Raw genomic sequence first — 114,452 nt, 5'->3', positions numbered from 1 at the left:
CAGGACACTTGCTGAGGGTGCGCTCTGTCCCATCAAGGGACAGAGTCCTCAAGGGTTGAAGCCATCAGGGATCCGCATGGTGAGCTGGGAAGCTCCGGCACGGAGCGTTCTGGCCGCCGGGATGCCGCCCATCCAGGCCTGGAGCTGTGCTCTCCATCAGAAGAATTCCTTACTGCTCCTCTCCCGGGCAGCAAACGTTATTAAACGAACAAAAGAAGCACAAGCAGAAACACGAATTCTAATTAACGCGCAACACTGCCGGAGACGGTGACACGGCTGGAGAGACGCAAGCCAGGGTGGCCACGGTGCCATTCCCCACAGCCCCGGCTCAGCCCCACTGACCCTGAGCCCCTCTCCAGCCCCCAATGTGCCCCCGCCCCAGACTGCACCCCCCCATTCACTCCCCTTTGGCCCCGGGCAGGTAAACGGGGTGCGAGGGAGGATGAGGAAGAGAGAGCAGCAGTTGTGGACGGGGGCTCCTAAAGCCCTGCCGACCTCCCTGGCTTCATCCCGAGCATCCCTCGGTGCCGGCCGCTGCCAGCTCCCTTCTTGGGGAGGGGGTTTCACACGCTGCCCGGGGGATGTCGCACCTCCCCTCTCCTCCTGCCACCCCGTCCCCGCTCCTCGGTCCCATTCGAGGTGTTTCTATACCTTGGCTTGTCTCTTTGGGAGCAATTTGGGCTAAAAATACTTCTCCGGGGCAAGGGCAGGGCTCAGGTGGGATTGTGTCGGCACATCTGCCTCCACGGGGTGCATGAGGAGCCCCGGCAGCTCCAGTACGGTGACACAGGGTGCCGGGATGGTGGTTGGCACCACTGGGATGGCACTTGGCACCACAGGGATGGCACTTGGCACCACAGGGATGGGACTTGTCACCACAGGGATGGCGGTTGGCACCACAGGGATGGCACTTGGCACCATGGGGATTGCGCTTGGCACCACAGGGATGGGACCTGTCACCACAGGGATGGCCCTTGGCACCACACGGATGGTGCTTGGCACCACAGGGATGGCCCTTGGCACCACGGGGATTGCGCTTGCACCATGGGGATGGGACTTGGCTCCACGTGGATCACTGTTGGCACCACAGGGATGGGACTTGGCACCATGGGGATGGGACTTGGCACCAATGGGAATGGCACTTGGCACCATGGGGATGGGACTTGGCACCACAGGGATGGTGCTTGCACCATGGGGATGAGACTTTTCACCACAGGGATGGCACCTGGCACTATGTGGATGGCCCTTGTCACCATGGGGATGGTGCTTGGCACCACAGGGATGGGACTTGGCACCATGGGGTTGGCCCTTGGCACCACAGGGATGGCCCTTGGCACCACAGGGATTGCGCTTGCACCATGGGGATGGGACTTGTCACCACAGGGATGGCAGTTGGCACCACGGGGATGGGACTTGTCACCACGGGGATGGCGCTTGGCACCAGAGGGATGGCCAGCCTGGCTGCTGCCGGTGTAAGGCGGAGGGCTCCCGGTCCCTCGGCATCGCCGGGGCGGCTGTAAAGCCTGAGGAAAGCGAGGGAAAGGCGGCAGGTGGAGGATGAAGCTTGCGGTTTGGACTTTGCCCGCGGCATCGCCGGGAGCAGCTGCTCAGCAGGTGAGACGGGCACCGAGTCCGCCCCAACGGGGCCGGGTGTTCCTCCCCGCTGGCCCCCAGCCCGTGGCCCCCCCGGGATGCGGGGAGACCGTCTGGATGCGGCGGTGCCCCAGGAACATCCAGGGCTGCACGAATCCTGGCCTCCAAAACCCTGCAGACAACTTGGGGCAACCGCCTCAAGACCACGCTTGCCCTTTCTGGCAGCAGGGAGCCAAAAGCCGGGTTGTGCCGGGATCTTTCTCCACAGCCGGACCTTTTCCCCTCCTCGGGCAATGCCTCCTCTCCTTTGAGGTGCCGTTAAATAAAGGGATAGACGATTGCTGGAGCACCCAGCCTGAAACGAAGGACGTGTGGTCACCCAGCGCCTCTCACCCCTGCACCCCGGACTGGGAGCTGCTGGAAAATCCCGGCCGATGCCAGCATCCCTCCTGGGGATCGGGGACAGGGAGAGCGATGCGGCGGCCGCATCTTCTCGGCCCTGGGTTTGGAATCAGGTTTCGATCGATGAAGAAGCGCTGGCTCCTGACTCAGCAGGTCCCCGCTGCCCGGCCGGTTGGCAGAGCTGGGCACCGCGGTGGCATCCGGGCACCGGTGGCTCCCAGAGTCCCCGGGGGCGGCCACTGCGCCTTTGGATCCTGACGGGGAGGGCTGGCACCCACCGGCTGGGTCCCGGTTTGGGAGCGCTGTGGGCTCCCAGCGCCTGGGATGCTGGTCCCCAGGGGAGCCGGGAGCGGTGGCAGCGGAGCACAGGGAGCCCCGCGGGGGTGTCTGCGGTGGGGGGGGGGACGAGCCGTGCCGGGCTCAGGGGACAGACACCCGGGGAGAGGTTTGCAGCAGCATCGGGCCGCGCTCGTTGCTTTTTCCCCCACCCAAAGCCTGTTGAATCCCCATCCTCCCTCCCGTTGCTTTCCGAGACCTTCAGGCCTGGCCTTGGGGCATCTATTTTTCCGGAATGCTGGAAGGGTTTGGAGGTGGATGGCCGGGAAAGGCAGCGCTGGATGAAGACGCTGCTCTTGGGGCTGGGGCAGAACCACAACCACTGCCCTTCCTGCCCCCCCACTTCCGCACCCGTAAAGTGCTCCCGCGACGCCGAGGTGGTCCGGAGAGCTCACGCTGCGTCCCCAACAACAGCTCTCCGCCTTCCCGATGTTCGTACAATATGCGGTACACGGCTCCGTAATGAACGGTGACCTCTATTAGGCATGCTATTAGTCTCATCAGGAGTTCCAAAAGTACATCGCTGGGGTTTGTTGTTGGTTTTTTGGCTGGTTTTTTTTTGTTGTTGTTTTTTTTTTTCCTTTGGTGGGTAGAAGAGGCAGGCAGGTTCTGCCGAGTAACGGTACCATTAGGAATAAATCATCCCTGCAAGAGCGGCGGCTGACGGACCGGAGCCGGCGGGGCTGGCCGGGGGTGATGGGCAATTTCCCTTCCTGGGGCTGCTCTCGGCCCCGGCGCGGCTGCAAAGGCAGGAGCCGGGTCGCCGGGGTCCGGCCGCCCTGCCGGAAAAACCCGAGAGAGATATAAAAATGAAAGATCTGCCTGAAAATCAGAGAGAGAGATAAAAGGGCCGGAGAGAGAAACCGCTGTTGGACTCATCACCCTGAGCGGCAGCAGCAGCTCCCCGGCTCTCTCCTGCATCTGGGCAGCCCTTGGACCCGTTGCCTCCTTCCAAAGCCTCCTGAGATGCTCCAGCAGCGCCGATGAAGCCCTGGGCATCACAAAAACCTCTTCTGAAGGCAGCAGCAGGGTGGGCAGAAGTAGCCCAGAGAAGAAAAAGCCCCTCCGGAGAAGACCCCATCCAGAAAGACCAGAGTCCCAGGGGAGGGACGGGCTTGGCTTTGCTGTCCCCGGGTGGGATCAGGGACTGTCCCCAGAGCCACGGGGTCTGGCTCAGCTCCGGTGCCTAGCGGAGCCCTGTCCTGCCAAGGACAGCCACCCAGGAGCGGGGACCAGCCTGTCCCCAAAGCAGAGGCTGGCCGGGACGCAGCGTCCCAGGTCCCCAGCAGCTCCGAGAGGGAGAGGAGGGACAGCCTGGCTGCCTGGGCACGTCCCCCAGCAGCACCCAGGTGGGGGCTCGATGCCACCACTGCCTTTCCCTGCCACCTCAGAGGGGTAATTTGTGCCCGAGGTCCCTTTCCCAAGAGGCAGGGGAGCCTGGCCCTTTCTCTCTGTGTTTGTCACCACGTGCCATGCCAACAGACAGCCCTCCCCATGCCCAAATCTGCAGCTGGAATCCATCCCCCGGTGGGCACCGCTCACGAGGGCTTGGCCATCAAAACCTGCCCCCCCCCGGAGGATACCCCGGAGCACCCCATCAGCTCGGGGGGACGGCATACGTGGCACCGGCAGATCCCGAAGGGTTGATTCCGGCTGCGGAAAGGGCTCAGGGCAAGCCGTGAAGTGGGGAGGCGGCGGGGTAGAACCTGGGGGAATTTCACGCCAAGCCAGTAGCCGGAGGAGCCGCGGGAAGGTGCCGGCGCGGGGCTGGGGCGGTGATGCGTGGCCGAGCGCTGCCACATCCGCTTGTAAACCAAACATCTCCCTTTTGCTGCAGGTGTCGGAGCAAAGTCCGAGCCAGCCGGTGTCCCTGCGAGGGCTGGCAGGAAAATCCTCCGGCACCTGCCCCTGAGGGATCCAAAAAAAGCCAGGTCCCCCCGGGGGCAGGGAGAAGTGGGGAGCGGGGAGGATAGAGGGAAGGGAAGCTCCAGAAAGAGCAAAGGTGGGAAATGAGCTGGATGTCCCGCCCTGGCGAAAAATAACCATCTGCGGACTCACTAATGCGAGCGCTCAGGAGAAAGGTTTCTGATAGCCGGCGAGCGACGCGGGTTTATTAAGAACAGGTTGTGCCAAACCCCTCTAATTGCCTCCTGAAAGGTAATCAGCGCTGAAGGAGATGGGGGAGCGCAGGGCAGGGCAGCTCCGCGCCTTCCAGCCCGGCGGTCGCTTCCAGGGCCCAGGGCACTCGCGTTAAGAACCCGGCCCCATCCCAGGCAGCCCGAGATGCCACCGCCTGCGTCAGCCAGCGCCAGCCTGGGAGGGGGGCAGGCGGGAGTGGGGGTTCCAGGGGGCCGTGGGGATGCCAGATGTCCCGGGGGGATTTGGAAGCACCGAGATTTGCCACCGGCATCCAAACCAGCTGTGGGCAGCGAGAGGAGCTGGAAAGGGGAGGGGGGGGGGGCAAGGACAGTTGGGGCTGGGAGGGGACAAAGGAGGTGGAAGATGGAGACGGGGGAGCCCAAGGGCAACCATGGCTTGGAGGGGATGGAGGGGTGGCAGGAGATGGAGCGGGGGGAATCCAAGGACAGTTGGGGCTGGGAGGGGACAGAGGGGCGGCAGGAGATGGAGAGGGGGGAGCCCAAGGGCAGTTGGGGCTGGGAGGGGACAAAGGAGGTGGAAGATGGAGACGGGGGAGCCCAAGGGCAGCCATGGCTTGGAGGGGATGGAGGGGTGGCAGGAGATGGAGCGGGGGGAATCCAAGGACAGTTGGGGCTGGGAGGGGACAGAGGGGCGGCAGGAGATGGAGAGGGGGGAGCCCAAGGGCAGTTGGGGCTGGGAGGGGACAAAGGAGGTGGAAGATGGAGACGGGGGAGCCCAAGGGCAGCCATGGCTTGGAGGGGATGGAGGGGTGGCAGGAGATGGAGCAGGGAGAATCCAAGGATAGTTGGGGCTGGGAGGGGACAGAAAGTGTGGCAGGAGATGGAGGGGGGGGAACCCAAGGACAGTTGGGGCTTAGAGGGGACAAAGGAGGTGGCAGGAGATGGAGAGGGGGGAGCCCAAGGGCAGTTGGGGCTGGGAAGGGACAAAAGGAGATAGAGAGAGGGGGGAATCCAAGGATAGTTGGGGCTTGGAGGGGACAGAGGGGTGGCAGGAGATGGAGTGGGGGGAGCCCAAGGACAGCTGGGGCTGGGAGGGGACAGAGGGGGTGTCTGCGCTCGAGGAGAGGACCCGACGGTCTCGTCCCTCCGTGGGATGGGTGACGGCACTGGCAGAGGCAACCATGGCCACGCTGGGCTTGGGACCGGTCTCTGCCCGTGGCCCCTGGGGCAGAGGGAGGAGGAGGAGGAGGAGGAGGAGGAGCGGGGGGACGTGGCTTTGCATGGCGGCTGAGCAGCTAGTGAGCAGAGATAACTGGTAATGAGGGGATTAGCAGTTATTACATGGTAATGACCACGCTCACAGCCATCCCGGGGAAGCGGACGCTTCAGGACGTGGTAATAACCTCTCGTGCCTGGCTGGGCCGTGGGTGCCGTGGCGACGGGCAGGGACCGGGGTCACCCAGGGGCTCCTCGGGCTCCAGGGACCCATGGGAGCCCTCGCACCGCCTGGCAGCCTCGCTTGTCCCGCGCGTGTCCCCAAGCAGCCATCCGTCACTCCTGCAGACCTGGCCCGGGACGGACGCACCCTGTCCCGCCTGTGACAGACCCCAGGAGGTGTTGTGCCACTGTCCCCCAGCCCTCCAAGCTCTCCTGCTCCCTGCCACCCCCTGGACCAGCGCTCTCCATCCTTGGCTTCCATCTCAATTCCCACCTAGCAGCGGGGACAGAGGCTTCACCCTGTCCCCTCCGCTCTGGGGACAGCAGCAGAGCTAAGCCAGCAGCCCTCATCCCATCCGATTCCTCCCCGCCGCCATCCCTAGAGCTTCTGCCACCTGATTTTGCCTGGTGGGAGGCTTTGTGTCCTGCAGCCGGGGAGGGGGATGCTGGAGAAGGCTCCCCGGGACAGTCTGGCTCTGCTCCGCACCCGTTCCCTGGCTCTCAGCCCTCATCCGAACGCACGTTCCGCCCCGGGAATGCGACCCACCGGGCAGGGATGGGTCACAGCATCTCCCGTGCCGTGCCAGCAGCCGAGCCACTTGCCGGCAGATGTCGGGGCCGTTAACGCCCTGCGTGCTTTCGGCAGCCTGCGGGTTCCAGTATCACGCGCTGCTGCCTGATACTGGTGTCGTGTGTTCCCCCCCCGCCTTTCCTGCCACCGCGGGCCCCGAGGCTGGCAGCAGATGTCCAACACCGGGTCCCTCTGGCGTGCGCCGCGCTCTCCATCGCCCCACGGCTCAGCCGGCACCGGGAGCGCCAGATGGGCCTCTCCCGGTGCTCCAGCGCAGCGCAGGAAAGCAATTCCCGACGCGGCGGGGAGCACCGGGCGGACAAACCCGCTCACGGCACCTCCGTGACCGAGCCCCTTAGCCCCGTGCGGATGGTGCGGGACCTGTTCCACGGCGCAGCCGGCCACCTGAATTCCCGGAGAGGCTTTAAAAGGCAGCATCCTCCTGCCCAGCACCTGCTGCCTTCACCTGGATGCGGGAGCCTCGAGCATATTTTGGGAACGGGCCATTTCATCGCCTAAATGTGGATTTGCAGCGCTTGAGCAGCGCCTGCCGCTCTCCCCGGCTCCCCTCCAAGAGCTGGGGAGGAGCTGGGGGGGTCCTGGCATCCCCCAGGCTCCGGGGTTGTCCCCGTGGGGGGGTGGCAGCAGAAGGGTCCGTGACCTTGTCAATTAGGGGTGGTATCACGAAGCTGGAGGAGGGTGTGGGATGGATTAGAGCAGCACAAGGATTTGCCTTTTCCGGATCTCTGGGCTCCCGACTCCACGCATGGAAGGCATTTCAGGCTCGGATCTGCATGAGCAGGGGCAGCACCAGCACTTAATTGGGCTCTCTTGTGTTCTGCCCTCGTTAGTGGCAGCTCGTCCTCAACAGAGAGGGGGGTTGCTCCCTCCTTGGGCAGGGCCGGCCTTGGGGCTGGGTTCTCCACTCGCTCGGAAGAAATCCCTCCTGGCACACGGCGGGATGGGAGTGGGTAAGGTATGGGATGGGATATGGGGTGGGATGGGATATGGGGTGGGATTGGGATGGGAAGGAATGGGATGGGGATTGGGTGGGATGGGATGGGTTGTGGTGGGATGGGATGGAAGGGAAGGGGATGGGTTGGGATGGGATGGGATAGGATGGGGATGGGATGGGGATAGAATGGGATGGGATAGGAAGGGATAGGAAGGAATGGGATGGGAGAGGATGGGATGGGAAGGAATGGGATGGGATAGGATGGGATGGGGCTGAGATGGAATGGGATGGGATGAGAAGAGATGGGAGAGGATGGGATGAGTTGGGATTAGATGGGTTGCGATGGGAAGGGATGGAAGGGAATAGGACGGGATGAGATAGGATAGGATGGGGATGGGATGGGACGGGACGGGACAGGATGGGGTAGGATGGGATGGGAAGTGAAGGGATGGGACTGAATGGGGTGGGAAGAGATGGGAGAGGATGGGATGGGATGATAGGATGGGATGAGATGGCTAAAGTGTCCCTCTGAGGAGCATCCAAGTGGGGTGTCTCCGTCGGCTACTGCTGTTTGGGGGTTCCAAGTGTGAGTGAGCCCCTGCTCCCTCCCGGCCAGCGGAAACACAGCCCGGGGCAGGTTGTTCCCGCTGGATGGGGCAGGGGGGAGCACTGGGGCCGAGCTCAGCCCTTCTGGCAGCACACGGTCCCAGCCTGGCACCTCCCGTGCCACTGCCAGGAGCTGGCAAACGCCTCGGTGGGGGGGAGGGGGGGGCACCGCAAAAGGCTCCTCTCCCCCTTCCTGCCATCCTCATCCTCTCTGCACGTAGCAGGCTGGCATGGTGGGTCTCCCACCCCTCAGGGACCGTCGTGGGCCCCGTCCCGCCTTGGGGAACTTCTCCCTGCGTGACTCAACCGCTCCTGTTTCCCCCGACGGAGTCCCCCTCCGCGGCTGAGTGTCACCCGCTGACGCAAATCCTCCCTCCCACCCCCCCAGCGCCGGCTGCCGCATTTAGAAAGGTTTTATCGGCGGTGTCAGGGAGGAATCAGACACCCCCGGCCGCCGGCGCAGGGGCTGCCATCGTGTTCCCTGCCACCGGCCCCGGAGGGGTGCTGTGGGGAGGACACCCCCAGCCATGGGGCAGCAGGGGGGGTGCAGGGGGCTGTGGCCGCTCAGCCCTGTGATGGGGTGTCCCGTCCTCCGCGCCAGGCAGAGCGCAGGGTTTGGGCAGCCGTGCAGAGCCGCAGTGAGGATGAAGCTGGGTCAGGGCAATCCCAGGCACAAATCCAGGCTGGGCGGAGAACGGATGGAGAGCAGCTCTGAGGAGAAGGGCTTGGGGGTGTGGGTGGATGAGAAGCTCAACACGTGCGCTGGCAGCCCAGAAACCACCCCCCATCCTGTGCTGCATCCCCAGCAGCGTGGGCAGGGGGGTGAGGGGGGGATTCTGCCCCTCTGCTCCGCTCTGGGAGACCCCCCTGCAGTGCTGCCTCCAGCGCTGGGGCACCAACAGCAGAAGGACACGGAGCTGTTGGAGCGGGGCCAGAGGAGGCCCCGGAGATGCTGGGAGGGCTGGAGCCCCTCTGCTGGGAGGACAGGCTGAGAGAGCTGGGGGGGTTCAGCCTGGAGAAGAGAAGGCTCCGCGGAGACCTTCCAGCCCCTTCCAGTCCCTCAAGGGGCTCCAGGAAAGCTGGGGAGGGACTCTGGATCAGGGAGGGGAGCCGTGGGATGAGGGGGAAGGGTTTTACACTGAAAGAGGGGAGATTTGGATGAGATCTGAGGGAGAAATTCTTGGCTGTGAGGGTGGTGAGCCCCTGGGCCAGGTTGCCCAGAGAAGCTGTGGCTGCCCCATCCCTGGAGGGGTTCAAGGCCAGGTTGGACGGGGCTTGGAGCAACCTGGGCTGGTGGGAGGTGTCCCTGCCCAGGGCAGGGGGTGGCACTGCATGGTCTTCAAGGTCTCTCCCAACTCCGTCCATTCTATGATTCTATGGTGGAGGGCTGCTGCGAATAACTCGCTCCGAGAGCAGAGGAAAAGTCCACGCAGCCCTTTCCCAGCAGCGCAACATCCACCTCCAGTTCCCGTGTGCACAGGGAGGACCATGGTGGTGGGACTGGACATGAGTGTGGACACAGGTGCCCATCTCGGGGCTGCTCCCATGTCTCTTTTGCTCGTGCTCTCGGCGGTGACGTCCCCCGACTCGCCGCTATCGAGCCACACAGCCATGGGGGACCCCACAGGGGACCTTCCACAAGGCAGGAGCCTGAGCAGCACCTGGGGGGGCTCCAGTAAAGCTCCAACGTGAATCCAGCCCTTCCTGGGTGGCTTCCTGTAGGATGACACAGGAGGAGATGTGAGAGCGGGGCTGGGGACAGAGCTCCTGCCACCCCCAGGGCGCTGCAGCCTTGACCCCTTCCAGCATTCCCAGAGCGCAGCCCTGGGGATGGGTGTGAAGGGCTGAGGTGAACTGGGAGCACCGGGAGCACCGGGATGTGACGGGAGCATGAGAAACCCCAGGATGCACTGTGAGCAACAGGAGTACTGGGATGCACTGGGAGCGTCAAGATAACTGGGAGCACAGGGATGCACCAGGAGCACTGGGAGTCCTGGGAACAGAGGGAGCTGTGGGATGCAACACCGGGATGCGCTGGGAGCATCAGGAGCACGGTGAACAGCGGGAGCTCTGGGATGCAACAGGTGCACTGGGAACAGAGGGAGCTCTGGGATGCTCCAGGAGCACTGGGAGCCCTGGGAACAGAGGGAGCTGTGGGATGCAACAGGACCACCCAGATGCTCTGGGAGCACCGGGAGTCCTGGGAAGGGAGGAAGCTCTGGGATGCAACAGGAGCACCAGGACGCACTGGAAGCATCGGGATCACTGGGAGCACAGGGATGCTCCAGAAGCCCTGTGAACAGAAGGAGCTCTGGGATGCTCCAGGAGCACCGTGAGCTCTGGGAATGGAGGGAGCTCTGGGATGCAACAGGAGCACTGGGAGCCCTGGGAACAGAGCAAGCTGTGGGATGCAACAGGAACACCAAGATGCTCTGGGAGCACCAGGAGTCCTGGGAAGGGAGGAAACCCCGGGGTGGTAACAGGAGCACCAGGACGCACTGGGAGCATCGGGATCACTGGGAGCACAGGGATGCTCCAGAAGCCCTGTGAACAGAGGGAGCTCTGGGATGCTCCAGGAGCACTGGGAGCTCTGGGAATGGAGGGAGCTCTGGGATGCAACAGGAGCACGGAGATGCTCTGGGAGCACCGGGAGCCCTGGGAATGGAGGGAGCTGTGGGATGCTCCAGGAGCACTGGGAGCCCTGGGAATGGAGGAAGTTCTGGGATGCAACAGGAGCACGGAGATGCTCTGGGAGCACTGGGAGCACTGGGAATGGAGGGAGTTCTGGGATGCAACTGGAGCACCAGGGTGCTCTGGGAGTACTGGGAGCCCTGGGAAGGGAGGGAGCTCTGGGATGCAACAGGAGCACCAGGATGAACTGGAAGCATTGGGATCACCGGGAATGGAGGGAACTCTGGGATGCAACAGGAGCACCAGGATGAACTGGAAGCATTGGGATCACCGGGAATGGAGGGAGCTCTGGGATGCAACAGGAGCACCAGGATGAACTGGAAGCATCGGGATCCCTAGGAAGGGAGGGAGCTCTGGGATGCACAAGGAGCACCGGGATGCTCTGGGAGCACCGGGAGCCCTGGGAACAGGGGGAGCTCTGAGATGTTCTGGGAGCACCGGGAGCCCTGGGAATGGAGGGAGCTCTGGAATGCTCTGGGAGCACCGGGAGCCCTGGGAATGGAGGGAGCTCTGGGATGCTCCGGGAGCCCCGGGATGCGCCGGGAGCCCCGGGCGGCGGTGCGGTCTGAAAGCTCCTCCTCGTGGCTCCCGTGGAGAACTACCGGGCGCCGGCAGCGGCCGCCGTCAGAGCCCCGGGGCCGGGCCGAGGTGCGAGGCGGCGGCGGCGGGACGTGGGGTCACGGCCCGGTGCTTCTCTCCCACCCCGCGGGGTCACCGCCCCGGGAAACGCGGGGTGACGGGGACCCCGGCACAGGGATGGAGCTGGCCCCGCACCCACCCGGGATGGGACCACGGCCACATCCCTGGCTCGCTTTCCCACGGGGACCCGGCCAGCGTGGGCCACTCTCTGCGCAGAGCCACCAGCCACCCCGAGAGAGCCCGGTGCGGCAGCGGGGTAGGGTTTCTGCCTGCTTCCAGGAAAGCATTAAGTTAATCCATGAAATATGATTTCAGGCCACTGTCCCTGGCTGGGTAGGAGTGCGGGGAGCGCGGCAGGAGCGCTGCGAGTGGAAAATCACTTCTGCTGCGAGCAGCAATTTCTTTTTTTTTTTTTTTTTCCCCTTGCTGGCAAAGGTATTTAAAATAAGAGGGGGAGAGGAGGAACGGGAACAACCCGGACCCTCAGGGCAGCGTGCGGTCGCGTTTGCGGAGGGCTGTGCCCTTTTCCCTGCACCGTGGGGATGCCCGGAGGGGTTGTGCGGAATGCATTGTGTCCCCATCCCGGCAGGTTGTTGCTGCTCCATGGGAAATGCCCCTGAAGTGCATATTCCCAGCACCAGCTACAGGAATTCCTCCTTGCCGGTCCCCCATGGATGCAGCAGGGTCTGGCAGTGTCGCAGGCATGGCTGGCAGCAAGGGGAGAGGAGTAGAGTGGGATCGGGGTGGTTTTGGGTGCTGGGACCCCATGGTGGGGCTCCACCTCCTCCCATCACCCTTTCCAGCCGACGCAAGTGGGGTGTGCTGCTGACAGGATCGCACCCGGCTCTGCTCCATGGCTTGCCTGGGAAAGGGGCGGCCAGATCCCCCGTGGGCAGAGCCGCCCCTCCCACACCCTGTACCCTCCAGTTATAGATACACAAGGAAAAATCAATACCTGGCTGCAAAAAAAAAAAAAAAAAGGCAGCTGCGAGGCGCTTTTTATAGCAAGCTGTCCCATTTGCATCCTTCCTCAGCGCTGACCCAGGGAGACTGACCTCTGGCGAAATTAGCTGCGTCGTCCCGAGGGAAACGGGCTTTAAAAAGTAGCAGGCAAAGACGAGGAGGTGAGGCTGGCCGTGCTGGAATATTCCACCGCAGCCACCCCTTTCTCTTTGCTCCTTGCTGCCCCAAGCCCGTGTTCCTCGCAGGGAGGTCAGGCTGGTCCCCGATGGCTTCGTCCCCCTCCTGGAGCAGGGTTGGACAGTGGGATGGGGTGGCTGCCAGCAGCCACGACCCCTCTTTCCCCTGGGATCATTTCCCAGTGGGAAGAAGGGATTTGGGCAGGAGCAGAGCCTGGCTAGCCCTTCCCTCGGGGCTGCTGTGGGGTGGCAGCCCCACACTGCAGCCCCCCTGCTGTGGGTTCAGGGAGGGCTACCAAGCAGAGAGCACGGCAGGGAGCATGAACAGCACCCCCCCGGGAAGAGGGGACAGGGATGGGGGACCCTGCAGGTCCAGCCTCGGGAGGGAGAGGGGCTGGCCCTTTTCCCCCCCAAAGAAATCCCACTCATGCCCCTCCCCGGATTACAGAGGCGCCGAGGCAGGGGAGCAGAGCACGCCAGCATATCTAGGTCACGGATGTGAGCGGCTAAATGAGCTCCCTCATTAGCTGCCTCCATCTCCGCATTGCACCTACGCGGGGCCGGGGCGTGCAAATCGGCCTCTGCCCTGAGGAGGAGGGGATTTGGAAACCCCTGGGTGGGAGGGAAAGACAGCTGGGCCCATTATCCCAAGGAAATGGGCGCAAGCTGAAAGGTGGGGAGGTAACGCCGGGCTGGCCGGTTGAGGGGAGGGAAGGCACGGCGTTGTCAGGGATGGACGGACGGACAGACAGCGGGGAGGCTCGCGTGCGTCCAGGCTGAGCACGGGCTCCAGCATCCTCAAATCGCCCTTGGCTTGGGGCTTCCCTCGGTGAACTGGAGGCAGGACTGAGCCCCAGCTGCCCACACCAGTTTGCCCAGGTGCTGGGCATCAAGCCCTCCCACCTGGAGCAGATGAGTGATAACACGGGCCCTGATAAAAGAGCAATCAAGGCAGGCAGAGCCTCTTTAGGAAGAGAGCAGCACAGTCTCAGGGTTATTGCTGTGGCTGAAGGGCTGGCTGCAACATGGGGCTCTGGAGCGTCGGAGGAGGGTGAGTTACCTCCTGAAGCCTGGCTAGAGCGCATGGCCCTGTGGATGGACCAGGGTTTTGCCTCCAACTTCACCCCAAATAACTTTTCCCCCCTTTATCGCTGCCTGGCTGTGACTCTGCCCGGGGGCACCAGCACAGCCCTGGCCTTTTCTGGTTGAGCTGCTCGTGACCTGGCTGTTGGGTGTTAAACTCATCTGTGTTGCTATAAAACCTTTTCTTGCTTTTATTTGACGCCATTTTTTTGTGGCTGAACCCCAAATCGTGGTCCTGGGCGGGCCCAAGCCCTGCTGTAATGTCACCGTAAGGAAATTGTGTCCTTCCCACCAGAAAGCTGCTTCCCTGACTCTGGGAGGGCTCTGGGTGCTTGTGGCTTTGAGGACACGCTGCTGGTGGCCCAGCCAGCCTCTGGCTAGGAGAAGCAGCTGGCTGGTAGAGCCGGTGATGCTCCTCCATGGGCTGGGAGCGTATGGCAGAGAGAAGGCAAGGAGATGAGTGGGGATCGCTGGCTGATAGGATCTGGAGTGCAACCGGCAGCGAGAGCACTCCTGAGGATGAGTCAGTGTCGCTGATAACCGGGCTGGTGACCAGGCAAAAAAAAAACAAAACAACGTTTCAAGGAGAGACTGTTAAAGCTCCGCTTTGCAGGGCTACATCGGTGGTGTGATCCCCAGGAGCTGCCTGCCCCAGTTCCCCCCGTTGCGTGACCGCTTTGGGGTGCGGACCCTGGGGGTCTTGCGTCTGGAGCGTGTCCGCACCTCAGCATCGTGGTGGGGGCTGTCCCAGCAGCAGCAAGAGCAGCTCTGTGCAGCTGTCACCTTGTGCCTGTGCCAACCCCCAAGCCGGTGGCATCAAAACTCTGCTGAAAGGACCTTGGGAAGAGCCAGCACCGGGCTGTGCCGCGTGAGGCCAGCGGTGCCTGTGCCATGCTCCGTGCCTTGTTGGATGGCTGTAGTACCAGTGCACTCGGGTGACCCGTCAGCAACAGCAGGAACGACCGTGTGGTGCTGGGGTGTAATTGGTATCACCGCGAGCAGCTGAGGCCGGTGCTTTTAGGATGAGTAATTACCTCAGCCTAATTTTGAAAATCAGGCTCTTAAGGTCTTGCCAAGCTCATTTGCAGGACGGCCCTGTCGCAGTTGGGGTTGCTGTGCCAATAGCCGGGCAGCTGTGACGCCCGCGTGTCCCTGGCCCCGTGCCCGCCAGAGGTGGACAGAGCACAACCGCTTGTCCCTCTGCCCCGAAAGAGGGGGGTTCGCTGCCCGCCGCAGTGCAGAAGGGGAAGGTGTGCCCCCATCAGCACCCAGGCAGCCGGTGGGGCTGAGCCGGAGGCAGAAGGGACAGAGGACACTGAAGCCCTTGTGGAGGCAGGGGGAGGCTCTGGGTTCATGGGCAGAGGAAAGCCAAAGGCTTGGGACAGCATCCTTTTTTTTTTTTTAACGCATTTACTTTTGTTCATGTCCTTCTATCTTGGCGGTTGTAAGGTGAGGAGGGAGGATTTGGAAAAAACACTTTTGAGCTCCAGAGGTGCCTGAATTCCCAGCCACCTACACCTAGGCTCTCCCAGGGTCTTCCGAAATACTTACTTTTAAAGCAGTTTTCTGCCGGTGAGAGGTGCTGTGTTAGTGTCCCAGGGTGGGTTTGCCGATGCGGAGGCCAAGCACGGCGGTGGCCTTCAGTGACAGCGTGGCCCACAAGCGAAGCAGGCTGCTTTGGTCCCTGTGTCTGTTTGACGATGCTCCTCTCCAAGCTCTACCACCCAACCCCTGGGCATTCCCGCTCGCTGCTGCCTGCCTGGACTTGAATTTGAGCTGCTGTCACACAGGCACAACAGGCGGGGGCTGTGTGTGTGCTCCTGGCAACCCCCCCTGTCGCCCTGATGTACGGGGACGAGATGTGCTGATGGCTTCTCCTTCCCGACAGGACTGCTAGGAGAGGACAAGCTGGAGAGCGGCCAGCCTGCGGACAGCCCGTGGCATGCGAGCGGGGCTGATATATTATATCTTCTTGGCTTGTCTAAGCATCTGTTTGTTTGTGTGGGTTTATCTCAACAGCAGCCATGGCAGTTTGGCACGCAATATGGTAGCTGCTGGTATGTGCAGCTTCTTTGAACGTAGCTCCAAGATGTAGCTGCCTACACAAGTCAGCTTGAACGGTCTGGGCGAGCGGCTCCGAGCTGGCACTTGCACCTATCCTCATATTCTCTGGTAATCCATGGTGGCCCAAAGCAAAGCCACAGCAGGATGGTGGCGTGTCCTGCCCTGCCAGCGGCGCATCCTCCTTCTGCTGAGCATCAGCTGCCTTGAAATATCCGAGGATGTTTTCCGTAATGCTGGCTCCAGCTGTGCCTCCTGATGCAGCTGCGCGTCCCCACGGCTGGGATGCGGAGGTGCTCTGTGGATGGAGCTGTGTGCTGCCGACGTGGCCAGAGCAAATTCTTCCTCCTCCAGAGCAAGTTCTCCCTCTTCCTCTTGGCAGCAGGAGCGGAGCAGCGCTGGGAAGTGGCTGATCTTGTCCCTGCTGCTCAGGAATCCCCCCAGGGCTGCGTGTGTGCTTGTGCATGGATGTGTGTTTGCTGGGAACAAGTGCCTGGTGAGGGTCCCATATGGGCAGCTTGCTGATCTGCAGCTCCTCCTGGACTTTCTGGGGTGATTTCAAGTCCGAGAGGCTCCTGTGACAGCAGTCTGGGTGGCGGAGTCACGATTGCTGCCCCCCAGAGCCCTGCCTTGCTTCACAAATCCCTCTGGATTACACCCTGGGGGTGTGGGAGGCGGTGACGGGAGGCAGCCTGGTCCAGCCCCAGGAGAGCAGAGGTTTCCCCAAACCCACGGCTCTACCTGTTAGACCTCGCGCCCCACAAATCCCAGCACAGAGCTGCTGTGTTCGGCACCACACAGTGGTGCGTGTCTCAGTTTGAGCTCTGCCGCCTTTGCTGCCAAGGTTTTTTGGTTTTTTGTGGGTTTTTTTTTTTTTTTTTCCTTTTCAGCTCTTCCCTTCAGAGACTTGTTTATGGCCGTCAGGGTTTGACAGGCTCTTGGCAGCTCTCCCACCCCCAGCAAAATGCCATGGGAGCCGAAACTCCCGCCCTTGCCCCGCCACTGCGGTTTGAGACCTGTTGGGAAGGGCTGTCTTTGCAGGGAAATCAAGTTGGAGACTTTTAGAGCCAGAAAAGACCTGGCACAGGGATGACAGCAGCAGAAGCCAAAAGGCTCAGATGGTTTTAAATGTCAGGGAGAGGTGTAAATGTATCTCAGAGACAGCATGTCCAGGAGCTGTGGTATTTTACAGACAGCTTGATCTCCAGAGCCAGCATCCCCTTGGCTTTCCTCTCTCTTGGAGCTGTGACTTTGCCCGGTCCTGTCCCCAGGCCTGCTGTTGTGTGACAGTGCTGTGACTTGCCCGTGGCATTCCCAGCCCAGGAGCGTGGGGATGATGCCGGTGTCTGCGGCCTCCGGTGAAGAGGAGCGGGGATGAAGGGCTGGCGGTGCTGGGGGGAGAGCTCTTGATGAGCAGAAGTGCAAGTGCATCTTGTCTCCTGCTGCTTGCGTGACCTTTTCCATTCTGAGACGATCTACCCTGACACTTGGAGGTGGGGGGGGGTGGGGGAAAAGGGGCAACTGGTCATCTTCTCGCTTTTGCTGCTGCGTATTTGCCTGCTCTCCTCTGCCACCCCCCCCGCCCCCCCCAAAAAAAAGAGTTTTAAGTCTCCAAGAGTCAGCAAGTTCTCTGTGCCAGCCATCTGTCCCATTTCCCTTAGCAACCGTTCGTCCTTTTCTCCTTCATTAAGTGTCTGAAGCAGATCCTGACTGTCAGACCCTCTCTCCTTTCCCTTTTCGCCTGCGTTTGGCTCTCTGGATCATCCCTCTTGCCTGTCACTGCTGCGCAGCCTCCTTACCTAGGAACACGATGGCCTCCCACGCAGGGGACACGGCCGCGTTCGTGTTTTGACAGGCTCTGTGTTTGCTCACGTTCTGGGCGGGCTCTGGTTTCTGCGCTTGCCTGCTGGCTATTTCTTTCCAGCCTGATCTTTTCCAGTTCCTTCTCCTTCGCCTTCACCCTGATCCATGTGCTGCCTCCTCAGCCTGCGCCGGGTTTTTTGGAAGGGAACAAGGATTGGCACTTATGTCCCCAGCACACCTGGGCTCCGACCCACTGGGCTGCTGGCTGCAGGGTAAAGATTAAATAGTAATTCTTAGGGAAGAGGCTTTGGAAATTTGCATCCGGAGCTGTGGCATGTGTTGATTTGATGGCTGCTGTTTTGGCTGATGACGTGGGTACTGAACTAGAGACTTCCAGGACAAAATAGCTTAAATTATAGCACTGAGGTGCATGGCTGGGGCTCAGGGTGCTCCCAACACCCCATCTCTCAACACCTGCACACCCGTCATCTCTGCTCTGGGCATGGCCAACAAAGCTGGGCAGCTGCATTTCCAGCACTGCCTGTCATAGAAAGGTTTAGGTTGGAAGGGACCTTAAAGATCACCCAGTGCCACCCCTTGCCTTGGGCAGGGACACCTCCCACCAGCCCAGGTTGCTCCAAGCCCCGTCCAACCTGGCCTTGAACCCCTCCAGGGATGGGGCAGCCACAGCTTCTCTGGGCAACCTGGGCCAGGGGCTCACCACCCTCACAGCCAAGAATTTCTTCCCAATATCTCATCCAAATCTCCCCTCTTGCAGTGGAAATCCCTTCCCCCTCATCCCACGGCTCCCCTCCCTGATCCAGAGTCCCTCCCCAGCTTTCCTGGAGCCCCTCGAGGGACTGGAAGGGGCTGGAAGGTCTCCGCGGAGCCTTCTCTTCTCCAGGCTGAACACCCCCAACTGTCTACGCCTGTCTTAGGAAAATTGCTGTCCATACTCGCTCTTCCTCATGTTGCCTCTGGTCCCTGGCATGAGCCTGCAGAGGAACCCAGCACCCCTGGCAATGCAGCACATCTGCCTAACAGCTCCATTGCTTCAGCCTTGCTGCTTACAATTTTTTATCTCTTTCTGCTCCTTCCCCGTGTTGTAGTTCAACCCAAAGGTGCACAAGGAAGGATCGCCTTGGGTTTTACTGCTCTTCTCCCATCAGAAATGGGTTCTGGGTGGTCAGGGCAGTTCCTAGAGGACAACTGGTTGCAATACTGGGCTGGTTTGTCCTTCTGGGGCAAGCATAAGGGTGTTGGTGCACCGTAAAACCAAAAACTGCTGTGTATCTCTTGCTGTGGCACAGCAGGGCTCTGCCAGAGAGGTCCTGGAGGAGAGATCCATGGGGAGGCAGGCTGCCCTACTCCCTGCAAAACCAAGACCATCTTGGAGACTCAAGGCACAGCCGTGACATTTGGCTGCTGTAAGCGCTGAACGACCTGTATTTGAGGGAGGGAGGACGTGCTGCTCTGCGATGCTTCATGGGCTTGAACAAAAAAGAGCTGCTGTCTGCAAGGGAAAAGTGGGAACTTCTCCATAGGATAATTATGCCGGGATACTGGTGATCATAGCAACCTCCACTTTGTTCCTAGGTCCCTATCCCATCTGCCCAACGGGCTGTGATCCCAACACCTCTGTGCACGGCTTTGCGGAGGAGCGCCGTGCTCTAACTGATAGTAGGAGGAGGATTAGGATCTCCATGGGAAGCCGAGTCTCCAGGCGAGAGCAGAGACTCCCCCTCCGGCAGTTCAGAGCTGGGCTAAAGCCAAGTGGGTTAGAAAGGTCTTTGAGGTCCTGGAGAACCGAAGGCTGGCTTTGCAGCCTGGTGTGAGGAGTGGGAAAGGAGCCAGAGAGGAATCCTTAATGTGAAACCTCCCGGTTCCGTCCAACTGCCTCAGCCCTGCTTTAAGAGTCGCCTCCAGAAGCGAGCGCAGATTCCGGAGTGAGCAGAGAAGGGGAGCGCGTTTGGCCTAATGAAATTATCCGACCGCCCTGGCTCCAGCTGCTGCTTTTTTTAATTGCATCTGCCTGATGGCCAGAAACACGGGGAGGGGTGGCATCCTCTGTGCAGCGTGTGCGGTGCCCGCATCCCACAGTGGTGTTCACGGTCCTTCTTGCTTCCTAGAGCGCCTGGCAGGCTGCAGGTGCTGCTTGGTGAAGGAAGAAGCAGACATGGTGCTCTCTTGTCGCCGCTTCTCTCCAGCGCTGACAGCCACAACACAGCTGAACCGTAAACTTCCCTATCCTGCCGCAGCGATTCCCCTCACAGGAGGTTTAGCAAGCTCCTGACAATCAAGAAGCAGCTCATTCTTGGTCAGCCCGTGGGGTAAATTCTCATGGTTTTGATATCTCGGCCAACATTCCTCCGCAGGGAAGCTGTGGTAATGCCACCTGCCCAAGTCCTGTGGAGCCCTGGGAAAAGGCCAGCTCTCGGGCTTGTGGGGGTGAATGCATCCCACATCCCTAAAGATCCTGTTAAAAAAAAAAAAAAAAAATCCTGATTCATTTCTGGGCTAGAGCTCTCCTTCCAAAAGAGGTTTTTAGCAAGGAGGATGGAGCCAGGGGCATTTGAAAGGTGGGTGGTGAGCAGAAATAAGAGAGCATGTAGGAATTTGACGGGGGGGGTCAAGCAGATAAAGAAAATGACATTTTGTTTTTATTCAGGTTGTTGCACCTGAATTAGGCAGTGCTGCGATGAAGCCGGGGCCTCCGCTGGGCTGCCAGCGCTGCGAACACAAGGTCATGAGTCAGGTCCCCGTTTTTCTCCCCTCTGAGCCTTTAGGGTTCATTTCCACGCTGCCTTTTTTTCTTTTTTTTGCCTGCAAAACCATGAGGCTTTGCAATCCAAGATGGTGCCGGGGGGGGGGGAAGCAAACTTCAGCGCAGGGCTTGCTGAGAATGAGGGGTTTGGTGAAGGATGGTGGCAGGAGGACGACGGCAAACGTACCGATGGCCCGGAGCATCGCTTTAACCACTCACCCGCTTGTCTCTGATGGAGAGGCCACCTGCAGCTGCTGGGCAGGAAAAGGCCCTGAGCTTTGCTAAGCAGCCTCAGCAGCAGCGAGAGAACTCCAGTGAAATGTTATTTAATGTTCCTCTTCAGTGGAGATGGCTATTTACCAGTGAGAAATTTCTGGGCTGAAGAGTCACAGCTTGGGTAATGCCGGATAATGTCCTTGGGAGGCGGGGAGGGGGGGGGGGGAAGCGCTGGCGGGATTTATAGCAGGTCTTTGAGGCTTGGCTTCCATAGTTAGATCCTGGCACAAATTTAGAAAAGCAGCTGGAGGATGAGTTTGTGCTTGGAATCATTAGCAGCGAGGGCTGCGCTGAATTACCAAATGCAACCTGGGGGAGAAATCGTTTCTAGGCTTTCTGTCAAGGCCGGCAAAATAAATACGTGCGCACACGTATGTATTTACTACATGCCAAAAGCGAACCCGCGGCGTTGTAAAGGCATGTAGCGCCCTGGCTCCCTGCGTGGAAGATGGCTTGGAAAAGGGAGGGATCTTGCAGAGCAGCACCCGGGAAAGCAGCTTTATGGCTGGAAAGATGGTCTCACTGTGGAGGCAAAGCTTGGAAACGTCACAACTGGGCAAAAGAGGCAGCTCACCAGTGCTGATGTGGAAGGAAAGAGCTGTGCCCAGGCGAAGGAGGTGCCAAACTGGTCGGGAAGGTCCCAGCAGTGCTCTGCCCTGCTTGCCTGTACTGGGAACTGGGTGCTGCCCCACAGCCCCATAATGGTCTGCCTGGCAGAGGTTCGTCACCCCTGTGAGTAGAGTCCCTGCCCTTCCTTTGGGTGGCATTTCAGGTCCCGGAGCAGTCTGTAAACCCCAGCGTGTCAGTCTAAGAGCCTGATTTTGCGCTTCCAGCTTGTCTCCAGAGCATCTGTCCCCAGGTTAGACTGGCTGAGGCTGGAGAGGTCTCAGCTCTGAAATGAGCCTTAGTGCTTCCAGCAGGAATCAGCTTATTCTAGGGGTTCAGGCACATGGTGTGGGACAGGAATCTGGGATGCTCCACATTAGACCAGCCTCTTGCTTTTTAAAAGGCATGAATGGGGGCCAAAGCACCCAGCTTGCACTGAGTGGGAGTTTGTTTGTCTCCAACAGGCACCAAACCCCTCTCCTGGGGGACCCTGGCAGCAGTACCTGTAGAGTACTTGAATCAGCAGCATCCCTGCTTTGACTTGTACAACTCCCTGAGCCTTTCCCTGGGTACTCCTGCTGGCTAGCTTAGCTGGGAACATGCCTGTAAAATGCTAATGAGAGTTGGGCAGAGAGAAACCTTATGAAATTCAACCAGGGCAAGTGCAGGGTGCTGCACCTGGGGAGGAATAACCCCCCGCACCAGGACAGGTTGGGGGTGACCTGCTGGAGAACAGCTCGGTGGGAAGAGACCTGGGAGTCCTGGGGGACAACGGGATGCCCATGAGCCAGCAATGGGCCCTTGTGGCCAAGAAGGCCGATGGCATCCTGGGGGCCATCAAGAAGAGTGTGGCCAGCAGGTGGAGGGAGGTCATCCTCCCCCTCTGCTCTGCCCTGGGGAGGGCACAGCTGGAGCGCTGTGTCCAGCTCTGGGCTCCCCGGGTCAAGAGGGACAGGGAACTGCTGGAGAGGGGACAGCAAAGGGCTACCAAGATGCTGAGGGGACTGGAACACCTCTCTGATGAAGAAAGGCTGAGGGATTTGGGTCTCTTCAGTCTGGAAAAAAGACGGCTGAGGGGGGACCTTATCAAGGCTTGTAAATACTGAAAGGGGGGTGTCAGGAGGATGGGGCCAGGCTCTTCTCAGTGGTGCCCAGGGACAGGACAAGGGGGAACGGGCACAAACTTGACCATAGGAAGTTCCATCTGGACACGAGGAGGAACTTCTTTGCTGTGAGGGTGGCAGAGCCCTGGCACAGGCTGCCCAGAGAGGTGGGGGAGTCTCCGTCTCTGGAGACATTCAAACCCGCCTGGACGCGTTCCTGTGCCACCTGCTCTGGGTGACCCTGCTCTGGCAGGGGGTTGGAGGGGATGATCTCCAGAGGGCCCTGCAATTCTGTGATTCTGTGACTTCATTAACAAGAGGGGAGCCTGGGTGCAGAGTCCTGAACATGGTGTGAGGAGGTGGCAGCGGGGGAGTGCATCCCCTCCAGGGCATCGCCTGGAGGAACCACAGAAGGCTCTGACCCAAGGTGGGGGGAGATTTTTGCAAGCATGCTGAGCACAGGAGAAGCACTGTCGTTAGGATAGTGATTTTTAGTTAAGACTTGAGTAATGCTGTTTGTCTGCAATGCTGCAGCAGCTGGTCCTGCTGGGGGGGCATCAGTACCTGCTAGTCCCTGCCTTGAGAGCTTTACAGTGCCAGTGCAGGCGACAGGAATGGGAGGAAGCAGAAGACAGGGACAATCTGGGAGGCGGTGGCTTTGCGTGGCAGCATTACAGCTGCTTCTGTGGGCACCCAGGCAGAGCAGGATTCTCGGGAGGTCTGACAGTGGATGATGAAGGACTTGGGTTTCCGGGAGCTTCTCGGAAGCTGTGCGGGATCCGCCTGAAGGCACTAGTTTAGAAACGCTTTGGTTGTAGGTGATGGGGGGCTGGTGGCTGTGGCTAATTGCAGGCGGGAGTCGCGCTGGGTAGCGGAGAGCTGCCAGGCAGGCTGGGGAGGCACGGCTACCACGGGTGCTGGAGGCAAACACAGGCACTTTACACTTGATGCCATGGAAATGGGCGACAGGGATGCCTCTTGCTTTGGTTTTTAAAAGCGCTTCCCAGATTCTGGTTGTATCTGGCATTGGCATCACCTGAAGGAAACCCAGTGTGGTGTCTCTCCGATTTGGTGATACTTCTCTGTGGAAATAGGTTTGATGCACGTTCCCAAGAGAGTGACAGATGGTGGGTGAGGTACCGGGGTGTTTGCCTCTGGAGGGAATAGCGGGGTAATATTATTGTTCGTCTTTTTGGTGATGGTCTGTCCCCAGTGACCCTCCCTTTGAGAATGACAGAAACATCTTGCCCAGGCACTTGTTGCAGTCCCCCCTTTTGAATTTAGCCGTGTGAAACAGCCACTGTCACCTGCGGGTCCTGGGGAGGGCTGGAGGCTGGTTTCTCTCAGACATCCCATACCCTCCGCTGTGAAGAAGCTGTCACAAAGCAGCGAAGAGATGACTTTATTTTCCCAATGCACGTGGCGGAAGAAGCTGTGGGATGATCACTTGGTGGTGAGAGTTCGCGCTCATGCAAAAAGCGATCTGAAGGCAGTTTTAGCCGTCAAGAGAAGAAGAAATAGAGATGAAACCTGGCCCAATGCCTGCAGCTGCTGGGGTTCATCCTGGTCTGGTGTTTTGCAGGGCTTGAACAGGAGCCAGAAGGCGGCTGGGTGACCTGGACGCTTGAACCGCCGTGTCAAGGAGACTGCTGCGCTCTCAGAAGATCCCGTGTAGGTTTGGTAATAACTTCCCCCCCCGAAACCCCGCTATGATTTTATTGTAATCCTTGCGAAGCAGTTGAGGGAAACTGGCAGGGTTGGGATTGAGGAGGAGAGGGGCTCGTTACCACGGGAGTAACGAACTGTCTGGTTCTGCCTGGGAGGCAAGCGGGAGCAGGATTTAAGAGCAGAGAGACTGGGTGTGCTGCGCTTGGGGGCGGTGGTAACTAAAACAAGCTGAATAATAATAATAATAATAAAAATCTTCCCACGTACACAGCTATTTTTGGTAGCTGATGGCTCCTGGGTTTACACATTTCAGAGACTCGTTACTTTTCCAAATTTCCTGAAGAGAGGGGTTTTTTTTGCTTCTAGGTTCAGGAGAATGTGATCCTTAACCCCGGAATCCCACCGGCTTTCTTCAGGACACCAAGATCAGCAGACCTGGATGGGTTCTTTGTTGATCGCATCCTTCCTGTGCGCTGCTGGCATGTTATAGAGATCTCTGGAGCTCCACCAAGTCTGCCCACAGCGGTCTGGACTTTTCAGTCATTCTGGAGAGCTGATATCAGTGATTCCAAGGTGCCAGAGCAGCCCTGTGCCACACCTGCCTGTGTGCTTGAGGTACAACACACTCCTGTTTAAAGACGAACACAGAGAACGTCCCCTGTCCTTGTGTTCCTGGGTTATTCTTCAGCAGCTGCACAAACAGGCCAGAATAGTCCAGGGGTGAGCAGGGATGGCGAGGGCCCGGCAATTTATTAAGCCAGTGTTGCTGCTGAAGGTTTTATTGTGAAACCGATAGCGGCGTGTCAGCGGAGGAGATCTCCTGATGGAGAGGCAATAAAGCAGGCTGTGTAAGTGCACCCTAATAGGTGTGTGTCCGAGTTATCCGCTGCGATAACCCAGCTGATATATGTATAGTTACCTCTGATGCTGTAACTCCGCTCTCCTACATCCCTCCTAAGGTGTAGGACTTGGCACTGAGGCATGTACATCTCTGCACCGTTGCCCTGGGCACTCAAACCCAAACTCTTTCATTTTCCCCAGGTTGGGGAAACTTCTAAGTTACTGTTCTTGCTGCAGAGGATGTAGGTGGGGACCGGGCTCAGCAGGGCTAAAAAGGTTCTCTGGGGCCTAGCGAACATCCCATTTCTTGCGATAGACACCCATTAATGTCTTAATCAAGCAGCTTTTTTTTCTGGCAAGTGGTTATTCTGCCACCCGCCCTCGCGTGCAGTGAGAGAGGGCAGTGCCCTTCGCGTGAGGGCAGAGACGGGGGATTTCTGGGGGGATGTTAAGTCCTTCCCTTAACACTTGAGGGAGTGTTAGGGAAACAGGCTTACCGGAAAACAAAGTCCAAATTTGTTTGTAAATTGTGTCACTGCCATATAGGAGGCTGGAAAGCAAGAGCTGCCGATGGCTGCGATGCACTCTGTTGCTGGAGCTGTGCTATAAATACACAAAATAAATAAAATAAAGCCTGGCCCTGGCGAACCAGCCGAGCTTTTGTGGAGCTGAGTTAGATACGGGCAGCCGGGGCTGCTCGCAAGCAGAAAGCCTGAGCTGTGTGAGATTAATTGCCTGTGATGACTTGGGTACAGGATGGCAGGATTCAATTGGCAGGATCTGGGCTGGTACACACTCTATACCACCCCTTGAACTGAAAGTCTTGAGCAGCAACTGATCACATTTTCATTAATAAAATAGCGATTTATAGCTTTCCTGAGATTCTTGCTTCTACCTGCTCCAGGTTTCAGCGCTTCCAGGAGTCCCTGCCCACCGGGCTGGCACCGCTCTGCTGAGAACGGTTCGTGCTGAAGGAAGACCTTGGAAGTGCCACACGCAGGATAAAATGATTTGTCTAAATACTATATTTGGCACCAGCTTTTCATCTAAACCCAAGCCACTTTACACCTGTCTGGCAAGATAAAGGGACTTAAAATGAGCGTGAGTGTGATTTTTGTGCCTGAATGGTATACAAAGACCTCAGCATAAATGAATACCAGGGCTTCAAAGCTTTTGCTGAATGTTTTTCTACCACCTATAGTACCGTCAGGCTATTTTATTTTCAAGGTACGGTGATATCACTGAGCAGACCATTTGAAGGCTGCTCTACTTGTTTTAAGGAGGAATGGACAGACGGGTATATGCTGTTATCCCCCGCTGAATGAGCTCAGCTGTTTTCTGGGACATGTATTCCTACCCACAGGAAACTTTTTTTTTTTTTTTGCTACTTTTCTAGTCTGTGGCAATAAAAGCATCTAAGTGATGTCCTTGGCTGATACTTTGATATGTTGAGGTCACTGCTGCGTCCAACCTGAGCCACTGTTGTCCTTCCTCCCACCCAAATGCCATGACCAGGGGAAGGCTGTTAGCGAATCCATCCTTATGAGGATTTTGTTGGTAAGTGATGCACGAGCAGGAAAAAATTGCAGTCGGATTGCAAACCAGTATCTGAAACAGAAATGGCACCCAGAGCACTGGCCGGGTCGCATAGAGCTGTAAGCGACTACAGCCAACAAAACGTTATTTCCATTTAACTCACGCAATAGTTTGAAGCCTTTTGATTAAAAGGCGATTATATTTCAAGCCCAGCTGTAGTAAACCATTGCTTATTCCACGCTGGGGGCTGAAAGCGGTGTGCCAAGGGCGCAAGCTGTAGTAGAGCAGGGGCCTGGCCTGGGAGGGTGTGTGTGTGTCTCTGAGGGAGGCCGCCATGTTGTGCTGGGGGGCTCTTCTTGGCAAAGGGGTGTTGGGGAGAGCTGGGTATGCCCACCTTCCCTCTGAAAGGTGGTGGTGGGGCTGTCCAGAAAGCAGCGCTGGGGGAATAAAGCTGCTTTGATGCCCGGAGTAGTTTTTAGGGGGGCTCTGGCTCCCACAAGCCGCAGGGCCGGGATGTACCTACCCTGGCTGGGGGCTGGCAGTGGGGAGGGAGTGGGCTCCCTCAGGGCGCTGCGGCCCTGACGCCAAGCAGGGGAGGCGGACGGTGGTCCTGGGGGAAAGGGGTGGTCCTGGCTGGGCTCGGCTGCCGCCGAGGTGGGGGCGAGTGCGGCCTGGCCAGTGGTGGCCCCGCGTTACGGGCCGGCGGGGCTCCTGCCTCCAGCCGGCGGCGGGAAGGCCCGGCCCGCGGCGCCGCCTCAGCACCGCCAGGGGGCGCCGCCGCCTCCTCCCGCACGTACGCGCTCCCCCCCAACTAGCTCCAGCCGTCGCCATGGTGACCGCTGGGTGCGTAGCGGCCCTTACGAAGCTGACGCAGTGGGCGGCCCGGCACGGGCGGGGGCGGCCCCTGCACGGGCGGAGGCGGTGTTAGAGAATCGGGGGGCCGCCAGGCCCCCGGGATGGAGGTGGCGGCGGCGGCGGCCCTGGGCCTGCGGCGGCGGAGAGGTGAGGGCAGGCGGGAGAGCGGTGGCGACCCCCGCGCCCTGGGGCGGCGGGGGAGGCCCCGGTGGGGGGCTGGCAGCGCCCCCCGCCCAGGCGGGGCCTTCCTCGCGGCGGGAGGGCAGGTCCCCGCGGGCCGTGAGGGGAGGAGGCCGTTGGGGACGAAGCGGGCGTTGGTGCGGGCCTGGCGGGGACTGCCGGCCGCTGTCCCCTCACCCCGGCGGGGCTTTGTTCTGTCCCGCCCCGCTCCGGAGGCGGTGGGGTAGGTGTGGGAGGGGTTGGCGGAGCTGTGCCCGGAGGGAGCGTTTGCCTCCGGTGCTGCGGGGAGGCGGCGGGGCAGGGGCGGCGGGGCGGCTGTCTCCTGCGGGAGCCGCCTCTTTCCCTTTCAGCTGCAGGGCCCCCTCACAAGGCGGCCTGCTCCCTAGAGAAACAGGCGGTTTCCCCCCCCCAAACAGGTGCAAGGCAGTGCATCAGGCTGATTGCGGGGTCAGAAATGGCACTCAAGACCCCAGTCCAAGCTGGCCTCGGCTGTCAGTGCTAGCCCGGTGTGGGAGATTGGCTGGGTGCTGCTGGCTGATTGTACAGGGAGAAGCTGGTGGTGTGTGGAGGGTGGGTGTGACACAGGGATTCTTTCTTTCAGCCTTTATTACATTTCCACAGGGACCGGTATCTGAAACAGTTAGCTGGCACTAAAAGAAGTTCAGTGACATGGATCTGCCACAGTGGGTGATGAGCCCTGACGATAGAAATCCCCAGTTAGGGTCACAGAGACCTGCGTGCTTGTAGAAGTAAAAGATAGATCGCTCTGAGATCTTATAGCTGGGATGTTGCCAGACCACTCAGCCAGAATTCATGCTGTGCCCAGTCCAGGAATTGGTACCTGCCGGAGTGTTTGGGACAGGCTTCAGTTGTCACTTGGAATATAGGAATGGGGATTGCCGAGTCTGCAGGTCCTGATATGTGGGATGGTACTTACAGCCACTTCCAGGTGGGAAACGGCATAATGATTGCCAAAGATAGTATATACAGCTTCTGGGACGCTGGAGTGTTTCTAAGTGTTGCGTACTGAAAGCAGCAAATCTCCACGCGATGGATTAGCCAGCATGTTGAAGGAAGTAGTTCTGTGGGAAAGTATAACCTCTGCCAAGGTGGGAAGGGGATTACTTGCCTGCCAGGATAAAACCTTGTGTTACCTGGTGATGAGTTGCTACATCCCGCTGAGTGTCATTTTCTGGTTGAACAGGGAGAAGTATCTGAGCTTGTGCGGTCAGGCTGAGAGTTTTTAAAATAGTCGTGGTTGGGAGATATTGAAATTGTAGGAAGTGGCTTCTGTAAAGACAGACAGTCTTTAATCTCTCGGTTTTATGACATTTGGCTTCGGTGAAATGTGTATCTAGTGGGGAAGTATCTAAACTGTTAAGGAGGTTAGTTTGTGGTTGAGGAGGAAGGAGTATCTATTGGGCACCAGTGGAAAGCTTTCAAAGTAGAAAACATTATCTAGGTGAAGTTATTAGTGTCCTAGGTGTTAGCTTTCTGTGTCATAAAAGTTACATTGGGTTCTTAAAGCTGCTGATTAGCTTACTGCTCAGCCCAGTTGAGTGTGTGTCAGTTTGTAGCGGACAGGCAGACCAGTAAGGGCTAACAGGGACAAGAAACTTGAACAGCATCTGCTCCGTGGTAAATGATGCATATAGCCTGGAACTTCTCTAACCAAAACCCTTCAGAAAGGAGGAGGACAAATGTTCCCCTTTAATCCGTATTTAAATAAAAGAACAGATTTGGGAGTTAACCATCTCTGCTGTTTTACAAAAAACTCACTCCCTCTGTAACATGCCATAGAGTCAAAATTACAGGCGTGAACTACATATGTTTGCTGGCACTGATCTTGATAGCGCCAACCTGTAAAAACAGATTTGATCATTTTAACTTAAGGCACTGGGTTAGGTCCTTTTGATTGCTATAGACAAAATCAAACCAGAAGTCAAAGAAACAGGGATTGCTCTAAGTCCCTGACAGCTTAATAATCGTTGCTGGGAAATGGGCAGTGAGAAAGGCAAACTTCAGTGGGCTGCGTCCACCCGTTCCTCTTTAGAGCCTTAGGAAGGGCCGGTTGTGCAACAATGTGATCTGAGTGGTTAAAATTGAGAAATGTGCTGCTCCAGGAAGAAAAGTAGGGAGGACAAAAATACTCCTGCCAATGACAAAGTTATGTTTAAAAAAAAAATTAGAGAAGAGAAATAGGGCAAACCAAAACACCCATCAGTCTGTTTCGTGAAATATCTGAATGTAGATAACAGACTTTCTAAAAGCGTTGAGAAGACTTGTCTTCAGCAGATACTCAGTGCGTCTGCGTTGTACTAGATTTTGGCAGAGTTTTATGAAACTTTGTCAAAATTCCTATGAACGAATAGTTATGACAAAAAATTCTTTGTATGTAAGCGCACAGATGTGCTTTTGGACTTTGGGTGGGAATATAAATGTCACATTCCTTGCGCGGTGTCTGCCTCAGTTTGTTCTAAGACAGAAGAGATTTTTATATATTCCTTAAACACTGCGTATATCTAAACAGAAACTGGAGACATAAACTTGGAAGCCCTCTAGCAGATAGACCCACTTGACTTGCATGTTTTTATCAGTCCCACCTGCCTTTGCTTCCCTCTGTAAAACAGTTTGGCATTTCCTGTGGGATCTGAGTGTACCAGCTGTGGATTCCCACGTAATCCATGTGAAGTTCAGGTTATGCCTTTGTGATGTGACCTTTAATCCCAGGGTGCTGCAGGTAATTGAGTTTTACGGTGCCGAGTGTAAAAACGGGCAGAGGGGTGTTTCCTGTGCAACTTCATCTTTAGAAGTGAATTAATTTTGAGTTAGCTCATCAAAACTAGGTCACTTTGCTTTCTGAGTTGCAATAAAATTGTATGGGTTTGCGAACAAGATTTATATACTTTTTCCAAGCCTTTGTGACTTAGAAAACTCTCCTTCAAGCAACGTAAATACCAATCATCTTGGTTTTGTGGGTCACTTCCAGGCAAGGACCAGCAAGCTGGAGACCTGTAGGAGATACGAGGGTGCTAACACTTGAATTAAACCAGCAGTGATTCTGTTATGCCTTCGGATAGGGGAAGGATGTTTGAGATTTTTCTTCCTTGGGTAGCAAAGTTTTATATCTACCCTAAAACAAGCAGCTTTTACTTTGGGGAGTCTGCCTGCACCCTGCTTTTCCTTTGAGTAATCAGCATACTCCTTTTTTTCAGCTTGCCACTTAGGTAGCAGCAAATAATATTTGGTTAAAGCTGGCAGTTTCTCAGATTCTGACAATGATCCAGCAGATGAATAAGTACATCCTGAGCTGGATTCAGCAGTCTGAGGAAGTTACATTTAAAGAGACAGCAATTGAGATGCTCGGAAGAGCGAAACTGATTTTCATCTGCTTTTAGAGAGCTGCAGGGCTGGAATTTCTAGAGAGCTGGGGGAAAGGAGTTCATGAAAGTGCCCTTTGTGCTATCAGCAGCGTGACAAATGGACTCTTCTGGGATCTGTGGATAGCTTTGGGATGTTTGTTCTCACTGGAATAGATTTTTTTTTTTGAGTAAATCAGACTTTTAACTTGAAGCTAGCTTGCACTGCTATTTTCTTTATTCTGCACTGTACATACATCATACTGTTAATTTAAGCATATGTCTGCCAGAACAAACAAACATGGCACGTGTTTCATGGGGGTGAGAATCATTGCGATGCTTCTAGTTAGAGCTACATTCCTTTGTTTTCAAGCTGATGTTTTGTTTTGTGTATCTCTAAAGAGAAATCAGAGGAAAAATCTTGACAATTTGCCAGGTGCAGCATCTGTCCAGCTTTGAATGTTTAAGGCAGATGAAACTGAATTTTTTTTTTTCTGATTCTGATAAGAAATCGAAAAGTTTCTCCACTAAAAAACTGAAATCAAATTGCACAAGTATAGCTGGGAGTTGATAGTCTACTCACAGGGCACAGAAATAGACTCTAGAGTCTGCTCCCTCTGTGCAACCACATTGATCCTGCTCACTAGATCTCACTCTGCTTTCCAGTAATACAATATATTTTTTTGTCTCCTACAGCAGCCCTTCCTCTGCGTATAATTCTGTGGTGCAAGATGTTAAGCGTTCTTGTTCTGCTGGCTTGTTCGGGTGCATGAGTTAGGATCAAGATGCCAGGCACCATGACTTAAGATCATTATAAAACTAAGTGTATATAAGAATGTACTCATACCTAATCCGTTTTTTTAAAAAAAAAAAGTCTAGAATGCCGTGGACTACTTAATTAACTATTTAAAGCATCATTACAAGCTTTAAAGAATGATAACGATGCATGTGAAAATTGGTGGGTTTATATTTTAGAAGCAACATATAGTAAAGTGGAATATCCTAATATAAAATGCATACAAAATTTGGGTTTAAATGCAAAGCATAATGCTGCTGTACCTTGATGATTTTGAATAGAAGGTAGAAATCCTACTGGGCTTTGGAAAAAATGTGCTCTCTGTCTTCAGTCATTTCTCCTTTTCTGTTCTTTCCCTTCCTCCTTTTTATCCTTTTCCCTGCTCCTTCTGGTGAAAGGGGTGCAGGTCCCTTACCTCATAGACTGGATTTCTTTGAAAAGATGTCAAGCTAAAAGATTAAATAAAAAAGGCTGCTGATTATTTTTCTTTTCCTTGCAGCAAGAGTAGAAAAATCTGCATGGCAAGCAGAGACTGCTTGACTAACAAGGAGTTTTCTCATGGGCTCTTAACCCTCAAGCTTCCACTCTTTCCTTTTATACCAAGGCTTCTTTAACTAGACTTGTGCTCCTACGGGCTCTTGCAGACCCCTGGAAGTCCTCCTCCTCACTGCCCTCCCATTGGAGTTTCTGCCCCTCTGGCCTGACCTTCTGGTCTCCTTCAGGTTGACTCCAAATGTCTGTGGAATTGCGTGAGAATTCATGGCTTTTTAGTTCTGTTCAAGCTGTTAAATCAGTAGCCAGGCTGCTTTGGTTCTTGCATTGTTCCCTTTGGGTGAAATTAAAACTACAAGTGGATTCCTCAGTGATGTCTTTGACCTTAATAAGAATTTCTCCCTGAAAACAGGATACAAGATACAATCCTGGAGTCTTAACAATTCTAATTTTCCTTGTGTTCTGCTCTTGCCATTTCATTGGGCAAAGGTGCTGTTCAGCAAGCAATGATAACAAACCCAGTGCAACTAACTTCTAGTAAACTAATAATATGATTGATAAATTGTGTCCGAGTTTGTTTAAACTGATCGCGTTTCCATAACCTTATACATAGATCTACATTGCTGCATCAGCAATAACCTGGTGATTGCTCCAGCACACACCTGCAGAGGACTGTTGGTAGGGTTATTGTGGCAATCCTAGTTGGGGTGGAGTTTGTGCCTAATGTGTGTTAATGTGTATTTTCTAAGTTATGTGTATTTTCTAAATGCCTGCTGTTTCATAAGAAGTTTTGTAAGCTCCTCCCTGTAGATCTAGGATCGTGCTGCTTGCATGCACTTCCATTTTCTCCAAGTCTTAACTCGGAGTGAGAATGTCCTTGTGCCCTGGGTGGGATCCAGCTGCGAAAGCTGTCAGGCACAATCCTGGAAGGTATCTGTGCCAGTCCCTCTTCCTCAGCATGCTGGGTTCTGTTGGGGCATTGGCATCTTTAGGGATGAGTGAGCACTGATGATCCTTTTCAGGAGTTTGTTCTCCCACCGTTGCTGCTGGGATAGCTTATTTCATACAGTTTGGCTCTCTGCGACATGCGAGACAGGAAGATTTGCTTGGAGCGTCTAAACAATGAGTGTCATATTATTGAAGAGCTAATTACTTTTTGCTGAAGGAGAGCGGAGACTTGCTGGTACTGAAATTGATAGTATGAGATTCTCCTCTTCTTGTGAAGACACAGTAAGATAATTTGAAACAGTGTTTATGGTTACTAGGAGTAATTAGCTAATCAATAAATATGAGAAGGCTACCATAATAGGTGCTCTGAGCATTTGCCATGTCTTTTTTTCCTCTGTAACATCTGTTTCTTTGTGATTTGTTGGTCTTAGATTATCAGCACATATCTGAGAGATTCTGAATTTAGATCCAGGCAGGCTTCTAGATTGAGTCCTTATACTTTTCTGAAGAACAACAAATGTGCAAATAAACTGGTGAATCCCTTAGGCCACCTTAAATAAAATTGAACTGGATAATAGGAAGAAACCAGGAAATCCAGGACCTTGCTATTACAGTTTCATTGCAGTAAGTACAATAGAAATGGCAAGGCCTGTATGGAAAAAAAAAAAAAGCTCTAGTGCAATTCTACCCTGAAAGGTTTCCATTCAGATCTGTTGTGCTGCTCCATGTCTGTTAAAAGTTGGAATTTACACAGCTCTGCATCTTTTAGAAAGAAGAATGAAATCTAATACTATGTCATGGCTTGTCTTTTCAGCACAGATCTATGTAATGTACTTGCTGGTGTTTACAGCCATAGATACAGCCTTGATGTATTTTTGGAATATAGATTCCAGCTCAAAAGTCTGAGCTTCTGGAAGCTTGTCTTTTCCCCATGTGATCTGCCAAATGATCTTGCAAAATTGTGCTTTATTCTCTTATGGGAAATTAACTATTTCACCTCCCATAAAATCCGAGCAAGTCAGATGCTTCTTTTGAGTTTGCAGCATCTCAGCCAGCCTCTGACTGTCCTGAATAAAGTGAATCCTACCTTCTTGTGTTGTCTTGCATACTATATTTCTTGGTCGTATCAGGACCCTTTAAAAGTGTTCATCACTGAAATTCAACCTAGAGCTGTCTGATAATTTCCCTTTACGCTTGGCTTTGTCGGTGTCCAAAATGTATTTTCTTTCCTTTTTGAAACACAACTTGGATTTTGGTGTTTGAAAATTCACATATGAAGAGAAATGAATGAACTCAGTGCAACCCTCCATTGATAAATGTTTCTGGAACAGTAAGTGGACCACTTTGTTGCTTGTCTGCTGTTGAACTCAAAACAAGCCCTCTTTTAAAAGTGCACCAGCCAGCCTTCAAGAACTTCAGACCCTCTGGAAACAGCAGAGGTTTTCTAGCCTGGTGGCCTGGCTCTCCTTCCAGGATATCCTTGCAAAGACGATGTGTCCTTCCATTTCAAAGGTCCTGTGTGAGCGTTACCTCTCAGCCAGATTCAACCTTTTAAACTACAGTGCCCTTTTTGTGATTCTGTTCTGATTCAGTTGTTTGTCACCATCTCCACGGCATCAAGTATCCGCTACTGACAACCGCTTCACTAAATGAGAGTATTCAGATAAGAACTTCTGTATTTTTGCTTGGAGGGGAAACGTGTGCCCATGATTCCCCTTTCAGAAGAAGTAAAAAAAGTTCCCATTTGCTCTGGATAAGTTACATCCTTAAAACAAAATGAAGAAGCAGTAATTTGCGACTTCTCTTAAGTTCCTGTTGTAGTGGGTGCTTTTTTTTTTTATTCCCTGAATAGAATGGAGAATAATGACAGATTTCTTTGAGAGATTCTGTCTGTGTGCTGTGGGATTGCTCTTCCCCTCACTTCTGTCATTTTCACTTATTTTCTAGCAGAGAAAGAGGCTGCTCTTTCTTTTCAAGTCTTCCTTCCGAGGTTAATATGGGGCTAAAACTATTTGGCACATGAATAATGAAGCGCATAGGAAGCGAGAGATGCCTTTCCTGAGATGTTACGTGCATATTCTAAAACCGGAAAGAGCAGAATTTTCCTCCAACTTCAGTGACATGAGAGGAGCACAGTGCAAAATGCCTTTGTATAATTGTGGTGTTAAAGCTTCGCTCTGCAGGAAGCCATGGGCTTCTTTCTCCAGAAGCCCTTTCCCCTCTAAATTTCATGCCTATTCGTGGTTCAATATCTTGCTTTTGGAAAACAGTCTTTTATCCTCATTGATATTTTTTTTTTTTTTAAGAAAAAAAAAGCTAAAAAAAGGAACATGGTTTGCTCTCAGATCTGGAATAAAGCCTTTTGAACACCTCAGGGGACATAATCAAATTTAACTTGATAGGAAATGGGGACATCCACAAATGCAGCGTTGTCCTCGGTGCCTCCAAATGTTACCGGCCTGGAAGAGTCTGAGATGGAGAACTTTGCGGGCTGCCTGTAACTATTAGTTTACCTTGCTTTATAGGACCCCAGCTCTCTGCTGGTGGGAAAGAGAATCGAATTTATCAATTCTCTGAGGCCTTGGTCTGACTTTCTCTTGGATGAGGGCGGAGGAATTAGTATAGGCGGTTTTGGAGGTGGGAACCACGTAGGATGCTGCAGAAAATGCTCGTTCTTCTGTGAACGGGTGGCTGAGTAAGTGTGGTGCATGCATCTCAAGTGCCTCATGGGAGCCTGCTGGTAATATTTACAGAGTTTGTGAATTCGGAGTATGCGGTGTTTGAGTTTGCACGCAAGCCCAGAAGTGTCAAGTATGTTTAATTTGCCCCAGTGAAGCGGGAGAGGGTGTCAAAGCTTGTGCAGGAAGCCTGAAAAACCGCTGTGAGGTGGGGAGCAGGTACTCGGGGAGAAGAAACATAAATATGCATACTTTAGTGGTTTCACTATAATCTAGTGGGCAAGTTTGCAGGACATATGCCTGAGTTTTTAGATTTGCATTTAGAAACGCCACCCATGCCCTTCATGGTGTAAGGAACCTGTATTTTGTGTCCCTCATTCTGCTGGCTCCTCAGGTGTTCGTTCCCTGGAATGGCTTGAAAGCCTCTGGTTTGGAACTCTAAGGTATCTTGCATCTTAACCTTTATTCTTTGAGACACGCAATGCTTGTTTTGTGATAAGTTACCTTGACCAGGTCCCCAAGGGGATGATAAGGACACGCATCCTGGGCTACATCCCCAGCAGCGTGGCCAGCAGGTTGAGGGTGGGGATTCTGCCCCTGGTGAAGACCCCACCTGGAGTCCTGCATTCAGCTTTGGAGTTCTTGGCACAGGAAGGACACGGAGCTGTTGGAGCGGGGCCGGAGGAGGCCCCGGAGATGCTGGGAGGGCTGGAGCCCCTCTGCTGGGAGGACAGGCTGAGAGAGCTGGGGGGGTTCAGCCTGGAGAAGAGAAGGCTCCGCGGAGACCTTCCAGCCCCTTCCAGTCCCTCGAGGGGCTCCAGGAAAGCTGGGGAGGGACTCTGGATCAGGGAGGGGAGCCGTGGGACGAGGGGGAAGGGGTTTCCACTGCAAGAGGGGAGATTTGGATGAGATATTGGGAAGAAATTGTTTGCTGTGAGGGGGGTGAGCCCCTGGCCCAGGTTGCCCAGAGAAGCTGTGGCTGCCCCATCCCTGGAGGGGTTCAAGGCCAGGTTGGCCGGGGCTTGGAGCAACCTGGGCTGGTGGGAGGTGTCCCTGCCCAGGGCAGGGGGTGGCACTGGATGATCTTTAAGGTCCCTTTCAACTCTAACCATTCTGTGATTTCACCTCAGAAATAGCGATTTCCCTTCTACTGGGAGTGATGGAGAGCGAAGGAATTCAGCCGGCTGCTCTGTGCTGTTCTTTATCCGACAGATTCTCACATCTTTGTTCTCCTGCGCTTTGGTGTGTGTCTGGGCCTGCTGATGGAGGAGCTGGGGGTGGCTAGGTGAGGTTAAATGGATGTTTCAAGACGGTAGGCGTTAGCAGAGAAATAAATTAACGAAAAGTGTCCCGCATTGGGAACAAGAAAAGGAAATGAGTCTTTGTGGAACTTGAATTTTTGGCATAATGTGAACTGAAAGCCTGATAAAGACTTGCTGCTGTTCTGCATTTTGAGGTTATGCTGTAGAAGCCGGGGAGGTGAAGCAGCAGATCTGCTCTGAGACCGCTTCTAATGACTCCCAACTCTCAGAAATATATCTTGAGTTGAGAGAAGGGAAGTAAATACGCTGTGCTTATTCTCTGAAATGAGTAAGCATGCTAATATGAAGTCTTAGATTACTTTTTAAAATTAAGTGACAGCTACTACTGGATGTGCGGGGTGCTTTTGTTAGCTTGAAGTTGCCTGGGCAGGCTGAGGAAGAGGATGGAACTGCCCAAAGCAACATGGAAGTCTCTCCAACACCGACTATCCTGGACTGTTCATCTCTGAGATACCTGAGCTAATTATTTTAAAGCATTGCAATGTTGTGTAATGGACAAGTCAATGTCCTTTATGTCCCCAGCTGCTGCTGTATTTATCCTGTGAAAAACTGGGGTTTTTTTTCCAGCTGCTCTGCTCATCTTTCTTTTCTACTGAACTCTTAATTTGTTATAAACAAAAAAGACTTTAAGCAGGACAATGGATGGGGTTTTAATTGAAGAGAGGAGAGCGAGAGAGAGAAAGCTCCACTCTTGCTTCCACTTAAATGTGTTCCTACGGAATAAGGCCTTTGATTCAGATGATCACAGCACCAGACAAGGAGGCAGGCATGCGTTTTGGAAAATAACGTAGTTAAACTGAGAGGGGGGAAAAAAAACATCACATTGGTTTCTGGTGCTGTAGCTGCAGGTCTCTGGCATTTTGTGTCACTGCTCTGTATATTGTAGCTATGAAACGAAATCCCTTTGAGTGCCAAAGCGTGAAAGGGTGTGGTTAAAGCAATCAGGAACCTTTTCACTTTAAATTACCTGATTTATGACATGAAAATCTCAATGTTAACATAGATTTGTTTTGCAAACCATTGGACTGTAAGTTACCTGGTGGTACGCCAAAACACTCCCTCTTGGCTAGCATGGGAAAATACAGCTCTTGAGCCTCTGCTCCAGACCACAAGGGCTAAACCCTCCCGAAGAAAGAGTAAGTTGAACTTTCAGTTCTTTCAGCAGGAACCATCTCAGTAATATCCTGCATTTATGTTAATATTTGAGGAAGCCTTTTGGGTGGGGGAGTGTGAGGGAACCCCCCTTTTCTCTTCCTGTTCTGCACTGGACTGCTTTCGTCTTTCCAGTATGTCTGGGGTTGCAGCTTTTGTGTTACCAGTAGGAACTGCAGACTGGTCTTCTGTCTTTGGAACTGGAGGTGCAAGGCTTTTGCTGTGGAAAAGGTGCAGTGCCAGAGGGTGGGATACTGGAACTCCTGGTTCTCCAAGCCTAAAGAAGCAGGAGATCCTGTTTCCAGCAAATGTGTCCGCCTGTTTCCTTGTGCTTTAAATGAATATACTGGTGTTTGCAACTGCCTTGCACCTAACTGCTGCCTCTGTGCAGGGGTTTTCCAGGAGTTTGCATTTCATAATGGAGTTTTTTGTTTAAACTAGATTTTTCAAGAGGGAAAAAATTGGCGGATGCCAATTAGGAGAGAGGAAAAGGGAGGAAGATAACGATTATCCAAGACTCGGTGGCCCTCAGGACTGCGTGGCTGCTGCTCCCTTTTTGTAGGGAGCAGGAGTAGAAGAGATGAGAAAAGTGTTATCTTTCTTTTCTTCAAATATTCATAGTGTTCCTGCTGCAGAGGAGCAAGGCCACCAAGACTTCATTAGATATTTCTGCTATTGAAAAGGTTGGAAGCAGTTGTGGCTCTTACGTTCCTATGGGAACAGATAGGAGATGCAAGGGCTTGAATTCTCAACTGTAAGGGGATTTGTCAAGAAAAGTGGGAAAAGGATTTAATTTCTGATTTGAGTGGGAAACTAATATTCATTCTTTCCCCAATTGGCTCCTGACTGCAAGTTTGTCTCTGCCGCAGAGGAGACAGGATTTTGTGCAGTGTCTTCAAAGGCTGCTTCGTTGCTGCATGGCCACAGAGTTAATTACAAGCTGGACGATGAGATGCACGAGTCCACCCTGCTGCCGTTTTACCAGCTCAGCAGTTCAGTCGCTCTTTTTGGATGGAGGGGGCCAGCAAAAAGGCGGCTGGATGAGAATGCAAACACAGCAGCAGGGTTAGTAACCCCGTCTGAATGAATGCTCCAGACTAAACTATTTCAGAATCCACTCTTACCACCTCATTTAAAGTAGATAAGATGTTCAGGGCAGGGATATCCAGATTTGTTTCTGCTGCACTGAGCTGCAGCCTGTTGTTAGAGCAGTTCCTAGGAAATACAGGACTTTGCCCAGTCCCGTCTGGCACGTGGCTCTTCCTGGGGAGATCAGCCGACATGCTGTGAGTAGGTTCTCCCTCTTCAGAATGCCTGGGTGGCAAAAGATTCACGGTATATCAAGGAAAACAGCTGCATTATGTGACCTAGGAGGAATTGCGGTCCCAAAGTTGAGGTTGCTCTCCCTGTAAATTGAAAAGGAAATGGCAAAAAGAAAGGAGCTCGATTAATGAAGAGGTTTAGATTTCTAACAATAAGCGTCTTGTTTCCAGCTAAGTTCAGTGGAAAGCAGGCACCCGCCTAGGGGTGGTGCCTTGCTGACTCTTGGATGGGTGTGCTTCCTGGGCACCAGCAACAGATTTATTTTTTTTTTTCAAAAAAAAAAAAAAAAAAAAGGAGAAATCTGGTGGCTTTGGCAGTTTGTCATGGTAGCTAAAGGCTCAGCGAAAGAAGGGGTGTTGGTCTTAAAATGGACTTTGTCGGGTGAGTAAAACCCATCATCTTGCACTTCCCTCTTAGAAAAAGTTCCCTTTCATGTTCTTTCATATACCTTATCTTTTTAGCTGCACATCCTGGTTCTTTGTTACAAAGTCAACACAATATGGCCAGCGAGCAAAACTAGGGCTGTGGCTCACATCTGCTGATGGTATGAGCAGTGGGTATGGTGCCTGAGACTGCAGGAATGCTTCGTCAGCGCCGCGGTGAGGATTGTTCGCTGGTGCAGTGATAAAAAAAGGTGTTGGGGCCCTGACTGAAGCAGCTGTGCTCAGTGGAGCTTTTCCTTTTGGCTGGGTGGCTATCGGCACATCTGGGGACTCCTGCCTGTAGGTTACTGTCTCTTGTTTTATTATAAGGAGGATGGCTGTCAAGTTTTCCTGCCGTCAAAAGTATGGGTCATCAATTAGAGTAGGTAGCTGGCCGTTAAATATGATGCTTGCTTGGTACTTAAAAACTCCACCGTGTGTAAATAATACTGTTTTTTCATAGTCTGTATGTTTTCTGTGTTACCAACATTGTAGAATGCAACTTGAATTAAGATCACTTAGGTGTGCAGAACATTTTAAGTGCTTTAGTTAAAGAATAGCTCTGGCTTCTTTGTTGCCTTTTATACTGAGGGTGCTTACTGAAGACTTGGAACTATTTAGAGAACATGATTTCAGCTTCTTTGTGGAGGGAGGAAAGCTCACCCTAGAAATGGCTGGGGGGGGAGAGTTTGAGCTTCTGTTCTTGACTACAAAAAAATCACAAAATTTTATCTCGAATTCCCCTAAAACTGGTATGTCAAAAAGTTGGAGGCACTTGAAGAAAACCTGAATATTAGTTGTGCGCTTCTGATGCGTGTCTCTGGTGTTCTCCAGAGGTGGATAGCGCAAAGGTCACTCGCAGCCCTTGCTGGCAGCCCGGAGCAGGAACGTGATGCCTGGGGCTGTAGCTGAGGGAGGGGTGTTAAAGCGGCAGGCTCTGGCTGTACTCCTTCAGTGTCTCCAACGTCTTCCCTCCTCGTCTTCTATTTACTTTCCAAATCCTTTTTCAACTGCTTGGGTCAGACAGTAAGTTGTTATTGTACGTTTTGTTAGGGGTTGCCAGATCTGGTAGCCAAATGGAGGTGAGGCCACTCAAGCGCTGTGGCCCAGATGAAGCCAACAGTGAGGCTGAGCATGTAAGTCCACAAATACATATACAACACGTACATGAATGTACATATATATATATGTATTTACTGTCCTGTGACAGCCTGGAGAGAAGCTAGGGCAGAGGCTCTGCTTCTCTATCTAGGTTAATGGGCTTCCCCTGCCTGCCATAGTGCCTCTGTACTCATGGAGATGAGCCTTTGATGGGTGATGGCTCCTGTGATGGGCCTGGGGGGACCTGGGTGAGGCTGTTATTTGGGTTCCCCCACTTGCCATTGTGTCTCTGGGCTCCTGTGTGTGTAGGTGAGCTTTTTATCCCATAACCTAACACATTTCAAAGACCAGATTGTCTCTCTGCCCTTCCCCTGCTTCTTTCATGTACAGCCTGTCACTGGTGGAAATGCATAATTTTTCCATTTTGCTGTGTTTGTCTCCTCGCTGGCGTATTAGGGTAAAGCATAGGGAGAGGAGGAGGGAGAGAGGGAGGAAGGCATGTGTAGGCTGCTGGTGTTGCAATTTAAAACCTACTCGTGGAAAGGGAGTGGGGTCATTCTTGTGTCCTTTGTATACTTTTTTTCCCTTTTCCAGATTAACTTCAGTCTGGCAGCTGGAACACCTTTTAAAATTTCAGTGGTGCCAGGAGAGATCACTGAACTGCCGGTGAATTATTCATAGTGTCATTCCGTCAGTATTCTTATTTCCTTACTCCAGAGTGAGCATTTTGGCCTATTGGTCTCATTCATTCAGTTGAAGTGGGATACTGTATGCTGCTGCGTGCTCTTCGGCTGGACCCTCTGCTCCTTGCTCTGGCTGAGGAGTGCAGCACAGAGGAAGGAAAAAGCCAGTGCACGTTCATTTTTTTTTTTCCAGTTTAAAGAATGCCCGAATTCATCATGTGTTGGGCAAGTCATTGCTCAAAACTGGATGCCGTAGCAGACTAAGCTTTCTGGGTTTGTCTGCTCTGCTGTTTTCCTCTTTGCAATGAAAATAAAATCATAAATTATCATGTAGCTTGCTGCCACGGGATGTATTGGATGCTGTGCATCCTAAGATATACAAAAAGATGAGTTGTTCATGTGAAGAACAGTGAGACTAATATGTATAAATAAGAGTTCTTTGTTATCTTGCTTCGAACAGTAACCTAATCACTAACTGGTTCTGATAATGAATCTTCCACACAATGAAAGTTATGCAGTATTTTCATCAGGTGCCCTTTTGTAATGCACCTCTTGGCATGTACCCCCAACGCTACAAGTTCTAAGGAAGGAATGCAGAAAACTGAACTGACTGATGGACGGCTGCATATGGGGAAAGGCTGGAGAGAGATGAGTGCTTGACCGAGCATGGATTCTTGAGGTCACCAGAATTTGATTTTTCAGATGTTAGAGGCATAGATTTTTTCACTGGAATAAGCGTGGAGCGTGGGACAGACTGCCAGCAAGAATGCCGTGAAGGTATGTGAAAAGCTACCTGGCATCTGAATGCAATTGTCCTGTGATCTGGTTATGGAGCACTCGGATCGCCTTCTCAAAGAGATTGTGGTTACAGTCATGTTTTGGGAGAGAATTGGAGCCATCCGACAAGACGCTGCTGTAGCTTTTGTCCTCACACGCTGTTGTACACACAGAAGATCTCAGACTGCGATTTGAAGATAATAATTTTCTAGTCCTGTGGGCTGTGCTTGGTGGTCTGTGAGGTCTATGCAGAGTTTAAGGCGAACAAAACATTTCTGCAAGAATGCAGGCGTAATTCCTATAATTCCTCTTCAAAAGGGCTGGGAACACTTTCCCGCATTGCCCAGAAAAGAACTGTAGGAAACCTCAGCTTGAATGTTTGTGCCTGTGTTCAGAATTTAAGTGACTGAGTGAAGAAATTGAGGGGAGGGGGAAAAAGTAGCACAGGATTATGATGCAGAAGAGCTCAGATCTGGGCTAGGCTTATGCCTGATACTTCGGTGCTTGATTGTGCCTTAATCAGCTGGGTTAATTGCAGTATAATATTGCTCTGAAGCGTTTGAGCTCTAATCAAGTACTATAGCTGAAAAAGATGAAATAAAGATACTTTTTTTTTTTTTTTGCAGGCTTTGAAAGTTCACAATAAATGAATTGGTTACCAAACCCCAGATCTTGTGCTTGTGATCTCTTCCAAGATTATTACAACGTTCTCGCCAAGGACTGTTTCAGGCACTTAGTTCTGAAGCCCAAGTGAAAAGCTCGAAATGAACGGACACTTCATGGTTAATTATAGTATAATTAAAGGCAAGGGGAAAAAAAAGTCCACACCTAGATAAATCCTGCAGAAGGCATTGCCACAAAGGCACTAGATTTAATTACAGGGATAATGATGCATTGCCTACAGCATAAGAGGAAAAAAGTACTTTCTCTTCTAATAGCCTAAAAGTGCGTTGGCTCAGAGCCAATTACTTGTCCTGGGGTATGTCTGAATAAACAGCTTTTTTTTCTCTTATAATCCTGTTTGGATTATAAGTTCAAGTGTGAAGACTCATTTAGCATTTGAAAGTCTTATCTGCTAGACTAGAGGAAAGGTGGTTTCTCTTATGGAAATCAATTTTTGAAGTGCATCCTTTTCCAAACAGCTGCTGGAGTAACGATCCTGTCCGTTTGCTGAGTACGAGCCTGCCTCTGTTAGTTAAGTTTTCTGGACAAGATCTGGGGTCAACTTCTCTTCTTTATCTTTCTCATTGATGGAAAAGGGAAATTGCTTTCCTTTTGTTTTACAAAACCTGCTAAGTTACCCATGTCTGAATTTTCCAATTGACTTTAGCTCAATGGAGAGAGAGATCTGAACTGAGCTCACCTGGCTTTTATCCAGGATGTGCAGCAGCCGGGTCCCAGATCACTCATCCTCACAGCTCCTGGATTTGTACCTGGGAGCAGATAACAAGGTGATGTCCAGCTCTGAGCAGGACCCTGTTGATTTTCTTTGGGAAAGATGACGTTTTCCTTGTTTGATTCAGCCAGACATGGACTTCAGTGATGGTTTTAGGGTCCAGTCCACCCTCTTTTGAAAAGAGAATAGCACAACTGAGTCAATTTTGAAAATAGGATGCGGTGTTTTTTTTTTTCTGGAGGGCCTGTGGCCGTGCTGTTTTGTCTGGCAGACCTCTTCATGTGTTACTTGCTCACAGGTAAGGCGGCTATTCATGTTTCTGGCTTCTTTGCAGTTCACTGGAACCAAACTGATGTCATTTAGATGGAGTTTGTACCTAAATTTTGTCCGCTTCTCTTTGGCAGGGAGGAGATACCCAGCTCCTTTCCCAGTCCCTCTTTTCTGATCTCTGATCCCTTTCATCTTATTTTCATGGTTCTCCTCTCTCTATTTTAGTAACCATGGTTTTGATTTATGTTCTGAATAGTCTCCTGCTGCTTTTTTGTATCTCCTACCGCAGCCCTAACAGTCTGCAATGCCGGAGTTAGCGGACTCCTGTGTGTGGCTAGTCCGTGTGTCCTGCACTCTGTTAGCTTGGGGAAGAATTGTTCCTGATTTTTCTTTGAGTATAACCAGTTGTTAGCCACACAAACAGACAGCTGCGATCCGTGCTTTTTGATGTGTGTCTGTACAGCTGCTTGAAGCCAAGGAATGCTTTTTTTTCCAGGGTATTTCTTCTGCTGCAGCTCTCCTCTCGTCACGTGGGATGTCTGCTTCTGCCTCACCTCCTTTCACCTTGCTTTTGTCCATCTTTGCTAAACTCATTCTAGGTACCAAGCTGGGTGGCCAGGAGGGTAGCGATGCTGTCCCTGAAGTGACAGGCTTTTCTAGCTCCTACCAACATGTGCTTAGTGACTTCTCCAACAGCAGCTAATGAGAGAAAGCGAGGAGTCTATGGAAACAAGGAGGATGGTGGCAACAGGGAGAAAAATATATGTGTTTTCATGAAATTATCAAGGTAGTCCTTGGGACAGGCTAGAAACACTTTGCTTATGTTGAGATTTTATATAATTAGCTACAAGTTATGCCATGCATGCGTTTGTATGAAGAAGTAGGAGTAATCCCCACAGTCTGCTCCATATTGCCCTGTCATGTAACCTTCTTCTGGAGCCAGAGTAATGAATGCCCCTGTACTCGTCACTGGTGAGGCCCCACCTCGAGGGCTGTGTCCAGTTTTGGGCACCTCACGACAAGACAGACATTGAGGGGCTGGAGTGGGTCCAGAGAAGGGCAGAGGAGCTGGTGAGGGGTCTGGAGCAGGAGTCTTGTGAGGAGCAGCTGAGGGAGCTGGGGGTGTTCAGCCTGGAGAAGAGGAGGCTGAGGGGAGACCTTCTCGCTCTCTACAGCTCCCTGAAAGGAGGGGGGAGCCGTGGGGGGGTTGGTCTCTTCTCCCAAGGAACAGGCGATGGGACAAGAGGAAATGGCCTCAAGTTGCGCCGGGGAGGTTTAGGATGGATATTAGGAAAAATTTCTTCACTGAAAGGGTTGTCAAGTATTGGAACGGGCTGCCCAGGGACATGGGTGAGTTGCCATCCCTGGAGGGATTTAAAAGACAGGTAGACGTGGTGCTTAGAGATATGGTTTAGTGGTGGTTTTGGCAGTGTTGGATTGATGGTTGGACTCGATGATCTGAAAGGTCCCTTCCAACCCAGGCAATTCCATGATTCTATGAAACGAGCAGCGAATAGCTTGTTGTGTGAGGTTCCTGGTCAAGGCGCAAGGAAAGTCAGCTGGAAAGCACCCTCAACTGGGAAGACCTGTAAGGTAGAGTAGGGACGTATAGATGGTCAATATAGCAAGGAGACACCTGAAGAAAATTGGGGAGTGATAATTTAGGCAATGTGTGAAAACTTGGGCATGCCACGAGGAGATGCCTGGGACCCTGGCTGAAGACAGAACATGTGGCTGTGCTGCCTGTAGTTTGTCAGACGTTTGGGGAGCAGAGGATGAGATGGTGATTAGCTGTTCCACACACTAGAGTGATGAACCCACAGAGAAAAGCAGGCATAAGAAGTCTGTGAGCTCTGTGACAGAACAAGAAAAAAGTTGGAGTAAATTAAGAATATTTGCAGGACTCGTAGCTGGAAAACTACAGGACTGTAGAACTGAAATAGGAGATCTTCTAAAATTGAGTTGTCTAAATAATTACTGAGCTAGAAACTGAGGTCTCTACTGATCTGGCTCTCCCTGGGGAGCAGCAGGACGGGATACTTGCTCACGAGGGGTGGGCTGAGGTGTGTGTGCTGTTACCCGCGGGGCTCGGCACAGCCACCGAGGGCCCGGAGGGTTTGTGAAGGAGCTTCGCGTGCCGAATCCATGCTGTATGTGTGTGCAGAAGAAGGTGCTGTGCGTGGGTGGTGCGGAGGAGGGATGTGTGTGCTGGTGTTTAGAAGTGTAGCTAATGGAGGCTCTGTCTGAAGAGAAGGGCTTTTTAGCTCTGGGTTTTGGAAAGAGAGAGAGATATATATAAGGCTTATATATGACACGAGATCAGAGAAACCTGGGCTTGATTCATCCTTGCTTACATAAGCAAAATGAAAATAGGATTCCTGCCTTCTATTGCACGCATCCAAATCTAAGATTCAGGAAGAGCCTTCAAGCTTGGCAGGATTCAGCCCAGGATTTCAGGTTTTATCTTGCTGTGTCATTAGGGAAGCACTGACCAGCAAGAATTTCTAGGAAGAGAAGGAAACGTTTGGTCTGCTTGTCCCGGCGATGGGTGGTATGTAGAGGTGTGGGACCTACTCTGTTGTTTGCTTTCTTGTGCCTCTTGCAGCACGTGCGGTTGTAGCATCTTTATCTGAAGCACCAGCTGGAGAAAGTGGCTAGAGGGAAAGCAAACTAAGTCATGGGGGAACTGCCCGGATTTGATGTCCACTGGGTCTGAATTTGGGACTTAATTTCCTAAGCCGGGAGGGAGTTGGAGCTGGATGCGCTGAACAGTTGGTGGTTTTACTTCTTGCAGGCACGCTGCGCTCTTCCTCGGTGATTTCCTTGTGATTCCTAACGGACAAGCCTTTTGGGCTAGCGAACAGCTGGCAGCAGCTGGCAAGGAGGAGCTCTGCTTCTCTCGAGATTCTCCAGGGCATCTTAGCAACAAAAAACATGGAGAAATAGATGGAGGGCTGCAAAGCAGCGGAATCAGGGGAAGCCACAGAAAATGTGGAGACTGAAAAAGAAAAGGGAGTAAGAGAATGACAGTCTAATGGGGGAGTGGGCTGCCAGAGGAGAGAAAAGATGTATAAAATCCAAAGGACTGGGTGAGGAGACAAGGGAGGCTTTCAGAAATTGGTGTGCATAGGGGTGTGTGTGAGAACGGGACTGCTCTGAGTGCAGGAAGGTGCTGTCACCGGCAGGTCTGGGAGGATGTGTGAGGGAGGAGAAGCTCGCTGGTGTGTGCGTAACCATGGAAGGAGGCTGCTTGTAAAGCACTGTGTGTGTCCAGAGCAGTGCAGATCCCAGAAGGGTCTCTGGGAGGTGACTGGGATTTGGGTTCCGGCAGCACGGAGCCCTGGAGGGTGTTATTTATAGCAGCAACCACTGAGGCAGGAAAAGTTTGCTCAAGCTGTCATTTGTGTGAGCCGGAGAGCTGGAGTCTGGCTCTCCCTCCCTCCTGCTCTTGCTTTCTTCAGATTTTCACTGTAATTAGCAAGCTTTACATGAGCCGGGTCAGAGCTGGCAGCTTTCTTTAGAAGATTCTGTTCTCCCTGCAGGAATAAGGAAAGATTTTTTTTTTTTCTTTTCTTCTGGGACTACTTAGCCTGATCGTTTGTTTTATTTCAAGGGCTGTTCTCGTGCACTGAGGTGGAAGCCACGAGATGGGAGGGGCAGAACCACATTTCTTCTGAAGTTGCAGAAACCAGCATCTGAAAATCCAGAGTTAGGCTTTAAATGTTCACTTTGAGCTTAGAAGCAATAGAAAAAAAAAATCTTTTTAAGATTCTAATCTGTACTAATTGGGGCTGGTCTAGGATGAGAAAAGCATGTTAGTCAATACAAAGCTGTTCTGCTGTCATTTACCTTGAAAGCCTGTTTCCTTTGGGTGCTCAAAAGGAAGCTTTTCAGATTTTAAAGTGATGGATTGAGAACCACAGAGGGTCAGCGTACAGATACAGATGGTTAATATCTGTGTTTCTGTGACAGACGGTGGCAATGCTCTGTTGTCACATGCTGTAAGGCCTCTTACAGTGTATATATGGAAGTGTTATTATCCAAGGCAAGGAAAATTCCAAGCTGAAATTCACCATTCTCTGCTACAGGATTTTAGCAAATACGATGTGGTGTTTGTGCTGTGTGGGGCGTATATTAAAGGTAGTCACTGCGGCGCTAACACTTGCGTTGGTAAAAATGCCTACCTGTGCAACACACATATCCTTCAGCAGGTAGAGCTCGTTACTTTGGTGTTTGATCTTTACTTCATTAAGGCCCCAGCGTAAACATTCAAGTGAAACTGGATCTGCTCCATCACAGGGACACGTGGCCGGGATTTGTGCCGAGAGAAGCCCTCCTCTGGAAAGCAGCAGTCCCCTGGATGGTAGGAGATCGTTAGACTTCACAAGGTCTCACTGGAGAAAAAAAAAATGGATTCAGGATGTTGTGTTGTGTGGTTTTTTTTTTTTTTTTTTTTTTGAGGTTACTTCTGTGAAGTCAGATTTATACTGAGGAGGGGGAACGATCTTAATATAGAAGTAGGTTTCTAAACGGGATGCCGTAAATACTGCTTTAGGGTCTGTTTTATTAAATGTGTTTGCAAGAATAACTGATACCCTTGCTTGAGGTGTATTCTGATGTTAGATTAGTTTTCAGGGAAGGCTCTAAGAAATCCAGAGTTGTGGGCAAGAAAAAGGAGAGATTCTGCTTCATAAGGTGCAAGGCTGATGCTCTCGGGAGGAATAAGCTATTGGAAAGGGGGAACCTGGGAAGATTTGGGGAGTAAAGGGAGAAGGCAGATGTGTGCATTTGTGATGAAATACAGACATGGGAAATATTCCCTGAAATACATTTTCAGGGCAATCACAGCAGTTGAGAATACTCCCTTTTTGAAACACTGCTGCAGAATGAGGTGGACCCCATGAATAGTGTGTTAATGTCTATCTACTGGGAGTTTTATTTGAACATTGGAAAAAAACATGGATCGGGGATTGTGGGGGACTGACAGGAGAGGTGGGCTTCTAGGAGTTCGTGGTTTTGGAGTGACCTGTTTAAAAGATTGTTGTGAAATGGGTTAACTGCATTCATGGAGCTGTTTGGGGGAGTAGAGATGTAATGGGAGAACATTTAGCGCAAAGGGTAATTCGTTGCAAGTTATAAGAAGCAATCCTTAGTGGTGAATGACACGGAAAAGCAGTGAGAGCTTAATTGTTTGAGTCATTTACGATAACCTAGAGAGCGCTCTTAAATTCAGATCTCGTCCTGGGTGATTTGAGGACATGACAGAACATGCGTGGCCTTTGGGGTGTATGACCTCCATGACCCAATCTTTTCAGTCTGATTTCTAAGAATGTAAGATACAGGCATGTTCTTGCCCAAAGTAAAGAATACGAAGCAAAAGCGGCAATCTGAACCCAAGCGGAGGCACAAGCCGTCCGACGAGATCAGCAGATGTATTTTAGTGCAAATGTAAAATGCGGAGACCAGAGGAACAACGTAGAGGCCAGAAGCTTGATTAGAAATAGAGCTGTCAGCCCAGGGTCCCATGATCAGGGCCATGATGGGGGGAAATCGCTGAAATAAACGGGCAGCACCAGTAAAATGAGTGGGTTGTATCCAAGTAAGGTCTGGATTCTCAGAAGCCAATTTCCAACATAGTTGAGCCTGGCAGTTTCCTACCGTTAACATCCACATTTAATGATTACAAATTGTATTAAAAAAAGGTGCGTTAGGGTGTAGTCTACCAAACAGTTTGCCACATCGCAATGATTCGCAGCATTTTTGATTTGCAACGGGGCATACACCTGCCTAACCGCTCAACAATGGGATGTGCGAAAAGGAAAAAAAAAAAACCAAAACCAAAAACCCAGGATAAGTTGTAGTGGGTTGTGGAGCAGAAAAAGAAGCGCAGTCTGTGAACCCTGGTGTTGAGGGGATTGCAATGCAGAGTGAGGAGCTAGAGGCCCTGAAATTCTGCCTGTGTCCCTATTACTCTTGATTATATCCCCTCCAGTGCTAGCGTGGAGGGAGAAGGAGGCAATTTTTAATTCCTTAGCATCCTTTCCTTCCAGAGCCACCTTCCCTTCCTGTATCAAGCGGTCTGTGAGCAGAGACAGCGTTTCCTCCTTCTGTCCTGGCAGTTGCATGTGGAGGAAACAGTTCCGCGGTGATTCCGTTTGCTCGGGAGCCTGGTGCTGCCTCTCCGCTGCTCGGACAGGTGTGCAGCTGCTCGCCGGCACGTTTTTTGGGGAGAAGAGCCGGGAAGGACTGCCAAGGAGCGGTGGTGTTGACCGCACAGTTTTTTCCCCGAGTTTGGCACCGATCTTCTGTTCTCCCACTTCTTTCACTCTTCTCGTATTGGCAGCGGTGGTCCCGTTTAGCTCCCGTAGAATGACTGGTGGCTTTCCCTGGATGTGACTCATCCTCTAGGGAATTCCTGAAGCAATGAGTCAAGTTATTGGGAAAACTGTTTGCCCACTAGTGTAAACTAGGAAGCCGGGGAGCCTGCCTGCCATATCGTAGAGAGACAGTTATTTTTTAGCGTGGCAGGGATTGTCCTCTCTCTTCCTAAAGGCAGGTCACTTCAAGATTAGCTGTAGAAGGGATACGTTGCTGAATATATTTATTTTCACCTTGAAAGATGCTCCTCCTGATTTTTTTTTTTATTTATTCTCCTGTTTTTTTTAAGGTGGCTGATCTGGTAAGCATTCCAGGGTGGAGTAAAACTGACAGGTTTTGAATTTACCAGTATTGTAGTGGAAAAAAAATAGCTTGCCTAAAGAAATGAGGCTGTCATATTGGCACCAGTCAGCTACATCTGAAATACTCCTTTCGTAAGTACCATTTACCACTTCATTCTGCCCTGGCTGACTTAACCCAGCCATTGTTATTTTTCCTATAGACAAATTAATGGTTGTGTGGTTTACAACCGTGAATTAACAGATTTTGAATACAGCCATGGGACGTTACAACAAAAACAAAGAACTTCGATCCCTAATAATTGTGTCCAGGGCAAATTAGACTGTTGTACCACATATGTGAGTGTGGGTTGGCCAGGGTTGTTTGCCGGCGGATGCTACTCAGATTTGGGGTGCTCAGAATTTTTGAGAGATGCTCGTATCTACGGAGTTAGGTCAGCTCATCCGAACGATATTTTTCCACGTCCTTCCCCTGCACCATTCAAGCCCAGCTTTTCTTGTCACTGATTGCTGACTATTAAACATTAGCAGATTTTATTACCCTGTAGAACAGCAAGTTCTATTTAAAATACAAAATTAGTTTCACTTTTTAATACGTTTTTTTTTTTTTTTCCCCCTAGCAACTTGGACATTTTTTTTTGCTTGAGCTTGGAATTGTCAGAAAGCTCAGATTGTGGGCTTCGCTAGCACAAAATGTAGGTGGTTGCAGATATGTCGGCATTGATACAACGATTGGGTGTTGTTTTTAACTAAATTAGTGTCAGCAGACTTGGATTGCGCTCCTTCTCCACTCCTAGGTTTTCAATAAAGTGGCTCATTTTAAGGTAAGCTTATCTGTCAACTTCCCTTGTTTCTTGACCAGTTATTCATCAAGACTTTTAATTTTCTGTAGTCTGACAAATATGAAGCTTGGAGTTTAAATTGTGCTCCTACTGAGGTCAAGGAGAAATGTCCTAGTAGTCTTGGAGCTGTAGGGTGAGGCTCCCTTTGTTTCTCTCAGAACATTATTCTTCCTTTAATTTGGGCAGCTGAAATGGCTCATGGTGATCGCTGTCTTTATGGACTCAAATGAAAGTGCTTTTCAGAGGACTGCTTATCCCTACACACTTCTTCCTTTTTTTTGTCTGTGGACAAATCCTGGCCCGTGGAGTATCCCAGCTGGAAAAAGAAAAAAAAAAGGGGGGGGGGGAGTGAACAAATGCTGTGAATAGTGTTTTGGTATCATTTAACTTTACTTAAGACCTTTCCATCCTCTTGCACTAAAACCAATGATATTTGCAAGAAAATACTTTTTTTTTTTTTTCCAAAGACAACACCAGTATAGACAAATACGTACCAAGCAGATACGTTGGTTGCTCTGGTGTCTCTATAAGAAAAAATAATAATTCAGAAAATATATTTCAGCTCAAATTGTATCTCAACTTTGCAAAGAATAGCTTCCTTCCTGAAGGCAGCAGTGGTATGTATGCCTACCAGCCCTCCAAAAGCAAATGTGCCACTGTCCCAGGCTAAAAGTGACATTTTTGCCGGGTTTCCCCTTGCATGTTGTGTGTTTGTGTGACTCCATTGAATGGAGGAAAACAGCTGTTGCCAACTTGCAGTGTATTTGTTGTTGTTTTCCTTAAACAATCACTTTCTGTCATGTTGTTGTTAGGGCAAAAGTACTAATCCTTGTAGTTGCAGAAAAAGTGCTTGAAAACTTGAACCCTTTGTGTGCAGAGCCCAAAAATCTGACTTAAATATTTGAATGCTAGCATCTCTTTTTAAAAATACTTGTGGATTTTGATGTCTTAGGTAATGGCTTAGGCTACCTGGGGTTATCTATACCATTGCTCAAGGGCAGTGTTGGACCCTTTGCGGTTGCGTTGTTCTATAGGAAAATAATGAGTTTGGAGTGAATAGCAAAGGTGATACTGAATCTTCTGCACTAGTAGTAAGGTTTTGAGAGCTGATTTTTTTTTTTTTTTTTTTCCTCGTGAGAGAAGAGGAACCATTTCAGAAAAACTCTGATAAGTGGCTTTTGAAATTCCAGGGTATAAATTGTAAGGCTGCGAGGTTCAAGAAGGTAACAGGTAGGAGATGTTGTCTGTGTTTGAAGATAGTGTGGGACTGGTGAGAGCTATTTCTACCCAAGGCAAGAGCTGTTTGGAGAAAGGGACAAAGAAGATGGATTTAAGCAAGGAGCACGTGTGCTTCGAAAACATCTCGATGTGTTTATGCTGCCTGAGGCAAAGGGGCTTTGAAGGAACATTAGGGAGGAATAAGCTGAGATGGAGATGGGCCAGCACTGGGCCAACTGGCCAGTCTGTTCTTGTTACTACCAGTGTATTCCTGTGACCATCACCATTGCACTTCCAAGGGTGTATTTATATAAGCCAGCATTTACGATTTAAGCTGGTGGGATGTGCAGGTAAGCTCTTGTCCCCTGGGTTTTGAAGGTCAGTTTATTCTCCGAGATGTATTTTGGGTATTTGTGTCAGTGGGCAGTATTGTAGTTCCAGATCTCACCTAATCATATTAGTTGTGTAATGATGACATTGGAGGGAGATGATTGTGGTGCGGTGGCCTCGTCCTGGGGGAGCTGCCTCTGAAATGTGCCAAGCCACAAGAGACTTTTTGAACCTTTCCTTTCTCAAACCTGATGGCTTAGTCCCATGGCTCTGCCACTGACTCATTTTATTGCCTTCTCCTTGGAAAATGGGAGACTGTAAAGGAGAATCTTAAAAGTAGATGCGAAATTGATACTCCAAACTTAGACACCATTGATTTTTGCCAGCATTCCCTGACTGTGCGCAGTGGCCTGGGGCTTGGTTGTAAATATGGCTCTTAGGCGTTACATTAACGCATACAATAGTCTTTAAAGTACAGATCTGTTGCCTTAATTGTAGTCAGTCATGCTAGAACTATCCTCACAACCTTCTGGCAGCTGCTGTAGCATCTCCCCCCAGGGAAGAAGCTTTCCCTGCAATTCCTGCAGGCATCGCTCGCCATAGAGATCTTCCGCCACTTGTAAAATAGAGATCTTTCGCCACTCGTCTTCCTTTGGTGCTGTGCGGTTTATCCCCACATTATATTACGAGCCTCTGTTCCACATCGAGTAGGTGTTCCTCCCTCTGCTAAGATGCTCTGAGATATTCCCACCCTGGAAGGGCGCTTTTTTGAAAGTTTGGATATTTTTTTTTCATCTGTCCTACTGCTTGTTTCTGCTGTTTCTTGCTAATGGTTGTTATGGGTGAATTGTACAGCGGAGACAGACAGCACCAGACCTTGCCATCCAGTTCGCGCCGCATACTGGGTCCTGCAAGAGATGCTGGAGGAGAGATGGGTTTGTGTGTGTGCAGACATTGGCAAGCAAATGCCTCCTGGCCAGCTTCAGGACACTTCGTATGGATCTAACCACATCCCCCCCCGCCCCTTCTCCCTGCAAGGGAAGAACAATTCCCAGATTGTGAGGAACCAAGCTCAGAAACAGAAAGAACTCCAGTGAAAACCCTTAAAAATAGCTGGACAAGGGCTGATGAAGCTGGAGCCAAATTCTAATTGATGATTTCCGTCAAGTACAGTAAGCGCTTATAGAAAGGCATGCTTAATGGGAACAGGAGGTTTCTGTGAGCTGCAGGGGCGATGACCCAACCTGGGGTAGAAAGCCCATGTCCCATGTGGGACACGCTCCTGAGGAAAGGAAGGATGTGGGGTTCAGGTAGGAGGAGTGACTTGGCAGGGCTGGAACCCTACCATCTGTTAGTAAAGCGCTATTTCAGGGCAAGGGTTTGTATTTTATGAAGCGGCAGACGTTTAAGGGTCAGAAGCTCTATGGTTAAGCATGCTGAATGTAATTTTTGGTCACCCAGATTTGTCAAACGTGGTTATTTTAAAATGCAGTTGCTTTTTTAGTTCACTTCGGTGTAAAAACTTTGGCATCTGCCAGAAGCACAGAGATCTTGAATAGCTCTAATAAATAATTTCAGAAAGAGGAAATGCAGGTATAGTGGCAAGGGACGGAACGTGGTTCTGTTGCTGGAAGGAGACAAGGAAGGTTGTGCAGTGCTGTGGAGGAGGATTCACGGTTGCCATCCTGTGTGGTAGGAGGCAGAAGGCAGTTGTAGAGGACCTAAGTGGATGGAGTTGAATCTGGTGGTGTTCTGGACACTGCCCCGGGCTTCTCTGGTGACGCATGGGGCTTACTGTGGAGGTGCCCCTAGTCTCCTCTTGGGGCTTCTGCTGCGCCCATGCTGCACACTCAAGACAATCTTGGTCACCCTTAAGACAACCCAGATCTCTGGGTACCCGGGCACGGCGACCTGGTTGTGCTGTCGGGGAAGAGAAGCTGATGCTCCCAGAAACGTCTCTGCTGTGGCAGCGCAGGCAAGCCGAGGAGCAGCAAATTCCCCCCGAGGAAATGCTGCTGTTTGAGCTGCCATGACACAAAGCTTGGTGCCTTTCAGTTTTCCAGATGGATTTTCCTAAGCGGCTCTAGCAGATGATCCGTGAGAGCTGGCAGTCCTGGGCTACGACTTCTCAGCGGGACAGCAGGTTGGGGCTGGGACGTTCCCTGGGAACATGGTGGCATTTCATCCAGTACTGCAGGCGCGTGCCACTGGGAGGATGAGCGTGCCAGTACACGTCGCTGGATTTCTGCAGAGCAGCAAAGGGCTTTGTCCTGTAGTGACTCCTGCAACCATCCACAGAGCTAAGACCTAGGAATCCCCTTTCTTCTTGGCTTCCCGTAGCCCTAAGCAGTGAAGATGAAGGTCTGATTGCTGGGCTTTGAACAGCTGAATTCCTTTTGAAGGAGGTTGCGTGCAGAATTTGGGGACATCAGCTGGAAGAGGGTGCGGACAGACGGGAAACACAGATTAAATGGGATTGCTTTGTTGTACCTGGATTGTGTGAAGTTGGAAGCAGGTCACTGTCTCAGGCTGAGGGAAAAGACAGGTGAGAAACGGATTGGGCCAGGGGTGTTTCTCCTCCTGGTGCCTCTGCAGACACCGCCAGTGGGCTGTTAAAGTCAGAAGAAACTATTTCTGATTTCATCGTGGTGTTGGCCTCCCATCTTTTGCTTGACAGCAATAGCAGGTGACGGCCTGAACTGCAGGAGGCTGAGTGGGGACCGGGAGGAGGTTTTTGGGTGACGGAGGTGGGGATGCTGAGTGAGTCTGTGGACATCCCTTGTGGATCCAGGGGTGAGGGTTTGCCAGGGGTGAGTGTGTGTGGTTTTGGGGGTGCAAATGTGCCTTGGGTGTCTGTGTGATGCTGTGAGCTTAGAGCAAATCCTGCTTGTGGATTTGGGTGGTGGGGAGTAGCTGATTCTCTCCTGGGGTGTTGGCGTGGTGTGGGTGGTCTCTTGCGGTGCAAGATCTACTCAGCCCTTTTGCTTCAGCTATGGCTGTGTTCAGCTTGTATTTACTTGTATACCTTCTTCGGAGGCTAATGTCAGACATGATGGGATGTTGGATTAGACTAAATCTCCTAGGTTTAGCTGGAATGTTGTCTCGCTGTAGCATTTTTCTCCCTTGCTCTTTTCTCTAAGCCTTCCCCTACAGACAGCTAATTCTCCCCTTCCCCCACATCCTGTCATACCCCAGAGCATGTCACAAGGAATTAACGGCTGAAAAGGCCTGGGAGAGGCTGCTCCTCTGGAACAGTCTCTCCTTTCTGTGACCGGGGTGGCCCCTTCTCTGTGCCCCTTTTGTGTCTAGTCCAATTCCCACCCCCTGGCCATTCAATCCATGCCAGAGGGAGACACCAACGGCCCTGAGCCTTTCCCAGCCTTGCTCTGGAAGCGCTGCCTGATGCTATCGGCTGCAACCGAGGGGCTTCCCGCACACAACTGGGGCTCCGGACCCATCCGGAAGCCCTGTTGTAGCGTTCCTGGTCCTGCTGGCTTCTCAGCAGCAAGAGGGAGGAGGTTTGTGATGCTGAGCTTGCTGCTGGAGGGCTTTTCCTTCTCTCCCGTCGCTGTGCATCTCTGACAGCATCGCCCGCTCTCGCTCCCGGTCCTCCTTCCCACAATTCACATACAATCTCCTCAGAATAGGGATGATGTCACTTCCTTCCAGAGGGTGTTGGGGGTGTGGAAGGGGGGAGTCACGACCCCTGGCTCGGTGGTTTTCAGCAGCCACGATGAATAAATGAGGTTGCTGTCTTGGAGGGAGGGAGTTGCTCTGAAGATGATGCTCGGCTCTGTCGGCAGGCAGTCACCACGCCGTCCTTCCCTTTGCCGAGTGGGATTTTCAATGGCTGCAAGAAGAGTTTGCTGTTCCCTCCTTCCCTTGTGATGTCTGTCTCCGTGGATATACACTTTTCCTGAAATACCCTTACGAGAGAGAAGGATGTGCAGCGGCTGGACCACATGCCATGTAAGATTTCTGCTTCCGTAGATCCCTCTGTGATCGGAGGGTCAAGGGCTCTGGACTCCTTGCACACAAAGCTTGTGCCTGCATGTGCTTCCCCCGGAATTTCAGTGTTGGGAGCTTGGGGATGCTCGTACTGGGGTTCAGCTTGCAAGGTCCTGGGAATTTTTCACTCTTAGCAGCGATTTTAGGGACAGTGCAAGGGGTTCTTGCTATTGCAAAACTAGGGTCAGTGGTCTCCAGGCTATTTGCACCCTGACCTTCCGCTTTCCTCCCAATTCCTCCACTAGATCCGATCTTCATCATCTTAAAATGTAACTCCTGGGATGAAGCCAGAGAGTCCTCACACTGAGAGCTTTAGTTTTGGGGGGTTTTTTGTGGGTTTTTTTTGTTGGGTTTTTTTTTTTTTTTTTTGTGGGCTTTATAGCCTCGGGCCTTCTGTCATCTCCCTTCTTTCCAAACCGGTGGCAAGGCCCCAGACCTCATGGTTTTGATTTTCTATAGACAGTCTTTGAAAATTAATTGGGACTCTTTCTGCAGTGCCTGGTAAGCATACAGCTAGGAGTGACAGTCCCACAGTGAGTATTCTCCAGTGTGACAGTGAGTGACAGGCTGCTCTGCTCCGTCCCCATCTGTTGCTGTAGATAAGGAATTCACATTAGATGTTGCTCTTGCTGGTACCCTGCCTGTTAAACTGGGAGAAGGGTGGTGAAGGCAGGCAGAGCTTGTGTCTGGAGAGGTGGAAGAGTTGTGGAAAGCACATTGGTGGGATGCAGCCAAGGGATGATGGGAACTGAGGTTCTGAGCTTGGCTGGAAGGTGCTGCGGTGGCCAGAGGCAGAGTGAACGAGCATGTTGGAAAGGGTGTCTGCATATTTACCTGGAGTCCTGTGTCCAGCTTTGGAGTCCTCAGCGCAGGAAGGACACGGAGGTATTGGAGCGGGGCCAGAGGAGGCCCCGGAGATGCTGGGGGGGCTGGAGCCCCTCTGCTGGGAGGACAGGCTGAGAGAGCTGGGGAGGTTCAGCCTGGAGAAGAGAAGGCTCCGGGGAGACCTTCCAGCCCCTTCCAGGCCCTCAAGGGGCTCCAGGAAAGCTGGGGAGGGACTCTGGATCAGGGAGGGGAGCCGTGGGACGAGGGGGAAGGGTTTTCCACTGCAAGAGGGGAGATTTGGATGAGATGTGAGGGAGAAATTGTTTGCTGTGAGGGTGGTGAGCCCCTGGCCCAAGTTGCCCAGAGAAGCTGTGGCTGCCCCATCCCTGGAGGGGTTCAAGGCTGGGTTGGCCGGGGCTTGGAGCAACCTGGGCTGGTGGGAGGTGTCCCTGCCCAGGGCAGGGGGTGGGACTAGACGGCCTTTAAGGTCCCTTCCAACCCAAACCATTCTGTGATTCTATATACTGAGCAAGATTAGCAATATTCAAGATATAAGCCCTTCGTACAGGCGGTGCATAACAGGCAGGCGGGTTATTCCCAGCAAGGCTAGAAGTCGCCAGATGGCCAGAGGAGTGAGCAGTTTGAAAGTAGAGCTGCAATGTACTGAGTGCTCTGATTATTATGTGCTAAGGAAGTGTGAATCCAAATGGTGTTGTAATTTCACATTTGCTTTGTTTGTGGAATAGAGCATTTCTTTCACCCAAGTGAGTAACGTACTGGAAGTGTGTCAGCCTGTTAACTATGGAATCTCCCGGAAAGTGTGAAAGATTTGTGTAGGTTTTCAATACTTGGTGACTGAAACGGGTAGGAATGTCTAGTCCACTGGCCGTGGGCGTCGGTACAGGAGGGGAGACTCCTCTGAGATGGTCTGCGCAGGAGGTAAGTGACGGGGTAACCACACCTGACTGGTGAATAGGTTTTAATGTGACAGGGCAGTTTCTGTTACTGCTGTGATACAGTCTGTGCTCTGTCACAAAACCAACACTTGTCTTACTTGGAAGGTTCAAATTAGTTTAAATATGATCATGTCACTCCTCCCTTTTTTTTTATTTTTTTACCCAGAGGACTAAATTTGAGACATCGTATACAAGTTTTGTTTTTTGCTTGGTGCATTGAGGTATGATGGCTGATATTCCCTCTGAAATGCTGTTGGGAATCCTAAGTTCGTCGTAACTAACAAGTGTGGACACTTTGATTTCTGCCTCCATGAGCCTAACAGCAAATTGCCAGATCGGTAACAAAGAACAGTTATTACTTTGGAGATGCAGCTTTGGAGCGACATGGTCACTGCAGGTCATGGATGGAGCACTCTGGCAGCGGTGCGTGAACATGAAGATTGGGAGGTCAGTGGGATTAGGATAGAAGTGCTGTGACTTGGAACTGCGATGCATCAGTCGGGAGAACTTGGCGCTCTTGAGATGGTGGCTTGGGGTGGAGAGGCACAGGTCATCATGTGGTGTACCCTTGGTCTGTGGTAGCACAGGTAAGAAGCGTGACAGGATTTAGGGCGTAGAAGAGGCACAAGAATGACTGCTGCAGTCAGGAGATCGCTGGTGACTGTGGGCAGACCGCTTAGACATGATCTCAGAAACCAAATGTTGACAAAACCAAACAAAAGTCATTGTTTGGCAAGCAGATCGAGGGAGGTCATCCTCCTCCTCTACTCTGCCCTGGGGAGGCCGCATCTGGAGTTCTGTGTCCAGTTCTGGGCTTCCCAGTTCAAGAAGGACAAGGAACTGCTGGAGAGGGGACAGCAAAGGGCTACCAAGATGCTGAGGGGACTGGAACACCTCTCTGATGAAGAAAGGCTGAGGGATTTGGGTCTCTTCAGTCTGGAAAAAAGACGGCTGAGGGGGGACCTTATCAAGGCTTGTAAATACTGAAAGGGGGGGTGTCAGGAGGATGGGGCCAGGCTCTTCTCAGTGGTGCCCAGGGACAGGACAAGGGGTGACGGGCACAAACTTGACCATGGGAAGTTCCGTCTCAACACGAGGAGGAACTTCTTTGCTGTGAGGGTGGCAGAGCCCTGGCACAGGCTGCCCAGAGAGGTGGGGGAGTCTCCGTCTCTGGAGACATTCAAACCCGCCTGGACGCGTTCCTGTGCCACCTGCTCTGGGTGACCCTGCTCTGGCAGGGAGTTGGACTGGGTGATCTCCAGAGGGCCCTGCCAACCCCTGCCAGTCTGGGATTCTGTGATTCTGTTGTGGGTTGTGGTTGAAGTGCATTGTGCAAGAAATGCAGAAGGGAGATGGGGTGTGCTGCAGGGAGGGACGGAGCCACCCTGATGCGGTGGACATGGACTGGAGCAGGCTGGAGTACGTACAGCAGAACTGAAATGGTGTGGGAGAGCTGTGTTGGGAGGAGGTGTCTGGATAGCCCTGTGGAGTCTTGTGACTTCTACCACTGCTGTTTCTTTTTTTAAAAGGGTTTGTGAGGCTTTAAAAATAGGAATACAAACAAAATGTAGGGAAGAACAGCCAGCCCCTCAATCTTCGACCTTTTAATTGTTAGTGCCTGTCAGCGTGAACACAAAGGAGATGTGGAGCTGGCAGGGTGCTTCTCTGCAACTGATGGTCAAGACATTTCCTAGGAGCTTGCTCCCTCGGCTCTAAGTGCTTGTTGTTGGGAACCAGTCAATGGCTTCCCCAGATGCTGCCACTAACTTCTAATGGGTTTTTTGGCTTGCCGAGGGAACTGTTGGATGAGAAAAGAGGGAAGGCAGCAGATCTGCCTGTGGAAGAACATTGGTAATGGGCCTTCTTTAGAGTTGAAGCCGGTATAACCTGTCCAGAACATCCCACAGTGACTGGTTACCAACGTGCATCCCTAACAGGATTCCAAGTAATCTTGTGAAGTGGAGCTGGGTGAGCGGTGATTATGTTCAGTGAGTTACACACCTGCTTCACCTGATACATCCCACTCTTTAAACTGTACGTTCCTCTCCTGTGCTCTCCTTCTCGAGCATGCCATGCCCCCTGGTGCTGGAAGGAAGAAGCTCTGCCATCTTTGGTGTTAAATAGGATAGCTCTCAGGTGCAGTCCTTGTGCTACTGTGGGGTTTTGGGGGCTCTCCTGAGGGGTTTGAAGCATCTTTTGGTTCTGTTCTTTTCCAGGAGGTGAGTGTCGTGCCTGCTGAACTTCCTCAGACCCGCTAGCCATGCCAGGGATTGTCGTGTTCCGCCGTCGCTGGTCTGTAGGCAGCGATGACCTGGTTTTGCCAGCCGTCTTCCTCTTCCTCCTGCATACCACCTGGTAAGTGAGAATGGCAGAATGATGGTTTCAGTTCTCCCATGAATTCTTTTGGCTATTCCTGTTTCTTGCAGCTGTAATTCTTCCTGCGCTTATACATGCGGCTGGAAGGCTTGTTTGGGGCATTTGTGACAGACACCAACATATTTCCAGCTTCTGGTTCTTTGGATAAGTTCTGTTCTAAGTTCTAGCTCCAGTTCCAAAGAGGGAGCCTGACCAGAGCTCCCCCCATCCTCCAGTGCTACCCAAGGTTGTCCACTGGAGTTTGGGGCTGTGCTTCTGTACAGGGGCTCAGGAAAAACAATTGGAGTGGCAGATCCTGTGGGATAATGTGACTTGACACAGGTCATCAAATTGTTCTGACCGGGGTAGCAGGGCCTCTGGATGGCTTGTGGGGAGGAGATTTCCAGGCCAAATTAATATTAATTATAAGTAGCTGTGGGACACTGAGCATCCTCAGTAGCTTTGTGAGGAGAGCAGGTGTGGGATATTACGTGCAGCTTTCTTTGGCTTACTGCTGGTAACAAGCTGGTTTGTGACTGGCAGGTTTGTGATCCTCTCTGTGGTGCTCTTTGGGCTGGTGTACAACCCCAACGAGACCTGCTCGCTTAACCTGGTGGACCACGGCAGAGGCTACCTGGGCATCCTGCTCAGTTGTATGATCGCAGAGGTGGCAATCATCTGGCTCAGCATGCGAGGCAGTATCCTGTACACAGAGCCCCGGGACTCGATGCAGTATGTGCTCTATGTCAGACTGGGTAAGAGGCAGCGGCCTGAGGCCTCCTAATGACTCAGCCTCCACACTGCCATCTGCTATTGCAGAAGACTTCTCTCCCCACACCCTGACAAACACACAGCTTCTGAAAGACATCCAGATGGCCACTTGTATGTGATATGCATCTGAATACATCACATATACTGCGCCCTGTCATTGCTGTAAGACTCTCATGCAATGCCCCAAATATCTTTCTAGCAAACCTTTAACTTGTCATCCTCATTGCGATGCAGGTACATCCTTTTCCTCTAACCAAATATGCTCCCCTTCTGTCTCGCCACACAGATCTGCCACAGCGAGATGCATCTACACCTCTCCCCCACCTTTTTTCCACACGTTTTCCTATGATACAGGCATATGTCTGCGTAAATCATGGTGGTTCTGACCGCGAGGCATGTGCATGTCCTTGCCTCTCATACAGACACTTAAATCTACACCCGCCTACCTCGAGACATGTACTTGACCTCTTGACTCACACGTGATGCATCTCTCCATCCAGCAACCTGCACTCTGATACTCCACCTCCAGGCACCAGGAGATAAATAGGTTTACCACCTGCTCACTGGTTGCATCCTCTCTCTGGGTGCATATTTGTCTTCCTAAAAACATTTCCTGTTCCACTCACCCACCAAGAACTAGATCAGAAAAGAGACTGTTCCTTGTTGTCTCATTCCAGGCTTCTCTTTTAGCTTGTCTTCCCTCCTCTGTTCTGTTGTCTTCCAGGTACAGAAACTTGATGAGATTTTTCTGTGCCGAGTGAAGATTTTAAGAGAGAAACCTTTTGGAGATGCAGAGTCAAACCCATTCCAAACCAAGCATCTCATGGTTTTGCACCCCTGTTTTTCCTGCATTGTTTTCCTGCAGAATTTGCTAAAATTATGGGTAACCTTGCCTGTCTGGGAGACATTGCCACCTTTGGGTGCGAAGTGCAAATCATTAACGTGAATAGCAAACAAATCGTTCTCTCCGGTTTCCCAGACACACTGCAGTCTCCCTAGGGAAGCACGTAGAGCCTGACAGTTTGAGGAGTGCGTGTTAAAACCAGACTAAATGGGGCAAGGGAGGTAGAGAGAAGCCACAGAGCCATTTTCTTGCCCAAGAAACATCCACTTTTCTTCCCTGTCTGCCTTAAACTGCACACTTGTTCAGGATCTGTAGTTACACTCTGTCTTGAGTCTTGTATATGATTGTTTCGAGAGGCTTTTTACTCTTAAATGGCTTCATCGGTTCTGATGATAGAAATAGGAGTGTGACCATTGTGTGGGCAAGGTCCATGTGACTGTCCCATTTTAAGCCTGTGCTGTTTAGTACATATGAATCTAGGGAAGGAATTCCAATGTGAACCCAGGAAAACCTTATCTGTGCTCCTGCAGCAGGTAATTTCAGAGGGGAGACAAGCCGAGGTAGGCAAAGCCTAGCTCAGTTTAAGATGCTAAGTCGGGCTGGTTCTTCTCGGTTAAGAAGGTAAGTCCAGCCCTGGTTCCTTGCCCACTGCTGTTGAAAATTATTATTTGCTACGTGGCTCTTTGAACTCGTTTTTCCAGGCTAGTGAGAGTCTTTAGTAAGTCACTTGTGGAAAGATACTGTGCCAACATGTAGATAAGGAGGGTGGATGGTTAGTCGGTTGGGCTGGAACATGGGTTCAGTCTCAGCTCCACCAAAGCCTTGCTGGGCGTTACTAAGCTATTTACCCTCCTCTACTTTGTGGTTGTAATGTGTAGAGGGAAGCGTGAGGATGGATGCTTCAGAGCAGTGTTTCCTGTCTTTTTTTTTTTTTTTTTCTATTTCAGGGAGCCCCTCTCAACCCCCAGTTTCTTTTTCATTACCATGGTAACGTGCAAAGCTGAGGAGCCAGTAAATGACTCCTTAAGGACCGTGTCCTGGGAACTATTACTGGAAGGACTGGAAAGGGCAGAGGTGCTGGGAACATTTGCGAAGTGTAATAAGCAAGATTAATCCCAGATACACGCTATTTATTTCCTACCTTTGAATCAGGCCAGCTGTTTGAGGTGGTTAGGACCTAGGTGGTGTTACCCGGTGATTCTCCTTAGCTAAAGGAGTCTTTAGTGGGCAGAGGGTACAGCTATCGTTTCACACCTCTGATACAGCCAAAGGCACTGACAGGTCTGTGCGCGTGTGGCCCTTGCCTCATTAGGGAGTAGTTAGTGTTAAGGACACATTACATTTTTGGCTCATTTTCATGACTATCACCTTCGGAAGCGTTGAGGCCCAGCCCTACAGTCATTTATTCTGTGCAACTGTCCTGCTAAAGAACTTGTCATTGGGTTTCCTCTCCAGACGATGGAGAGGCAGTTGTTAATCCTTAGGGAGGTGCTGTTACTATCCATTGTCTTCCTTCTGTTTCAGCTATCTTGGTGATTGAGTTTGTCTATGCTATTGTGGGCATCGTTTGGCTAACGCAGTACTACACTTCCTGCAATGATATCACAGCAAAGAGCGTCACTTTAGGTACGTATTTGGAATGTGGCTTGTGTGCGTTCCTGTCTATGGGCAGACATCCTCTTGCCTCGGAAGAGCTCATTCATTCATGCGTGTGAGGATTGACTGTTGGAAGTGGATTGGAGCTGTAAATGTGGGGCTTGTTTTCCTGAGCCGTTATTGCTCAGAACAGTTGTTCGTTTGTTTGCACTGTCTGCGCTGAGGCAGGAATTCCCGTTCCCATGGAAGGGTCGGGCTGGGGAGTCTCTGAGTCCTGGTTCCTCTTCAGTTCAAAACGGCTTTACTGTTTTCCTGGAACTCCTTTTCAATCTCAGCCAGTCTCCTGGGGGATGTGATGTTAATGTTGCAGTCCCCCTAGGTACTCGGGGACTATTTAACGGCCTTCTGCACGGGCAGTCTCCTAAACCAGCTGGAAAACCTAGCCTTTCCGGAGGATTTCCTTTTGCTGCAGCTGGCAGCAAGAGTATTTGGGGGGTAACTTTATCTGCCCAGCAGCAATAGAGGTGGGTCTGATGCGTGTGATGAAAAGCAGGCAGCGATGCTGCCAAGACTTACGGGCAGAGCCCCTGACTTCTTTCTTTGCAGGAATGGTGGTGTGCAACTGGGTTGTCATCCTGAGCGTCTGCATCACTGTCCTGTGCGTCTTCGACCCGACAGGTCGGACCTTTGTCAAACTGCGTGCCACAAAGCGGAGACAGCGCAACCTGAGGACATACAACCTGCGGTAAAGCCCTTTCTGGAAGGATGCTTTGTGGTTTTTTTTTTTTTTTTTGGTTCTTGACATTCTCCTTGCCTTGCTTCGGGGAGCGATCAGCTTCAGGAGGTGCTTCCCTTTGCTTGGTGAGGGTGATTTTTTGGAAGAATGCAGCTCAGACTGTCAGGTGCTGTGTGTGGGCATCTGTATCCAAAAGAGGCGAAGCAATGCGGTATCTGGCTGGATCGTGCGTTAGTCACTGGATTTATGAATCCTTACGAGCCCCTTGAGCCAGCGCTGACCACGACAGCTTGTTTGTCCATCCCGTAGCAGTATTTTACCTGGTAACAGCGAGCCGGTGCTTAAATTTTGCTTAGGTTGAGGCAGCACCACCTTCCAAAACCCCTTTCCTCCATTATTTTTGTCTTCAATATACGACCTTTTGGCCTGAGGTTTCTTGTCCTCATGGTCTTGGCCAAGAAGCAATTTCTTTTGTGTTGGCAGTCAGATGTTTTAATTAAGAATTGATTGCGTCTTTGAGCTACTCAGATGGGGATATGAAAGCTTTTTTTCACCAAGCAAGGCATTTTTCAGAAGTTTTTTTTCCCAGTAGCAGGACAACACAAACAGGCTTTGTATTTTTTATGCAGCCTTGACATATGTAACGGTCAGCGAGGAATGTGGCTTTGTAGGACTTGAGGGCATTAGGCTTTGAATGCTAAAAAATGAGGCTTTTTAAAAATACTTTGCGAATTTTGCCGTTCTCCTTGGGAATGTATGTTCAAGGGGTGTTTTGAATACGTGTTCTTCCAATGTCTGGAAAAAGGATCCTTCAGGTTGTCTTTTCGAGGGGAAAAACCAGACTTTTCTAAGGACCCCGCGGCAAGTTTTGTTTGATGGAGCATTTTTTAATTGCAGAATGTAAGACATTTTTCCTAACCTTTCCGGTATACTAACACTAGTCTCGAATATTTGGAGTTAGCGCCTCGTTAACCGAAGGTGTGTGATTACTCCATTGTGATCAGGACATTCCCGGGGAGATCGGGATGAGGATACTGTGGATCTAGTACCCCACGCTACATCAGAGCTCTTGGGCCACAGATTGCAAGTTTTTTTGCCAGAGAACTTAAAAGTATATCACAACGAACCCCGAAATGATCTCCCCTGCCAGAAGTTTTGAGATCCCAGACAACGGAGTGAAGGTATTTGTCCCTTGGGCCACGGCCAGGTTTTTCCCTCCAGGCCCGTAACATTTTCGGAGAGCTCGTGCCTGCTGTTCGCACACTTCCACCCTAGAAAGGGGAGCGTTAACAGATGTTAACAAGCAAAATGCTGTGGGCTATAATGTGAAAGGGAAACGTAAAATGTTACTATGTGTTCGCTACCAAAGCGATTGTTTTCAAAGAAGGTATTTTGAAATTCTCCGCTCGCTTAAAGCAACCCTTTCCAAAGAATATATCATAAAATTCTCTGCCTGTTTCTGGATTGTGAATCCTGTAAGGTGCCGAGGGCCAGCCATTCCTATCGAAATCCCTTGGTCTGCAGCGATACGTGCTTTCTGATGTATAGCAGTAATTTCGCCTTTGTATTATACTTAGCCTGAGCCGTATTTCCTCTTGTCTTAACTCATGAAAAATCTTGATGTGTTTGTCACATTAAGGAGACAACGTAACTTTGGCTTCCTTTTTTGGGGCACTGTGCTGTAGCTATGGGACTCTCTTACACAGTGGCTTTCCTTTACCAGTGGCATCGTGATGTGTGTGGGCTTTTATGTTCTTGCAGAGCTAAGAAAAATAAAACACCAAAACAAAAGGCTCGGCTAATTGCTGAGGCTTTTCTAAGAAACTTGCTTTAGAGCTCACACTAAACATGTGGAAGTTCAGCGTTAGGAGGAAAGAATTTGGGAAAAGTTGGAGTGAAAATAGCTCAAAGCACACTTGCTTGTTCAACCCCCGCGGTGAAGTTGTGAAGTTCTTTGCATCGCTGCCCGAGTTCTTTGGCATTTGGTGGAGCAAACTGAGTACTGCCAGCTCCGTCTTAGGACGCTCCTGTTCCCGTTCCTCTTTTGGAGTCTTCCTTGGAGGTTATGGATAGTTGTTTTAAAATGCTTAGCCGTGAGTTGACGGATTGCCCTGCAGGATCTGCTCCTTCTGTTGCAGGAAAATACTCCTTTACCAGCATCTCCGTTGTCTTTGCCTGATGGGGTCACCTGCCAGAAAATAAGTGGTCGGTTTTGATTGATCTGACCTGTCTGGAGTTAGTCTGTGTTGACATTAAAAGACCCAGCATTAGAGGAGCTGTGAACTTTATCATGTAGGTAGCGTGGTGCTCTGGCACAGAATCACGCAGTCACCCGCTTCGACGCCACCGAGCCTGGCTCCATCTAAGGATTGTTTGCAGGTACGCCAGGCAAGAATAAGGGACTGTCGCCCTGCAAAAAGTAGTAACTAGGACAAGCTCGCAGCAGTGGAATGAACTCAGCTGTGGTTCATTTGAAATAGGGTTGCCCAATTAGCTAATTTTGAAGCTGAAATTGAAATGTCATATAAACCAAATGTGGGTTGAGCTAAACCTTCTGTATTCAGCCTTTTATTTTAACCTTTTCTAAATTGAAAGAGAACGTTTAGCTTGCTTTCCTTTTTTTTTTATTAGAGTTATGCACCGTACTTGACTAAAGAGTGCAAATTGTTTCAGTTCTGAGACTGTATTATGTTTAATAAATATATTTTTCCAAATAAGCTATTTATCGGGGAAAAAAAAATTGCACAGCTCCTCCCCTAAGTGCTCAGGGTCTTTTGTCCCATTCCCACCCCCTCGCCCCGAGGCAGAGTTTTCCTACGGAGTGGTAGTACACCCTAGCACATGATGCAGCCGCCAGGTTACCAGTAGACCCTCCTTCCATCGGGATTGCCAGGTCCTCTTGGACATCCTGCTTCCAGCAGATAGAGAACAGCAGCTTCATCACGACCGTCCCATTCAGGCAGGACACCACGTATATAAATACGGGGGCTTGGTCCTGGCCGGAACAGCTGATCATTAACCTTCCTGTCCTCCAAAATGAGCTGAGCTGTTAATCTATATGCGGCCTCTGTGTCTCCGCTAGTCCAGGATAAATGGAAGACTATGGTTTAGCACGCGTTTTGCCAGTGATAGCACAGGCTGTGTGACTTTGTGACTTTGTATTGGATCCTACTGTTTGCTTGCAGTCGTGTTCTCCTGCCTGTCCTGATGTGCATACTCTGCCCTTTATTTATAGGCACCGCCTGGAAGAAGGGCAAGCCAGCAGCTGGACACGCAGGCTCAAAGTTTTTCTTTGCTGCACGCGGACAAAAGACTCTCAGTCGGTGGGTACCAAATATCTCCTGTTGGAGAGCAAGCTGCGTGTACGGTGGCGATACGCGAACTTGGCAGAGCGTGGCAGCGTGGGGTTCCTGCTGTCAAACCTGGACGATGTGTGTCCCTTTTCACTGTGACCGTTCTTTGAGATCTCGAGGCACAAGGAATCCACCGAGCCTAGACAGTAGTGCACGCAAAGGACTGGAAATCCCTTCCAAAAAGCAGCAAGCTGAGCTACCCTCAGAATGACCAGGCTTGAAATCTTGCTGCATGCGGGTTCCGTTTCCTTCCTCTCAGCCCAAGCAGCCTGAACGAGCACTTGCATTTCTGCAGGGGGCAGCTGGGTATTCCATGCAGAAACACAAGCTGATGTTTCCCTCTAGATGCAGATGTGACATCGCTGAGTAGAGCAGGTGGCTTTTCAAAGTGGCTGGTCTTAACCCTCTGGTTTTGAGCATTACAGGACTCTGAAGGTAAAGTTAACACTGAAAAGCGGTGTTGTCAGTCTTGAACTCTTCTGAAGTCGTTCTTTACCCCACTGTTGCAGTGAACTGGTATAATAATTTTAAATTAAGATATCAGTGGAAGAAATAGATATTTTCACTATGTTTATGTTCAATATTTGACAGCACTTTTTGGTCAGCTTCAGTTTCCCTTTATCAGCCAGTTTGCTTAGGCAGTTTCTCCCATTGTTTGCATCAGTTTCATGCACTTAAGGAGAGAGACCTCTTTGAAAACAGGAAAAAGTAAACCTCTCAGAATCAGCAGAAGAATACTTCTGGATCGCTAACGGCCAAAAATTATTATTTAATCCATAGATTCAGGTGAAGATAGTTGGTTTGATGTTTTCACGTTGCTACAGTTGGGATTTTTCCTTGCTGTTATCTGTCCAGCAGGGAAGGGTAAGGGGTTTGCTATTGCTTCTCCAAAAGTTAGCAGTCCTTACTGGAAGCAGTGGGAGCAGGTTGGTGCCTTAGGGGTGGTATTCAACAGGACTCCTGAGGACCTGCTGCAGAGGTGAGTACTGGGGTGGAAAATTTTTCTGATTACAGGTAATGTTTAAGTTGGTCAGAATGATGTGAGTATTTGAGAACTCTTGAAGGACCAAGCAGAACCAGGGAATTGTTTTCAAAGATAAAAGGAAGTCATAAAGATGAGGTAATGTGTGTACATCTGTGGAAGCAATTTCTAATACTTGCATGTATGCAGGCTCTGAATTAGTTACAACCTCTCAGGAAAAGAGCTAGGAGTTATCAAGGACACTTCAACAAAGACATCAGTGCACAGCAGTGGCCAAAAAATCAGAAAAAAAGTTTAGCTTCAGTAGAAGGGCATAGAAAATGACAGGGAAAACACCAAGGGACCGACATGGGTGATGTCCTCACTAAATATAGGCTGGTGTTTGGTCTCCTAAAAGATGCAGCAGAAAAAGGAGCATATTGGCGGGGATATGAACTTGTACAGGAAGAGAAATGAGACTGGGATTTTAACCTCAAAAGGGAAAGGTGTAATAAGATGAAGAGTTGCGGAAGTATAATGGAGAGTCAGGTGAAGGCTACCTGAACATTTGTTCATCACAGATGGCAACCAGTATGAATTAGATTAAAAGGATTTGTTGGTAAGTGCTGTGTAGTTATCCGCAGGCTGCAGTTTCTGAAGCGCGGATGGCTGCAGGAATTGTCAGAACCCTTTTGCAGAAATCCAGCGACGTGTACTGGCACGCTCATCCTCCCAGTGGCACGCGCCTGCAGTACTGGATGAAATGCCACCATGTTCCCAGGGAACGTCCCAGCCCCAACCTGCTGTCCCGCTGAGGAGTCGTAGCCCAGGACTGCCAGCTCTCACGGATCATCTGCTAGAGCCGCTTAGGAAAATCCATCTGGAAAACTGAAAGGCACCAAGCTTTGTGTCATGGCAGCTCAAACAGCAGCATTTCCTCGGGGGGAATTTGCTGCTCCTCGGCTTGCCTGCGCTGCCACAGCAGAGACGTTTCTGGGAGCATCAGCTTCTCTTCCCCGACAGCACAACCAGGTGGCCGTGCCCAGAGACACCCGGCCTGAGGGTGCAGCATGGGTGCTGCAACCCGGCTCCAGAGCCCTGACAGGCATCCCAATGGCCTGGTTTCTGAACAACTCTATTTTATTCAGGAATGCAGAATATTTCACTTCATGTCAAGCTTTTCTTTAACAAACTTTTCATTCTGTAGTGGCTTTCTGTTTCTACTTTTTTTTTTTTTTTTTTAGTTCAGGATAAAAGCAGATACCAGAATCTCCAAATTCCTCCTGTTATTAAATTTCCATTTTACATTCAGCCTGAGCAATTTCCAGGCTCTTTTCTTTGCAGAAACAAGCTCTGACTTTGTGTGTCCTGGTATGACAGTGTGTGGAATGAATGCATGTGTCATGGATCAGCAATGAATCCATTGCTGTCTCTCCCGGTCTTCATGGAAAAAATGTTCTAGCAGAGGATCATCGTCCTCTGGGCTGGAAAATAGTTCTGCCAAGTGGACATGGCATTGGGGCGAGAATCTGTTCTTAGGGGTCTGGAGTGAAGTCTGAAGTGCTAAATCTCCACCGGTTCTGCCAGTCCCAGACCCGCAGGGTTTGTAGAAGAACGCTGTAGTCAATCCTAGAATATAATTATCAGGTGCTCCGGCAAAAACTCTTCTTTCGGAACAAAAGGTACACGTTGAACTTCCACTATGGTTTTTTACTTTGGTCCGAGGGTTAAGCTGTCGCTTTGGGTTAACGGGTGTTCGTCATATTTTACTTTGAGGCTCTTTGCATTTCTTGTCTGCTTATAGGAACTGTGCTGAGATTTATGGGGTCAGGACTTCAAGGATACTGCAGTTGTAATGGTGGAGAGGTTAATGCCGGTCCATTTGCTCTTCAAAGGCACAGCTGGCATGGAGACCTGCACAGTTGGCACCTGAAGCCCCATTCTTTAATGGTGATTTAACTTGCTTTTGTAGGCAAGTGAAAAATGATAGAAAGTAATCTTGCACTCCAGGAGTTTGTCAGAGATAAAAGAATGTAGGTCATTTTCTGCTAGACTGCTCGGGAGAGAAGGGATTTACTTTCTTGCCTGTCAAAGAAGAGGGATGGAGAGATCCTGTCCTGAAGACCAGCTTTTCTTCAAGTGCACGGCTCAGGCTTTCTACAGACAAGACTGCAGTCGCGTAGCTTTGGGCGCTGAGGAAAGGATGCTAGGAAAACACAGCCGAAAAGTAGGAAAGTTTGATGGCAGGAGTTAAAATACTGGCCACTGGTGTACTACAGCTCTTGCTGAGTCCCCTTTTTTGTTGATCCAACCTCTGGGTCACCCTTGTCTCAAGCTTAGTGGTCTGAGCGATGGCCAGATCAGCGTTGTCTCACAGTCCAGCCCATCTCCAACCTCCCAAACCGTTCTCACTTAAGATCTTGTGTGTTATTGTTTTTTTTTCTAGTCACAGAGCTAAAGAGAAAATAACATTTCTCCTCAAAGTATCTTTGTCACTCCGCTTCAGAGCCTTTGCTTGACCCTCTGGGGTCACTTCCACTTCTGTCCTTCCTGTGGTGTCTTCCTTTTTTGGGTTTGGTCACCTTCTCTTCTGGGAACTCTGTATTTAATGACTCAGATCTTCTTCCAGGTTTTCCTTTTCAGGCCCTTTTGCTTGGGTGTAGTCCAAGATAAACCTGGAAAAGCCTGGTAACTCGCTCAGCTCCTTCAGTACCGGGAGCTGCCATGTGTGACATGGGCTTGTTGTGATTAACTCTTTGAAATCACATAGCAAAGAGCGCGATGGCGAAGAATGAACAGCTACAGAGCTCCAAAAAGTGTCACTTCCTCTGGGATATGCCTGGGATGGTGGGGTCTGGGTTAAGTATAGGCAAAATGATCCCAGGACAGTTACAGCATTGAAGAAGCTGTTAAATAGGACAAAATCAGTGCTCTTTTTTTTTTTTCCTGAATAGCCTTTTTTCAAATGAAGTTGCTTTTGAGGAGAAAGGATGACCCTGAAGGTGACACTGGGTTGGGATTTCCTTGGTTCTTATCTTCCTCTGTCTTATTTACAGTGTAGAGATGCAAATATTTCCTTTGTCTCCCTCCGTGTCTGCCTTGTCTGTTTGGACGTCGAGGTGGTCTGCTTGCCCACACATCAGCACCCAGTGGATTACAAATCCAGTCTCAGCTGAGGCCTCTGAGTGTGACTATCTACAATAAATAAGAGAGATTAATATGATGAGACCAGATATGGTGTTCCCTGAAGGAAATCTTGTGGATGTTTTGGAGAGGCCGCTACAGAAATGAGGCCATTGCTGCCGCATTGGTTCTCGTTCTGTGTCCTGTTTTGAGGCTCCCCACACCCAAACTCCTCCTCCTTAAACTCTTCTCTCCCTGGATTTTGCAGGACGCCTACTCTGAAATCGCCTACCTTTTTGCTGAGTTTTTCCGAGACCTTGACATCGTCCCATCTGACATCATCGCAGGCCTGGTTCTTCTGCGCCAACGGCAGCGGGCGAAGCGCAACGCTGTGCTGGATGAGGTGGGTGGCGGGGGGACACGGCCACGCACGGGGGTGGTGGGCATCTCAGTTGGCCTCTGACTTACCTGCTGCTCTCGTGACTCGGTGTGTGATGGCCGCATGACTCTGCCCACCTTGTTTCTGTCGTGCGATGGGCTACTGCCAGTCACTGAGCTGTAAAATAAAAATACCGACTTCTTTAGCAGCTTTTTCTGAGGCTCCCGAAGGGCCCAACTGACACCAAATCAAGCTTGTGGAACCTGTCGTCTCTTCTAGGCAGGGGATAGATACAGGTTTAGCTCTTCACCCCAAATGGACAACTGCCTTGAAGGCAGTGGTAGGTACTTGAAAGCGAATGGGAAGGTTATTTCCCCTATATGGTGATGTGGAAAAAACTCCAGCATCTGGGTAAAGCTGCAGGAGGATCTTTAGGGAAAAATTCCTAAATTCCCAAGCCGTTACTGGTATTGAGGTTAGCAGATTGTCAACCCAGTAGAAGATTGTTTGGGTGGGGTTTTTTTTTCCCCAGAGGGTGGGGTTCAAACAGCAGTGATCACATCAGGCAGAAGGAGGAACAGCAGAATTGGAACCAGTTGAAGAGACTGGTTGGGGTACTTGAAAGTGGCTTGTCCCAGGTTACGTAGAGCTTTCTGTTTCTCAGGCGTAGATTTTGTCTTGGTGTCACAGAGAAGAATTTTTATGTCTGTTTTCGACTTACAGGCAAACAATGACATTTTAGCTTTTCTGTCTGGGATGCCAGTGACCAGGAATACGAAGTATCTGGATCTGAAAAATGCGGTAAGTCTCCGGACTGCATTCTTGCAAACTCCCTAGGCTTCCCCGTGTAGCGCATTTTCTTTTTCTCAGTGGCTTCTTTTATTTCTTTCTGCCGCTCTCTGGAATAATCAAAGAAATTAAAGATTAGTACAACAGAATATAATAACACCACTTGCTCTCTGGAGACATTTTGTCTCCAGATCACTTTTAAAGCCTTATCTGTCTCTGTCCTCCACTTTGCGGGAAGTGGGAGCATTTCCACTCGGGTGGGGGATGGCGGTGGGAGCTTTCGCCAAAGCCGGAGGTACGAGTTGAGCGCTGCATCCGGGAGCGTCCTGCAGAGCTCCGTATGGAAGTACCACCAGCAGAGCGAGACGGAGCCTTCCTCCCTGGGGCTGATTGTCAGCACTTCTCAGGATGGAAACGGCTGCGGTCTGTTCTGTGGGGATTAAGCTTGGCTTTTCTTCTTCTATTCACCCCCCGCCTTGATGAGATGATATTGCTGCAAGAGAGGCAAGACTGACCCAATCCCAGCATCTCTGCTCAAGTGGTTCTGTGATTAACCTGCTTGCGGCTGCGTTGTGTTTAATTCTAACGTCCTGCTCGTGCTCAGCCTGTCTCTCCTTCTGAACAGGGGTGTGTGGGGAGAGGTGTCAGCAGAGCTTATAGAGGACAGCACTGAGCCGTGTGGCCCCAGACTGGCTTTAATGGTCCTCTCTGGGCATCGTCCTTATGGCCTGTGACTGTGTGAAAGCACTATATTTAGAGAGCTCATCTTCTTGGGACTTAAACTAGTTTATCTTCTCCTCAGCTAGGGTAGGATGGGGCAGAACCCACAGAGGATGGCCTTTCTTTGCAGCAGGGGGTTCGAGACACAGAGGAGGAGTTCTCTAGAACTAACTTCTGGTTTTGTTAAGCAGCTAGTGGCGCCCCTCCACTCAGGAAAATAGGCATAGCTGGTTTGGGGAGGGGGAGGATCTTGCCCGGCATAACCAGCTTGCTCTCCTGCAGTCCCCTGGAAGCGCTGACAGTGCTGTTCTGGTGGTGCTGAGAGAGAAGGCTGATGCTCAGAAAGAAGGGTACACGTGTTTAACTGATGGAAAAAGGGAAACAGTAGAAAAAACCCTCAGTATCTAAAGGAGAATAAGGTCTTTAGTGAGTCTCTTGTCTCTTTCAGCAAGAGATGCAGCGGTACAAAGAGGTGTGTTACTACATGCTGTTTGCCCTGGCTGCCTATGGCTGGCCCATATACCTGATGAGGAAGCCCACATGTGGACTCTGTCGCCTGGCCAGATCCTGCTCGTGAGTGGCCATCCTGTCTCTCACTCCGCCTTCTCTTCTTCCCTTTTCCCTTCTGTTTCTCCCAGAATTAGAATTCTCCTTTCTTTCATCAGTTTGCTTTCTTCATCACCCCTTTATTGTTTCTTCCTCCTTTTTCTCTTCTGCTTTTTTTCCCTCTTCTCCCTTCTCATACTTTTTTTTTTTTTCCATCAGTAACTCTGTGCCTTCATACTCTAACGTCTTTCTCCTCAATCTCTTCCTTACAGTTGCTTATCTGCTTATCTTGTTAAATAAACCAGACTGTCCTATGCTCTGTCCTCTCTGGCGCGCTAAGGATCATGCCGGCCCTGTGCAGTTTGAACAGCCAGCAGAAAGAACTCATCTGGCGCAAGACTGCCTTCCCACTGAGTCAAAATAGCCATCTTGGAGCTCAGAAATCAGATTTATCAGCAAGCCCAGATATGCAGGGAGCTGACATTTGGGTCTTTATTAAAGCATTGGCGAGACTTGGCCAGAGTTTGTGCTGTGTTCTCTCTGACTAATTGTTTTTCTGCCGTGCTGTATAGCGCTCACCTCATGGTAGCAATGCTGTAGTTCAGTTCAGGACCGCATTGTTTTAAATGATTGCTTTCAGCTGCTGTAATTCTGTCATCAGACTCTCCTTGGGGTTGAGCTTTTTGCGCTTAACACAGGCAACTTCTGTGCTGAACGTTATTAGGAAGAATATACTTCCTTCTGAGTACTTTTGTGAAGTGTCTCATATGGGAAAGAAGGAAAAAAAAAATAATCTGTGCTTCTGTTTTTGTTCTGGAATTGATTCTAGACCTGTTTTCCTTTTTTGTTATAAATAGACCTAGCTCTCAGTAAATGCTAGCTGTTGAAGGGCTGTTGTGTGTTGAAGAGAGGTAGGACTGTGCTACCAAGCGCGGTATCCCTTGAGGAGAGATCCCAGCCCCACCGAGCACGGGTTCTCTGGGGACTGGTTGCGCTGTAGCTCTCCCTGGCGCTCAGAAGGAAAACTACAGCTGATCCCAGCGCCCCTTTTTGCTGCCGAAGCGGTAGTTGTGTCCTGGTTGGTTTTTTTTTTTGCAAGAGGGAAGGAAATCGCTGCTGTTAATGAGGCCAGTGTGGCATGCAGGGTCTGTCTTTCCCTTATCTCCAGGCATTCCGCTCTACAGCCAGTCTCTCCCACTTTCCTCTTGTTCTCAAAGCTATTTTTTTTTTCTTCTGCAGATGTTGCTGTCTCTGTCCTTCACGTCCCCGCTATGCGCCTAGTGTCACCATTGAAGAGGATAATTGCTGTGGCTGCAATGCCATTGCCATCCGGCGCCACTTCTTGGATGAGAATATGACCTCAGTGGACATTGTTTACACATCTTGCCACGACGCAGTAAGGAGAATCTGCCACCCCCTTCGTATTTGGGGCATGCTCCTAAGGCCCTTCCTAATGGGATTTACGTGCTTCCAGGTGTAGTGGTACACAGAAGGAAACTTAAGCCTTTTTTTTTTTTTTCTGACCCTAGAGCTTCCCATCCTATCTCTCCAACAAGAAATTCTGCCACTTGGACAGAAATATTTGCTACTGCCAAAAATCAGATCATTCAGAGGAGTTCTTAGCCATAAGGCATAACCTGTCGCGCTGCTCTGCCTCCTTTGCCCTGAGCAGGAGAATAAGTAAACAGGAATGTCTCACCTGATTGTTACAGTAGTGGATCTTTTCCAGGTTTATGAAACGCCTTTCTATGTGGCTGTGGACCATGATAAGAAGAAGGTGGTCATTAGTATCCGAGGAACTCTGTCTCCAAAAGTAAGTGCACTGTGCAGTGGCCTCACGTGCCCTTGGCCACGCTGGCAAACTTTCAGGAGAGTCTGAGACCTTCCTGACTCGCGCTTGGTGTTTGACTTACCTGAAACACGGTGATTTCTCTCCTTCCAGGATGCCCTGACTGACCTAACTGGGGATGCGGAGCGCCTTCCGGTTGAGGGTCACCATGGAACGTGGCTGGGACACAAGGTGTGTAAACAGAATAGAAACCAAACCCAAAACAAAAAAAAAAAAACAACCCACCTGCTTCTTTTTCTAATATTTTGACTTTTTAATTCTAGAGCAAAAAAAAAAGTGGTCTCAATTGCTTGAGGTGCTTTTAAGAAGGATGTTACAGAATTGAAGTGAAATGGCTTTGAGATGTTAAAAAAAAATCCTCAGCTGTAACAGCTAAAATCACTATGTCTGTAATTAAAAAAAAACCCATCCAATTAGCAAAAACGAAACTGTAGAGGGCATCTGCGGAGGCCTAGAACAAAATTATTGGCGTCCTTCAAATTACTGTTTCTTCCAATGACCTTTTCAGAATTCGCAATCAAACCCTGAGAACGCGTTTAAAATTCACTTGCAAGGGAGCAGGCATCGAACCTCAGAAAAGGATCCTGGCAGGGCTTGCGTCTGTGTAATTAGACTGATGCGATGCGTCTGTGTTAGCGAGCAGGACTGAGCTGGCTAAATCAATTTATTATACAGCCCACCTTTGCCCCGGTCCAGCAAAGTAATGACACATACGCTGAGTTTTAAGATTATCAGGAATTTGGCAGCCTCTCGGGACGTGGTGCCAGATTGGGAAAGTAAAATACAACCTGGTGGTTGCGTGTGTTGGAGGGACCGTAGCGACTGCTGGAAACGCTGCTGCTCAGGGAGATGAGATGCTGCTGCTTTTTTTTCCTCACAGAATCCCAGACTGGCAGGGGTTGGAAGGGCCCTCTGGAGATCATCCCCTCCAACCCCCTGCCAGAGCAGGGTCACCCAGAGCAGGTGGCACAGGAACGCGTCCAGGCGGGTTTGAATGTCTCCAGAGACGGAGACTCCCCCACCTCTCTGGGCAGCCTGTGCCAGGGCTCTGCCACCCTCACAGCAAAGAAGTTCCTCCTCGTGTCCAGATGGAACTTCCTATGGTCAAGTTTGTGCCCATTCCCCCTTGTCCTGTCCCTGGGCACCACTGAGAAGAGCCTGGCCCCATCCTCCTGACACCCCCCCTTTCAGTATTTATAACTGTTGATAAGATCTCCCCTCAGTTGTCTTTTTTCCAGACTGAGGAGACCCAAATCCCTCAGCCTTTCTTCATCAGAGAGATGTTCCCGTCCCCTCAGCATCTTGGTAGCCCTTTGCTGTCCCCTCTCCAGCAGCTCCCTGTCCTCCTTGAACCGGGGAGCCCAGAACTGGACGCAGTGCTCCAGGTCCCTTTAGGGTGGGACGTTGAGCTGGTAACTCCTTGGGAGCCATGAGCTGGGAGCTCCTGCTTCATTCCTGACATCCTGCCTGAAGGCCAAACCTCTTCTCTGTACTTTGATGCTCCGCTTTAGGAAGTAGAGCGTTAGGAGCTGATAGCATTTATCTTAGCTGGATATGGGTCTGATAAAGAAGTGGTTACCTAAAAAAAGCATTGTTTGGATGCTCTGTGGTCTCCAGGTCTCCCAGAGTGGGTCTTTTTGAAAACAACATTGTCTACCTGCTGTTTGGCTAATGGCTATTTCCTTTGTTTCCCCCCAAATAAGAAAATTAACCTGGCGATTACGTAGGATAAGTTACGGACACATGGATAAATGGGGTAGTAGCTTGTCACGTAACTGATATTTAGCTATGCGAATCTTTGCTATTTGTTTAACGCTTCTGAAGCGTTCTGTCTGCTGTCAAGGACTGGTTTTGTACTAATTCATTTAGCTCCAAATGACTTTGCACAATCAGCGTGATCAACAGTTTGTACAAAAAAGAAAGGTGAAAGGGAACGAAAGGGAAGCAAAGGGAATTTGTTCTATTTTTTAATGTGCAGCAAAGAGAGTAACAGATCCTGGCAGAAGCTGGCTTTTTCTTTGGATCTCTCCGTGAAAATATTCATACGCCAGTGACTTATATGAAACATTATCAGATCGTTCCCTTGTTCTATATTGAGTTTTTATTTGGCCTTTGTGTTATTTCTTTTTTGATTGTTACTAGTACAGAAATATAGCTTTATCTTCAATTATTATCGATATTAATCTTCAGACAATAATGTACTGTTGATTCCTGAGGGAAACTAATGGAGATAATAGAATTTAAAAATGTCTGTCTTAATGCATTTTTAATGTCCAGAAGTCAACTTTAACACAAAAATAAATGAAGTATCTCGCTAACGCTTACATTTCATTTGGAGAAAAGTACTTGGGCTGTTCAGGAGCTTCCAGTAAGTTGTTTGATTTGTGTTATTTTTCTTGCTGATTGCGTCCCGCCCGCCCAGCAGGTTGGCGTGGCCTCTTATCTCCACCTGTGCTTCACGCCGTGTCCATCAAACGTCCTACAAATTAAAACTCTTGATGTTTACGTGAGCCGCCTTATCGCTCCGCCCGTACCACAGCCCAAAGCCTTTGATTGCTTGGGTTGCTGCGAATGCCACAGTTCAAATATATATGAGGTCTCTGAGCTATTTTGGATCAAAAAATATAGCTGTAACTAAGGTTTATGGGTTAGCATGCCAAAAAAAAAAAGGGGGGGGGGGCGGATTTTGACGATCCGCGGGGGAAATTAACTGCAAAAAAAGAATCTAGCTTCGCTATTTTTGAAATAAAATCCACTGATTTTATAGCAAAGCTAATTTAAAAATAATCAGAAGTCAAGGGCGTGAGGCCACGCTTAGTTCTGGTGAAACTGTACAGAACAAAACTACTAAAATGATGGTGTTGGGGAGGTTTTTTTCGTCGTGTTGAGCGCTGAGGAGAAGTAGCTGCTAGAAGGAAGGCCTGAAAGCTCAGCTCTCACCAGTTCAACAGGACATTCAGTAACAGCAATAACTTTCAAGCCCGTTTTTCTTCCCAATAGGCGCCCTCTGGGTTTTTACACGCCCAATTCAACCGTCACAGAGCAGTTTTGTGCTTTCAAACTGCAAAGCCATACGAAATATTTCCATTTTGCTTTTCCTAGATCCCCAATCGGTTTGGTTATTTGCCTGTGAAGCTGGAAAATTAAGCTCGGATAGTTTCATTCCTTTGAAACTTCTGAAAGGGTGTCTGCTTTAATGGAACGTCTAAATGTAACTTTGCAGTGATAAAAATCTCGTTCCGTAATATTAAAATCACTGTCTATATTAGAATATACAGTAATTATCAAAAATATAGCTATAAGGCTGACTAACAGCCCATTAGTAATATCACCATGGATTTAGGTCACGCTTTTCAAAAATAGAACCCGAAATTCACGTTAGAAATTTTATATAAAGCAGTCTGCCATTCGCTTCTCATTAGAGTTGGAAATGGAGACTCTTCGGAACGCGGCACTGAAGCTGGGTACCGCTGGGAGATCCGAACGCAGGCACGGAATACCGTGGTGCCTGCTTTTTGATAATGACGCTGGCGTTACAGATGTCCCATTTCCAGCCTCGGCAGAGTCACCCGCGTTGCGCTCTTTCTCTTCGGTAGTCAGATTGGGTTTGATGGTGTGTTTGATACCGAGGACTTTGGGGAAAAAAAAATAAAAATCCACATTTCTTTGCTTTTTGAGAGGGGCCGCGAATTCTTTTATGTCTCCGAGATTAAACAGTGCTCAATAATGTTGGCTTTGCGCTTCCGCTGTTTTCAGGTAGGGGTGTAATGGAGAATGGGAGAGGAGATGATCTTCCCTGGTTTTTGGCCAGCCCCAGGCAGTGTGAATTATTTGAGGTCTGTAATCACCAAATTAGAAGTAGCTGATTTCTCTTTACCCAGGTTCCCCCTGGACTCTACATCACTGGTTTTCAGCCTTTGTAGGCTGAAAACTGTAGTTTGGGCTTTTTTACCGCTGAATTAAACTGTAGTAAAGGCATAACCAAGAATTTAGGCAACAGACCAAATTCTAGTTGCTTGTTTATAACACATCAACTGCATTTATAATTATTACACAGAGGGAGAAACACTCTTCGGATGCAGCCATCAGCAGAGGATAAGTGTTTAGAACCAGACTGTCGGCTTGTTTGCCATCTTCCAGCAGTTCTTAGCTTCTAGTGAATAAAAACCTTTAATAATTTGTGATTAATTTCTTTTGACAGCTGAAACCCTTTAATAGTTGCTGCCTTTTCCAGTCTGCAGTAACTCCGCTGCCACTTTTTCCCCTCCAGTAGCGTCTCGGTGTTTGTGTTATCTTCCCTGCGATGAACTAGTTAGGTTAGTTCATGCTTCTATTCACAGATTTAAATGGAAGAGTACGGTTTTGCAGTTAAGGCAGTTACACGCAGAAAATCAAAGTTTGTTTCTCCGTTCTACTGCAGGTCCCAGGGTCTGCTGAACTACCAGATACACAACCTTATGTTTAAGAAGTGGGTTTTGTGGCTTTTTTTTTTTTTTTTTTTCTTCTCTCTAGACTTTGCACCGCCAGCCAAGGAATAGGGCCTTTGAGTATTATCTTAATTTAAGAACTGTCATTGCTTCTAACCAGTTTGTGGCTCTGGTAATCAGCGAGCTGAGACATCTGCCTAATGAAGTCTATTCCTTAATGTGGAGTGGAGTCAATGTTCTTCCTCCCAGCCTGACACATGCTGGGTGGCACGCCAGAGCTTATGCAGCGTTCAGGGCACTATCGCGTCTGCTAAATGTTTAGGTCTGGGCCGATACGCAACCCTTTACATCCTGTTCTGTCTTCGTGTTTCCCTCAGGGAATGGTGCTATCTGCTGAGTACATCAAGAAGAAATTGGAGCAAGAAATGGTGCTTTCTCAAGCTTTTGGACGAGACTTAGTGAGTATTCGTTTTCTTCTATCCTTGCAGGCTATACAGAAGACGAGATTCCCCTAAAACACTGTCCCTGAATCTGTTGTACTAATGGCTTAAATCTTCCTTCAGTTCTATCCCTCTGGATTGCCAGACAGGCAACGAGTTACTCATTCCCCTAAGGCTTTTTGATTTTGAAACCACCGATACTGCAGAGCTCCTGATTCCTTTTCTTTTTTTCAGGCAAAGCTAAGGCAGGAAGTCCCATTTGGTGGCAATGCAGGACAGGGAACATTAAAAACAAATCAACAGGAACTAAAATCCCATCTCTATGGAGATTCTCTTTGGAGACAGCAATGGGATGCCGTGCTGACTGACTGTGTGTGCACATTTCTCGTAATAGAGAGCTATCGGAGAGCCCGAGAGAGATGTTAGGAAGCAGCTTACCTTAGTTTATGTGTCAGTAATAGCGCAGTCTATGTTCCCATTGGGAGGGGAACTTCTGAACTGCCCGATCCCCTGCTTGGCAGACAGCTGGCCTTGTCTCATGCCCAAAGAGCGCCTCGGCCTGAGCGCTGCCCGTGGGGAAATGAGCAATAGCTCAAGGGAGAAAGAATAGAGGGATAAAAGCCTCAACGGCTCCCTGAAACTCTAGTGTCGTACCAGTCGACACTCAAGCATCTGCCTTGTGATGTTTGGTAGATATAGGGAGAGATACGCAGGCGTCTGATTTCTTTATACTGTACTTTATTCCTCTCTACCCAGAAAGAGCAAATTGCTCTTAAGTGAGCTGTTACTCATGAGGATTTTTTCCTGATGTCTTGTAGAGCTCAGTTGCTGCCTGACTGGTCAGGATACGGTGACGTTCGGAGCTCTATACTTTCTGTCTCCTGTGCGTGATAATGAGTATCATATTGTGCTGTTTGAAGGTGGCTTGATGCGTGGTGGGTCCACCTTCTTAATTGATGAAAAATAGCGTAACTAGCTGGACCTGACCCACAAGGCTGGAGAGAGAGCTTGATGTATAGGAGATGGAGCAGCTGGCAGGCGTGTAGAAACCTAGGTACTGTCTGCAGCTCAACTTTGAAGACTATCTGAAAAAGTGGTATGGCCAGAACGTAAATGTCCTCCCAGAGGTTCATCTCGCCCAGCACCTTGTCTCTGACAGTTGCCAGCAACAGATGTTTAGGGAAAAAGTATAACGAGTGAGGTGTATAAAGTTTTAATTCTCCCCCAGCATTCACCTCACTGACTGTAACAGGCGCGATGGTGACTTAGAAGTGATCTTGAGAAGGAAAATGACACAAGGGTAGATCTTTCATTCTTGTGGCCTGGTCTTATGTTCTGTGTATGTTCTCTCACCTTACGCAGAAATCCAGCTACAGCCACCCCTGTGGTGACGGGAGGCTGTGGAGAGTCGGATGCTGGATTCTGTCTCCCTGAGTAAAACCCACAGGGCATTGGCAGAGCTGCAGAAAAACAAGACTGAAGCTTTTCAAGCGTTGTCTTAGTGAACTTCTAGGGTTCTGAACCATGCCTAGCGCTCCAGCCTCTGAATAACAGGAACAGCACAAAACATTAAGGAATAGTTTTGTCTCTGAATTACGTGAGCAGTTGCCAGCTGTTGAGAGCGTCTAGACTTAGAAGATTAGTGTTCAAACTGCAACTTAGGATGTCTGTTTTTCAGCCTGCGCAAGTGGTGGAATGAACGAAAGCAAGTCATTTCTAGAACCAAGGAGGCCTCAGGTGTGTGAGCCTGGACTCGGATGTTATCAGAAGGCTGGCAGATTTGAGGAGGAGCAAAAGGCTCGTAGCAAATCCTAAATAACTCCAAGAGCTTGTGTATATTTCCTTTTTCTCTCCTTTTTCCTTCTCTGCTTCCATTTCAAAATCTAATGTTCCCTCACTGGCTTCCATTGGTGGAGGAGCTGGTTAACTAACTGGAGTGTGGAGTGCTCATATGTAGGAAAGACAGCTGGGGAAAGGGACAGATTTGGGGGGTTATGGACTTATCTTGCAGTCTGACCTCAATTTCTTGGTTTTTCTTTTCAGGGGAGAGGAACAAAACACTACGGCCTGATTGTGGTTGGTCATTCCCTCGGCGCTGGCACAGCTGCCATCCTGTCCTTCCTCCTGCGTCCCCAGTACCCATCGCTGAAGTGCTTTGCCTATTCTCCCCCAGGTGGGCTGCTGAGGTAGGTGCTGGGGCAGGAGAATGCGTGAGAGGGTGGGTGTAGTAGCTGGATCGGATCCTGGTTGTGATGCTCTAATGAGCCAGCAATGGGCCCTTGTGGCCAAGAAGGCCGATGGCATCCTGGGGGGCATCAAGAAGAGTGTGGCCAGCAGGTGGAGGGAGGTCATCCTCCCCCTCTGCTCTGCCCTGGGGAGGGCACAGCTGGAGCGCTGTGTCCAGCTCTGGGCTCCCTGGTTCAAGAGGGACAGGGAACTGCTGGAGAGGGGAGAGCAAAGGGCTACCAAGATGCTGAGGGGACGGGAACATCTCTCTGATGAAGAAAGGCTGAGGGATTTGGGTCTTTTTAGTCTGGAAAAAAGACGACTGAGGGGGGACCTTATCAAGGCTTGTAAATACTGAAAGGGGGGTGTCAGGAGGATGGGGCGAGGCTCTTCTCAGTGGTGCCCAGGGACAGGACAAGGGGTAACGGGCACAAACTTGACCATAGGAAGTTCCATCTGGACACGAGGAGGAACTTCTTTGCTGTGAGGGTGGCAGAGCCCTGGCACAGGCTGCCCAGAGAGGTGGGGGAGTCTCCGTCTCTGGAGACATTCAAACCCGCCTGGAGGCGTTCCTGTGCCACCTGCTCTGGGTGACCCTGCTCTGGCAGGGGGCTTTGACTAGATGATCTCCAGACGTCCCTTTGAACCCTGTGATTCTACGATTCTAAGAAGCATAAAAGACAAGTTTCTGCCCTGAGAAGGATGTAGGAAAATGGAGAGGCAACTGTAGGAGCTGAGGGTTGTTGGCAGCCTTTGCTCTCTGTTATAGTTTAGTATTAAGGTGGCCACTCTCACAAATATTCTGGTTTATGACTTAGTTGTCTGCGACCGTAGCTCTGATTTCACCCTGACTAGTGGAGAATGGAAGTTGAGTGGACAGAGTGCAATTTCCTTATCCTCTGCACGGTGCCAGCGTGTCCTCTCCCCATCTGCTGTGAGTATAGGTACAATAAGGGAGATAGTTGCCCAAATGTAGGTATCTGCATCCGTTGATCTAGTTGTCTGGGCTCCTTTTGCAGCTGACAATGAAACTGGCATTTCTGGGGTGTGACTTCTGGCGTTCTAAAGTGAGTGCCTAAAATAGGTCAGAGGGATCGTGCTTCTTGGGTGCCTGTTTCTCTCCCTCGGCTGTAGGGGGAATCGAGGGGAGCTGCCTCACATGTCTGAACTCCTCCCACTGTAAATTGGAACAGACCTGCTGGTCGTGTTATTTACATGGTAGCCAAACAAAAACATCACGCTTGATTTGCTGTGATGTGAAATAAGGTCTTTCTAGTCATGACAGATGCCATGGGGGCACTTGAAAGCAGCCATGGACTATCAGAAGCTTCTAGCGATGGTTACTGTGTCATGTTCCAGGAGCAGACGAGGCTTTTAAACCATCCCGCTAATGAATCTGGACGTTAGCGTGCCTTGTTATGATAGTAATCCCTGGTCTTCTGCAGCTGTAGATTAATTGCTCTGCAGAATGTTTCATGAGAGTTTCATAGCATTCTGCTCGGAGCTTCCACTCCCGAGTTGGTGCGATAGCTCGGGCCGTGCTGTGCTGCGTCACCTCAACTGTCGCGGCTCAAGGAGGCCCCTCTGACTGCCATGCTTTTGTTGCGCTGTATTTGTACCCAGGATCATCTCTAGGTCGACAGTGTGGCATCTGTCTGTGGTGACTGATTCAGAAGATGATCTCTAGGAAGTTACCTGGTTCCAGAACCAGCTTGTGGACTGGAAGCCTTAATTCCCTCTTATCTTGGTGCTCAGGTTGCTGTGGAAAGTTCTTAGTTCTACGCTGTCTTTCTAGAGTAGGCTCGGGAGCATGGAATATCTTCTCCTTCCTTTCTGCTGTCCTGGCCATTCCCAAACTATGTAGGAAAAGATCTATGAGGCACTGAGAGTTAGAGAACTTCCTTTTCCGAATATATTCAGAGCTGTATGCAGGTAAGGAGGAAGGAGCTGCTCTGTTTGTATGAGCTATACCATTACACAATAATGTTGCCTGGGGCATGGGTTGTGAATATCAGGCTTTTTTCTTTAACAGGTTGTAAGTCCCAAAAGCCTCGAGCAGCTTGGGTTGTGGTTTTTGTGATGCTGGTTCACTGTTCGGTAACGTCGCTGACACCAGTGGCAAACTGGGAATGAAATGCAGTTTTGCTGCTAGTGAAACACTGTTTGCTTCTGCTTGGTCCTGTTTCTCTTCCAGTGAGGATGCCATGGAGTATTCAAAAGAGTTTGTGACTGCAGTCGTGCTTGGCAAAGATCTAGTGCCCAGGCAAGTGGAGAAGTGTCTGAATTTCTTGATGAGTTTCTGCTGTTCTATCCCAAAGTCACCTGTTTCCTCTCAGAAACATCTAGATCATCTCTGTCTCCAGTTTCCCCATTTACCTGCCCTTGTGTGCTTCTTACTTGTCTTTCTAGTTCCCTGTGTCTTTTACCTGAACACCTATGCTGGTGTTTCACACACCTTTTTTTATAGGCATATCCCTCCCTGTCTCTCAGCTGCCTGTATGAAAGAAAAGGGTGAATATCCTGTCTTTATAATTATATACTCATTGTGGTATCTGCCGCGTCTCCCATTTTCCTGGTTGCCTGTGTTATCTCGGACCTCTTTACGCTCTGCCCTGAACTAGATGTGCTGTCATCTCATTTTGTACTGTTTGTCCCCGAGTACCTCTTCCATATCATCTCACATCTCGGAACCAGCTCCCTCATTTCTCGTGGCTTGGCATTTCTCACCTCTCATCGTCTCCTGGGAACGTGTTCTGCTGAACAGGGCATTGGACTAAGAGCCAGACAAGCTGGGTTTTACTTCTGCTCCTGCCCTGTTGGGTGACCTCAGATAAATGCTGACATTTCTGTCTGCAATGTAAGGCATGTAGAATTCAGTGGAGGGAAAGTACTAAATGGCATTGAATACGACTTTTGGTAACCTGTCTGACAATCTTGTCCGTCCTCTAATCTGTTTAGTGGTGTCATAAAGCTCCCTGCCACCTCTCTAATGTTATCTGTTCTGTGTCATCCTATACTTGTTTCTTGCTCACTTCTTTCTGTGATTGCATCATCTCCCTCCTTATCTGTTCATTGACCTCTCTCATATCTGTGTCCACTGATCTGATTCTGCTATTATACTTCATCCGTTTTCATTGTCACGATGGTTTCCTGTGGCCTCTAAACCCTGGTTACTGGTCCGGGGTGATGCCACAACCCTCCTCTGAAATGATCTGCATTGTGGGGTTGCGTTCTTGTAGTATCTGTTGTAGTTTCTTGTTCTTCTGCGCTGTGTGTCCCTGCTGTCCTGTTCCCTGCCCAGCTGTTGTAAATGCATTTTCCTCTTTTTCCAGAATCGGTCTCTCTCAGCTGGAGGGATTTCGCCGGCAGCTTCTGGATGTTCTTCAACGAAGTAACAAACCAAAGGTAAGAGTAAAGATTAAGAGACCTGAAGTAAAGGTGATATACCAGCACCTGAGCAGTGATGGTATAACTTTTAGTGTCACATAGCAACACTGCAGACATCTCCTGCCCTCCAGGTCTCCTCAGCTCCATCGTGACTATTATTTAGGTAACCAGAGTTACTGCCGACTGAATATGAGCTGGCAGTTTGCCCAGGTGGCCAAGAAGGCCAACAGCATCCTGGCCTGTATCAGGAATAGTGTGGCCAACAGGACTGGGGAAGCGATTGTCCCCCCTGTACTGGGCACTGGTGAGGCCCCACCTCGAGGGCTGTGTCCAGTTTTGGGCCCCTCACGACAAGAAAGACATTGAGGGGCTGGAGCGGGTCCAGAGAAGGGCACTGGAGCTGGTGAGGGCTCTGGAGCACAAGTGTTACGAGGAGCGGCTGAGGGAGCTGGGGGTGTTCAGCCTGGAGAAGAGGAGGCTGAGGGGAGACCTTCTCGCTCTCTACAGCCCCCTGAAAGGAGGTTGGAGAGAGGTGGGATCGGTCTCTTCTCCCAGGGAGCAAGCAATGAGACAAGAGGAAATGGCCTCAAGTTCTGCCAGGGGAGGTTTAGGATGAATATGAGGAAAAATTTCTTCACGGAAAGGGCTGTCAAACGTTGGAACGGGCTGCCCAGGGAAGCGGTGGAATCGCCATCACTGGAGGGATTTAAAAGACAGGTAGACGTGGTGCTTAGAGATATGGTTTAGTGATGGTTTTGTCAGTGTCGGGTTGATGGTTGGACTCGATGATCTGAAAGGTCCCTTGAACCTCCCCAATTCTGTGATTCCATGATGGCGAGAGCTGGAAGGCAGCTGGAGAGGTCAGGGCGAAGGGCTGCACTCTGCAGCCTGTGTGATGATTCCGGCTCACGTGCTGTAAACTCACCCTCACGGGTCTAAAATAACTGAGCAGGAAATCGCGTCTGAGCCAGGTTTGAAGTCTGTGTTGCCACTGTAGCTTTTCTTGGCCAGTAACAAATGGTAACGGGCTCGGAAGCACGACAGTTGTCTGCTTATAAACGCTGCTGCGTGCTGGCTGGGTGGTGCTGTTCTAGGGTAAGCGGTCTGTTAATGTTTTGGAGATGGGAAATGTGGAGCGTTGTTCCTCCCCAGGCTTCTTTACTGTTACACGGAGATGGAAAAAATGTAAGACATTAAGATTTTTAGGGGGAAAATATAGAAATGACCTGTAGAGGGAGAAAACTGAGCTTACGCTTATTTTTCTTGTTAGCATTCTATGGTTTTTGTGGTTCAGCTTACGGGGTTTTTTGGTGAATTTTTGGGTTTTTAGGACTTCTTTTAGTGCATAAAGAAAGGCCTAAACAAAATTTCTGTCTGTTTGTGTTGTGTAGTCTTTTGTTTATTTTGGTACATTAAAAATTCAGTTTCCATCTCCCTTGTTTATCCTGGAAGATAGTCAGTTACGAGTTGGTGCACGAATTGGTGCTTGCTCTGGATCCCTAATTCTACAAAATCCTCCAACAAAAGAAAGGAAGGATGAGGTGGTGGCACTTCCAAGGTTAAAATCAGGAAAGGAAGCAGCAGCTTTTCTGGGCAAGGTTATCTCTCTCTATGTCTGTTATTTAAGCAATCGGGGCACAAGACCTGTTGTGTTGTTTGGGGTTTTTTTTCCCCCGATATTAGGTATTGAGTCTAAACCTACCAATAGTGTTTGTGAGATGACTCTGCTTTTCTCTGATGCCTTTCTCTTCTCAATATTCTCCCTCCTTCCCCTCATGTTGAACAGTGGCGAATCATCGTGGGTGCTACGAAGTGCATACCCAAGTCAGAGCTCCCCGAAGAGACGGAAGAAAATTCCGTAACGAGTAATCGCCTCTGGACCCATCCCAGCGACCTGACCATTGCCCTGTCTGCCAGCACGCCGCTCTACCCGCCTGGCCGCATCATCCACGTGGTGCACAACCATCCTGCCGAGCAGTGCTGGTGAGTACGCGCAGAGCTGCCGAGTCAACAGGTGGGGGTGAAAATTTCCTTTCGGAAAGGACTCTTCAAGACAGGAAGCCATCTATGAAGGAGGTGATTTATTTTCTTTTGCTGTCTTAATGACAGGGATAGTGTCTGCGCTGTCAGAGTAGAAAAACAGTCGTGTCACTGTTGGCTAGTGCAGAGTTGTGGAGCAATGGCAGTAGCATGTGTACTTTAATATCTCCTCCCTCTGTTTTTCCTCCTGTTGCTTTTTCCGTCTCTGCAACCTGCTGTTTCTTTTGCCTGCCAAAATATTGGCCTGCTCTTTCATCTCCTGCTCCCTCTTTTCCCTTCTGTTTGGATCCCAACTCCTCTTCCAGTTGCTGCGAGCAAGAGGATCCCACTTACTTTGCTATCTGGGGTGACAATAAGGCGTTTAATGAAGTGATCATCTCGCCGGCGATGTTGCACGAACACCTCCCATATGTGGTCATGGAAGGGCTCAACAAGGTAACGTAGAGAATCAGGATCGAGGGGCAATTAGTGTGCTAATTAAACGGGTGCCTTGTCACGGACCTTTGTGTACACGGGATAAGTAGTCCTTGCCCAGGAGAGCTGGTTGTTTAAATACACAAGACCATTTATTTTGGAGGGGAGGAGGAAAGAAGATTGTGCTCTGGGCCAGTCATGCCCAGGCGTGAGTTGAATGTAACGAGGTCTGGAAATGGAATGTAAATCTCCATCCCAATACCCAGAGTCCCAGACTAGGTCCTCTTTCCAAACTTAATGTCATAATAACGTGAGGTTGGGTGGTGTTTGGTTCCTTCTTTCAGAAGCTGCCCGTTACAGACTGCAGCTCAGGTGAAATCCAGGCTGTGACAGAAGTCCTCCACGCTGCAGCTCTGTTGGTCTGAAGGGTGATTGAGCTTATGACTAATGGTTGTAGACTGGGTCTCTGCCACTAAGCTCCAGTTCCTAGCCGTGCAGCTCCACTGCGGAGATTTAGCCAAGTCTTCTCTGCCCTGCTGGTCTGAAGGCTGCTCCTGCAGCATCCTCTGCCAGGTCCGCAGCACTGGATTCCCAGCAGGGCATTCCGACAGCATAGAGTATGTCGGAATTCATTGATATAATCCTTCATCTCAAGACCTTGCCTTTGCAGAAGGCATTGGTGAGAAACAGAGGCAAATCCAGCCGTTTGAAAGTCCTGAGCTGAGAAGAGCAAAACTCCTACCTCCGGTAAAGCACTACTGTTCCTCTGCTTGCTTTGAACAGGTCTTGGAGAATTACAACAAGGGGAAAACAGCTTTACTTTCTGCAGCCAAAGTGATGGTGAGTCCTACAGAAGTGGATCTCACCCCAGAGTTGATCTTCCAGAATCAGCCCTTACCCAGTGGACCCTCAGTGCAGATTGGAACCGGAGCCATAACGGTGGACAGAAGGAACAGCAGTACCAAGTAAAAATATATCTTTGATTTCTTTGAAGAATTTGTTGGCTTTGTGTGTCCTCTTTCTCTTGGGGCATCGCGATCAATGTTTGTGGAAAGGACAGATCCACGGGCTGCCTTTGGGGGGCTTTTACTTAGCTTCAGTGTGTCTTGTGTCATGTTTGGGGGGAGGGAAATCCTTTCTGTTGCTCGAGAATCTGTGAGTGCAGCAAGGTCAGGAGAACCTAGAAGTTGAGCATTTAGAAGAAACTCCCTTTTCTCCTTACCCAGACGAATGGGGTTTTCCCTGAAACTGTAAAGGCAACGCTTGCAGTCTTGCAGCCAAATTTCTGTTTTCTTTTGCGATTTATGTGCCCCAAGATAACCTGTAGGGTGATTCTCAAAAGCTGAGGAGCAGTGAAAGCCATAAGCTTTCAAAAATACGTGCATTAAAGCCACTTTACGATGTGACTTGTGCAATATTATAAACAGGACAATCTGGGAACATGGATACCGGTGAGGGGGAGAGCAGTTGGTGTCCTGTTTCTGAGGGACAAGAGTAGGAGGCTCAGTCCAGTGGAAAGCAGGTGAGGGGAAAAAGGCACGTTCCGAGTGCCGAAGGGGTGGTTTCCTGAAAGCTGAACTATCCCTGGGCACTGACATCAGTCTGGCAAAGGCCAAAAGCTGGAGAAATATCAAGAAGGTAATACAAAAGGAGTGGTTTGGAGAAGAGCTCGTTCTTTGTGGTGTACATAAACAGCTTTCCTCCAGGAGCCCAGGGCAGAAAGACACCTTGCAGATTTTCAGGTAACATTTGAGGTGTTGCAGGACCACAGACGTGCTAGAAGCAAAGAAAATAAATATAAAAATCGTAGGCAAAGATTAACTTCAAAGTTGGGACACATGACTTGCATCACAGAATTGCATTTCGTAGGGCAAAGTTGCAGACAAAACAAAGACGAGAGAAGGAAGATGGCTTGTAGTCAGAGGCAGCAAATGGGAGTTGAGTGGGAACAGAAGGCAGCATTGTGGGTGGGAGAGGATTGTTTCTTTGCAAGGGAAGCACTTCTATGGAGGTTTCAGGTAGAGAGACCCATCAAGAAGGTCTGTGTGTGTGGGAAGAGGCAGTGTGAGATGGTCTGTGCTGAGTGATGGAGGGCTGAGTATCCTTGAGATAACACAAGTGAGATTTAAATTCAGAAGAAAGATAAGACCCCAAATAATATGAAAAGGGCAAAGTTCTTGTCACAGAGAAAGTGAATGGTTAGAGACAATGAAGGAGAGCTTAGAAACAGAACGGCAGCTGTGATGAAACAGCAGGAACGGAGATCGGCCCATGTTTGTGAAAGCTACGGTAAGCCTGAGAAGATGAAGGAGGTCAAGCAGCAGGGAGAGGAGCTGTGGGTTCTGTGCCATGGCCAGAGCAGACCCAAGGAGCTGCTTCCCTCTGAGGTGAGTGAAAGCAGAGGGGAAATTCCAAGATATGAAAGGGAAAGGAACGGGGGAGAGGATGGAGATGCTAGAGTGGCAACAGTGGTAGGTTGGTTGTGTTTAATTGAAGGTTAGAGCCAGGTTGCTGGGGTTCTTGAAACCTGTTTTCAGATCACTATTACTCTGTTGAAGTCACAAAGGGGATCAAATATTGGCCTTACAAGCCTTTCCCTATACATCACGTCATTTTGGCAGGTGCAGCAGTCCCCTCCCAAGCTCGGGCTCTTTTCCCAGGTATTTCCTTAAGTTCTTGTCTTTAGGGCTGTTGCTTTGGCTGCAGCTAATCCCAGGTTTTGTATGTGCCTGGTGTGGGGAGCCCTTCCCCTGTGTCTTTGTCATGGTGTCTCTCTGGAGGAGTCTGCCCGATCCTTTAAAGGCTTAGTGTGACTGGAGTCTTTCTAAAGCTCTTTGCTTGTGTCGAGTAACTTGCCTTTTTAACCTATTTGAGAGTCTGCTACCTGAGGTGGTAGCCGAATTGGTCATGGGCAATGCTCTAACAGCCTTCTGTGGTAGTAAAATAGGGACTGCCAGCATGGAGAAGGTGGGGAAGGCATGAGACTGGAGTGGTTCCAGAGTGTGAGAAGGAAGAGAAAGTAGTAGGTTGACTGCAGGCAAAGTCCTTCAGTCTGTCTTGCCTCGATTCTCTTATACAGAGGTGTTAGGTGAGAGAGGGGGTTTTCTGCACATACGGAGACTGCACCATGGTTAGAAACACTGCAGGTTTCACTGGGAGCAGAACCGTGGTCTTAGGTGAAAATGGTGCTGGAGAGAGAAGACATTGAGGCAGGAGAAAAGGCAGAAGGGCAAGAACCTGAGTTTGCAGAGGGAGGAAACGGTGCTTAATACTTTCAGTTGGGAGGACGGAGAGATAAGAGGTTTTCTGCCATTGTGGATGGCTCTGGTTAGAGTAACGGCGTGTGCCCTTGGTGTGTTATGAGGAGCTCTGTGCCCAAGACATGGTTCCTCTGGCTGTTCTGGCAGCCTGAGGTTCTGCGGAGTGATGCAGCCTCACGCTGTCTGTTTCTCATTGCAGGAGCAAGTCCCATTCTGAAATTAGCTTGGAGGGGTTTTATGAGACCAAGCCACTTTCTCCTGTGCAGAAAGACCCCGTGGAGCTGCTTCTCCTGGATACAAAGGAACGTCTGTCTGTGGAGCTGCAGGACCGTCGTGCCCCTCTGGCAACCATGGAGAGCCTCTCGGACAATGAATCCATCTACAGCTTTGATTCAAGACGCTCCTCTGGTTTTCGGAGCATCCGGGGCTCCCCCAGCCTCCATGCTGTCATGGAGAAGGACGAGACGCACTGCTTTTACATAGACCCTGTTATCCCTGAGGAAAACCCCTCCCTCAGCTCGCGGACAGAGCTGCTGGCTGCTGATAGCCTCTCCAAGCACTCCCAGGAGACTCAGGCCCCCGACAACGTCCTCAACAGTGGTGGCACTACCCCCCAGCGACGCTGCAGCGAGGAGGGGGCCAGCAGCGAGGGGGACCGCGTTTCCTTAGCCCCTCGCGAGGAGTTGTCCCTCCAGAACGGCCGCCTCACTGATGTTCCCAGTCCCCAAGTGCTGGAATTTGCTGAGTTCATAGACAGCCTCTTTAATTTGGATAGCAAAAGCAGCTCCTTCCAGGACATCTACTGCATGATGGTGTCAGACAGCTCCAGTGACTTTGCGGAGATGCCCAAGTCGGTCAGCGATCAGGAGATCCTGTTGAGGGCACAATACGAACCCAACCTAGTCCCAAAGCCCCCAAGGTTGTTTGCAGGCTCAACAGATCCTTCGTCGGGCATCTCAGTCTCACCCTCTTTCCCCCTTAGTTCATCTGGAGAACTCATGGACATCACTCCCACAGGCGTGAGCAGCCAGGAGTGCTTGGCCACTGACAAAATCCGGACTTCCACCCCCTCTGGGCACGTAACCAGCCCTGCCAAGCAGGACGACCTCATGATTTCGGCCCTCTAGTGTAGGATAAAGGGATGCGGCTCTGAGAGCTGATCCCGTAGGCTGAATGCTGGGATAATACATGGAGGGAGGTGGTCATCCGGGCAGTTTGGGTCAGAGGAGACAGCTGGAAACATTCCTTCTGAGGTGACACAGTGGTGGCACGCTGGAGGATGGATTGTGCTGGAGTCCTATGCTTGCAGCTGGGGGAAGCAGCGTTGCCTCACAAGGGCTGCTACGCTAAGAGGGGTCAGAGTCGCTAAAGGTAGATGCAAGTTCCCTACCTCAGCCTGTCTCATTTCATTTTGGAGGCAGATTCCTTGCCCCAGGGCACCTGCTGAGTTTGGGAGTGAGATACCCTGCTTCAGGGAATCCCCTGGGGTGAAGGGGTGGGTTCTCTGAAGCTCGAGGATCGGATAGAGGGGGCCAGGCCACGTCTCGCCCCCTTGGTACCGTGTCAGTGGTTTTGGAAATGAACGGATTGAGACTTTGGGCCCTATTGCACTACCATGTCGGATCTGGCCCAAGATCCAATTCGTCACACTTCCACAGGGATTGCTTTTTGTAGGACACTCTCTCCTGTTTTAAAGCCATTGGGGCTGTATTCTCCCCAAATGCAGTCTCCCCTCCCCTGGCCAGGCACAGCCAGAATGGGGCTGGCACTGTCTTTTCTCTCCCCTGGGTACTTCAGTGACCACCGGGCTGCTTCTGAGAGGGAAGGACACTGTTCCGAAGAGCCAAAGCCCTCTGCCACGTCCTTCCATTGCCAGAAAGAGTTCTCCTGGATGTCACCGTCATCGCTCCTCAATTCCCTGGACCACTCTGAGCTGGCGACGTTCCTGCAGGACTAACAGGATTCTCATCTCAGAGCTGCATGGATGGATCAACTTAAAAATTTAACGGGCTTTTCGACACACGGCATTATTTGCCAGGCCCCTGCGGAGCCTGGGAGCGTCTCCTGGTCTCCGCTGGGTCCTCACACCACCCATAATCGCAGATCAGTGCCAGCCTCTGCCATTGAGAGTTCAGGGAAAAGATGAACTTTTACTAAGTATTGAAATCTCTTGTATGTTTACAGAGCTGCTAAGCTTTTTGGAAGGTATTTATTAAGCAAACGGGGAGGCTTTCCCTAAGCGAAAAGCATGTTCATTCTCTCCTTCCTGTGCTCTTCCCTCTGGGGACCGAGGGGAGGAGAGGATGGGCGGGTATGATTGCAAGTTCCCCTGCTTTTAAAGTGGATCGGAGTCTGGGGGAAGCTGCGTGCATCCCTCATCCGCCTCTCAGTTGCACAACGCCGCCTTGCAAAGCTTGACCAAGTCTCTAGGAAAACTCTGAGCGCTGCTGTGCAGAGCCTCGGTGCCCGGAGGAGCCTGCTAGACCTCTCGGGGCAGGCGCTTTCCAGTGATGGGGAACAGGAGAGAAACTCCCTCTCTAGAAAGTTAAACATACCGTGACCTGTAGAAGGCCTTTAATTGACAAAACGCCTTCATATCAAAGCTTGGCAGAGTTACCGATCAGTCTCACTGGAGCTCTGTCCTCCCTCACTGGGAAAGAAATTCCTCTTTTAACTTCCTTATAACTCGCAGAGATGTTATTGCCCTCCTTTCCCCTCCTTAGCCGCGATATTCCCATCGCGGGAGGATGGAGCTTAGCTCGTGACAAATCCCTGGGCTCCCGTTGTCCCTGGCCTCCAGCTGTGTTCATTGCCCAGCCTCCGGGAGCCCCAGGCCTGGGTCAGGGCTCTCTGTCCTGGGTGTCACATGGAGGAGTGGCATCAAATGCCATCGAGTCGGAACGGGAGCACGTTTATAGCCGGTGTGCGTTGGTGTAAAGAACTTCAGGTGCTCAGAAGTGAACTGGGCTTTGTGTCCAAGTGCCCATCTCCCGCTCAACAGTTTGGTGTGGGATACTGTGTCCCCTGCTCCTTACAAATTACGGTGCCTTCAGAGGGGCAGGAACTTTGTTAAATGGGCAGTAAAATACTGTCCCTGCGGTTTAGGTTCCAAAGGTGACCTTTTCTACACTGTCTTGAATTGGAGGGTAGAAGCCCCTCTGAACTCAAAGTAATTTGTAAAGGAGAAACGCTTTCATTTTGAGCAACAAGAAGTTAATTTTTCTTTGTAGTCCCTTGATGAAAGAGCAGCGTTGTCCCCCTTGCTGAGAGCTTGTGTGGTTCAGGAGCTCACGTAGAACAGCTGTGCCAGCGCCATCAGGTCATCTGCTATTGCACACCGCAGGGTAAGGCTGAATTGCTTCACACGCCCCAAAAACCCACTAAAAAGGTGGTGTCCAGGAACACGCACAATAAACTGGGTGGTTTTGAGGGGGAAAAGGGGAGCCGAGCGTCGGGAGGCCGAGGCTAGCAGGCTAGCTCACCTCCTGATGCAGACTGCTGACAGGCGTTTGATAGAGTGGGGAAAAGGAGTTCATTTCTGCCCTTAATCGTCGGCAGAAGCTGGGTAGTAAATAACACTTAGCACTTAGGCAGAGCTTTATATCTGCGAAGCACTTTACAAACATTAACGAAAGAGTCATCTCTGTCCCTGGCAGTGAGGTATTAGGAGATGGCGGTCTTTGAGACTAGGTGGAACTACTGGTGTCCTACTGGAGGATGGCAGGGAGACGATTCAAGGTGAAGGAAGGTGGATTATCTCCCTCTTAAGAAAAAAAAAAAGTTTCAGTAGTGACCTGATGCTCTTTAATGGGTCGCAATATTGCACTAAAAAGTCTCTTCTAACCTGGGAAAACCTCTGCCCTGTCCTGGAGGATGCAATCGCTGTGTGTGACTGTTTCCTCCTCTGTGCCATTGGAACTGTGTCCCAGCGGAACGGGGTTACCTTGCCCTGGCCGGCTGTAGCAGGGAACAGCCTGGCATGCTGCATTCTTTTTTTTTTTTTTTTTTTGCTTTGTGCTCTGTGATTATTAGGCTTCTTCTGAAAAGCCCGGAAAAATACCTAATGCTTGTGACCTGGGCTTGCCATGGATCAAGGCAGGAAAGGTGCAAAACAGCCCTTTTAGTTAAGGTTCTTGTACCACATTATGGGTAATTCCTGTTTTCCCTTCTTCTCTCGCGACAAGCAGATCTGTTCCCAGTTCCTCACAAAGTAAATCCACGCTCTTTGCATTATTTCTGCTTTAAATGTTTCTCTGTGTCTTGATTCTCATCGCTCCTTTGCTATAAGAGTATTTGGAGAGGCTGATTTCCTATTTCATCCTGGAAGAGCGTATCCGGAAAGTTAAAATAAATGCTGAGCCTGTAGCTACCTCCTTCATTTGTACTTCACACCCTCGCCTGCTTTCTCTGCCCTCGCTCCACGCTGCTGCGCAGCCGTCTGGAAACATGAAGCGTCTTCAGATTTCTTAATCTCTTGGCTTTTCCTTCCTTCTCTTAAGCTTTGTGCCTTCTAATCTGTATATGCTCCCTTGGTATTTCGATGGGATGTTCCACCCCACGTGGAGGCAGCGCTGGAAGGGCAGTTCGTAGCGCCTGACACCCTGGGCCCCAGCACCCAGCACTGCCACCCAGTTCAGTGGCACATCCTTAAAATCCCCTCAAAGATCCTTGTGGTAAGGTTCCTGGAGAGCAGAGAGTGGCTTTTGTGCACCTGAAAAATTAAAGCGCAGTAAGTGAAACCCTCTGCACCAGCGCTGTGTTGCCAAAGAGCCTGGCGGGCTTCTCTGCCCTTTCCACGATCCCCTGGTGCGGCAGATTCCGGCTGGCTCTGTAACTGGCACTCGCTGTTGCGGGATTGTTGGTGATATTCCCAACAGACTGTAGTGGAATGTAATTTTGAAGCGTTCAGGGGCAACCCTTAACTAGATGAGTCTTGAACTCCATCCAACAGCTTAGTTGGGAGCCGCCTCTGACCCTGCTCTGGGAAGGGTTTGGTGCTGCTGGCCATTTTTTCGCGCCTATAAACTGCACTCCAGCCCTTTTGGGTGTATCCAAAGTGGAGTAAAACAATCCCATTGATAATATCCTGGAGAGTTTTGATTGTCAAGCCCTTAGCATGCAGTGGTGGCTGGCTGGGGTTTTGGAGGCTCTTCTGCATCAATAGTAGTTGGTTTTATTGTGCTTTAACTGTAGCAGTGCCAAGAACACAGACGGGATCCTGCTGTGCTGAGTACGTACAAGTGCTGAACAGAAAGAAAACCCTTCTCTGATATTTCCCTTTATCCCCTCTCCTTCTCTGGGGACCTGCTCTTCCATTTGGAACACGCATTGTCTCCTAAAACTGCCCCTCTCTAACCTTTGCTCTTTGCTCCCTGTTCCTGTCACCTAACCAGGAGCCACCTCATCTTTCTTCTCGGTTGCTCTCAGGGTGATGGTGTCTTAGTCCACATCCATGATAGCACCACTTAAGCACGGAAAAGCCATTCCCCGTGATCTCCTGATGACCCAGAACAGTTGAATGTGGGATTCCTGTCTTGATTGACTTGGGAGAGCTGCTGTCTTCCGTGGCAGATGATGCTATCTAGAAAGATCAAAGCACTGTCAACACTGAGAGGTTCTCCACCTGTCTCTAATTTTTGCTTACCTGGTCTGTGGTCAGCATTTTCAGCGTCCATTCCAAACTTCTACAACTTCTTAAGAACTTTTTTCAAAGCAAACAGAAGTTCTATGAGATATTTTGCTCTCTACAGAGGACTGAGATGGCAAAGCTGGTTGTAAGCGTGGACATCCAAATCCAGTGACTCCCATTTCTGTGCTTTTTAGGACAGAGTTGCTTAGACTGTGATGAAAGCTGAAGGTCCCGAACAGGATTTAGGTGGGAAGTAGGTTGGCGTTGGTGAACGAGGGCGCGTAAGGAGGAGGAAAAGCACCAAGCGTGGGGATACGGGATCCCGTGAGCTCCTTGGAGCTGCTTCTGCTGCGGGACCTGACTTGTTGCTGTGTCCTGTCTCCATCAAAAGAAACCGAGCGGAGCTGATCTCTGTCAAGCACAGCGAACGGCATGAATATGGCATTACTTCTTCAAATATCATCTCCTAATAAGGTTCCCCTCTGCTCAGTTTCACTGTTTGTAATCCCGCCCTAATTAAGAGGGATTTTGAAGCCTTCCCTTAAGATATTAAGTGGTTTTGTTTCTTTACCAGGTGTCTCTGATTTTTCGCTGCTCGAGATTAACGTGGGCCCCTGCTCTCTCTATAAAGCTTTTCCATGTTTCTGGTTCCTTCCCACTTTTACATTCATTTTAATCCTTCCTGTATCCTGCTTTTAGACGGGGCCATGAGATCTGTACGCGTTCGAGAGCATCCTGTTGGTTTGTAAAATGGCCTCTTCTAATACATTCTTTATGCGCTCAGATGGGGTTTTTTCAGCTTTTTTATCTGCCTGCAGGCAAAGACCAATATTTTCATTGAATTGCCCGCACAGATACCCAGTTTAATTTACAACCTGGGGCACGTATAAGCAGAATTATCCCTTGCAATGGTGATTAGTTGGCGTTAGTGGTTGCTGAAATGCATGCGTTGGTGTGTTTAGAGTTTGTCTTTTGTGGCTATATCCCTAGAGGGAAGACTGGGAGAAGGAGCGTCAGTTTTTCCTAGCCCAAAATATCCATGGTTTGTCGTTTGCCATTGTATTGGCACCCTGATACTTGCCCCTTCCGTAGGATACTGTTAAATCTTTCTCGTAGCAAAACAGGGATATGTAATACCCAAAGCTTAAAAGCTCCTTTAGCTTTCCTCCGATCTGTAGCATTATATTCCTTCCTTTTCGCCCAGACAACTGAAGTCTGAGACGGCTTCTGCTGACAATCCTTCCGTGCTGTCACTCGTTTGCCGTCCCTTCTGTTTAAATTCCTCTCCCTAAAGCTGGAGTTTTGCTGAGAGCTGTTCTTTAAGGGCGATGCTGCCGCCAACAGCCCCTCGCAGAGCTTCCCCGCGCTTCAGGAAGCGTGTAGGCAACCTCTGCGTTCCTCTCTCTAGTCGGAAAAGCATGGGATGAGGAGGTATTTGTCGGCTAAGTGCTCCCTCGTTAGCTTTCTGTAGCAGCAGAAGTAACGAGTTAGAAGTACAGGGAAATAAAAGGGAAACGGGTCAAATAGTTAATGCACGGAACCCGAAAGCTCAGTGTTAAAACCAAGATGTATTTAACGCGGATGGTGGTTGTTTCTTAGCTGTGAAATATCGGCTTCTTCCCTGCTTGAGGTGTATCTGGTGCCTCTTCAGCCTGCCGGAGGAAAGGGAGGGTTGGAAATGCAGCAGCGGTTTTGCAGGGACCACTCTGGTGCTCGGAATGAAGGAACACTGGGCTCGGGAGCGCTGGCTGAATCAGCCTTGTTGCACGTTCTCCTCCGGGCTTGTGCAGGATTTTGGGAAGAGCTGCATCTCTTGTGCCAAAGCTCCCTCTCATGGCGTTCCTGCGTGGAGGAGGCGATGCTCCGTGCCGCAGGCAGAGTGTATCCTGCTGGAGGCAAACGTTTGCCCCTTCTTGGCAGCTGCCGTAAGCACCAGAGAAGGAAAAATTGCAGCTGAGAGGTGGGACTTGGTCTGGGACTTCCTTGCACTCCAGTCAGATGGTCGTACTGGTGTTATGGGTCAAGTCTGAGAGGTATGGGATGTAGATTGTACCAATATTTATTGGGTTTTATTTTCTTTTTTTCCTCTTTGCCACCTCCGGAGCAGGATGTGTGCCTGCGCTGTTCCCTTTGAGGGAGGAGCTGCTGCCCCTCGCAGCGAGATGGGGCAGGTTGGAGGGCAGGGACAAGCCGGGGAGGGGGGGCTGTGGTTTGTTTGCTTCAGAGTTTTAGATTCCAGCTCTGAGAGCCAGGGCCCTCACTGCCAAGATGGGCGGGTGATAGATCTGTGGCGGCCAGAGTCTGAAACCTAAACCCTATTAATTTGTAAACTCTTTGTCGTTAGAGTGGAGAAATATTTTGAGAAGGAGATCCTTGATTACAATAACCCGTTGTGCGGAGGGCAGCGAGGCTTTTGGCTTCTGTGGATGGCAGGAACACTGCAAAGTGCCAAACTTCTGCGTTTCCTTCTTCCCCATCTCCTGGCTGTATCTGCGCCCGGCACCTCCCACAATCCCAGACTGGCAGGGGTCGGCAGGGCCCTCTGGAGATCGTCCCCTCCAGCCCCCTGCCAGAGCAGGGTCACCCAGAGCAGGTGGCACAGGAACGCGTCCAGGCGGGTTTGAATGTCTCCAGAGACGGAGACTCCCCCACCTCTCTGGGCAGCCTGTGCCAGGGCTCTGCCACCCTCACAGCAAAGAAGTTCCTCCTCGTGTTGAGACGGAACTTCCCATGGTCAAGTTTGTGCCCGTTCCCCCTTGTCCTGTCCCTGGGCACCACTGAGAAGAGCCTGGCCCCATCCTCCTGACACCCCCCCTTTCAGTATTTACAAGCCTTGATAAGGTCCCCCCTCAGCCGTCTTTTTTCCAGACTGAAGAGACCCAAATCCCTCAGCCTTTCTTCATCAGAGAGATGTTCCTCTCTGTGCCGGAGGATGTTGTTAGCCAAAACTTTGTCTGCTTAAAGGGCATGTACCCTTGTTTTCTTTTTTTTTTTTTTTTTTTTTTTTTTTTGCTTACTTTCTTCAGTTCATACCTGTTGTGCCTTTGTGTTTTCCTTTGGGTTGAGGTCCGAGCCTCCTGCTTGGGGACCAGGCTCCCGCCGGCTCCCTTTCCCCCTTCGGCACGCTGTCTCTTCCCTGGGTGTGTGGCCGGGAATGCCGTGCGGCCGAGGCCTGGGGCGGAGTTGCCCTCGCTTTCTGCCTCAGCTAGGACTTGCCACGGTTCCCCACCGCCTCCGGTCGCATCCGAGTGCCAAGAGCAAAGCCTGACCCGAGGCAGGCTCTGTCCCCGAGCCCGTGCCGCCGTTACCCTGCTCTGCCCGTCTGGAACCTCATCTCGTGCGAAACGAGCGTTTTCTGTCCTTAGCTGTGGTGTGCGCGGCCTCAGGCAGTGTTTAACAGGTCTGTTCACGAGCAAAACCTCCCTCAGGTCTGTTCACGAGTAAAACTCTTTCTACTCGTCAAGATTTGACTCTGGTTTTGCAAGAACTTGATGTTGAAAGGGACTTATATTCTGAGCTATCCGCTGCCGTTTTGATTTACTGACGTTTCTCTCGCTGGCTCTGGAACAGCCATCTTCCAAAGGTAGGCTCTCTTCTTTTTTTTTTTTTTCTTTTTTTTTTTTTTTTTTCTTTTAGAGTTGGGCATTTTTGCTGCTTTCATTGCTGTGTTTGAGATCTCTGACCTCGCCATCTCATCCCATGCTCTTATTTTTGCATTTCCTGACGTTTTCTACCCGCCCAGCAGTAGCTGTACCATGAGGGCATCTCTCTCCGGCTACTCATTTCTTTCTGCAAAACCGTTAAACGCAGAGCAGCACAGGAACAAGCCTTCATTTTGGGTTTTTATTTTTGGTTTTTTTTTTCAATTGGGATTCCGCTGCCCCGCTTTCCATCGCGGGCTTCGTGCAGTTCTGATGGCTCAGAGTGGGAGGCCCTTGGTGGCAGTACCAGGACGAGGGAGCGTGTGTGTCACTCTGGCTCGGTGACACGTGCCCGGACGGTCTGTCCTGTCGTGATGCACTACTTTGGGGATGTCGTGCTCGATCACGGCTCTGTGTGTTTGCTAGACCGCTGCCCCACACCTTTTTGGGTCTAAACTCCTCTATCGGTATGGCCACAGCGCTTGCTGGTGGCCACCGGGGGCCGAGTGGCATCATCTGAGGCTACAGCTTCCCAGCTTCCCTTCCACAAAAGCTGCAGCTGACTGAAGGGGTGACGGCCGGGGAATAGTCAGTCTCAAGCTCCTGTATTAGTGATAAACTTAATTACTGATGTCAACACAGGGATTATTGGTGGTGGGTTGCGCCTCCCTGCCCGTGTGCATGGGGCAAGAGGAGAGGAGCTCTCTGCCCTGTAGGACCCTTTTCCTTTGGCTCCGTTCTCTGCTCCGGTGTCCTGCCGTGACAGCCGCCGCTCTGGCCTGTCCTCCCTTGTGGGGGAGCGGAGCCGGCAAAACCAGAGGAACTGGCAGGAAACCGTTTCTTTCAGTGGTTTTTAGTGGCGGCTGCGTTGGACGGAGCCCAGCCGATGGTCTCTGGGCGACAGGAGCCGTCTGGGGGGAGGTGAGGGGGTGGGGGGGGACTCCACGCAGCGATGGCATACGGTAACCCCCTTGTCCCCCCCTTCCTCTTGACAGCGGACACCGATGCCTCTATGGAAAAGCCCTTCTGCCTGCTTGTGTCACCTCTGTCCCCTCCCGTGCTGGGGCAGCTCAGGGTAGGGTAGCTCTGAATTAAATTCTTTGCCCCCAGTTGCCTCCTTACAGCTGAAGCCTTTTGCGTTTAGGGGAGAAACCAGTCCTTCGAGGGAGCTCCCAGCTGCTCCGGCTGCCTCTTGCGGGGCCCAGAGCAGTTGCATATGCAATTGGAGGGGGTTGGGGGGGGGGTGGGGGTGGGCACAGCACAGGATCCTGTGTCCCCCGTGCTCCTCCAAGAGGTCACTGCCCATCCCGGGAATGCTGCCCTCTGAATCCCTGCTCCGAGCTGCCCCAGCATGAAGACTACAAGGAAACTAAAGCACTCCTCACGTGCCATTCTCATGTGACCTTTTTGTACCTATGTATGAAAGATCCAAACTAATATTGCTGTAAAGAAAAGATACAGATTAATATAGCATATTATATAAAGATATATGTATATAAAGGTTTCTGTATATTGTATGGCACCGTGTATAAAGCTGGCTGTAGAAGCATGACTGGTGTATGTGGCTGTTCCCGAGTCTGACCTGGAGAATGACGGTTGTGATTGGCCTGAGGTCACGTCCTAAAGGGTTGTGCGTGAGTTTGAGAGTGGGAAAGAAAGAAGAACCTGCTCCGGGCTCTCTCGGTGCAGAGGGACGAGGAATACGGTGTCGGGGCATCACTGCGGCTCTCTGGAAGGCTCCGGGGGACAGTTTAGCTGCCACCGGGGCCGATCGTCACCTCGCGAGCTCTGTCTGTTCTGGGTCTCAGCCCTTTGGAGTGGGGAAAAATGCTTTGGGGACCATCCGTGTCCTTGGGGACGCTTCTACGCCTGCCTTTGGGCAGCAGCCGAAGGTGGAAACTCCAGGAGACTCAGCTCGAGCGATCTCGGTCCTTTGCGGAGAAGAGAGTTAAGGAAGAAACTCGATGCTTTGAGTTACTTGACTTCGATGTGCCGTACAAAAAGAACGACGTTACCCCAAACAAAGGCACTTGGTGACAAGGGGCTCTTTGGAAGGGTATGAGAAAGGGGCAGGGAGAGCGGAGGAGGGCTGAGGATGAGGAGGAAGAGCGTGGAAGTCCGCCCCCGGGGAAAAACAGCAAGGTGCTGGGATCCTTCGGCAGAGAAGGCGGGATTAAACCGATGAGCAAAAGTTTGGCAGGAGCCTGGCAGAGCAAGGGACGCGTCTGTGTAGGTTTGTAAAGCAGGCTCTCGATGGCCCGTGCTGTTCACAGATGGATAATGGCCATAATAATTCATATTCTGGGATGGGGAAGGCGGTACTTGTGGCTTTACAGGGTCAGAGAGAGGGAAAATAAGGGGAGCCGGTGGAACGGGAGCTTTCTGAACAGCCATGAGAAATACAGGCAGGAAAAGGAATGCCTGGAAGAAAATAATCCTATTAACGGCTGCATGGAATAGTTTTTACGGTTGCTCCTGAAGAGACTATCAGGGAATTAAGAGCTCAAAGGTGGCTGAACTACTGAGTCCCTATAAAAATGCCTATAAAAAGCACTGGTATGTCTAAGTGCCTGCCTGATCCTCCGGCTGTGTGGTTTGGTGGTTTTTTCTTTCCCTATCCATAACTATATCGGCCTCATAAAAAGGATATTGCCTCTTCGGTAAACGCTTCCTCTCATGGGGAAAGAAAAACATAAAACTCTGGATACTACCCTTGTATAAACATACTTTAATACAGTTCCTAAGGAGAAAAATACATGACTGCGTACGCAGCGGGCACGGTGGATGGTGCTTTAAAACCTGTTTTACTCTTAAAAACCTTTACTTGTGGAAGGTAGGTAGGGACATAGCTGCTATTCCCAAGGTATATCGGTGACCACAGAAATTTCCACTTATTGAGAAAAAAACGTTTTTCGACCCCGTTGGCCGTAAAGCATCCAGAAAACAAGTTTTCAAACCGATTTGAAGGCGGCCTGATGCGTTCCCAGGCAAGCGGAGAGAAAATGAGTGACAACTAATGGAAACCCGTAAGTCGTCAAAGCCGTGATCTAACTGTTGATGACTTCTAAATGGAAACCAGCGTTGGACAAACTGGTTGCTCGTGGATTTTTGTTTGGGGTTTTGTTTTGGTTTGTTGTTTTTTTTTCCCCAAGGATGCGAAGTTGCGCTTTGCTTAGAAAAGAGGAAAAAAGAAAAGGTTAAGAAACGGTGATCTGAAGGTGATGGTAAAAAAACAAACAAAAAAAAGGGTATTTTTAAAATTATACCATGAACGGGTATTTAATTAGTCTGCTTCTCGGAAGAGGTAAAGTTCTGGTCAGTTGTATTACACAAAACCTTGCTTGACCAACCGATTTTTTTTTTCTCGGAGTTTAACGCTTAAGTTAAACTTAAGGGAAACAGAAATAATTTAGATACGGAAGGATTTCGGGCTGGGTGGCGGCGTTAGCTCTCGGCGCTTTGATGCGGGTTAATTTAAGGCTTTCAATTACCAGTAGAATAGAGGAAATAGCGGGGGCTACTCGCAATTGCAGGGTGATGCTCTCTTGTCTGATGAGGCCGGATCAGCACAAAGAGGCGGGGAACCAGGTCTCAGCGTAAGGGAAAACTTGGAAAATTGTACAAATGGGAGAGCGGTGTGAAGTATTACAGGAGAGGAAGAGCTGGGCTGGAGCTCATGAGGGGCCATGACGGCAGAGCTGGTGCCTGTAGAAGGACGCAACTGGTGCCAAGGGAGACCCCCCGTAGCCGGCGTGTACGGCTCTGAAACCACCCACGTGAGAATATCCCGGGCTTTTCTGGCAGCGTTTGAATTTCCCTGCCTTTTCAGCAATTTCTCCTTCCGGCAACAGGGCTCCCTTGCAAGGGGCTCCCTTGGGTGTTCCCGCCGAAGCGGAGGAGCTCGATCCGACCTCGGGTTCCCCTGTCGGGAGACGCGGAGGCGGATCGTGATGCTTTCAGAGGTGGCGTCCGCGCTCCGAGGTGCCCAGTGTCGCTCGGCCGTGCTGCAGCAGAGGGTGCTGTGCCCGTGCCGTGGGCTCTTTTCCTGCGCCAGGGGTTCCCGGCGCCCAGCTGAGCACCCCAGGGATCGAAATACCGCAGGCACGGGGGATAACGCCAGCAGATGTGAGGGGCTGGAACGCCTCGGGCGGACCATGAAGGGGCACAAGCTCCGTGGGGCGCACTTAGAAGCTCCTTTCCAACCTGCCCCAAGCTTTCGACCGATCTCTTTTTGTGCAAATGCTCCTCCTCTGCCCTAGTTCTGAACCCCAGAGGTGCTGGTTTGAACCTTTGCCCTTCTGATGGTGCTGGTGTCCCATGATGGAGCGGTCTCCTGGAATGGGCGTCCCTCACTCATGACCGTCCTTTATTCCTGTATTCTTTTTTTTTTTTTTTTTTTTTTATTTTATTAAATCAATGGTGGTGTTCTCTCCATCTTGGGAACGAACCTCTCGCGGTTAATGAATAACCAGCGAGAGATTTATCGGAGCGGTTCTCTTGCCAAGAGGAGATAAGAGAATGAGCCCGCGGCGCTCTGCTTCCGCCTCCGGCGGTGGGGGAGCTGCCTTGGGTGTGGACGGGGTGTTGGAGAAGGACACGATTGCATCCTCTGCTCTCTCGCCCTCTCCGTGGGCTCCGAAGGAGGCTCGCAGTCAAAGCACGAAGATCTAGTTGAAGATGTCCCCGCTCACGGCAGGGGAGGTTGGACTAGATGACCTTTAAAGGTACCTTCCATCCCAAACCGTGGGTTTCTGTGACTCTGAGGATGGATCTTCGTGGGCTGACCAAGCTCTGCCTGCTCCATCTGCCCGTCCACCCTTGTGGTGGTGTGGTTTGGGTCACACTGGGAAGACCAAGGGTTGACCAAGCTCTGCCTGCTCCATCTGCCCATCCACCCTTGTGGTGGCGTGGTTTGGGTCACACCTGGAAGACTGAGGTGCTTGCGATGTGTTCTTATATGTCTGCTCTTGCCTTGGCGCTGCTGCTGAGGGAGTACTGATCTGGGGGGGGCTTCGCTTGAGGACACCGTCCTCCACTTTGGCGGCCCATCATGTCCACAAAGGTCTCTGTGCCCATCGCTTTGATGTTTTTCTTCCGTGCCGTGTGACAGCAGATGTTTGCCAGCAGAGCCAAACCGGTCTCCCACTGCGGCCGTGTGCCGATTTGACCCATCTTGCCCCAAAACCCCTGGGAGGTGCCTCTGCTTGGCTTCTCACACCGTTTCGCATCCCAACAGAGCTCCCGGGAATGGAAGATCATCGCTCAGCATTTTTGTTGCACCCCTCCAGGCTCCCAGCAAGACACCCCCTGCCCCGGAGTTCCAGTTTGCCTAGAAACTGGCAGGAATTGCCTGAATCGTGAGCGAGAGCCAGCCCCAGCAAGCGGCGTTTTGTTTAGGTGGCTGCACGACTTCCATTATGAACCGCCCGGGTTCTGCACAGCTGGCGGGGGGGGCCCTCAGAATAACCCCGCCTGCCCAGGAGGGGAAGAATCGCGGCAGTGTTTGAGGCAAGGAGATGCTGTAGCACAAAGATAAAAAGCTTTCGGGCAGCTTGGAGAGGGAGAGAGACCCACAGAGAGGGCGGGGAGATGGTGGGGGGAGCTGGGGGAAGAATTAAACGTACCGTGATTTCACAGGGTCGCGTGCCGACTGCCTTGGATTGCGCCATAGGGAAGGATGCTTGCTGGGTAAGGCCAAAAGAGGATGGAGGGCGAGGAGAAAAGGGTCTTCAAGGTGGGAATATTTGTGTAAGTGCAAACCCAAGGAAAGGAATCGCCTGGCTGGACTTGTGGTACATCCCTGGTCCTTCACTGGACCATATTTAGGCTTGCGCAGTCCAGTTACATCAGCGCCGTTCAAGGGAGAATGAGTTGGGAATGTCGTAGAATGGTTTGGGTTGGAAGGGACCTTAAAGCCCACCCAGTGCCACCCCCTGCCCTGGGCAGGGACACCTCCCACCAGCCCAGGTTGCTCCAAGCCCCGTCCAACCTGGCCTTGAACCCCTCCAGGGATGGGGCAGCCACAGCTTCTCTGGGCAACCTGGGCCAGGGGCTCACCCCCCTCACAGCCAAGAATTTCTGCCTCAGATCTCATCCAAATCTCCCCTCTTGCAGTGGAAACCCCTTCCCCCTCGTCCCATGGCTCCCCTCCCTGATCCAGAGTCCCTCCCCAGCTTTCCTGGAGCCCCTTGAGGGCCTGGAAGGGGCTGGAAGGTCTCCCCGGAGCCTTCTCTTCTCCAGGCTGAACCCCCCCAGCTCTCTCAGCCTGTCCTCCCAGCAGAGGGGCTCCAGCCCTCCCAGCATCTCCGGGGCCTCCTCCGGCCCCGCTCCAACAGCTCCCTGTCAGGGATTCTGGAGAATTGACTGCATCCACCGACGCTTCGTCCGGCATCGCCGTGGCGTGCGAGCGGGGAGGGCTCTCCTGAGCTGGGAAGCGCCGGTGTGATGGCGAGGGGTGTCTTACAGGTGAGAGAATACAAAGCCCCTCTGCTCGGTGGTGGGTGCCCTCCTCAGGCTGTGTGGGGAGGGGGTCTGTGCCCATGGTCAGGCTCTCGGCGAGGCAGGCTCTTCCCAGGCTGCCGGCAGAGCAATCTGGGACGTCCCTTACGCAGCCGCGATAAGGGTATTGGCGATGTTGGAGCTGACAAGGCCAATGACCCCAGAGCAAGCGACACCCGGCTTTGCGCTGCACTGGCGTTACCTCTCGCCACCCTCGTCGTGTTTCCCTCTGCCTTTCTGCATCCTCAGACAAGAGGAGGAGGAAGGCCCCCGAGTTCGGCGCAGGGAAGTTTGATGGAGCGTAGTAACGAGGAAGAGCAGCGTTAAGGCTCTCATCCCCGCCCCCAGCTCAGCAGACGTGTCTCAAACGTCCCTCCGTTTGTGCCATCAGGTGAGGTAAGAACGGGATGGAATAACCAGCATCCAAAAATCCCTTTCTGTAACCTCTTCCCAGCTGGCTCAGTCCCTGGGCCACGCATCCTCTGCCCGACCACGGCTCGTCCGTGGGCCAGCTGCGGTACCTCGCTGTCAGGCACCACGCTACAGGCGAAAACCTGACCTTTGTCTTACTGTTGAGACCACAAAATATTCCCCTCCTTGGCCGTACTGATCAAAGAATCAGCCTTTGCCTGCAAGCCTCGAGGTGCTGCGTCCCATCGCGGTGAAGCTGCCAAACAGAGTTTCTCCATCCCAGCATCCCTCCTCTCCCCACGCCGCTATGCTGCGCGTTCCCCGTAGGGACTTCAGTCTTGGATGTTGGCTAAAGTTGGTAGAGCTCCTTATTTCCCCCACGTTGGTTAAATGTAGGGGTGAGCTGGACTGCCCTGTGTTAGAGGGTGGCATGGAGGTACATTCAGGTTCACCCTCCAATTCAATGGGACCTGAGCTGGACTCCGTTATAAATTCCTTTCAGAATGAGGAGACACAGGTGAGGTTGGAGTCCTCGCTCGGTGACATAGGGCTGGCCCAGACCATGGTAAATGCACAATGTGGTCCTGGTGGCCCAGACCATGGTAAATACATGGTGTGGTCCTGGTGGCCCAGACCATGGCAAATCATAGACTCATAGAATCATTTAGGTTGGAAAAGACCCTTGGGATCATTGAGTCCAACCATCAACCCCACTCTACAAAGTTCTCCGCTACACCATATCCCCCAACACCACATCTAAACGAGTCTTAAACGCATCCAGGGATGGTGACTCCACCACCTCCCTGGGCAGCCTATTCCAGTGTCATGTCCTGATCGCCCCGCGGTGAGATGCTGAGCAGAACGTGGCTCTGTGTGGCACGTGCCCTGACGAGGTCTGGTGGAGGGGCTTTGCTGGGGACACAACCCGGGGCAGCGTGAGGAAGCAGTTTAGCTCCTTGCTGCAGTGTGACGTTGGCGTTCTGCTGGTGTTTTTCTTTCCAGGTTTGGGTTTTCCAAGGCGCAAGGCACAGTTAAACACTCAGGTCCTACTTCAAACTGATGGTTGATTCCAAACTCCCATTGACACCTTTAGAAACTTCATCCTTCTGTATGTGTGAAGAGAGAGGACGTTTCAGAAGGAGAGACAAAGTTGGAGAGCGCTGTATAGAAGAGCAGTTGGGTTTTGCAAAACAAGAAGGTAGGTGCTTTCTCTGGTGCTCTAGGAAGGAGGGATTCCTGGAATCTTCAGCGTTCTAAATTCATGCTTCCTGCTCAGACGGATCAAGGACCTGGATTGCTGCAATGTTCTAGCTTTAAACATCTAATAATTATCTTTGCAGGGTTCTTTGATTGGAATAAAAGTTGAAGGTGTTGATGGCTACAAAGGGATAGATCCCTACGCATTGGGGACTGGAGTGCCGTTGATGTGGCTGTTGGCGTCTCAGAGGAGCCCATCCTCTGTGCGTTCCAAGGTGGAAGCCTTTGTCTGCAGCAGTGGTGGCTTCTTGTTGCTCCTGCTGTGAAGGGGACCTGCCTTTCTGGTGGCCTCCGTCAGTATGGAAGGGGAGCGTCCCCTTTGGCAGCAAGGTTCTGGGCGGTGGTGGGCAGGAGGTGGAAGCTTGGAGAGAGATGACCACGGGGGAGCGGAGCTGCCCGAGCTCAGCGTTGCGTGAGAGGCAGCTTCGTTGCCAGCTTGCTGGCTCCCGTCATGGACTGCATTCCCGTGGAGTTACTCATTGAAGCTGTAGTCCTTGCTTGGAGGTTTTTGATCTCTCCGTGATCGTGCTGGATTCACTGGGCTGGCTCAAAGAAGCATTGTCGCACCAGATAAGAGCAACAGCTCTTCCCGAGGGAAGTCGGGTGGGGTCAAGGAGAGAAGTTTCTCTGTCCTCCCGTGCGGCCAAATAACCATGGGAAACACCAGTTCTGAGCTTCTGTAGAGCACAGATGAGGCTGTATGGACCATCCCCAGATCAAGCCTTCACACAGCAGACTCTTCCTCCCCCAAGACCCCCATAACCCTAGGGCTAGGATGCGTGACACCCAAGGGAGCCGTGGCAGCTCCTAGAGTAGATGGCGTCTCTTCCCTGTCACCTGCTGGCCACATCCCCAGTGGAGGGTGTCGGTGAAGGTGGCCACCACGCAATCCTGAGGGCGAGTCCCACGACCCTTCCTGCAGTGCGCCAACCCACCGGGGTGGCCGTGGCCCCTGGGTGACACTGGCAAGCCCGCGGAAGGGGACGACGGGAGCTGAGCAAAGGGACCTGCTGCAATTCCAACTCTCCTGACCCTCCTTGCACCTGTGAGGAGCAAAATTCTCTGCCGTAGATAAGAAATACAACTATTTGCCCCAAGAGCTCCTTCTTCCTACAACCCTTCTCCGCAGCCTTCGAGAGGGATTGGTCATGTTGCCATTTCTTGACTTTTTAAACCCAGTGGCTGCAGCGAGCAGTGAAAAATTCTGGGGGCCACATGCTGTCTTTATCGTCGTTTTTAACCGTGTAAAACCGTTCACAGTTTTCTTATTTGCTCCTGCTCGCCTGTCGGCGTGTTTTAAGGGGAAAAAAAAAAAAAACCAAACCAAACAAACCAAAGCAAACCCAAACCCACCCAAACATTTTCCTGGGTTATGCACCAGCATACGGTCCCCCCGGTGGAGGAGCACTGCTGGGGCTCGGTGGTCCTGGCGGTTGTTCTACCTCCCACCTTGCATCCGTGGAGACTCCCACAGGGGACAGAATCAGCCGGAGGGTTTGTCGAGTCTAAGATAATGTGTGTTTTTTAGGATGGAGCCGCTACCGTGTCCTGGCTGACGTATCCAAAACACTCTGGAGAGTTGAGGAGGAGCATCTAGGTGGTCCGCGTGGCAGTTCCAGTGCATCCCATTTAATGCAGGGTACAAAACTTACACAATATTGCCTAACTGGCCCCCTTTTCAATGTCGATGAGGCTGATTAGTGCAGCCTGAAGCGTGGGAAGGCCCAGCTGCAAACCACAGCGTGGTTTTTGTAAGCCTGCTTCCCGAAGGAGACGGGAGAAATCCAGGGAGGAAGGCTGCTGGTGTACAGCCACCGTTGACGGGGACACAGCCCCGTTGCCCCTTGATTTTTCCTGTAGTGAAATCCAGCAACATTTCTGGTAACCTGAGTGGTCTTTAGGTCAGAACCCAAATGGACCGAACCTTAATATCTCGTGAGACACCCCCCCCGCTGCAGCACTGCCTCCAGCTCTGGGGCCACCAGCAGCAGAAGGACACGGAGCTGTTGGAGCGGTGCCAGAGGAGGCCCCGGAGATGCTGGGAGGGCTGGAGCCCCTCTGCTGGGAGGACAGGCTGAGAGAGCTGGGGGGGTTCAGCCTGGAGAAGAGAAGGCTCCGCGGAGACCTTCCAGCCCCTTCCAGGCCCTCAAGGGGCTCCAGGAAAGCTGGGGAGGGACTCTGGATCGGGGAGGGGAGCCGTGGAACGAGGGGGAAGGGTTTTCCACTAAAAGAGGGGAGATTTGGATGAGATCTGAGGGAGAAATTCTGTGCTGTGAGGGTGGTGAGCCCCTGGCCCAGGTTGCCCAGAGAAGCTGTGGCTGCCCCATCCCTGGAGGGGTTCAAGGCCAGGTTGGACGGGGCTTGGAGCAACCTGGGCTGGTGGGAGGTGTCCCTGCCCAGGGCAGGGGGTGGCACTGGGTGGGCTTTAAGGTCCCTTCCCACCCAAACCATTCTACGCTACTAAACAAATGGGTATTTGCACTCTCTGAGTATATGAGACATAAACCATTAGCATGATGTACCAAGTGTTCCAGCATCTCCAACAGCTTGTTTGGCATCTGGTGGCTTGGTCCCATCAGGAGCAGCCTTCCGTCTCGTGACCCAAGTGCCCTGCTCAGCTGAACCTCACGTTACCTGGATCGATGGCTCTGGGCACGTGCCTGCGGCCCCCGTAGGGACAGAGGTGTCTCTCCGTGCTCAGTGCTGAGGAGGGAAGGCAAAAAGAGACTAAAAACCCTTCCGGAGAAATTGGAAATTTAGCGCTGGAGGGAGCAACAGCCGCACCTTCCGTGAGTAATATCCCTCCACCCACTCCTTGGCTCCCGACCGGGCGCAGGGGATGGGGAGAGCAGCCTTTGCGGAGAGCGTGTCCCGGAGGAAGGGAGGGTCTGTGGGTGTCTGACCAGGGGGACGGACGCGGGAATGGGGAGGACGTGGACTGGCAGGGAGGGAGAGACGGCCGAAAGGGACGCTGTGATGGGGGACGGGGTTCCTGTCCCCCGGTGCTGCCTTTTGTGCAGCAATAGTAGCACAAAGTGATGCCTTTTAACTTTCCTGGGCTCGGATGTCTCTCTCGTAGCTCTCCGGGATTACACAACGCGGGATTCCGAGCCCCTTGCAATAAGGGACAGGCTGCTCTCTCCCGTTCGGGAGGGGTGAGGTCGGATACGTACCTCGGTGCCACCAGGAGTGTGCCCAACCCGTCTTCTCCCTTTAATTAGGTCCAGGAAGGAGAGACAGAGCTGAGCAGGGCTGAGGGGGAGATAAGCACGAAGAAAAATAAGGTGAGAAGGACACAGACCATCGATACTTCGCTGGATTGAGCCACCAGGGAAGGAGAAAAGACGGATGAACCGGCCCTGGGCAGGCAGGTCCAAGGGGTTTGGGCTCAGGAGACACGGCTGGTGTTTTCGAGGCTCTCTGCTGGGACTGGGATGAGCGCGGCTGCGCTAACCTCCGCCTTCCCCCTTCCCAGTGCGAACTGGGAGTAAGATTTCTTAATTGCTGACGGATTTTCCAGTCCCTAAAGGGGCTCCAGGAAAGCCGAGGAGGGACTCTGGATCAGGGAGGGGAGCTGTGGGACGAGGGGGAAGGGTTTTACGCTGCAAGAGGGGAGATTTGGATGAGATATTAGGAAGAAATTCTTGGCTGTGAGGGGGGTGAGCCCCTGGCCCAGGTTGCCCAGAGAAGCTGTGGCTGCCCCATCCCTGGAGGGGTTCAAGGCCAGGTTGGACGGGGCTTGGAGCAACCTGGGCTGGTGGGAGGTGTCCCTGCCCAGGGCAGGGGGTGGCACTGGGTGGGCTTTAAGGTCCCTTCCCACCCAAACCATTCTATGATCTTACTCCTACGATGACGTGCGTGATGCTCTGCTAACGGTACCCCACCGGTGGGACCGTGCAGAACCTACCTGCTGGGATCCCGTGGCCGTGCGCGGGGTGCAAATACCTGGTTGCCCAAATGCTGTTGCCCAAAGGCACCGAGT

General features: G+C 51.0%; 1 protein-coding gene across 17 annotated transcripts; it reads left to right on the top strand.

Moving 5' to 3' along the window:
• Positions 1-27,107: 27,107 nt before the first annotated feature.
• DAGLA (diacylglycerol lipase alpha) lies at positions 27,108-103,215 on the top strand. Of its 17 annotated transcripts, none has more exons than XM_054201528.1 (23): positions 39,596-39,694; positions 41,431-43,990; positions 50,630-51,463; positions 56,833-56,998; positions 61,035-61,173; positions 61,717-61,928; positions 64,313-64,414; positions 64,991-65,129; positions 68,356-68,443; positions 72,826-72,960; positions 73,660-73,737; positions 74,894-75,018; positions 76,231-76,387; positions 76,721-76,804; positions 76,934-77,011; positions 81,645-81,725; positions 83,751-83,893; positions 86,128-86,196; positions 87,266-87,338; positions 89,107-89,303; positions 89,666-89,795; positions 90,558-90,739; positions 93,234-103,215. In XM_054201528.1, the coding sequence occupies exons 5-23, from the start codon at positions 61,079-61,081 to the stop codon at positions 94,159-94,161; spliced, it is 3,096 nt and encodes a 1,031-aa protein (XP_054057503.1). In that variant the 5' UTR covers positions 39,596-39,694; positions 41,431-43,990; positions 50,630-51,463; positions 56,833-56,998; positions 61,035-61,078; the 3' UTR covers positions 94,162-103,215. The 17 variants fall into 17 exon arrangements, with proteins under 17 accessions (XP_054057509.1, XP_054057517.1, XP_054057506.1 ...); XM_054201529.1 differs by having other exon boundaries at positions 39,613-42,296; positions 42,923-43,990; XM_054201526.1 differs by having other exon boundaries at positions 39,613-43,990; positions 50,630-50,774; positions 51,260-51,463.
• Positions 103,216-114,452: the final 11,237 nt, after the last annotated feature.

The sequence above is a fragment of the Rissa tridactyla genome, chromosome 4 (assembly GCF_028500815.1).
Source record: "Rissa tridactyla isolate bRisTri1 chromosome 4, bRisTri1.patW.cur.20221130, whole genome shotgun sequence".
Taxonomy (NCBI): domain Eukaryota; kingdom Metazoa; phylum Chordata; class Aves; order Charadriiformes; family Laridae; genus Rissa; species Rissa tridactyla.
The sequence above is the reverse complement of the archived record's forward strand: the minus strand, read 5'-3'. Positions and strand labels throughout refer to the sequence as shown.

Excerpts from the sequence above, each read along its gene's own strand:
- DAGLA (XM_054201534.1), top strand. The coding sequence starts at position 61,079 with ATGCCAGGGATTGTCGTGTTCCGCCGTCGCTGGTCTGTAGGCAGCGAT. Across the intron at positions 73,738-74,893 it reads ATCTGGATCTGAAAAATGCG|CAAGAGATGCAGCGGTACAA; the intron begins GTAAGTCTCCGG and ends TGTCTCTTTCAG. Across the intron at positions 83,894-86,127 it reads CCCCCAGGTGGGCTGCTGAG|TGAGGATGCCATGGAGTATT; the intron begins GTAGGTGCTGGG and ends TTTCTCTTCCAG.